The 144,179-nt window shown below is 35.4% G+C and overlaps 13 protein-coding genes and 1 pseudogene across 14 annotated transcripts; 8 read left to right on the top strand and 6 right to left on the bottom strand.

Moving 5' to 3' along the window:
• The first annotated feature begins 35,741 nt into the window (after positions 1-35,741).
• LOC143530129 (uncharacterized) lies at positions 35,742-36,617 on the top strand. Its single transcript, XM_077025754.1, has one exon. The coding sequence runs from the start codon at positions 35,742-35,744 to the stop codon at positions 36,615-36,617; it is 876 nt and encodes a 291-aa protein (XP_076881869.1).
• A 12,998-nt stretch (positions 36,618-49,615) lies between these two features.
• LOC143530088 (RING-H2 finger protein ATL3-like) lies at positions 49,616-50,597 on the top strand. The gene has a single exon (XM_077025711.1). The coding sequence runs from the start codon at positions 49,616-49,618 to the stop codon at positions 50,396-50,398; it is 783 nt and encodes a 260-aa protein (XP_076881826.1). The 3' UTR covers positions 50,399-50,597.
• A 772-nt stretch (positions 50,598-51,369) lies between these two features.
• On the bottom strand, positions 51,370-53,873 carry LOC143530087 (proteasome subunit alpha type-5-like). The gene is made up of 10 exons (XM_077025710.1): positions 53,805-53,873; positions 53,652-53,688; positions 53,473-53,554; positions 53,293-53,373; positions 52,403-52,516; positions 52,221-52,322; positions 52,043-52,101; positions 51,826-51,928; positions 51,679-51,744; positions 51,370-51,601 (listed from the first exon to the last, which is right to left on the bottom strand). The coding sequence occupies exons 2-10, from the start codon at positions 53,663-53,665 to the stop codon at positions 51,509-51,511; spliced, it is 714 nt and encodes a 237-aa protein (XP_076881825.1). The 5' UTR covers positions 53,666-53,688; positions 53,805-53,873; the 3' UTR covers positions 51,370-51,508.
• Positions 53,874-64,358: 10,485 nt separating this feature from the next.
• Positions 64,359-65,778, top strand: LOC143530085 (ethylene-responsive transcription factor RAP2-12-like). Its single transcript, XM_077025709.1, has 2 exons — positions 64,359-64,592; positions 65,186-65,778. Exons 1-2 carry the CDS (start codon positions 64,367-64,369, stop codon positions 65,581-65,583), a joined length of 624 nt encoding a protein of 207 aa, XP_076881824.1. The 5' UTR covers positions 64,359-64,366; the 3' UTR covers positions 65,584-65,778.
• Positions 65,779-65,982: 204 nt separating this feature from the next.
• On the top strand, positions 65,983-66,621 carry LOC143530128 (uncharacterized). The gene is made up of 3 exons (XM_077025752.1): positions 65,983-66,333; positions 66,400-66,489; positions 66,586-66,621. The coding sequence occupies exons 1-3, from the start codon at positions 65,983-65,985 to the stop codon at positions 66,619-66,621; spliced, it is 477 nt and encodes a 158-aa protein (XP_076881867.1).
• Positions 66,622-67,441: 820 nt separating this feature from the next.
• LOC143530084 (uncharacterized) lies at positions 67,442-72,783 on the top strand. 2 transcript variants are annotated; one of them, XM_077025708.1, is made up of 8 exons: positions 67,442-67,516; positions 70,339-70,419; positions 70,884-70,951; positions 71,457-71,518; positions 71,639-71,742; positions 71,821-71,870; positions 72,231-72,313; positions 72,387-72,783. In XM_077025708.1, exons 2-8 carry the CDS (start codon positions 70,362-70,364, stop codon positions 72,499-72,501), a joined length of 540 nt encoding a protein of 179 aa, XP_076881823.1. In that variant the 5' UTR covers positions 67,442-67,516; positions 70,339-70,361; the 3' UTR covers positions 72,502-72,783. The 2 variants fall into 2 exon arrangements, with proteins under 2 accessions (XP_076881823.1, XP_076881822.1); XM_077025707.1 differs by lacking the exon at positions 67,442-67,516 and having other exon boundaries at positions 70,271-70,419.
• Positions 72,784-80,244: 7,461 nt separating this feature from the next.
• LOC143530109 (3-oxoacyl-[acyl-carrier-protein] synthase II, chloroplastic-like) lies at positions 80,245-83,819 on the bottom strand. Its single transcript, XM_077025739.1, has 14 exons — positions 83,777-83,819; positions 82,974-83,275; positions 82,463-82,668; positions 82,190-82,393; positions 81,996-82,106; positions 81,815-81,910; positions 81,679-81,724; positions 81,511-81,590; positions 81,376-81,444; positions 81,214-81,298; positions 80,989-81,143; positions 80,819-80,899; positions 80,681-80,740; positions 80,245-80,587 (listed from the first exon to the last, which is right to left on the bottom strand). Exons 2-14 carry the CDS (start codon positions 83,263-83,265, stop codon positions 80,468-80,470), a joined length of 1,605 nt encoding a protein of 534 aa, XP_076881854.1. The 5' UTR covers positions 83,266-83,275; positions 83,777-83,819; the 3' UTR covers positions 80,245-80,467.
• A 10,595-nt stretch (positions 83,820-94,414) lies between these two features.
• LOC143530127 (zinc finger CCCH domain-containing protein 62-like) lies at positions 94,415-95,682 on the top strand. Its single transcript, XM_077025751.1, has 5 exons — positions 94,415-94,963; positions 95,039-95,100; positions 95,221-95,272; positions 95,394-95,505; positions 95,584-95,682. Exons 1-5 carry the CDS (start codon positions 94,842-94,844, stop codon positions 95,680-95,682), a joined length of 447 nt encoding a protein of 148 aa, XP_076881866.1. The 5' UTR covers positions 94,415-94,841.
• A 459-nt stretch (positions 95,683-96,141) lies between these two features.
• On the top strand, positions 96,142-97,131 carry LOC143530083 (protein FLUORESCENT IN BLUE LIGHT, chloroplastic-like). Its single transcript, XM_077025706.1, has 3 exons — positions 96,142-96,307; positions 96,388-96,708; positions 96,787-97,131. Exons 1-3 carry the CDS (start codon positions 96,142-96,144, stop codon positions 96,987-96,989), a joined length of 690 nt encoding a protein of 229 aa, XP_076881821.1. The 3' UTR covers positions 96,990-97,131.
• A 9,241-nt stretch (positions 97,132-106,372) lies between these two features.
• On the bottom strand, positions 106,373-107,401 carry LOC143530082 (protein TIFY 10A-like). Its single transcript, XM_077025705.1, has 2 exons — positions 107,202-107,401; positions 106,373-107,058 (listed from the first exon to the last, which is right to left on the bottom strand). The coding sequence occupies exons 1-2, from the start codon at positions 107,356-107,358 to the stop codon at positions 106,559-106,561; spliced, it is 657 nt and encodes a 218-aa protein (XP_076881820.1). The 5' UTR covers positions 107,359-107,401; the 3' UTR covers positions 106,373-106,558.
• A 3,113-nt stretch (positions 107,402-110,514) lies between these two features.
• On the bottom strand, positions 110,515-115,514 carry LOC143530081 (sm-like protein LSM1B). The gene is made up of 5 exons (XM_077025704.1): positions 115,454-115,514; positions 113,563-113,631; positions 113,357-113,472; positions 113,205-113,267; positions 110,515-110,638 (listed from the first exon to the last, which is right to left on the bottom strand). Exons 1-5 carry the CDS (start codon positions 115,512-115,514, stop codon positions 110,561-110,563), a joined length of 387 nt encoding a protein of 128 aa, XP_076881819.1. The 3' UTR covers positions 110,515-110,560.
• A 1,339-nt stretch (positions 115,515-116,853) lies between these two features.
• LOC143530080 (small ribosomal subunit protein uS14z/uS14y/uS14x) lies at positions 116,854-117,659 on the bottom strand. The gene is made up of 3 exons (XM_077025703.1): positions 117,568-117,659; positions 117,040-117,139; positions 116,854-116,954 (listed from the first exon to the last, which is right to left on the bottom strand). The coding sequence occupies exons 1-3, from the start codon at positions 117,627-117,629 to the stop codon at positions 116,946-116,948; spliced, it is 171 nt and encodes a 56-aa protein (XP_076881818.1). The 5' UTR covers positions 117,630-117,659; the 3' UTR covers positions 116,854-116,945.
• Positions 117,660-126,674: 9,015 nt separating this feature from the next.
• Positions 126,675-127,253, top strand: LOC143530079 (protein ELF4-LIKE 4 pseudogene; annotated as a pseudogene).
• An 8,079-nt stretch (positions 127,254-135,332) lies between these two features.
• On the bottom strand, positions 135,333-136,727 carry LOC143530078 (uncharacterized). Its single transcript, XM_077025701.1, has 4 exons — positions 136,059-136,727; positions 135,741-135,827; positions 135,573-135,640; positions 135,333-135,496 (listed from the first exon to the last, which is right to left on the bottom strand). Exons 1-4 carry the CDS (start codon positions 136,725-136,727, stop codon positions 135,376-135,378), a joined length of 945 nt encoding a protein of 314 aa, XP_076881816.1. The 3' UTR covers positions 135,333-135,375.
• Between the last annotated feature and the right edge of the window lie 7,452 nt (positions 136,728-144,179).

The following is a 144,179-nucleotide window of genomic DNA, read 5'->3' as shown; positions in this document are numbered from 1 at the left end:
TAACAATATTAATTAATTATTAATTCCATTTCTAGTTTTCTACATGATAACCAAACAATACAATGAAATGATAATGATCCATTCCATACATTTGTCTATTTCATTCTCTCTTCCATTCCATTTAAGATCTTGGCTCACATGTGGAACCCGATGGGTATTTTGTTAAAACCCAATAAAAACCCGATACCCGATGGGTAATTACCCGATAAATACCCGAAGAGTTTGGGATGGGTCTCTATAATCGGGTATGAGTCTAGGAATATCTAGACCCGACCCATTGCCATCTATAATTTGAGTACTCATTGTGTTGTAATTTTAAAAACTCATGTACAAGTGTACAACCACACATTTAATTAATGTGTTGTTGTTTTGTGGATTAAATTATATCTTTTTAAAAAAAACTAACGTGAAGAGAGAAAAAACAATTTCAAATGGTATGGAGGGTATTTTGGTAAAGTTAAAACTTCACCCTTTTTTATATATTAAAAAATTTTCAATCTTAATCATTATATTACAAAAACTTTGAAGCTACCGAGGAATCAAACTACTAAGTCATGCTATGAAGCTATGGGAAAGAGTGATCGAGGTTAGACTTAGACGAGAAACTCAGGTTACGGTGAACCAATTTGGATTCATGCCGGGTCGTTCTACCACAGAGGCAATACACCTTATAAGAAGATTGATGGAAAAGTATAGGGAGAAGAAGCGTGACCTGCATATGGTGTTTATTGACCTAGAAAAGGCCTACGACAGTGTGCCACGACAGGTGCTTTGGGAGTGCTTGGAGGGTAGAGGAGTACCCATGAAATACATAGAGATAATTATGGATATGTATACCAGGAGTACACCAAGTGTCCGTGCGCCAGTGGGTGATACTGATTTCTTCCCCGTAGAGGTAGGTCTTCACCATGGGTACGAGTTGTCAAAGTCTTGGACGAGTTGTCAAAGTCGATTCAGGGGACGCTCCCATGGTGCATGATGTTCGCAGACGATATTGTGTTACTTGCTGAGAGAAAACAAGATCTAAACATGAGACTCGAGGAGTGGCGTACAACCTTAGAGACAAAAGGTTTAAGGATCAGTCGATCTAAGACGGAGTACCTACACTGTGCTTTTGGAGGGGCAAATGACAATGAGGACGCACAGATTACCATTGAAGGGCAGGTGGTTCCGCAGGTAACGAGGTTCAAGTATCTAGGATCTTTTGTTCAGATCGATGGGGAACTAGACAGTGATGTGACCCATCGAGTTCAGGTAGACAAGTATCTAGGATCTTTTGTTCAGATCGATGGGGAACTAGACAGTGATGTGACCCATCGAGTTCAGGTAGGATGGGGTAGATGGAAAGCAGCCACAGGTATATTGTGTGACAAGAGTTTCCCAACTAAACTAAAAGGAAAATTTTATGGGGTTGCAGTTAGACCTGCAATGCTATATGGAACAGATTGTTGGGCCATCAAGAAGGCACAATTGCGGAAGTTGGAGGTAGCAGAAATGAGAATGCTACGTTGGATGTGTGGACACACAAGGTTAGATCGAATAAGAAACGTTGTGTTTCGGGAGAGATTAGGGGTAGCGAACATAGCAGACAAGATAAGAGAGTGGAGATTGAGATGGTTTGGACATGTGAAGAGAAGACAAACGACGAATCCTGTTAGATCAGTAGAAACATTACTATAGAGGGGAGAAGGGGTAGAGGACGACCTAAATTGACTTGGGATGAGAGGATTAAGCAGAATTTGATAGACCTAAACCTCTCCGAAGACATGGTTGAAGATAGGAATTCTTGGAGAAATAGAATTAAAGTTAAGGATTTCTAGGGAGAAAGGAATACCATAGGGCTTCTATTTACCTTATTTTAGGCACACACCATAATAATATTCTCTCTACATAAATAGTATTATTATTATTGTTATTACTATTAGTATCATTATTACTACTACTACTACTACTACTACTACTACTACTACTGTTGAACTCTGATTTCCTTTGTATTGCTTCATACATAGGTATTTTAGAGCTGAGGGTCTCTCTGGAAGCCACCTCTTTATCCATGTGGATAGAGGTACGGTGTGCCTACATCTCACCCTCCCCAGACCCTACTTATAGCTATGCTGTTGATGGGACTTCACTGGGTATGATTGATTGATTGATTGATATTACAAAAACTTTATTTTCATCTTAATTGTTTTAAAATATTAAATTTAGTATTATTTTAAATTATATAAATAAACATATTTTCTTTTATACAATATAAAATAAAACCTATTTTGTATTAAACATTATTATAATATTAACAAAAAAATTTTATATATAAAATACATTCATTTTTGCACTATATGTTGGAAAGAAGGATAACGAATAGCGTTAACATGATCGGAGACATGTAAAACCGATCCTGTCTTCTCAAGAGAACTTATTAGCTTAGTCTAAACTTGACCTGCAAGTCAAAGTCAACAAAAGCAGTTTCGAACCATTAATATTGAATTAGCATATTCGGGTTAAGCTTTATTTCTAATGGGCCAACAGGTAAAACAAATTTAAAATAAGTTGAGAAGAAACTAGACGTAACTCGTCCCATGTAAACGAACCAAATGTTCAGTGAAACGTTGGGTAACAAACATGAACAATTTTTTTATTCATTTAATTAAATGAATGAACATGAACTCGGCTCGTTTGCATCTCTAGATATAGCTACTGTTTTAGCGAATGTGTTAATGTGAATTTATGCATATCTACAAAAAAAGGATTTTTTAATTATTTATTTTTATACCAGATATATGAAGGGAGATTCTTACATAGACTGCTCCCAATGTATCACAAATTTACAATAAAAGGAAACTTATGTAAATGCTATCTACTATAAAGTTGCTTCTGTTTTCTGCAAATTAGTGACTGTTTTGTTACTTAGATTATATCTTAGTTTATTGCCAAGCATTACTTTTCAATCTTTCACGAGGATTTGAAATTTTGCAACTGTGGAGGAATATTGACGTTTAATGTCATTGTGTTGGAAGTGGACCGGTTTAAGTAACGCGACCGACCGAATTATGACCTGTGAGAGTTTCATCTTGAACAACGAACTAAAATTTATTTAAATTATTAAACCGATAAATAATATAGTTTATTTACTATAAATAAACTCGTTTAGGTTTTAAATGAGACTTAAAATGGGTTGGGCTTTGGACGTGATTATACCATATTATTGATAACAACAAGATAATATAAATAATCTTATAATAACAATAATATAGGCACCTACGTAATTTCTTGGATTAGTCTCCAAGAAAAGTGGTGTAAGCCACCGCCAAACAAAACCTGTATTCCTTTCGTTTACGGCCGATAGTAAATTAGAAACCACCGTCGCAGCAAGCCACTCGCCACCATCGTATGACGCCGCGCAACCCACGTCGTCCTCCGCTGCTGCCCGCTTACAGCTGCCTCTCGCGCCACCGTCACACTCAGTTTGTTCGGTTCGTCAACTAGCAACGTTCGTTGAACCTTGGTGTCTCAACTGGTTATTCATTAACCGAGGTATGTATTTATCTCATCGGTAGTTATTAACGTATTGCATATTTTTACTGTGCTCGTATGGTTTTGTAACCTGATCATGTCGGGTTTGTTAAAGTGTTGATTTTTCGTTTTTATTCCGCTGCGCACATATTAATTAATTTGATTAATAATTATGACATATTTATTGAACCAGGTTTTAATAAATAATTTTATTATTGACCGATCACCACTGAAACCAAAAACATTGTCCCTATGTTGTTATGGTTTCTGGATATGATTGTTTACATATATAACATGTTAATGGTTTTATGAAAGATTTGGATGGATTTGCAACATATGTGTGATTATATTAGTTAGCTTTACAATGATCATCTTATATATTTGACAAATTTATATACCATTATCCTGAAGTTATTTACATGTTAACATGATCATTTTTCTTGTAGCACTTGCCTTGCATGTTCATAACTTTTATATCATCAACGTGTAGGCATGTATGCACTTTGTCTGCACTTTATGAATATTTCTAAACAGAAAGTTTTAGAATATGGTTAAACCTTCCCTGTTGTAAACATTTTGTCAGCCTGCATAAGCTGTTAACACTCAACTAGAAAGCATTAGTTGCACATTGTAGTCTTGTTTATACTAGTTTCTGCTTTATTTCCAAAGCGTTAATTAGGCTGGTTATGGGAAGGATTGATGTGTACCTGGTGGGAGGGTACTAGAGTAGTGTGAAGCAAATATTTAGTGTGTGTGTGTGGCAAATGGTTGTTATCATTGTAGTAAGGGCCATGATCTTAGTAGAAAATGCCATATTTCCTCCTTTTTCAAATGGCTAAACATGCATTTGTCTTTAGAGGCTTGCCATTATAAAAAAAAACCTTTGGTTTGCACTGACAAATTAATCCCGAAGTTGATCATATCAGTGTAAGCAAATTTGATGAAGAAAATTATTATTATATACGACTGATTCATAGGGTTTCAAACCTTGTATCATTGTTGTTGATGATGATGCAACCTGATTAAACACTAATCGTCACTAATTAACAAAAGCTTGATCCGACAAATAGGTGTGTGGGTGGGTGGGTAGGTAGGTTTTTAAGATCATTCAAATGTTTCAAAAGCACTTTTATGATAAAATCAGCTTTGTAGACCACCGTTTAGATAAGCGAATCCGCAAGTTACCAGATGGACATATAAGAAGTTTGAACGGAAAGTCATTCACCCCGGTGAGCATCTCTATCGGTCTCATTCATAGGAACAATTCCAAACTTATGGAATTTCGTAATTATAAAAAAGAAATGATGGCTACTCTAGTCTATGATGATAGTTCATTTCATAATTGTTATTTGGAGGCTACACAATCTATTGCAGACATCAAGAATTTCTATCTTTGGCCTCGAGACTATACTGATACAGAAATAGTGGCCATGGTGGTTGATGATGCTCTCCTTATAATTGTGTTTTGTAAACCCCTGCTGCAATCACCAGATCTGAAATATAAGTATCTCAACATGTGCATTGCTAGGGACTTGTTATTAATAGAAAATCAAGTCCCGGTCTTTGTTGTGGAAAAACTTTTTCATTACTTTATAAAGGATCTAAGTGCCACTTTACCGAGATACATCTTGTCACTAATATCAAAGAGCTATATATTTGCGGATGCAAAGGGTGAAATTTGTGTGGATGTTGATAAAGCCTTTTCACGCGTAAAACATATTCATATTTTAGGTTTTTTGTGAAGACTCTACATTCCTCCGTAAACACTTTTTAAGGGCTTCCACCAACTCAAAGGTGCATTATGTCATAAGGCTCTACTTTAGATCGTTCTAGTTTGAACCACACACGAAATCATAATGGGCAATGAGAATCCTTGTGAAAACATGTACGGGACGGCGTGTGACCCTTAAGATGCCAATTTTAAATGTGGATTGTAACACAGTTATGTGTTAAACAACCTTATTGCATACGACCAATCTCATGATCATTCTTTTGTAACATCATGTGTACATTTAATGTGCGCATTGATGGCGATTGTTTAGGCTGCGGAAATGCTAGGAATTGGAGGATTTCTGGTTAATAATCTTAAACCAGACCAAGAAACATTGGATATATTCAAAGCAATATTGACAGACTTCTCCCAAGTGCCAACGTTTTATGAAAAACAAATGCACGAATTAGAGTAGTACTTCAAGACATCATGGATAACGTCGTCTGTTTAAAGCGTTATTTTAGTTCAATTGTGCTGTTTATTCTAGCAATTGTCTTGAATCTTTTGGGTGTTGTGCAGCTGGCTTATGCAGTGAAAGCTGACTTGAAGTAAAATGACTCACACCAAATTTCAGTTTTGCTTAATTCTTTCTGGATTATTTTGACAGGTTTGCTTAACGTTCTTCTTGATTAGTTTGACGGTTTTGCTTAACGTTCTTTCTGGATTAATTATAGTTTTGCTTAATGTTTTTGTGTGTAACTAAGCAAAACTGTAACTAATTACACATTGTAGCTAATTTCACACTATAACATTAGGCAAAACGGTCAAAATAATCCAAAAATAACGTTAAGCAAAACTGTCGGAATAATCAAGAAAGAACGTTAAGCAAAACTGTCAAAATAATCCAGAAATAACGTTAAGCAAAACTGAAATTTGGTGTGAATCATTTACTTAAAATCAGCTTTCACTGCGTAAGCCAACTGCTCAGCACCTAAAAGACTTGAGACAACTACTAGAATAAACCACACGATTGAACTAAAATAACGCTTCAAATAAACTACGCTATCCATGATGTCATGAAGTACTACTCTAATTCGTGCATTTGCTTTCCATAAAACCTTGGCACTTAGGAGAAGTCAACGCTACTTTGAATATATCCAATGCTTTTTTGGTCTAATTTAAGATTATTAACTAGAACTCCTGTCATTCCTAGCCTTTCAACATCCTCAACGGCCACCATCAATGCGCACATTAAATGTACATATGATGTTACAAAAGAATGATCATGAGACTATTCGTATGCAATAAGGTTGTTTAACACATATTCTGTGTTAAAATCCACATTTAGTATTGACATCTTAAGGGTCACACGCCAACCCGTACGTGTTTTTACAAGGATTCTCATTGCCCATTTTGAGTTCATGTGCGGTTCAAACTTTATCGATCTAAAGTATAGTCTTATGACATAAAGCACATTTGAGTTGGTGGAGGCCCTTAAAAAGTGTGTATGAAGAAATGCAGAGTATCCACAAAAACTCTAAAATATGAATATGTTTTACGTGTGAAAAAGCTTTATCAACTTCCACACAAATTTCACCTTTTGCATCTGCAAACATATAGCTCTGTGATATTTGTGGCAAGAGTTATCTCGGTAAAGTGGCACTTGGATAATTTATAATGCAATGAAAAAGTTTTTCAACAACAAAGATCGGGACTTGATTTTCTATTAATAACAAGTCCTTAACAATGCACAGTTTGAGATACTTGCATTTCACATCTGGTGATTGCAGCAGGAGTTTACAAAATGCAATTATAAAGAGGGCATCATCAACCATCATGACCACTATTTCTGTATCAATATAATCTCGAGACCAAAGATAGAAATTTTTGATATCTTCAATAAATTGTGTAGTCTCCAAATAACAATTATGAAATAAACTATCATCACAGACTAGAGTAGCCACTATTTTTTTATAATTATGAAATTCCATCAGTTTTGAAATGTCCTTATGAATGGGACCCATAGAGATGGTCGATAAGTGAATGACATTTTGTTCAAACTACTAAGTTTATCTAGTAACCTATGGATCCACTTATCAAAATGGTGGTCTACAAAGCTTATTTTATCTTCAAAGTGCTTGTGAAACATTTGAATGGTTTTCAAAAACTTGGATAAATTCTCCACAAAGAGGGTTGGGAGAGTTCGACTCCCATGGCAAGTGCCAAATAACAACAAAAAAATTAGATTATTTTTTAACAACTACAATGGTGGTTTCTGGTCACAATTAGAGTTTAAAAAGCCTTATATATGTTAATAGTGGTTTGTGTGGTACGATTTGGGTTGGTAATGGGTTAAAATCAGATCATAAATCGAAACTTTGGTTTTTGAATTTTTTAAACCGTTCTGGTTTGGTTTTTTGGGTTTTGCTATTTGATCTTGAATATTTGGGCTTGAAAAAAAAGTTTGCCCAAAATAACGAATATCTGTCTAAATCGTTTATGTAAGTAACAACTTATTTTGATTATTGTACATGTATGTGGGACAAATATTTAAGTTGAGTGTCAAAATATTTAAGTTACACATTTATACACTTCTTACTTAACAAAAACAATGAAAATATTTGGTTTTTATCACATGCAAAATTGAACCGAACCATAAGTTAGGTTTCTACAAAAGCATAAAACCTTTTGTTTCGGTTCAATAGTCACGGTTTGGTTTTTTGGGTACCGCAGTTTATCAAAGTTTCAAACCTTTCATCTAAATAAGGTTTATGCAGCCGTGATATTTACAACAGAAATGCGAAAGCGTTGAGTAAACTCTATTGCTAAAATCATTTAATTCGATGAACAAAAAAAGCTGATCAAATTGGACAAATAGATTACGTGAAAGATGGTGATGGCGGAGGCAAAAGATGGACGCTGATGGAAGAGGCAAAAGATCGACAGTAATGGAAGAGGCTGTAGAGGTTTTGAATTTGTAAGAGACAGATATGGGTATAAATAAGTATTGCTTGTAGGGTTTTGAATTACGTAAAGACGTTAAAATCTATTTTAGTAACTTTCTCTCAAAGAGTGGAAACGATTTAGCAACAAGTTTTAAATAACTTTAAATATATATACGTTATTTAATAAATCATTAATTTCAGATTACATAAGTCAATTCTTTAAATTTGATATCCCTCACATATGGCTTAATGGTAGAAGACTTGAGTTAGGTTGTGTTTGTTTTTGCTTCAAAGATCTGCAAGAGGCTCATGTATGCGTGCGCGCAAACATAAGCTTCTGAAGACAGTTTGTTTAAAGAAAAATAAAGATCTGAAAACTGTTTTTATGGTCTTAAAAAATAAACTAATATCCACTATATTCACACTTCTTCAAACTTCTTCACACTTCTTAACATCATATCAACACCCAATGTCCAACACCACCACCACCACCACCCATCGTCCTTCGCCGCTACCACCCACCACCATCGTCCCCCACCACCACCCACCGTCCGCTAGTACCACCACCATCACCCCCGTCGGCCACCACCACTATCCACTACCACCATCGTCCGCCACCACCACCATCCACCACCACCACCCACCACCATTGTCCGCCACCACCACCATCCATCATCATCCACCGTCTGCCGCCACCACCACCCGCCGACACCACCACCCACCACCACCATCCACCACCCACCACCATCCATCATCACCCACCACCACTGTCTGCCACCACCACCATCCATCATCATCCACCGTCTACCGCCACCACCACCCGCCACCACTGTCCACTACCACCACCCACTACCACCGTACGCCACCACCACCACCATCCACCACCACCACTGTCCGCCACCACCACCATCCATCATCATCCACCGTCTGCCGCCACCACCACCCGCCGACACCACCACCCACCACCACCGTCCGCCACCACCACCATCCATCATCATCCACCGTCTGCCGCCACCACCACCCGCCACCACCGTCCACTACCACCACCCACTACCACCGTACGCCACCACCACCATCCACCACCACCCACCGTCCGCCACCACCATCCACCACCACCCACCGTCTGCCGCCACCACCAAACACCGTCTGCCGCCGCCACCACCACCACCACCCACCGTCCGCTGCCATCACCACCATCCACCACCACCCACCACAACCGTCCATCACCACCACCCACTGTCCACCACCACCGTTCACTGCCTACTACAATCGTCTACCACCACCCACTTCCATAGTTCGTATACCACCACTCACTTCCATAGTTCGCACACCACCACCAATTATTTTAGCAGTTTACACACATTTAAGATTTCGTTCTACTGTTATATATATGATAGATAACTAATTTTCAGCTTATGCAGACGATATCCAGTTTATAAAACAAACAGTATTATATTTTCAGATTGCAGACCTTCAGACCACATCTTTAGTTGCAGACATGAAATCAGATGAAATCAGACTGCAGACATTTTTTGTCTTCAAAAACAAACAGCACCTTAATCTCACTTGTTTCACTTTTGGGTTGGATACTGACAATGAAAGATTTGAGCTAGGTTTTATGCAAAGATTTTCAGTTCGGACCCTAAGCCCACCAGAGTTTTCGTCCCACCGTGTTTACGCCATAGAGTTATGCTCTTGTGGTTGCACAACGACTGCCAAGTGACAGTCGGTGATGACCGTCGTTTGAGTCAATCAAAAACCTAATTATTCTAAATAGTTAGATCAAGTAAGGTATCGTATCACAAGGAGTATGTGGTCAATGTATTCGTGTAACAGATTTCTAATTATGAGGTAACTGAATTTTCGTGCTGATCACACAAGCAATTTTAGTAAATATAAAGAACTAAGCAACGAACAAATAAACGAGTTTCAAACAGTTAACAAAGCAAATCACACCCGGGAATTCATGTAAGCAACCAACAGCATCTCATGCAACCTAACAGATTAATTATTAACGATTGACTGAAAACGAATCAATCAGACAAAACCTTAGACATCAATAATTACTTTACACACGGCACTGGTTATCAAACAGTCATTGCCAGTGTGACTCAGTTAAGGGTAATTGTATGTTTTATCGTATTCAATCTAACCAAACAGTTATATGACTAATTATCTAGCAACTGGTAACGGATCGTTCAGACCAACGTAAACCTAAACCGACCAAACACACAGACATACTAAACATCAATAATCATATATCAATCATCAAGAATAATACACAAGTGTTCTTAATCACATGAGAAAAACTGTAAAGGGTTACAACTATACATCCCGGGTGCGATTCTAGGAGATTAGCCGAGCCTAGACATCATCAAATCTTCGATACGGAGGATATGGATCATGCGGAAGGTCTTGGCACAAGCTATGATGGTCAAATCGCGATGTCGGTTTTAGGGGCTGTTCTAAAACAGTCCCTAACCGTGATGTCGGTTTTACGTTAAAAAGTCGGTTTTCCGACCGTTGAAGTTACCGACAAGTAAACTAGATTTAGCCATTTCTAACCAAACATCCTATGCACTAAATATACATATTACAAACTATAATTTGTCCTATATTTCCAGATTTCACAACTCATTCAAATAGTACATTCAAGTCGGATTTTAAGTTCCTATTTTATAATTTATGTTTATCAATAATATGAACAATCAAGTTTATCATTTTTCATATGAACACTTATCAATACAAACCTTAATTTTCCAGATTTAAACTAATATAAATGAGTCATTTAAATCATCAAGTTCATACATTTCATAATTTCCTAAGTGTTTATTTGACAAAGTTTCTTATTATGGAAATGTTCAACTCTTGTTAGCCTTTTTCACACAATCTTTTCAAACATTATAAAGTAGCAAACTTGTTTATCTTATTCAACTAGTTTGATCTAGATTTCATGTATCTTATGATTCTATTCAAGTTTTAATCTCTTATTACTTACTTTTACAAAGTTTCCATTCCTAGTAAGCATCTAACAAGCAATTCATGTATTTAAGTTTTTGATCATAATTCAAGATTGTATGAATTTCTAACATGCATCCTATCCATAAACCATCCATTTTAAACATTTAAATCTAAGTTTCATAACACAAAGGGATCATTTATCAAAATTCTTACAAGTTAACAATTAAAGTTTCCTTATTTAGAAATCTAGCAAGTTCAAGTTTCATCTTTTCAATTTTACAACTTTGGCGGTTCAATCTAACATGCATCCTATTTCATTTCATCCTATTAATACCATTCTCATTAATTTATCCATTATATAAAAATCCAAAATTATCAAGCTTTAAATCTATCATTATCCATTTTATGATTTAAACTTTTCCAAGTAATCAAAATCTCATCCTAACACCTAACAATCATCCATGCAATTCATCAACCTCTTATTAATCTCAATTTCTAAACATCTTATTATTCATCATTTTTCCTAGATCTTAAAAATATTTCTAATCAATCTTGTAAATCAAAAATCATCTTTTAAGGTGAATGCATGTATGTATAAGTGGGTTTAATACTTCCACTCATACACACACACACACATACTCACGGCACACACATGCACACATATACATATACACGATTCACACACATATATATCCAAACCCATTATTAATAATCCTTCAATCTCATTTCCAACCCAAGACAATCTTTGTAATCATAATTCTCAATCCTTACTTACTTGGGTTTTGTTAAAATGAAGATGAAAGTGTTGTGAATGTGGTGATTTTCCCTCCTAAGCTCCTTCCTAGCTTACTTGATCTTCTATGTTTATTAATTCTCCATGGTTTGATGTGTGTGTGTGTGTGATTTATGAATTTTTGAAGATGATGGTGAAGTGGTGGTGGTGGGATACGATATATATGGAGAGAGAGAAGAGAGAGTAGTGTAATGATGTAAGTAGTAGGTTGTTGTGTGTGATATTTTGGTTAACACAACACATAGGTCTAGTTCATAGGTATGGTGATGTTGATGTATGCATGGAGGATGAGTGGATGTGAGGTGTCAAGAGAGGGGGGAGGGGGGAAATGGACGGTTAAGGGTGGGGAAGTGGGGTAAGGGTGGGTAAATAATAAGATATATTGTATAGTTTAGGTAATAAGGTTTAACGTAAAGCGTAATTTATCTACTCCAACGAAGTCCATTTTCGATAATTTTTATCAGACTTTGAGCGAAACTAGATTACAGTCAATGTCTGCCTAATAACTTAGTTTTCTGAAAAACTTGATGTCGGGCTCTTACGGTGTCCTCTATTGGCTTTCGGTTACCTATTTTCTAATTTTTTGCGATTCGACCTTCTAAAAATTAAATTTATATATTATCTCGACTACTTTAATATCTATTTTAATTTTTTCGAGATTATTTAACCCCTTTAATGAATTATTTATATTCTGACTTTTTACCCGGGGTCATTCCACGCCAGATTCGTTACGTGGCGATTTTTACACTTTTTGTTGACTTTGAAACATATAGATCACTAATAAAGAAGATTTTTCTCATAATGACGAAATTTTATTGTTAAACATGATTTATTAACAAAAATTTTTGGCGATTGTTACAAAGGGACTGTAACGAACTCTATGGAACATTGGATTTGAATCACAGGCAAACGATGTTAAGCACATATGTGTATTAATGTGTAACATATATGGAAAAATGATCGGTCAGGGTTTCCTTTCATATTTTATTTTATTTTTTTTCCTTCTGGTTTTAGAAGGAAAGGTCAAGGATATATCAGTCATAGCACGTGCCAAGTTGAAGACGATATTTGCCTAAAGGAAGGTAAAATATGGCATTATCTACACCATATTCGACTTTTTGTTTAGACTGGTTCAGGATATGGTGATTTAAAGTTCAATATGTCATTCAACGGGTTTTTCTTTCATATTTTATTTTGTTTTTTTTACTGATTTTAGATAGGAGAGTACAAGGATATATCAGTCATGACACGAGTCAAGTTGAAGATGATATTTGTCAAGATGAAGGTAAAATATGACATTCTCTACATCATAATCTATTTTTTGTTGGTTCATAATACTAATACTCTGATTTTATCATTTTAACAATAAATATTTAATTCAACGGGTTTTTCTTTCGTATCTTATTTTATTTTGTTTTCTTGTTTTGGATAGGAGAGGGTAAGGATATATCAGTCATGGCATATTGGCATGCGTCAAGTTGAAGAAGATATTAGCCAAGAAGAATGTAAAATATGACATTCTTTACACCATAATCTACTTTGTGTTAGACAGGTTCATGATATTACGAAAGTATATAAAATAAATAAGCTAATCTTCTAATCTAGAAAGAGAAGAATTGACAAAGAAAATATATATGTGTGTTGAAAGTAAAATGCTCAAAGAATGATGGGCCTGCTGTCCATAGGGGCGGGCATGTTAACCCTCAAAAGTTCGGTGTTGAATTGGCCCGTATGGAAGTTCGAACCTTTATCGTTACTTTTGGTAACTCTAGAAATTTGGTCGGTTTGGATCTTTCACTTCAATAATATGGTTAGTTTAGTTAATGGAACGTTTAGATTTAAACATAATTTGTTAGAGATGAAAGGTTTTTAATTATATTATCTAATAATAGAGGGGAAAGTTTACTCGGGTTATTGGGAAATAATTAAATAGAGTAGGATTTGGTATGGGTCGGGCTAGTGTTGGTTAATGGATATGGGTTATGGACTTGGGTCATGAATGAAAGAAGGATGAGACCATGGGCTTAAGCCCATGGTCCATAATTATAAAAGCCTTAATTACCCAATTATCATTCATTTCTCATACTACATACACCAGCCAAAACACACACTTAGCTCTCTCTAGCTGAAACCAAGAAGAAGAAGAAGAAGGAGAACCGATTTTCGACCCAAGGTAATGTTAGTGTGATATTGTAGAGGTCCAAAACCGTTAGATCTAGTTGCGAAACGATGAACCGACACCGTTAAACCGTTGAAGTCATGAGATCCGGGTGGAATCGGTATTAACCGAACCTAAGATGAGCTTAGGGGTCACCCTAGCTCAGATCTGGATCGAACAGGACGAAAAACGCTGAAAACGGTGCTGGAATACGTTTTTTCGGCCACCACACGGTTTTCCGGCGAAGGCGGCGCCGGAGTTGGCTGGTATGAGGATAAGGTAAATGTCAGAGAATGTTCTAACATTCTCTGACCTAAACCTAATTCGTTAGCGGAAGGGAGGCGAACTAGCCTTAGTTCGTTATGCCAGTTCGTTAAGGGAATATAACGAATTAGCCTTAATTCGTTATGTCAATTCGTTAAGTCAAGGATGACGAATGAACCCCTAGTTCGTTAAGGGTTCAGTTCGTTAAGGACCAGTTCGTTAACAAGATCCAATTCGTTATGGAGGATGACGAACTAGATTAACGAATCAGAATGTGATCTGGATAGCGAATTAGAGTCTGATCTGATAACGAATTACACTTAATTCGTTATGGAAAATATGATGGTGAATAAAATAATAATTTAAAATCCTAGTGGAAAATGTGTTAAGACATTATTAGAAATAAAATAATAACAAGATCCAGCTCGACCCCAGCCAGGGGCTCTGCCCCTTGGACTCTGCTAGGGGCTGCCGCCCCTAGACCCCGCTGCCAGGGTCGCTGCCCCCGGACCCCCATTCGTTGAGGGTTGTAAACAGACTAGAAACGTGATATGGATAGTAATAGTAATTGATATGTGTAATTGTTATACAGTTAGTCGCGCACAGCTAAAGAAGGAGTAACTGTTAACCGAGTTCAGGTGAGTTTCTAGCCCCATTCCTTGTTATGTTTTCGGGGATGTGTGCATACTCGATGTGAAGTGTGAATACACTTACCTTAAGTGGTAAGTGTATGATATAATGTTTGATGTGATATATTTATGTATGGATGTCTGTTGGTGCGTGAACGATCTTTGGATATTGCATGCGTAGACAGGGATGGTTAGTCGGTGTGCGAACAATCTTTGGATATTGCGCGTACCGTCATTCGGGGATGATCCCCAAGTGGTTATTAGTGTGTATATAAAGGTTGTGATGTAACTTGATTATTATATGAATGACGTGATGATATAAGGTGTGTTGTAGACAAGCAGAAGTAGGGTGTGATAGAAGTGGCAAGGGTCTAATAAGAGTGTTAGTGGTATGACGATAGTACGTGGTAGGGTAAGCCTATGCGTGACTTCGTTATTAAAGTGGCATAACGTTATTCGTTATTAAAGTGGCATAAGTGGCTAAGCTGTAGGAGTAATTAAGAGGCTAAGTTGTAGGGGTAACTAAGTGGTTAAGCAGTAGCAGGTTAGACAGTGGATTATGTGTCTTCGGATACGTATATATTGTATGTAGTGGTTGTATGACAAGTTGTTTGATTAACTAGAACTCACTCAGTGTAGCTGACTTTTAGTATGCACGCAGGTGAGCTGATTACAAAGTTAGCATGTGGATGGCACATGGCATTGATTGAACGGCTGACATCTGAAGATAAAAGAAAAGATGTTTCAAATATAATGATTTGTGTTATGGTATCAAAGAAAAGATTTTTGTAACGAATGATTGATGTTTTATATTCCGCGAAAAGTTTTAAGTAACTATGATTGTAAGAACTGTGTTTATGAGTAAATCCGACGTTAAAGTAGGGCTGCCGGGTTCAGGGCCTTACAATTTCATAATAAAGTCGATAGGGATGTTTGATCTTTGAAAGGTAGTAATTGATATGGTTGTTTTTTTAACTAAATAATTATAACTTGATAAATGTTTTTTTAATCTTAGCATATTTTGTTCAAAATGTTAATGCAGGGGTTGATAGGCTGTTTTAATACAGTTACAATCCAAAATAGGTTGAGTAACTATCCAAATACAGGTACATTTTGGCACCGGTTGGATTGACCTATAATGGTTTTTGTCCAACACTTAATAAAACTTTTTATGCACTTAGCGTAATTTATGTCCACATAAGCTAAAGGATATAATATCGATTTCACATAGATACATCGGTTTAGTTTGGACAACCGAGAAGTACAAAAGGTGAATTGAACTATGGGCTTCGAAGATAAAGCTTAGAGTTAAATTAAATGGTTGGTTTATGTATTCAGTGTTATGTGCCGATTTGAATTAATAATAAAGAGTTGAACTATATTATTTTATATCCGCGTGTTTTGATGTATTTTTGGTTTAATCCAATTTGTTATTCGGATAGAAATCATATCATTAATTTATATATTTTTTTACCTTTTTGTTAGGTCAATAAAATTGATAAGAAATGGCTGGAATCTTCTCAGCCTCCTCAATAATAGCTAAGTATGGAACTTGAGCAAATTCAAGCACTTCGAGCAAAGTTTTCACTCTCCCGAGCAAATTATATTATGCGAGTAAGGTTGGTATTCTATCGAGTACAGTTTTCACACAAGCAAACACTTGATTGTCTGAGCATAAACCAAGTTTACAAGCAAGCTTGGTGGGTCGAGCAAAGATAAAATAAATGAGGATCTCAAGTTTGCCTGTGAGAAGTAAATGGATTTATTCTAAGTATTTCTCCAAGCAAAGTTCAATCTCGAGCAAGTTATAGTACAAGAGTATACTTTGCTTGCTCCAATAACCATTAGTGAAGATTGAAGAGATCAAGAAGAACAAGTTAAACAGAAGACGGTTTCACGTTATAGTTTGTTTTGCAATTACCATTAACAAAAGTAAAAGCCGGTCTCCCACAAGATTGAGATATACTTAAGAGATCCGATTTTTACACATGGTCAACTGTATGTAGCTTGATTAAGAGTGAAGAGTAAATACGGTGTTAAAATGCTTATTTTAGACAACAAGGTATAACTACAAACAAAACAACAAATATGTTTTATAAGAAAACTTTTAATATTTTATGAACTTTATGTTTTTAAGTTTTCAGATATGTTTGTAAGCATCGTACTATAAAACTTACTTTTTCAAAAATTTATGTTTTTAATAGCTTTGTTTCCATAAAATTTACTTTTTCAAAAATTTATGTTTTTAATAGCCTTGTTTCCATATGAATATGAATTGCAATTATAAATTATAGTCATCTTAAAAAGCATATTCAAAAATATGTTTTCCTTTCAAATTTGGCGAATGCCCTTTTTGGAAAAATCGCTCAGAGCCCGGGAGAAGTTTTTGGATTGTCCCCCCGACAGAAGGCGGTTTTTGAATGCTTACAAGGTCCTCATGCCCAAGATTTTCTGACTGTTATCCCGATTGATGGCTTGGGCCAAAGCATGTCTGCGGTCGAGTATAGGGTCATTCTTAAGTACCATTTGATGGTCCCAATGTACCCAGAAGACGAAACATGTCCGATCTGCCGTAAGGCCTGCCTGGATAAATTCGGAGAGCATGCGGTTCATTGCAAGGAGATGCCTGGGTTCAAATACCGACATGATTGGGTGCGGGACGTTCTTTGGGACATCTTAAGGTGAGCTGGGATATCAGCTAAAAAGGAAGCCCCCGTAAACTTCCTTACAGACCCCACGGAAGGGAGATCCACTCTACGACCGGCAGATTTGCTCGTCTTCGGTTGGGCCGGGGGAAAACACACTTGTGTTGACCTCACAGGGGTATCTCCCTTAGCTGGTTTGAGGGATAATGGGTTTGTAGCTGGGCAAGCAATGAAAATGGCTGAAACGAAGAAGGTGGAGAAACATGCTAAAGCCTACGAAGAGAACCAACATGTTTTTGTCCCTCTGGCTTTTTATACATTTGGCTCCTTGGCACCGGAAACTATCCGTTTTCTAACCAGGGTCCAACATGTTGTGCATAGCAATGTGTCGACTCCAAAGGGGCAGGGGTATATCTTTAGCAGGTTAGGGTTTGCAATTCAGAAAGGGGTGACGGCGCAGCTTGTTGCCCGCCTACCTGCTATATTGATGTAATATCTATGTTTCTACATATTGGAACCCAATTTTTTCAAATTGAATATGTGTACTTTAAAATTTCTATATTTTCACCCGTGTCGTACACAGGTCGATAAGCTAGTATAATAATAAAAACTATAGACAAAAGAAGATTGAAACTTATGACTATCGATCAAATTGCCCTAAAGATACATAAAGATCAACCACAACCAATTCAAGTTATTTTATGAAGCAAATTAGATCGAATTAGTTCATGTGAAATAATAAGTCGCTTTAATTGAAGTGGAACGCATGTACATAAAGTACGGGTCTCCTTTTTATTTGCACGAAACCAAAATTTACAATACAAGTAAAGTCTTAGTGATCAAGTCACTCGAGAGAGGAATCAACTTTGTCAACGGAACGAGAGTAGACGAGAATATCGTCTGGGTGAGTTGCCTTATTATTATTGTTATTATCACCACCACCATTGCTGATGATGCTTTCTCGTATCACCTTCTCCATCATCACATGATCATGATCTTTCTTAATAATATTATTCTTCATCTTATCATCACTATTCTTCTTCTCCTGTTGCTCTCTTTTCTCTTTGTTAGCTTCCATTCTTCAAGACCAAATGCATATGCATAGATATATATATCCCATATATAACACTATATATATTTGATAGTTGATTAATGGATAATAATAAGGTACACTGTACAGGTTAGGTTATGCATGTGTGAACACGTGTCCACGTGGTAGCGTTGCATGCTGGCCATCTGGAGATCGAACCTTACTCATCATCATCACTTTATCGATCACCAGATGAGATAAAAACATGTACAGCCGCAACATTATTATTATTATTAGTATTTGTAAAATAATTAAGGATGTTGAGGATAACAGCAGCTTCGACAGTAGCTCTCCGCCACGTAAGATGGAGCCGATTTTTTGCAGGAAAGACTCCCAACCGCGCCGCCGTTGATGGTCTTAAGCAGCCACCTACCCATACTCTACAAGACGTACGTATGTCGGTTGATATATATATATATATAATATGATCATAATCTTATTATTAATTTATTAATTAGTCTTTCAAAATGATTTGATGTGGTTTAATTAATGTGGCATATATGCATGCAGAGGGAAAAGATTGAAGAAGATATTGAACAAAATAAACAAGAACAAGGAAAGATAAGAAAGGAGGTGGAAGACAAGGTCGACTCTGAGCTCAAGAAGTCCGATAAAAACGTCTCAGAATCACCTGAGTCTCTATCTAGCTCATGAACATGTTTATCTTCATTTCCAAGTTTCGATGTATATAAAAACAAAAATAACTAATTAAATAATTCAAGTTAGCCATTGCATCGCAGTCGACCCGGCCAGTTGCAATTGCTCGACCAAAGTTCCCATCGAATCCCGTCAAGGGTGTTGCCCTTGGACGCTATATGGGCTAACATGCTGACCTCCACCAGGGTGGTGCCCCCTTGAAACCCGATGGCAGGTCTAGGGCTTAATCCTTAACAGTAAATAATTTTTAGTATCAAAGTCATAAGCGGTTTTACACCTCCTAATTTGTATCAATAATTATCTTTTACCTCGTATCAATATTTATCTTCTAACTCGTATCAATATTTATTATGATTTTTTTTCCAACTAAATCCCAACATGATACACTAAAAATATCAAGAGGAGTTTGATTAACTTATGATTAAGTTAAGTGACGTGTTCAAGAGAAACGAGTGGAAATTAAACACGTTGGCAAGATCAGGTGAAGTTGGGCCAATGGATCAATCAATTAGTCCCCCAACCATCAAAGCCTAATGATCGATATGTAACTAACAAGATAATGATATTTGGATTCATTATTTATTATTTAGGGAAAACCTTGAGGGTGGTTAATGTGGGCGTTCGGCCAGGACACATTTCTTTCGGGGCACGGAAATTTTTTAATCTGGCGTCCGGGCATGCTTTTCGAGGCACGGAAAATTTTTAATGTAGCGTCTGTCCAGGGCACGTATTTTCCGGGGCCTGGAAATTTTAAAATTTCTGATACAATATAGGAGTATACGTTTATAATACATGAACACTTTATAGTTTTGTTTAGTATGTTATAAATTCGTTCTAATTACTATTTTGCTAAATGTTGTGTTTATTATTATTATTTTAATCGTTGCTTAAAAAGTAGTTTACATTATTTAGTTCATTAAGGAGTAAAGGGGCCAGGCTCAGTCGGGGTAGGTGAATTTTCAGGGCCGTTCCTGATTATATTAAATCAGAGACAAGACAAAGCAATTTTTTAGCAACATGCATGTATTATCAGCTAGTGCATGACACCAGATAGAATACCGTTGTAAAAAGGTTCGAACTTGAGTAAGAAACGGTTTGTGTAGGAGCTTGTCATAAGAGACATGCCAACCAGACAAACGTTGTTCAGAAAACACGTAATGAGCTTCTAATGGATGTGTGATGTGTTACCAAAACAATTAATATATAAGCAACTTTCTAGTCAAAGTCCCTTTCCTATTAATTCTAAAGTTATTAATTGGTATAATTTCTTGGAATGTACTCCCATGAACATGATATCCAACATTTAACCACCCTCATCGAATTTATTATCTTAACAAATACGTATTTTCATCTATAACCCTCAAAAATTACAACTTTAAGATCATAAATTACCACATGTTGGATCCCAAATATAATGGGATGATTACGTATTCATAATATATATATACTGTACGCTAATGCTTTAACGTATGAGAGGTACGTAAGACGCTTAAAGGCAAAAACCTAAACGCTCAGAAAACGTTTAATCAAAAACCTAAAACGCTCAGCCAAAAACCTAAAACGCTCAAAAACGGTCTTCGTGAAAAAAGTAAAAAATTGATCGATTAACGATTCAAAACTGTTTTTTTCGGTTACCCAATGATTAATTGGATATGTATTGACGATTCCGAGATGTTGGGATGTGATTTCATGGATCGATTCGTGAAAAACGGGATTCGCGTACGTTAATGTGCGTTAAGAATTAATATATTGGATCTTTTCTATATATATATATATATATATATATATATATATATATATATATATATATATATATATAGGGAAGGGTTATTTTGAGAACCATGGTGAGTTTTAAGAACTTTAAGAACTCAATTTTGAACCACACATGATGACCGTCGTTTGAGTGAATCAAAAACCTAATTATTCTAAATAGTTAGAGTAAGTAGGGTATTGTATCACAAGGAGTATGTGGTCAATGCTATTCGTGTAACAGATTCAATATTATGAAGTACTGGTTTTAGTGCTGATCACACAAGCAATAGTTTAAATTAAGAGAACTAAGCAACAAACGAACAAGCGAGTTGTAAACAGTTAACAAAGCAAATCACACCTGGGAATTCAAGTAAGCAACCAAACAGTATCTCATGTAACCTAACAAATTGATTATCAACGATTAACTGAAAACTGATCAACCAGACAAAACCTTAGACATCAACAATTACTATACACACGGCACTGGTTATCAAACAGTCCTTGCCAGTGTGACTCAGTTATGGGTAATTGTACGTTTTATTGTATTCAATCTAACCAAACAGTTATATGACTAATTATCTAGCAACTGGTAACAGATCATTCAGACCAACGTAAACCTAAACCGACCGAACACACAGAAATACTAAATATCAATAATCATATATCAATCAACAATAATCAAAACATAAGTATTCTTAACCACAAGAGAAAAACTGTAAAGAGTTACAAACTATACATCCCGGGTGCGATTCTAGGCGATTAGCCGAGCCTAGACATAATCGAATCTTCAATATGGATGATATGGATCATATGTATGATCTTCACACGAGCTAGGATGGTGGAAATCGCCTATATGAACTGCTGGAATCGCCTCTTCGTCGTCAAAAACGAAGTTAGAGTTTCATGTTGATGAAAAACAAGTTATAAACTCAAAATCCCGTCTGCAGTCCCGTCGCGGTACGCGACGGGGTCTTCTATGGCCCATCGCGTACCGCGATTGACCAAAGTCAATAATTAATTTATCACCCATAGCGGTACGTGATGGAGACTTCATCAAACCCATCGCGTACCGCGATGGGACTCTGGAACAGCAAACTTCATTCTTTTCCTCGTTTTGCGTGCTGGACATCCCGGGTCTTCATTCCGTGTCACAACAGGTCCATATTGAGTACTTTAACGCCTGTGACCTGAAATCCAATAACACACGTATGAAGCATCGATAGTTCTAAAATAAACACTTAAAACTAAATAATAAACAAACTAAAGCATATACAAAATAACCAACCATTAACACATTTAATTAACTGATATGAAATATATGACTGAGATTAAATTCAATTAAAAAATGAAGCAGGAGAGAGAATAAGTATTTTTGATAATTACACAAGTTTAAACGTTAGTAACACATGTGTAAAAAGTCGATTCGGTGTGTAAAAAAATACCGTAATTTTTTGTACATCACTTACACTTACGTATTACACATGTGTAAAAAAAATTCGAAAAAATTTTTTTTGTTATGTTGAGTTCTTTCGAGTTTTTAAAACTCAAAGTGGTTCTCAAAAGAAATCAATTCTATATATATATATATATATATATATATATATATATATATATATATATATATATGGGTAGGGTTAACGTAAAAAACAATAGTTTTGTGAGAAGCATAAGAATAAATGTAGACCCTTGGATCTAGGATCTAGTGGTTGAGATTGGTAGTTTTCTAAAAGTTGTATAGTTTCTTATTTGCATGGTATAGTGTCTTATTTAGGTGGTGTACTTTATTTTAAAGGTATTCTCACACTTCTCACAAAACAATTGTTTTTTATTTGAACCCTTATATATATATATAAAAGATCCAATACAATAATCCCTAATCATACATTACGTACGCGAGTTCCTACACTGTTGATTCAAAATCACGCGATGGCAATATCGTAAATTTCATCAACTATGATCCACTGCTCCCATCGATTCCGTCCGCCTTCACTATCACCGTTCATCTATTCGTCACCGTCCAACGATTGTATTCACCGTCGCGACCATCGATGTTACCGTCGTGAACACCATCTTTCTCCGTCACGAGTTGTTCACAGGTTGGTTTATCAAATTGATCAATTGAAATTGAAATTGATGAACTAATTGATCAATTAAACTTTGAAATTGATCCAATTAATCATCAATTTGAAGTTTCAGTTATCAATTTTGAGTTTGAGTTATGGGTTTTAACATTGAACGTATTAACATTAACCTAAAACGTATAAACGTTTTGTACTGAACTTTTTGAATTTAATTGATTTTTGTTCTGAACGTTTAAACAGAACGTATAATACGTTTAAACAGAACGTATAAAGTTGTTGTATAGAACTTCTAAACCTTTTGTTAGAACTTCTAAAGTTTTGGTACAGAACATCTAAACTTGAACGTTTAAAGGTGTTCGTTTTGGTCAGAACGTTTAAAGGTGTAGTTTTGATCAGAACGTATTAGTTAAACGTTTAAACCTTTTGTTCATTTTTTGTCAGAACGTTTAAACTTTTTCTTCATTTTGATCTAAACTTTTTACTTTAGAAGTTCTAGACAAAAAATTTAGAAGTTATGTACAAAAAGTTTAGAAGTTCTGTACAAAAAGTCCAGAACGTTTAAAGTTTTTGTGCAGAACGTTTAAACATGAACCCTAATCATAGCTCAATTAAGTGTATTATTATGCAATTTCATAATCGATTGATGATTCTAAAGCCTCCTACACATTAATTCTATTGATTAAATCATCAATTTTTGATCAATTTGAAGATTTTTAATGTTCAGTGACGTTCTTTTCAATTTGGGTTTTTGACTTTTGAGATTTCATACTGTAAGTTGTGATTAGAGTTTAGAAATTGGATGAGATAGATTAAGAAGTTATGAATTTGGATCGGAATCGATTTTAAATCGATGAATTTGATCGCGAACTACTGTTTGGGTTATTTACCAAATTGCCACCGCGTGAAATTGAAATCGATGACCAGCAGTGTCGCGTACGTAATGTACGATAAGTCATTATTGTACAATAACTCACCCCTATATATATATATATATATATATTGTATTTAACCATAAAAGAAACTATTTTGTTTTTTAAAATTCAAATTCATAATATTTAAAACTAAGAGCACCCACAACAAAGGTGTCATGGGCGTTGTCGAGCTGAGGTGGCACATGAAGGACAAGGAGTTGGCAGAAGTAATGCCACGTTGTGGAGCAGAGTTCGGCGGGAGTGGTTTGTCACGTTGTGGAGCAGGGTTCGGCAAGAGTGGTTTGTCGCTGTAGACGAGAAGGCTAACGGGGAAGCGAGGGCCACACACTCTTCATGTCTCTCTCATACATATATACACATATCATATATAACATATTATATATACATTGTTTTGATATTTGTAATGAGGTTTGTGGAGGTTTGGTGTTGTAGAAGAAACTCAGAAAATGAGAGTTTATCTGAAAATCTTTGAATCTGATGTGACGGTTTATGGAGGTTCAGCATTGTTGGTGCTCTAACTCTAATCTAATAATAGTCTAATTAATTTGCTTACGTTGGAAGAAAAGAAGTATAACAAAATAAAGGGTGATCGATGACTTATGGCCTACCTACACTATAGCAAGCTCGTTTGGATATATAACATGTATCACACCTTTATTAAATGCTTCATTTCTTTCTAAATAGATATATAACTAACTTATTTAATTTTTAATTTGAAGGTTTCCAAAATAACAGTCAACAGGGACATATAAATTAGGCACACGCATCCATTCGGTAACACACCACACATATAGATCAATCGACTTTGCTTACTTCTTATTTCATAAACAAAATCTAATTAGCTAGCTAACACACCAAGATGTTGATGATGATGATCATGATAGCAGGCTTCGTGGACTCCATAACGACACCAATCAAGTCATGGCTAGACCGTTGGGTGGTCGTCAGTGACGACCACCACAAGATGACGGTGAGGGAGTTCGTTGTTGATAGCGTTGGAGTGGACTGTATCGTGTGCTTGTCGGATGTGGCTTTGGGAGATAAGTTTGCGACGCTTGAAAGATGTGGACATGGGTTTCATGTGGAGTGTGTAGAAGCATGGTTAATAGACCACCCCAACTGTCCACTATGTAGAACCCGTATTTATTGTGCAGATGAAAACATGAACAAGCAGACTGTTTACTTGAAGATCATGAGCTTTCGTGTTGTGGAGACCGCGGTCACTTGGCTAACCGGTTCTTTTAGCCAGGGTCTTCAGTCTACTCTTTCTGAGAGTTGTAGTTACTTGTAAGATGTAACTCATGAGTCATGAAAGATCATACACATATATACTCTGAAATTCTAAGAGGTAGGTTTTTTTTTCTTTCTTTTTTTTGTTTCTATGATACTCATATAAAAGAAACTTTGGTTTCTGTATGTAGTTATTTAGACATGTTGCAACTACTGATTATTTTACATATTAAACTACTAGAGTTCATCTTTTGATTTTTTACATATTAGACTGCTAGAGTTCATCTTTTGAAAACAAGGAAATAATAAGATTTGATGAAACAGATTTCAAGGGTTAGGTGGGTCCAAAAAAAAACCTACTTGAAACCGAAGAAACAAACCGAAATAGAAACAAGTGTTTCGGTTTAGATTTTTAGTAAATACAGAAATATCGCTTTCGGTTTGGTTTTGTGTTCGTTGAAAAACCGAACTAAATAGAAATAAACTGATTTGTTGAATTACTTTTCCGTTGAATCATTTATGTTGTATAAACTTGGATACGGAGTATTTGTTTGTTTTTAATGTTAATTGGTAATGTTTCGTTGATCTGGATGAAATCAAATAATTTTAAACATAATTATATTTTAATTATTAGCTCATAATATAGACCAAAATATACAATATTCTATTAACTATTAATTAATTTTTTTTTAAAATATTAGACCCAATTTCAAAGAGTCATGTGTCAAATTTTTGTGGCCAAGAAATTAGTAGCTCTATTGGCAGTTAGCAAAACCGAAAAAACTAGATTCAAAATTAAATTAAACTCAAAATGAAAAAAACCAAAACCGAATGGTTTTATTCGGTTTTAGAAAATAAAAAACCGAAACTTTGATTTTCAGTTTGGTTTTAGCAAAAACTGTATCGAACCACATAACGCGTGAGCAAACAACTCTAAAATCTTCCTTTTTTTGTTTAATTTACTACATCATACGTTATTATCAGCCAACATACACGTAATCATGTTGAAAGTATAAAGATTAATGGAATTATTAAATTTAAATGTACATATAATAGCTGATAGGAAAGGTTGTGACACCTGTAATCACCCTATTGATCCGCACCTCCTATGATACGGTCTCAATCTCATCTGTATGAAAATAAATTGCCACCAATTGGTTTTTTTGCAGGCACGGGAATGAAAGCAGCGGCTCATTAATATTTCAACGAACATAAACGTACGCCAACATGGGTTTTGTCAAATTAACGTGGCTTCCTGTTATCCAAAAAAATGTTTTCATCTATACATGATCTATAACTTATAAAATACATAATACGATCGTTTCAAACGTATTGTCGACTTTTAAACCATCTTTCCTTATAATTAAGTTTTCCATACATGATTATGATATGATATTGCTAGACTATAACAATTTTTAATAAAAAAAACATGTTACGTGATCAGGAGTTGTATATGTTCATCGTCACATCGTTTGGGCACCTGTCTAATATAATATAAACGAAATTTTGAAAACTTTTATAAGGCGTAATAACGTAAATAACCACACCAAAAACATGTATTTTTTTTTTTAATTTGAAAGGGCTTTTATAGACTTTTAGGAATATTTTCCTAAAATAATATAAAATAAAATAAACGTCGAAATATATTTTTTTTTAAATGACAAAAATTACCTTATCACAAGTTATTGTTAAATGCATTTTTACATAGGCTGGTGGATATGTAACATGGTATAAACTAGGATTTTTGTTGAATTTCTTTTTAAAAAAGAATCAAGATTTTTTATAATTTTTTTACAAAAATATTCCTTAAAGTGTATAAGCTCCTTCAAATTTTTTTTAAAATTTTAACAACCAAAAAAATAACTAGGCTTGGTTCTCAAAAAAAAAAAACTGACCGTAAACAATTACATGATTATAGAATAAATATTTACATGTATGTAATATTATACCTAATAAATATGTAATTATGTATTGCTACTTGTCACTATTTTGTAAACCCTACATATATTTTATCACTTCTCTTATTTTTCCTTTAACCGATTCATAATATATAAAGTAAGAACTTCAAATTGAAAATATAAAAGAATTCTTTATTTTAATATTTCATTTGGTAATACATTTAATAAAAATGTTCCTAACCTAGTAACTACACATTCACAACACAAAAGCATATGTAAAAAGGATTTGGTTGTCCACGATCACTGGAGTATGTGATCGTGGATCCCTCGAAAACTGCATATTTTTGTTTTGTTGTTTTGTCTATAGATTGAATCCTTGTCCAACCTATTTCCTCACCCCTTTTACTCTAAAAAATTTGTATGTACACATAAGGTAAAGCCCTCTAGGTTTCTTCATAATCAATCTTCTAAATAAAGAAAAGATATCAAGATCAAGATAACTAGCAAAACATAAAAACATAAGAGTTATGATACTACTATCATTTTATTCATTCTTCTATTGAAGTTTTATGGTGATCACTACCCTTGTCTTAGTGAGATGTTTGTGAGGGGCTCACCATATTCACATTCGTTGGTGATTTGTGAGAGAGATAATAACTAACGCTTGAGATTAGTGAAACGTAGAATGTGATCACTAACTTGGATTAATCAAACATTTATACAAGGTGACTGAAGAAAACTAGAGGGTGAATAGTTTTCTTTCAAAAACCCTTTCTTTTAATCTAGTGAGTTGATGTTTATAACTTGTGTATGGAAGAAGAATAGATGTGTGCTAATAATTATACAAAAACAAGTATGTAAAGAGTTTAGGAAAATAGATATGCAACCGATTAAATAGTTTCAATTGAATATTACCTAACCCACTCTATGTTTCTCCCTGATCCTCCAATTGATAGTTTGCTTTGCTAAAAACGTCTCCCTGCCGTGGTACATATCGTTGGTACACCAATCGTTTCATTCAAAGGTAGTGATCACCGTGTACAAACGTTTAATAATTCCACGGAAGTGACCACTTTCTTTAATACACCATATCAAGATAGTTAGATCTCTCGACACAACTTCACACTATGTCAAGATAGTGTTACCTCCCCCACACCATGTCAAGACAGTGTTACGCCTCAACTCGATTCACTGGAGACACCCTACAATACTATAAGCTCTCCCAAATATGTACCTTGTCTTTTTCTTGGCTATGGCTCTAACTATTGGGATATCTTTGCTATAATCCCCACACTTTTCACACATACACATCCACATCCACACATGTCATATATTGAGACACTTCCCTCTTCCCCTAGTGCTTATGTTTCACCGACTACCACTACCATACTCTTTCACTAGTCTAATCCTCTTACTTCTCATAGAACACCACCGTCTACACTCTTCTAATGGTCATTTGGAGGCAAAGTTAGCCTTTATGACAATTTATTTCAATAATTAATATAACTGAATTCCAAGGAGTTCAACCTCTTAAAACCATACATCTTACAACCAATTCATTTTTTTAAGAGCAGAAGTATATATTTGTAAATTTAATGTGATTAAAATCTACGATAGTTAGACCACTTGACCATATGTTGACACAGATATGATCTTAGAAAGCTTTGCATTTGTGGAGCATATTTCATGTAAGTATACAATAATACATCACATGATTGTAACATGTATATATTAAATTATTGATGTTATGTATGTCAATTTGTGGTTGCTCGGTAGATTACCTATCATTATTTGATTATTATTTTTGTGAAATCAAATCAAATATTTTATTTTATTACTCTCATCAAACACATCTAATTAAATTATTAACATCATAACTAATCTCTTTGTTCTTTTGCTGTTTTTTCCTTAATTAATTTATATTATTATGATGCTTAAGTTTTTGGTATCATTAATATTTCTTCTTTCTTTATTAGAGTCTTAAGCTAGTCCCTACACATTTAATTATCATATCCACCCCCCCCCCTCCCTTTTTCTGTGGCCGTTTTATTTATTTATTTTTTGGATGGCTGTAGTTATTATATTACTGTACTAGGAGATTAGCCCGTGTTACATACGGGTGGATGTCACACCCCAAAACACGGTCTAGGAGTGCAACCCAATAGTTGGTACCACATTTGTCAATAAATCAGAGTTAAGTTAAATTAGCGGAAGTCTTTATAAAATATAAGGATCAAAGTTGTAAAATATTTACAATACAAAAGACTGGATATAAAAGTTTCCCGTTTAAGTTCAAAAGATTACTTGTTTTAGTTACAAACCACCACTTTAACATATTAAGTTTATAAAACAAATCCGAGCCATCGGATGTATAAGTAGGACTTCGACATTCCAAGCGCTAATCATGTTCACCTGCAAAATGTAAATAAAATACGTCAGCAACGAATGCTGGTGAACACGCTGACGCTAAAATATTTTCTTTTACTTTATTACCCCTCGAGACTACGCCTGCCTCGGCCCATCGTGGCTTAGGAATAACAAAGTCAAATCACATTTATAAATTCAAGTCTCTACTCTAGGTCACCTCAGCAAACACCGCAGCGTTCAACTTAGTTAAGTACCCGTAAATATACACAATGATCGTACTTCACGCGGGAAAGCGTCCTACGATCAGGGTGGTGCGATATGCCCATCGCGTATTACCACCTATGTAAGGATCCAGACATACGTATACCACAGCCTGAGGGCTAGGTTTATACTTTCATTTATAATGGTTTTGGGAACACGTAGTTCCTTGTAAACAATTTTCATATAACATGTTTGACTCGTTTGAAAACAAGTTTATAAAAGTTTGGGGGCGTATTCACCTTATCGCTTTGGGATCGGCTTCAGCACCGTCCGAGGGTCTTTCCCTTTTTATCTCGCACCTATAGTACGAGTATAAACAGTTGTTAGTCGGATATACAATCCGGCTTAATACCTTTAGTCTTATTTTATATCTCTACCTCGATGAACCTTTAGTTCATATATTTCTTTTACTTGAAAACCTTTAGTTTAAAAGTAAATTATAAACCTTTAATTTATATAAAAACCCGACGTTTCTTCTTCTCTAAGAAACGTATTCTCTTTCGTTTATTATTTAAGAATATTTATTATTACTTAAATAATAACTTCATAACAAAGAATATACATATATACTTACACACATATATACATATTTGCAATTCATTCATTTGTTCTTTTCTTTGTTATGTTTATTTCTCTTTTATCGAGGTATCGAGTATAACCTTGACTTAATGTTTAAGCCTTTAATATAATATTATATTATATTCATTTGTCATTTCGCCTAACCTTGTTGGCGTTTTAGAAACCCTAGGAACTTGAGCAGCACTTCAACGCCGCTTTACTTTCTCGATCAACTTTGCACACCAATGATAACACCAATCTTCGAAAATTAATGACACGCTTTTCGAGAACAAACACCTTCCTTGGTCGTATGTGGGTGGAGGGTGGCTCAAACTTCGAGGAAACGTTGGTACACAAACGAGGAATCGGGGCACGCTTATCGAGACGGATCGTTAATATGATTGTGGGAATGTACAGAGATGTTAGAGAGAGAATGGATAACAGATTATGGTGTGCCTTGAATGAGATCCCGGTCTTGCTATTTGATGTGCTTGAAGTAGTCAAATAATTATTAACTAAAATTATACTAATCTAGACATTAAGTAATACTCTAGACCCTTAAACTTAACTTAAACTACTAACCGACAAGTGAACCGGTCGACTCTAGTACAGCTAAGTAAGTCCGGATATCGAACCCACGAGACTCTTTAAATTACGAAACTAGCAAATTAGACTCAACTAAAATACACGACTATTTATTAATAATATTTGAGTGGGATTTTAAAACTAATTAATTAAAACTCTAATAATAATTAACTAATGATTACTTTAATTAAACTATTAATAAACTAATTAATATAATAATAAAATAAACCCTATTTATTATAATAATAATAATAATAAAACATAATCATTACTTATTAATTAATTAATAAACTTAAACCCTAATTAGTTTTAACTAATAAACAATTTAGAAAACTTGGATTAATTCAGATGATTAAAATAACTACCTAGGCTGAAATCCCCAAAGTTACGGTTATTAATTTAAATGGAAAAACGCAAGTTATGGAACCGGGATCATAAGATAGACCCTTGACAGAAAACCCGAACAGGACCCTTGAACTTCAAGAAGACGCCTGTGGATTTCTAACAAGTTTTAAGATTCACCAGTTTTATATTAAACTTCCTTACGTTTATTTAATTGCTTATGTCTAAGTATCTTTAATGATGAAAATCTACCTTACAGCGCAGAATTCAAAAGATAGCAAAGCAAACCCAATTAATTTAATAGACTAAGCTGACAATTAAATCTAAACGAACTCCTTACGAAGAACTAAATCTAGCAATCCCGACAAGCAAAGATCTATTAATAGCCTATCACTTTACAGCTTTTTAGACTAGCAGCTTACTTTTATTTGTTTAATTGATTTTATTGTTTCTATGATCTTAATCGATATCAATCATAAACTAGTCAAGAACACACAGTAAATGACCTAACAAAACCCTATCCTATGAAACAATCAAAAAGGGCAATGTGAAACAATAAATTCAAGTAAGCAAAACCAAGCAATCATAAGCATCAACTAAATAAAACTCAGCCGTTTACTTAGAACATAATATCCATAACGAAACGAAAATCCAAATAAAATCAAACCGAACTAAGGTTCATCACGACCTAGGCAGTCTATGGAATTTAGCCTAGCATATTAAAATCTAAATCAAACAAAACAAATAATAACGAAAACATGGTGAAAGTATAAGAAACGGGGAATCGAAGATGATAAAACCCGTAAACTCGAACGTGAACGTGTAGCTCTTCACCGGATGTTCTCTCGCCTTCAAAATCACCAACAAACACGTAAAATAGCTCCAAGAACTCTCCAAAATCGGCTGGTGGCTTTCAGGTTATGTCAGGTTTAAGTTAAAGGTGTTTAAATAGCGAAAACAAGGTCCGACAACAAGCAAAAACGAATTAAAAACCCATCAGCAGCCCCTAGGCGTCGCGCTAAGGGCATTTGGCCTTCCCCCTTCGCGCGGCGCGGCGTGCTTCTCCATGGGGCCCGGTCTGACCGGTTCTTTGTTCTGGTTCTTCCTGACGCGTTCCGGATCTCCGTTTCGACTCGTTTTAGCTTGTTTTTTGCCCTTTTTAATCACGATCAAATCCCTGAACCTACGAAACATAGAAATGTTAGTAGTATACAAATCTCGACTAGAAACGAACAAAAACTATGTAAATATTAATTAAAATGAACAAGGGAAACATATATATTTAGCATTATATCACTATTTATAGGCAAAATTTGGGATCCCATTGCGGTACACGATGGGCTCCTTGGCACCCGTCGCGTAGCGCGACGTAGCCTTGCGCAGTCACTGCGTAGGTCTGCCACGTGTGGACACGTGGCAAGTTTGTGCCAGAGTGTCAGGCCACATCATCGTGGTACGCGATGACGTAGGCTCAACAGCGATCTCGTATCGCTGTTGACTCTTCTAGAACCTTTTTGACCAAACCCGTCGCGTTACGCGATAGGTTCGTCTTTTGTCCCGTCGAGTATCGCGGTAAGACAAGAAAGCAGAATTTTCACTTTAAACCCTAAGGTTTGGAATTTGGCAAATTAAATCCCCATAGTTCTGAAAGTTTACATTTTTGAACTCGAAATTTTCACGATGTTAAAGTGGAAATTATTTCAACGTTATATATATGTAGATATCATAACAATTATTTACCATGTTGTCTGCAAAATCACAAGATGTAGGATAAATATGTATAAATTGTGCAATGAGAAACTGTATGAATATATAAATCATTGAATTGCTACAATAATAGTCATACTAAATAAGGGAATACAAAATCAGTTATAAATAATTAATTGTGGTCAAAATCGGTTTTTAAATCATTTGAAATAAATAGTTGGTTATAATTATAGAAAACATTAATTAGTGAATTATGTGACAATTCTATAGATGAAAACCGGATGACTTGGAAGCCTATGTGTAGTTGAATGTCATTTGGATATCTTGTATTGCTTTGATATTAGAGTAAGATTAGCAAACAAGACTACTACAACATTAATAATAATAATAATAATAATAATAATATTCTTATAAAGTTTTCCTTTAACGTAATGCATAGTTGCACACTCCTAAACCTACAACTAAATTACACCGTCTTAAAATGAGCTTTAAACCTCACCACTCATAAGAGACATCATTTTAGGGCTAGCTAAAGAGACATGTCAAAAAGCTAGGGCTTTAGAACTTCTTTTATGTAAGTTCTAACTTTAAAAATGTGTAAATAAGTTTTTTTTTTTCCGAATGTTGGGTACTTAGTTTCCCTTTGGGTTACAAACAAAAAGACAATGCTAGTAGCCTAGTATAGTGGTAAGAATCTACTTTTGCTTTGGGGAGACTTTTGAATCTCACAGTTTCTAACTTTATTTTATATGTTTTTTACAAGTCATGAAAATAAATTTCAAAAGCATGAATCAATTTTTGTTTCTTGTTTGAAAACAAGGACCTCGTAATTTTTCTTTTTCTATTTAGGCCTCTCAAATGGTTGCATCAGCTCTGCATCATTTCAACACTTTGATACTGTTATTAGAGAGGTAGGGTACTAAAAAGACCCGAATACCCTTAAGTACCACCCGCGGATCATTGAGGAACCTCTCATGTATCACCCGCGGGACATTCGGATCACCCGCATATCATGGGAGAGGAAGAACATCCTCGTGCCACACGCGGAAGCATCCTGGCGCCCTCAGAAGTCGTCAGCGGGACAAGACATCTGTCCGCCAATATGACCGGAGGGCAATGGCAACTAGACAGCTGTCAATAACTAACTACACTATAGAAGAACGTCCATGATTGTTACTTGAGGAGTACGTGACTTACCCACCAATGAAAGAAGGACACCTGGACAGTTTGTTATAATCGTGCACATGGCCAGGGTGCAATTCGTCCTATCGGTGGGTGACGCGTGTCCAGGTTGTTATACCCATGCACATTGGACGTATAGCTCAACCTATCATAAGAGGACACACGTCCAGGCAGTTATCAAGATCTTCTAGAAGAGGAAACCTGGCCCAATCACCTTCCTACCTCCTTCGGCTATAAATACCTTGTCAACCTGCATGAGGTATTCATCCACACTCACTCACTCGTATTCTGACTACACTTAGTCTACTTTACTTCAGTACTTTCTTCACTACGAACGTTACTGATTCTCACGCCGGAGGGTGGTTACAGGAAGACCCTCCCACCTTTTCCTTCCTGAAACGAGACTCACGGTGTCTGTTTTGCAGGTTCCGGTCAATGGACTTTGGGAAGTTGTGCTCATACTGTGTTAGTAGTTATCGTATTATACCCTGTGGACTCATTGGATCCAGGACCCATAACAGGGGATCGGATCCGTGTTTCTTCATTGGCGTCATCCGTTTTGGTGTTAGAATTGCACAATTTTTTCTTCGTTGGTTTTTCGGTTCCTTTAAAGTATGAGTAAACTTCCTGAAGGGCCGACGGGAACTCCTGTACAAACACCATGTTTCGATAATACTGAAGCACCAGAAGGTTTTGCTTCCAGTATTTTTGCACGTGGCTTGGCTTCGGGTTCACGTGCCACCGGTGTAACGCCGGAAGTTCGTACCCTTGAGCGTGTTGTTGCACCAGCCGGACCAACTCCCACCGATTTGGGACGTGTTACGGCTCCGGAGGGTTCCAACTTGGCAGGTCAAGGACGAATTACGAGAGAGACCCGCCGTACCAAGTCAGTTCTGGATCTAGAAGATGATTCCGGAGATTCTGAACTAGCGAGATCTCATCGTCAGGAGTCCAGATCTCAAGGACTGTTGTCTCCGGACAAGTGGCTCCGCGTGCAACAGGAAAGTTTGGTAGCTGAATATGAACGCAGGGTACGTAACGAACGTTATCATGCCCGTACTTTGACTTACGAATAATTTCCTCAGAGATCTCTTTCTCCTCCTCCAACGGTGAGAGGAAGTCAAATTCGTTATAGCCAACAAACTGATCAAGAATTTACTGAGCCACGAAGGCTACGTCCTCGTCCTCGCATAGACATGCGGATGCCTTCTTATTTGGACGAATATGACAGTTATAACTCAACTTATCACCTGGAAGACAGCTTCTATACGGGCAATAGCAGGATGAGTTCAAGAGCAAGAAGTAGTCGTCCGCGTGATGTCGTCCGCCATACCGAGTACCACAGCGATGCTGAGGAAGATTTCACCAAGCCATACCGTCCGGCAGCCTTTGCCGAGAAGTCAAAATTTATAGCTAGCATTGCGACAGCACCCTTTCCTGTCAATTCTAAAATACCTACAACGGTGGTAGATACAATGGCATGACTGATCCAAGTGATCATTTGCAAAACTTCGTGGCGGTAGGTGGTGTGAGCGGATGGACGCTCCCCTATTGGTGTCATATGTTCGCATTAACACTAACAGGGGCAGCGAGAGAATGGTTCGAAAAACTCCCTGATGGTCAAATTTCTAGTTGGGATGATCTGGTGAAGAAATTTTCACAACAGTTCAGCCAACAGAAGAAACACACGCGTGACCAATCAGAAATTCTGGATGTTGTCCGCCGAGATAATGAATCCATTGAAGATTTTATTACCAGGTTTAATGACGAAATTCTGAACATCGGTGGAATAAGTAAGTACATGCTTCGCGGTGCCTTCCGCAATGTCAAGTGTGACGAATTGATTCGTACACTCACTGGCCGTGATGGAATGCCAAAAGAGTGGGATGATCTTATGACCGCAGAAAATTTATTTTCTAATACTGAAAAAACATTAGGGAACAACAGTTCGAAACAAAAATTCAAAATTGAGTTTCAAACTCCACGACCCAATAAACAAGCAAAGGGGCCAATTTGGTCAAGACTTCAGCCGAATACAAAGGCATCAAAACCATTTGATGCAAGATCCCTCATTGGCAATAAGAACAAAACAGGACCCTCGAGTCGAGGTCCTCCCAGGTGGACTCCTCTTTCAAAAACTCCTGCGGAAATCCTCACCACTGAAAACGTGAATTTCCGGAAGCCCCAACCACTCACGAGGAGGTCATTCCTCGATAACAAAAAACATTGTTCGTTCCATAATGACATTGGCCATAATACGAACGAATGTAATGCTTTAAAAAGCGAAATTGAAGCGGATGTGAAGCTCCTATGCGAGACAACTAGGGCCCATCTAAAAAACAAGTCAAGGACTTGAACGTCCATATGATCCAAGGCGGACGAAAGACGGGAGTAAAGAGAGGAGAATGTGATGAGGAAGAATGGAAAAATGAACCAGTGATTTTTCCGCGAGTCAATGGTGGTCTCAGTAACAAAAACCCCTTAATTATCACTGCTGTTTTTGGTCACTCTCGCTCCCAGTATGTTTTCTTTGACACTGGAAGTACATCGGACATCGTGTACGAACAGTGCTTTGAGCAATTGGATGATGAAGATAAAGAAAGGTTGAAACCTATTCATGCTCCAGTATCAGGATTCGGATGAGAAATAATGCATCCGTGAGGGGTGATTTCCTTCCCGGTTACTTTGAGCGATGGAGTTCGATCAAGGACTGAGGAGGTTGAATTTTTAGTTCTGTCGGCAACATCGAAACATGATATCATCCTTGGGTGAGAAGCCATTGGTGACTTCAATGCTCATCCGTCAACTTCTCACGGCGCGGTGGGAGTTCCAACACCCACCGGCGTGGCAATAATTCATGTCAATCGACATTGCTTTGCAACTGAGAGTTCAAAATCCAACAAGATTCCAAAACAGGCTCAACGAACTGAGCCTGAAAAGTGGGTTTTGAACAAAAAGTTTCCTGATCAAACCGTAACAATTGGACCCGCTATCTCTGAGATAGTAAGAACTTTTCTGAAGCAGCTATTGTCAAAATATATTGATGTCTTCGCATGGCAGCCCGCGGACATGTCTGGTGTCCCGCGGAGCATTGCGGAACACAAACTGAGGGTAAATCCTATGTTTACACCGATCATTCAAAAACAGCGTGAGATGGGTCCGGAACAAACAAAAGCAATGAATGAGCAAGTTCAGGACCTCTTACAGGCTGGAATTATCCGGCCAATTCAATATCAAACCTAGGTCGCCAATCCGGCTATAGTTCCCAAAAGCAATGGGACGCGGCGGATGTGCATAGATTTCAAGGATCTCAACAAGGCGTGTCCCAAGGATTGTTATCATTTGCCCGAAATAGATCTCAAAGTTGATGTTGTGGCACCGTTCAAGTTCAAATGTTTTCTCGATGCTTACAAAGGCTATCATCAGATCCGCATGGTTGCGGGGGATGAAGACAAAACAACATTTTGCACCGATCAAGGCACTTTTTGCTACAAAATGATGCCTTTCGGATTGAAGAATGCGGGTGCCACATACCAACGGTTGATGGACATAGCGTTTAAAGTACAAATTGGTCGAAATATGGAAGTGTATATGGACGATATTGTGATCAAAAGTGTTGAGAAAGACCAGATGTTGAGAGATATCGAAGAGACGCTCGAAACCTTGAGAAGCATCAACATGAAGCTGAATCCAGCTAAATGTTCGTTCGGGATGGAGGAAGGAAAATTCCTCGGAGTAATTGTCACGGGTGTGGGCTTCAAAGCTAATCCGGATAAAGTCCAAGCTGTAGCCCGCATGCCTTCTCCTTCCTCCCTCAAGAAAGTTCATACACTCAACGGTCGGTTGGTTGCTTTAAATCGTTTCTTGGCGAATCATGCAGCCAAGTCTTATCCTTTTGTAACAACACTGAGAAACTGCCTTAAGAAAGCACAATTCAGATGGACCGCGGAAGCGGAACAAGCTTTCTTAGAGGTCAAAAAATGTCTGATGGAACTACCTACGTTGACAGCACCTTATGCGGGAGAACCTTTAACGATGTACTTGTCAGCATCAGACATTGCTATCGGGGTTGTCCTTCTGACTGATAGAAAAAATGTTCAAACACTGATCTATTATGTCAATAGAACACTGTCAGACCCGGAGACGAGATATTCCATGTTGGAAAAACGTGTCCTAGCGTTGGTCTATGTAGCACGACGCCTCTGCAGGTACTTTCAAGGGCATCCCATCAACGTTTTAACCGGATACAAGCTTAAAAACGTCCTCAGCAAGCCAGAATTTTCTGGACGATTGGCCAAATGGGCCATCGAACTAGGTGAACACGCAATAGAATATAAACCTAGACCAGCAATCAAAGGGCAGGTGTTGGCGGATTTCGTCACTGAATTCCCGCAACACAAAGAGAAAGAATGTTGGATCGAGCAACAACCCCAAGAACCTCCGGAACAAGGACATATTTGGTCTTTGTTCACGTACGGGGATTCAAGCAGTGAGGGATGTGGCGCAGGCCTCAGGCTAGTCAATCCCGAGGGCCATGAGTTCACATATGCCATAAAGTTAGACTTCAAGAGTACTAACAACGAGACAGAATATGAAGCTTTCTTGGCAGGCTTACGGATAGCCAAAAAGCTTGGGGTTAAAAATTTGGAAGCTCGCATGGATTCCATGTTAATTGCGGGGCAGATCAACAGCACATATGAGGCAAAGAATGACAGCATGGCTTCATATGTATCACAGGCGAAAGATTTGATGCTTCAGTTCTCCTCATGCAAGGTCATTCACATAAAGAAAAGCGAGAACAAGTCAGCAGATGCTCTTAGTAAATTGGCTTCAACAAACTTTGAACATTTTGCCAAAGACATCCGCATCAAAATATTGGATCGCCCATCTGTTCGGCAACACCAAGTGCTAGTGATCCAAACGGGAGTGGAATCCTGGATGACACCCATTATAGCATACTTGTCATCCGGAGCTCTCCCAAAAGGAAAGGCAGCGGCCCGGAAGATAAAACACAAAGCCTTGAACTATCAGCTACACGATGGTTTTCTATACCGACGTTCCTTCCTCGGACCACTACTTCGTTGTGTGGACGCCAAGGACGCGAATTATCTAATTAGAGAAGTTCATGAAGGCATATGTGGTCTTCACGCTGGCCCGCGCATGGTCGTGGCAAAGATAATGAACGCCAGATATTATGGCCAAGAATGCATGTGGATGCTGTGCACGAAATCAGAAAGTGTGATTCATGCCAGCGTCATGCTCCTAACATGCTACGACCAAAGAACGAGTTAGTTCCAGTCACTTCGGCTTGTCCGTTCCCGAAATGGGCAATTGATATAATGGGACCATTCCCCGAAGCCCCTGGACGTGTCAAATTCTTGATAGTAGCCATCGACTACTTCACAAAGTGGGTGGAAGCTAAACCGGTCGCTTCCATAACAGCAGCAGGTGTTAAGAAATTCCTGTGGGAATTCATAATATGCCGGTTTGGTCTTCCTCTGGAACTCGTTTGTGATAACGAAACTCATTTTGCGGACATTGGGCTACAAGAATGGTTAAAAGAGTTACACATTTCTCAAAATTTCACCTCTGTAGCTCATCCGCAAGCAAATGGTCAGGTTGAGAGAACCAACCGGCCGATTAAGGAAGGAATCAAAGCAAGACTAGGGACTAAACGGACGGGTTGGTCGACGAATTGCCCCACGTACTATGGGCCTTCCGCACCTAAAAGAATTAAAGCAATTTGGAAACCCCCTTTAGTCTAACTTATGGCACAGAGGCCATGATTCCATCTGAGATTAGAATCCCATCCGCCCGAGTTTTACTGACTGAGGACAATGATCATAAACTCCGGATGAACCTTAACCTCCTCGAAGAGAGGAGAAAACTAGCATTGATCCGCGAGCACAAACGACAGTTGCAAAAGTATTATAACTCGCGGGTCCACAGATGTGAGTTTGATGCAGGAGACTATGTCTTCCGCAATAATGAAGCCTCCGGGCAAGAACCTCCGGGCAAGTTGGCCCCAACTTGGGAATGACCCTATAAAATTCAGAAAGTTTTATCTAAAGGAGCCTACAAGTTAGAAAAGTTGGATGGGACTGAGGTCCCTAGAACTTGGAATGGGGCCCAACTAAAGAAATGCTACATATAGTTTGTTTTCCTTTTGTCCTGCGTGCCTAATTAGATTTTCACAATCTATGTAATTTCATTTCTTGTAATTCGGCTTAGGCATCATTTATAGAAATTTTCATTTCAGTCGTTTAAGACTTGTAATCCTTTATTGGCCTACAAAGAAGATCCTCCAAACACTTATATTATAAAAATAAACAAAGTGTACCGGATATAAAAATTCGTCTTCTTTATTTATACAAAAGGGATTACAAAAAGATATGGAAAGTTTAATTACAAAGAAAAAGAAAATTCTATCTATGGTGCGACATCATTATGCCCCGCACCTTCGCCTTCCGCAGCATCTTCTTCATCTTCTTCATCAAGTTCAAGAAGAGATTTTGGCTGCTGAATGCTGTCCTCCCTATCCGCAAGCTCGGATATCTGCTCCGTCAAAGAAAATTTCAAAGAATCAAAATCCTTTGACTTTTGTTTAAGGATGGCAGTAGTATCCTGGCCAGCCAAAATATATTCCTCAGGAATCCTGGAAGTTGAACCAAACTGGTAACCCTCCTCGAAACCCAGTTTGCGGCCAGCTTGCTTGGACGCCTTCAGGAGAATAGCAACACAGTTCCTAAGCTCATCACTTGCCCGAACATCGGCGATGACCTGTTGGAACAATCATGTATAAGTAACTCTAAAACACTTAGATTATTTATAATAAAAACAAGGTACATACCTTGGGGATAGCTTCCGCCAATAGCCATTTTTGGTCCGCCTTGGCCTGGACGAGATCCATCTTGTGGTCGGCACACTCTAAGGCCTGTTCTCGGTTCTTGGCATTAAGGTCAGCCAAACGCTTGTCCTTGGCCGCCGATTCAGCTCGCAGAGCCTCCACCAATTTGGCTTGCTCATCCATCAATTTGGCTTGCTCATCCAACTGTTTCTGGAGAGCAATCCTGGCATCCTCGGCAGCAGATCGAGCAAACTTCTCCTCCTTCAGAGCCTGGAGGGCCTCTCGGGCCTCGTTTATAGCTTTCAGACCTTCCTCCTTGGCTTCAGTTGCAGAGGCCTCCAGCTCATCCCATTGCTCATTCATCGCCAACCAGTCCCTGGTTATTTCCTGGTTAGTGGAAATAGTATTCGCCAAATAATAAGAATTGGAGTTCAATAATTCTTGGCGAATACTACGGCGACGTCTCTCCCTCTCACCAGGAGGAAGACTCTCCCGCAAGTATTCAAAACATAGGTCCACGTCTCGGAATGTTGAATCCCGACGTAAGGACCAGCGTCGTTGGTGTGGGGTAGGATCTTCCTCCTGAGGAGCTGGAGAAGTCTGAGGAGCGTGAGGAAACATACTCACGCTTCCTTGGTCCCTGAAGTGATGAACATTATAAGAAGGTGACATACTGACATGCTCAGTATTGTCGACCTCCTTATTCTTCAGAGGAGAATCATCTGCCACCTCAATCGGATCCTTAGCACTATTATGTGGTGGTGGCGGAAGAGGAGTAGAACTTTTCAGACCGGAAACACCTTCAGAAAGGTTATCCAGGTTCACTGAAAAACATTAACAATGGGTTAGAAACATTCAAATTCACAGCAGCTAACAAGTAAAAAGATTTTTCCTACCTAAAGAAGGATTGTTTGCGTCAAGCTGGTCCAAACGTGCTTCCAAAGTAGAAGGTTTTGCCTTCTTAGATTTCTTCTTAGGGGCGGCTTTGGCAGGATGCACCTTGCGCTTGCCAGCCACCTTCGAAACATCCGCATCAGTAACCGAACGTTCACCTTCAGTAGTGACACCGTCGGGTTGGGATGGTCTTTCCCTGCAGCAGTATCAACATCGTCTCGACCCGTTGCCTGGCTAGTAGTGGCTCTATGGCAGGTAAGACCTGCAGTTTAGTCCACAACTTTGTTAGCATCAGTTGAAAAACTTCCTTCACAGAGTGACGACTCTTCGCTGGAGGAAAAGAGTACAACCACTCCGCTGAAAGTAATAGCAGTCACAGGTCGAGGTTTTAGAATGCCCTCACCTTTCTGGATGAAATCTTTAACGAATGCCTCACCTTTGGCGTACATCGCCTCGGAAACTACGGGTTCCAGGCAAAACACGGTGGGAAATACAAAATAGGAACGGGTGCACTCAAGAAAAGGCACATCTCGTTCATCGATGGGGCGGCGTACCATCATCCCTTCCTCATGATCTAACAAAGTGCTGAAGGCGGAACCCTCACCTGCACAAATAGTGATAACAGTCAGAAATCTGAGGAATATTAAAACAAGAGAAGGAATACTCCCAAAACTTACTCTTGTCAGTCTGCTCGTAGTAGGGTTCCAATGAGGGAAAGGGCCATAGACGGCTCATCTTCGCACTCACCATTGCCCCTTGATTGGGCGCATGGGAGTTGGAGTAGTAGTCAAGGCTGTAAACCAGGCAAGTCCCTCATGGGCAAAAGCCGGAACCACCGGCATGGCCTCCTCCGCCTTCCAAAGGGTCACCGGGAACGGGATAACCTCCTTCCGGATCCAGAAAAATTTAGGCTTCCAGCCATGAAGGTTGTAGATCCATTCCGTGCCTATAACGTTCTTCCCGGTGGAAGCAAAACTGTACCATCCATCTCGGAAGGTCATCTTGTAGAATACGGCAAACATGCCGACAGATGGTTCGAAATTTCGAACTTGGCAACAAAATTCGAAGTGTCAAATTCGTAACATCCCAAAAGGATGGATCTGGGAGTTATGAATCCCGTAGGTTGTCAAAACCGACTGGACGAAGTTCGTCACTGGAATTCGGAAATTTCCAGTCGTGAAATGATCAAAATATAAAGCTATCTTCTTCGGTGGTGGACTGGTGGCAACAGAATCTTCTGCCGGACGTTCTGGCTCCCATTCCGGTGCCAGACCGTACACATTAACGACGCCGTTAAAGTCTTTATCCTTAAGATTTACGAAAACGTCATGAATAGTGGGAGTACCTTTCTTTTCTCCAGCCATTTGATAAAGAAGAAGGAAATCTCAAGAAAGCTCTTATGCTTCGAATATTTGAAAGAAGAAAAGTTTTGAGAGTAATAAAAGTGGAATGAAATCACAACTGCTATATTTATACTCATCGCAATTAATGCGATTGATGGTGTGCCAGAGGAGAGAGAAACCGCGGACCACCATATGATTGACACGTCAGGCGGGAGACTCAAGAAACTGTAGACAGACTGTCAACGACGTCATACACGTCTTATCAGTTGTCTCCAAAAATTTCTCTCTCCGCAACATCATACAAGTCATCCGATTTTCAAAATTCAAAAATATCTTCTAAAAGGTATTTTCTTTAAAACAGTTGGATATTTACAAAAAGCTCTTTCTCATTAATTGTCCAAAAAATGATTACAAAAGTGGAAAGGAAAATTGCAAGTTACATAACATTTAAACCTATTCTAAAGGGTTTGAGGTTGTTTTGTCTTCCGGATCCCTCAATGACGTGTCTTCCGAAGAGTCATCCTCATACTCCTCGCCTAAATAGATCTTTAATTGTTGCACACCGTCATGAGCGGAAGCAAATTCAGGAAGCATGTCTTGAATCGGGAAGCGTAGATCATCATGTTCCTTGACCCGTATCATCCGCTCCTGCTTGACGTCAAGGCCATGAAGAGGATGATCTTTGAATGAACGATTACTTTGTGCATAATTCATCCCTTCATGAAAACCTATTACACATCCAAGTGAAGAAGAGGCAGCCATTACATTGGCAAAGCTGTCAGTAAGCTCCTTACTTCCCTTAATATGGCGGATGATCTGTCAAGGCAAAAATATAAGTTTTCACTATCGAAAATCAGAAGTAAGCAACAAGCATCGAAGTGGAAAAAACTTACAGCATCAACCCCTCGAGTGAGGAACCACTGACGGTCCTGCTCTTCGCATTCAGCTCGCGCCTGAAGCACTTGAGACCCCGCAACCGTTTCCTCATGAGTCTGCAGGAGGGAGTCATAAGCAGCTTGAATTTCAAGAACACTTTTGTCTTTAAGATCAGTTTGCTCCCTCTGCAACTTCAACTCCGCCTCAAGCTCCTGGATTCGAGTGCCTTGAATGGTCATTTGATTTTCCAGGGCCGAGTTTGTTTCCTACGCTCGGGCCAAATCTTCATTCTCTTTTTGAGCCTTTGCCAGAGCGGCCTCAAGAAGGGAATTTTGCTTTTCACAAGCTTCCTTCCATCGAAGAGCAGCTGCAGCATTACGGTCCTGCTCACTCTTGAGGGCATTCTCCTTGTCGGCTTGTTTCCATTTAGCAGTATGGGCCGCAACACGGTGCTCCTCAGCTTCTTTCCTTGCAGCTTCAAGGGCTCGGGAGGATTCACCTAGCTTCCCTCCCATAGTACGCCACTCATGTAAGACCTCTTGACTACCAGCTAAAGCATTAGCCAGATGATAGGCTACATCGGTATGAAGGTCATGGCGGGAAAGATCACGCTGGTGCACCATTTCGGCCGGTGGCACGCAGTGCTTCATAAAGCTCATACAGACCCCGGGGTCAGTAAACCGGGATCCATTAGTAATGTCCCATGGAGGGACAAACAAATCATGCATATCACCCAAATTCGCGTCCCCATAATAGCGGGAACCTGAAGGTTCTTGGAGAACGGGAAAGACGATGATTGTTGAGGAGGAGGTTGAAGAGGAGACCTATCGGTCCTGAAACCCTCCTCATTAACAGCAGGGTTGTCCTGCTGATCTCCAGTAACACTCCCAGTCTTAAAAAGATAGTCGAAACGATTATCAGTCTCAGACTGGTTGTTGGGCTCTTCCGCCGAAATATCAACTGGAGGGGAGGTCGGCTGATCTTCCACATTAATATTTCCCGGAGGGGTAGAAGGCTTGTCTTCCGCCTCTCTCTCTGGAAGAGGAGATGGTTGCTTCTCAGTTTGAGGAGTTGAAGTAGGCAACCTCTCAGACACATCTTCCGGAAAGATCAGCGGATCTGCATAAAAAGTTACACTTAGCAAAGCATTTAAAAGGATAAATACATACCTTCCATCGTATCAATATGATCAGAAAGACTGTACCGTGGCTTCTTGGGACGATGAGCTTTTCGTTTCTTCTTTGAAGGTCCCGCCTCAGCATCCGCAGTCTTGGTATCCGCTTGGCTTGCTTGAAAAGCCATGAAAGCTCTTTTCTTCTCCATTTTGCCAATAAATGGGAGACAGAAGAAGACTCAGGGGCATCGTCATCAGACTCACCCTCCTCTTGAGAAGTGGAAAAATCAGAGGCATCGCCATCATCATCACTCGATAATAAAATGGCAATCGTCCCATCGAAAGCACAAGCATTAAGCGGATGAGGGTTTAGAACATACGCACCTGTTTCAAAGGTCGCGTCCGAGACAATGGGTTCAGCCCGCACCTTCTTGGGAAAAAGGAATCGGGATTTGGTTTTCTCAAGGATGGGCAGGTCCCCCGCATCTCTAATGCTCTTGCGGACGCAACCCCTATCCTCGAGCAGAGCGTTAATCATAGAACTCTGACCTGAAAAGATAGAAGATAAGTCGTAAAAAAGTCCAAGGTAAAGGAAAGGCAATAAAGGTAACTTACGTTCGTTTAGATCAACAAAGATGGGCTCCATAAATTCCGATGGCCACAAGCGGCTCATACCTGCCCACACCAGGGCTTCCTCAGGTAGAGCCCGCATCAGAGTTGGTTCCACCATTAGAGTACGGAACCAATCGCGCTCTTCATGGGCAGCCGTGATAACATCCGGAGGAGCACTGTTAACTAGGCGACGGACCATGGTAACAGGTACCACATCCTTGGAGATCCAAAAAACTTATTACGCCAGTCGGCAGACCCCTTTTCAACTTCATAACCAAGACTTCTATCGGAGAAGCCTTGGCATGTAAACCAACCGTTACAATTGACAAAACGGTAAAAGACCGGAAATCGGTCAACATGTGGCACCAGGTCACGTGCTATACATACAAACTCGTAGTGACGAATTCGCATGAAAGCACGCGGGTGCAACTGGGAGAGATGAATCCCATAGGCAGTTAGCACATTCATGAAAAATTTCGTTATAAGAAAACGGAAATTCCCATAAACGAAATAATCCGAATAAACGGCCATTTTACCAGGCGGTGGTAAACTGGCTATGGAACCAGGAGAAGGAAACTCCGGCTCCCACTCTGGTGGAATGCCATACGTTTCTAGCAATTTCTCGTCCATGAAATTTCTATCTCGTCAATTTCAGTTTGAACATTCGACATTGTCAAAGGATTTGATAAGAAGATATGAGAAAGTTTAGTGATTTATCAGAGAAAAAGCAAAGGAGATAATCAACAAATAAAGGCAATAAACCTTTAATCAGAAAATTTCTCTCCATATTTATACCCATCGCAATTAATGCGATGGCATATAAACACTGGAGAGAGAAAGTCATCACCTAATCATCAACCGCCACGTCACGAGGGAAATTCGAAAAAGAAGAAAAAGTTGCACAGACGGGTACAGTGACAACCGTCAAAAACGTTCCATCACCGGTTCACGCGCCTGCGAGTGGCCAACTTGTTTTTTTTTCATGATTATCTATATCAACAGAAGATATTTTCTACCTAACTTCAAAATTCAAAAATCCCCAAAATACATTAAGTCCAGAATTTCACCCGCATAAAAACTTCACACGGAAGAAACACTGGACTAGGGGACTTATAGAGGTAGGGTACTAAAAAGACCCGAATACCCTTAAGTACCACCCGCGGGTCATTGAGGAACCTCTCATGTATCACCCGCGGGACATTCGGATCACCCGCATATCATGGGAGAGGAAGAACATCCTCGTGCCACACGCGGAAGCATCCTGGCGCCCTCAGAAGTCGTCAGCGGGACAAGACATCTGTCCGCCAATATGACCGGAGGGCAATGGCAACTAGACAGCTGTCAATAACTAACTACACTATAGAAGAACGTCCACGATTGTTACTTGAGGAGTACGTGACTTGCCCACCAATGAAAGAAGGACACATGGCCAGTTTGTTATAACCGTGCACATGGCCAGGGTGCAATTCGTCCTATCGGTGGGTGACGCGTGTCCAGGTTGTTATACCCATGCACATTGGACGTATAGCTCAACCTATCATAAGAGGACACGCGTCAAGGCAGTTATCAAGATCTTCTAGAAGAGGACTGCTGGCCCAATCACCTTCCTGCCTCCTTCGGCTATAAATACCTTGTCAACCTGCATGAGGTATTCATCCACACTCACTCACTCGTATTCTGACTACACTTAGTCTACTTTACTTCAGTACTTTCTTCACTACGAACGTTACTGATTCTCACGCCGGAGGGTGGTTACAGTAAGACCCCCCACCTTGTCCTTCCTGTAACGAGACTCGCGGTGTCTGTTTTGCAGGTTCTGGTCATTGGACTTTGGGAAGTTGTGCTCATACTGTGTTAGTAGTTATCGTATCATACCCTATGGACTCATTAGATCCAGGACCCATAACAGGGGATCGGATCTGTGTTTCTTCAGTTATACTACATATCTTTGGATAAAGTAAGATAATATAAGCAGTTACTTATATAGTCATAAATAAAAATGTAAAATTTGTGTGATTAATTAATTTTGATTTATGTGTTTGGAATAAAAGAAAATGATGATAGGTTGAAAAATGAAGTTAGAGAAAGAGTATTTAAAAGAAAAGTTATATATCTATATTAACTTGAAAAGTTAACGAGTTACTACAATTGAAATATGATTTGGTCCGTAACAAGAAATAATGAGAAAGGAGCACGGTTGGTCCGTAACAAGCGCTACAAATGTGATTTGGGGAATCCTGCTTTCTGCTTTTCATGTCTCCAATTAGCCTAACCTAACCTAATTACATAATATTTTAACAAAGCTAATTTTAACAAAGCTAAGGTATATTATATTCCCTAAGTACATATAAATATAGATTTTTTGAATTTAACAAAAACGTTTACGATTGAATGTGGAATAAACAAAAGGACTAAAAGGATTATTTTGGATAAACTACATGTTTTATAACCGTAGTTTACTAAACGACTTCTAACTTAGCGGTATCAAGTTGTGTGAAATAATATTGATGTAGATTTAGTAGTAAAACCAGAGTGTGTTCGTTTAAAAAACACTAAAACTGTAATTTAGGGGGTGTTTGGGATTGCTTATTTTTACCAACTTATAACTTATAAACTTTTTGAGAAGTAATAAGGTGTTTGGGATTGCTTATATTGTGAGAAGAAAAGTTTAATAAGTTAAACTTTTGTAACTTATTAACTTAATGAAAAGTTATAAGTAGGTAAAATAAGGAATCCCAAACATCCCCTTACTCTATCATTTTTTACCTTAAATGGTCTTACAATAACACAATAAAAAGAATGAAGTTAGCAAAGAGTAAAAAGAAATCATTACGAATACATATCTTCATCTCATGCCTTTTTTTTAACAACCAATAAATAAAACTCGGTTCCTGAGGTAACCCAACGATGAACGGTTACTTCATACGTCTGCGATCGCAAACGACGTTGGGTAGTCCAAGCCCGTACGTTTCCAAAGACCCACTACGATAAAACTATGTGGAAATCGAATTCAAACTTGAAACTTTGTATTCTCTAGTTAATTTTCTTCATCTCATGTTAAAAGCATGATACATTAAATTGAAAATAATAATAATATATGATGATACTAAATATATGAACAATCACCACGCCTAAAGTTATTTAGCCATAATGATTGGGTACTCTAGGTTATATAATTGAATTAAGCACTTGCACCTCGATTGTAAGAAAATGTTATCCTTTTGAAATTCAAACTTGTATTATTGAAATTACTAGGATTTTGACAAACTAAATACACATTTCAAAGATTTACTAGAGACTTGTTACAAACAAATACACGGGTTTTCATTTCTATGACAAACACTCGAATAAAAACAGTTGATGGTGCAACACCGGTCAAGGTCAAGGTCAAAGTCAAAAGACAAACAGTGATTAAGGTTTTGTCTTCGGTCACCTACAACCAACGTTTGATTTGGTTTGTTTTAGGTCTTGAGCTTACTTAACTTCACGTCACTTTCTCACTTGAACACTCCACTTCTTCTTCCTTAAATTCTGCCACCATTCTGGAACACCCTCAGGTCCCATCTTATCTTCTCCTCCAATTCAATTCAATTCAATTATCTTCATTCAATCTTCTTTCTCTAATTTTTCATAAAACCCATCAAATAATAATAATAATAATATCCAAGATGAGTGATTCTGATTCCAATTCTATAGAGCGTGCCGGAAAAATATTAATAGTCTCACTCCTAGTACTCTCTGTGGTTGTAATATTTGTATCCTTTGTCCACCACTACGCTAACTGGTTCTGGAACCGCCGTGAACAAAACCCGGATGCCCCAAATACCCGCCGGAGACGGCACAGAGAACAGCAACAACAGGGTGGTGTCACCGTCCTCCGCCGTGGTCTAAACCCTTCATTTATGAAAACCATTCCGATTATACCCTTCGACCCGAAAGACTTTAAAGACGGATTGGAATGTGCGGTTTGCTTATCCGAGCTAAACGAAGGCGAAAGCACGCGTGTTTTGCCGAAATGTGATCATGGGTTTCATGTGGAATGTATTGACATGTGGTTTTATTCACATTCGACTTGTCCGATTTGTAGGAATCCGGTTTCGGTTGAGGCTCAAGTTTCGGTTGAGAACTTGTTGGGAACTCAAGAAGAGTTGATTGAATCACAGGATTTTCCGACTAATATTTTGTTTTGGGGTGATGAGACTGAAGTTAGCACTTTAACTTCTCAATTAGAGGAAGCCTCAGCCTCGTCGTCATCGGCTCAGATGATTGCAGCCAGGCCGGATTTGGTAATAGATATACCGAGACAGATTGATTGTGATGAGGATCAGAAATCGCCTGTTTTGTCACGGATGGGATCGTTAAGACGGATTTTAAGCGGTAGTAGACGGTTTATGAACCCCTTTAGCCCTGCCAATGTTAATGTTGAACAAGGAACCAGGGGGCATGTTTGATCTTTATGTTTGGATACCTTTTAGATTAACATTCTTATGTTGTTGTATAAGGGAAAAGTGTAATTAGTTTTAGCATCTCTGTTAGAGCATGTGATGAACATGTCACTAGCTCTTGCAGAAGAGTATCATGATGTAAATTCTTTTGCAAATTGAATCATACTCAAATATATGTTTTAGAAGCTTGATCACGGCACTTGACTAGTATCGCATAGGTGGCTAGTTTGAGACTTTGAGTGGCTTGCAGTTAATTAGCTTGTTACGTTACGTGTGGCATCTTTGAAGTTGGGTATACGTCTCCAAACTAGTCTTTCGTTATCATTATCTCAACAACACAACAAATTTTATCCCATTGATGTCACTGGACCATTTTGTTTCTTAGGTTAGATAATGGTCCTGAAGTTTGCTATGTTTCTTGTTGACTTTGTTCTTCCACCTCACCACCGGAACATCGATATTGACAACTCAGCAAATGTTTGGTGGGCAAGTACAATATAATGACCAAAGCTTCCATGACAACTGATTAATGAGAAACAAGCAGTGTACATTTGATGGATATGAACCGGAAGGGGAAGTATTGATGAGCCAATTAATGTAGATCATCATGGCATGCCATGTGGACTTAAATGAAGGTGGTTTATGGTGGCCTGGCCTTTGCTTACCTCATTGTACAAAAGTATATTAATAGTATTCCACTGCACAAATACATCAACCAACCAGATACGCTTGCGTATGATGAATCAAACTCTCACTAGTACTACTAGATCAAACTTTCTACGTCTAACCAACTCTCTTCATAAAGATCAGAGTTGCATCAGATGACAAACGTATTACAACAAAACATTAAACAGATGGGCGTGGACTTGATGATAAGAACCCCAACCCCAATGATCGATTTTTAGGATCACTGATCATTGTCGAAAAGAAACTTGGTTTTCTAGTTAAAACAAGTTTCTAGGTCATCACCACTTGATTCCATGATTTTCTCAAACATAAACATAATTAAAGAAAAAGATAACTGTCTTCAAATACCATACCTGAAGGGAACAGAATAAAAATCTCAACAATTTCAAGTACAAAATACATGTTTATTAAACCAAATCAGACTCCACTTCATAAACGACTGATAACAGCTTCAACCTCAGCCGGGGTGTACAAGTGATAAGTAGGAGCCACCTTCGCAATATCCACATTATTAGGAGTTACCTGAACCCAAAACCAAATCACAGTCATCAACACTGAATTTCAAGCTAACAGTTTATCATCTGCTTTTTAAAGTGTACCTTTTCTTCCATCACTTGCTTCAAGATGGAGAGAGCAATTGTTTCAGCTTCTTTTAGACTCAAGTCCTAACCATACATTGCAAGCAAAATCAGCAATCAAACTCAAGATGATACAAGAAAACGAACACAGATTAAATCAGCCCAGACCTTGTTGAATTGCTCCTGAAGAGAGCTGTCAGCACCTTCAGACCCTGACCCTATAGCTTTTGCATTGCATTGCCAAAACGTGCCTGATGGATCCGTATAGTATCTGCAGATAAACAACTCCTAAGATCTTGTCCTGATTTTCTTTTACTTTTTGTTATTACAAACTGCACAGATAACTAACTTGCAGAAATAACCCAGAAAGAGTATTGACACTTACAGACTGGGACCATTTTCATCGTGGCCAGCAATAAGAAGAGACACTCCAAATGGCCGAGACTGCAAAATAGTAGAATTTTAAAGATATTAGTTGAGGATTGCCATGCAGTTGCACCATAAACTGTTGGAAAAAAATGAGAAAAGATATGAAAAAAGTGTTGATAAGTTGAAATGCAAACCATGGATTCTTCCTCTCCTTCACCAAATCGCAGTGCCAGATCACACAGAGCTTGGGTAGTTGATTCAACTGTCATCGGCTCCCCATAAGAAAACCTATGATTCTAAAACAAATAATAATAAACAATGTTAATGCATAACTTATTCCTAGTAATACATGGTTAGTGATTGATGCTAAAGTCACCTGGGTCTCAACACGTGCGTGCTCAACGAGTGTGCGGGCATCTGCAATTAATCCACTCATGGCACAGCCAATGTGTTCATCAATTTCCATAATTTTCTCAACACTGCTAGGTTCCTGCATATGAGAGAAGTTGAGTACAAGTGTTGCTTTAATAGCAGTAAACGGAATTGTTCAACTCTTCCAGCGTTCCAATACATAAAAAGAATACAGTCAAAACCACCAAATCATTTGTTAAAACTTATTTCTGCAACGTCGTAACACTCACAAATCCTCAAACCAAACGGTTGAATCAAAATAAAAGATTATACGACTTTTTATTTTGCAGTTTCTGAAACGCCAGAAACATAAAAAAGAACCAATATTTTTGTACTGCTTTAACCACAATTCAATCCTAGTTATAACTTGGCACGTCATTAATCTAGTGTTACTCTCTTACCTCCAGATTCTAAACTAGAAATACTAACCATAAGTTATCAACAACACACAGGCCCAGCATAATATAGTGGCTATGATTATTATAAAATTCAAATATAGGAAATCCATATTCGCTTAAAAAATCACATTTCCTTTCAGACTATAAATGAGACTAATAGTTCAGAACAACACGCAAATAAAAATCACGTTATCAGCGCAAACTGCAAAGAAAAGCAGCTCTGCAGTTGAACCAAATTACCAAATAACCACATAGCACAAATATACGATACGATAAACAAGGACGTAGCACTTGAAATTTCATCACATACGAGCATTATAAACAATTTGATCTTGTAAAAGACTGTCGATGAAGCACAAACATCCAACATCCAAATCATACTACATGATTGTGCCATAATGAATTGACGTTCAGTCTAATATGTTCAATCATACATAAAGTGAAATGGGTGACATACCAAGAGTGGCGAGGTGATACGCTTTTCAACGGCAAGAACAACCCCTTCCTTAGTCTTCAACCCAATAGCTGTGGAACCCAACTGTCATCATAATCATAATCATAATTAACAACATTTCATGGTGTTGAAACAATTCAAGATTAAAACTACACAAAAGTGTAAAATGTTGATTAAGCACACCTTAATGGCCTCAATGGCATATTCAACCTGAAACAACCTTCCTTCTGGAGAGAAGGTGTTGACACCCCTATCATACTCAGTCCTACACACAACAAACAAACAAACAAACAAATATTAATTAGCCTACTGATTTTAGGGCAACAAAACAATAAATTGCCAACCGGATCAAAAGCATTTACCTGGTTAGAAACATTTTCGATTCAGTTCAATAGATCTCTGCAGTTGCATACATGAAACAGATAGATTTGAAGGCTTAAATTGAAGGACTTGGTGAGCTATAGCAAAGACGTAATCAAATTTAAAAGCAAACAATGAACGAATCAAAGGCGTACCTGTGGCAATTGATGATACTTTAGCGATTTCCTCCTGGTTTGTTTTGTTAAGTCTATTTATTCGAGTATTCTTGTGAAGCAAGCCATCAGTGGGTTAGTTCTTATTTTGCCGGGTCGTGTCCTAGGGTTTTAACCGGGTCAAATATAATATTCGGACGGACTGGGTACCCTTTAAAGCCCAAATACTAAGGAGAGTTAGGGCCGTCCAAACCGTTCGTCACTCGAACTCGCTCACCGTTCGCTCGGAAATTGCTCGAAAAATGTTCGCTCGATTGAAAACGAGCCGCTCTGCTCGGTTCGATTTGTAAACGAGCCAAGAAACGAGCAAAGGCCTGCTCGGTTCGGTTCGGTTCGGCTAGAATATTTTTAATTTATTTTGTATATAATTATATATGAAATATATATATATATATATAGACAAAACACATAAATATAAGCTTACAATTATTTTTACCCATTTAAATTTTTCATATTCCGTCAACTTTATTGTTTTATTTGTTCGATTCAAGTTTTTAGAATACTAGAAGTTTGTTTACATTATCATTATATCTCACTTTAAACTTATTTTTAATAAAAATTTACAATATATGACATGTCGTCTAAAAACTACTAATTTATTTATAAAATATATTATTTACAACCTTCAAATATGTTTATTATTGAAATTTTAAAGTGAAAAAGAAATAAATAATGCTCGAAATCGCTCGATGTTCGATCGAAAAATGCTCGATTCGATTTTGGCTCGTTTCGGTTTTCGCTCGGTTCGAATTTCAGCCGTTCGGTTCGGTTCTGTTGGAAACGAGCCAAGCAACGAGCAAGCCTTCGCTCGATTCGGCTCGGCTCGTCTCGTGAACAACCCTAAGGAGAGGTGTACAAAACAGAATTTATTTTATTTTTTCAAACCAAGCCTGTTTCTAAACGAATTGGTTTAGGTTTTGTATGGTCAAAAATAGTTTGATTCAAACCGGTTCGGTTTAGAAACCGCTTTTAGCGTAGAACAAGTCATACTGATCCAAACTGGTTCGGTTTTAACTGGTTTTAAAAAAGAAAAAAAATGGTTTTAAAACCGGTTTTATTGAGAAAGGGGCGACCGATATACGAACCTGCATTTTGTTTCAGTTTGGGAACCGATTTGACTGAAACCAGCTTTAGATATGAACCAGTCCGGTTTTCAGTTAACAAGTTTTTGTACACCTCTGCTTTTAAGTTATAACTCAATGTATCTTAGTTATAATCACCGGACAAAAATACATCTAAAATCACTCTTCAATAATGTATTATGAGTTTGTGGCATTTCTTGATCGTGTATGTTAGCCTTAGCGCGAGCTGACAAAATATGGCCAGGCTTTACTTAAAGAAAAATCAATAGCATATTTAAATGACAGTTCATCGAACCCTTTAAAGATACATGAATTTAACTAGCTTTTACAACACCTCCAACAAGCTTTTCAAGATATACGAGGGCGTGTATGATTATGTTGTGGGGAAATATGATGTGCCAAACATTTGAAGATTGTGTTGTTTGGTTTGTGTTTGAACGTTGGATTACTGGCTTGTTTGAACTTCATTGTGGACAACTTCAGCAAACTTTTACGTGTACATGCTTAGATGTGTTAACACACCGAACACATCACTAGTCTGAGAGTTGTTACTTTTCTTGTGATGATTTCATGGCAGAACAAACTAGTGACCTTGATCATAAGCGTGACAGATTGGTTGGTAGACAACCGGAGGCGCCACATAGGGCCTTGAAACATGACTTTGTGACAAAGGAAACTACCGAGACAAAAAGAACCATAGAGAAAAGCTTAAAAACTATAAGAGTGTGGTAATAATCAAGAACTCCCGGTGTATATATCATCCTTAATTAAGAAGAAGTTTGGTAAGTGAATACTTTAACCTAAAACCTAGGTTGTGGAGTAAATGTTTATTTTGGATATGGATAGTTCATTTATGTGAATGGTAAACTTATGTTTGCTAATTTAGTATGAGACTGAAGCAGGGGCGTCTCCGAGAATTTAAATACCTCGGGCGAATCAAAATAAAAAGCCCCGTAGGCCTTAACGGAAAATTTTTATTCGCTAATGTACATGGATAAAACTTTTATCGACCGATTTATTATAAGCGGAACTCATTCTGAGCATTTAATTATCTAATTGACCATTGCAAATAACCTTATTTTCAACACCAAAAAAACATATATACGTAATATGTATAAAAAAATTTGTGCCCCGAAACTTATGTGCCCCGACCGATGGTACGACTCGCACGCCCTCCGAGCCTCCCCTGGACTGAAGAACTAAATAATATAAAAGACACTGGTTTAGATAACTTTTTTCATTTAAATCCAAGGCATTGGTTGTTTAAAGTTTAAACTGTTAATATGTTATAATGCATTACTTATATTATCAAATCAACATTAATAAGGTTGATTCAAAATACAACACAAGGACCAGGGGCGAACTTAGAGTTTAAGAATCGTAGTCACGGGTATACAGTGTTTTTCTCACGTTTATATAGTGATGTATACACGAGTTTTTCAAGTGACATCATTGTTTTTTTAGACGGTGGATACCTTTTTAAGGGAAAATCCACAATATGCTTATTTTTGTTAGGGAAGTCAAAGAAATGTCTATAACCAAATAAAATCCCAATACGTCCATAATAATAAGGTAGGTTTCATATGTATTCTTTGCCAACCTACCCTTTTTTAAACCAATAAATAATAACCACATGTTTATGTATACGCTAGGTTCTGTATTTATATGTTAAAAAACATGAGAAGCCTACTCTATTGCAATCTTGTCATTTTAGTACTTTTTGTTAACCCCGTTAATTTTTTCTCGTTAAGTCAGGGGTAAACTTGTAATTTCAATTATTTTATCTAAACTTAAAAAGAGTTAAGTGCTACTTTAGTACCTGTGGTTTAGCCAACTACGCAACTTTAGTATATAAACTTTTTTTTGTGCAACTAGCTACCCCAGCTTCAAAAAACTTGTCATTATAGTACTTTTTGCTAACCCCGTTAATTTTTTCTCATTAAGTCAGAGGTAAACTTGTAATTTCAATTATTTTATCATAAACTCAAAAAAATATGTGGTGACAGGGACTCGAACTCGAGCATATGGTTTTTACAAAGTTTTAACGAGGGATGCAATAGCCTGTAGGACAAGTGACTGACTTGTTCATAAGCTGGTTCTGAATACTTTTATAGTCAAGTTTGAAAGACCCTCAAATCCTCATAAACCATAGAAATGTCAAAATTGGTCATAACGGATCATGCAACTAGTTACACCACCACAATTGGGCCCAATTCCGCCCTCCGATTTCGTCAATCAGAGCTGTTAATCCCCTGCTTAATCAGGTCAATGCACTGCACATACTGTATAGCAGATTTTGGGTTGGAATTCAAAATGAAAATCAACCAGTTGGCCAGAGCTGAGATGGTCGGAATCCCGCCGGTATTGAGATCAGGACAGAAGCCGAAAAACGAAAGAGAAAGGGGGTGGGGGCTGTTTAGTTTAAGATTTGACACCATCGGTCCCTAGAGTTTTCAAATGTTTAAAAAACTAAACAAAACCTTTACAAAAGGGGGAATTTAATTAAATGAAAAGTTAAGTGTCATTTTAGTACATGTGGTTTGGCTAAAAAGTTGTGTAATTGGCCAAACCACATGTACTAAAATGGCACTTAACTCTTAAATGAATTAATAAAATAACTGAAGTTACAAGTTTACCCTTGACTTAACGAGAAAAATTTAACCGGGTTAACCAAAAATACTAAAATGGCAAGTTTTTTGAAACTGAGGTAGCCAGTTGCACAAAATAAAGTTTAGGTACTAAAGTTGCGTAGTTGGCTAAACCACAGGTACTAAAATGGCACCTAACTCTATATTTAATTAGTATACATGCGGCCTCACTTTATTATACCTACCCGTATGTATTCTAATTTACAAATACCAAATACTTTTTGTTATTTAAAAAAAAGCAACAAAAAAAGTTGGATTTGTACCCCAACATTTTTTTAGTGAAAAGTTTTATAAAAAAGACTAGTGAAAAAGTAGTAAAAACCTCAAGACAAACAACCAACAAAGCCAAAAGGAAGAAAGTAAAAACACCAGAGGAACTATTAAAAAACCAAAATTTTCACAAGATCAACATAGAGCTTTAAACCCTTCTTCTTCTATAGTATTCCAAACAAGATCTTCCATGCTCTTGAGATTCATCCCCAAGTCACGAGTCAACCTAACCGTCGCATCAACCTCCTCCAAGTCACGAGCCAACCTAACCGTACCCTCACTTGTTCTCACGTACCTACTTTTATGTATTTCATTAAATAACATTTTTATATAAAAAAATATTAAACAATAACCGGCGCATAATTAAAAAGAAAGAAATAATATGATGGATAATAACAAGAGTAACAAATATATTTTACAGAAACAAATAGTCACAAGAAACAAGTTAATTTAGAATCAAAAACTATATTTTGTGAATACATACGGGTATCCGACTTTTTTCTTTTGTTTTAAAAGAAAGTATTTGGTATATGTAAGTTAGAATACATACGAGTATGTGCAAAAAAGTGAGGCCATATGCATACTGATAAAATATAATAAGTTAGGTTTTGACGGGGATAAGATCATTACAATAGAGTCGTTTCCTCGTGTTTATTAACATGAAAAAACAAAACCTAGCATATACATACACACGTGAACATGATGGCTTGACTTCCCCAATAAAAATGGACATAGAGAAGATTTTTCCTTTTTTTTAAACCAAAGCCAACTCCATACACATAGCATAAAAATAAAAGAAAAACAACTGTACAAACTTAATAAAAGTCCTTTACATCTAAAAGCCCACAGCCCCACAGCATACAAAAACCATTTACATGTTAAAGCCCGCTTTCGTTAGTTTATTAAAACAGCCCATAAAATGATAAAATTGTAAAGTACGGATAAGGGGCAAACAGCACAGAAGGGGCATCATAATCAATCCAGTAGGCTTGTAAACGAACCGAACGAACATGAACATGACATTGTTCATGCTTGTCCGTTATGAAAATAATATGTTCACGAACGGTTCACAAATAATTACCGAACCGGTTCACAAATAATGTATTGAAATCGAACCGGGTACTTTTAGTACAAATTCGTTACTAACCTTTTGAGGTTTCACGATTGGTATAGTACCAGTATTTTACTGATGTACATTTACCGAACCGGAAATGTAACTAGCATTTTTGATACCGGTATCGATATTCATTTTTTGTATCGGGATTTTCAGGAATCTCACTTTATTAGCAAGTTGTATTAACTATATCAGAATTAAAATTCATCTAATTCAATTTTATGTATTTTAACCATGGTTATGATTAGAGGTGCATAAATCGGGTTTTTTCTAATACCCGGGTTCGGGTATGAACCGGTTTCGGGTATGATTGGGTATTGGAAAATCGGGTATTGAGATAAATCGGGTAGGGTATTGAGGAGAAAAACTCAACCCTATGTACCCGGGTAGAGTATGATCGGGTTCGGGTATTGGAACTACGTACGACCGGGTATTAATACCCGGTTTTGAATTTGTAATTTTTTTATACATTTTTTTATTTGTTTAAAATTTAAATCTGTTTTGTAATAAATTAAACTATATTACAAAAACCATAAATCCACTTAATTATAAATTATTTACTTAGTAATATGCATTTTATAAAAACTTAAACATAAAAGTTGTGAAGTAAACATAAAAATATACTATAAAAACTCATGTATTTTTTTGGGTATTAGAAAATTGGTATCGGGTATCGGGTATAACCGGGTATCGGGTATAGGATATGACCGGGTCCGGGTATTTACGGGTATAAATCGGGTACGGTTCCGGGTACAGGTATTGACCTCAAAATGCATACCCTATCCATACCCTACGGGTAGGGTCAGTTCCGGTTTCGGGTATAGAATACCCGGGTATAAAAAAAACCGGTTCCGGGTATTTTTTTCGGGTCCGGTTCCGAGTACGGGTTTTTTGTGCACCTCTAGTTATGATAATAGATTATGCAGTTTTTATGAAACTCGTATGTTCCAATTTATGAGCTTATATGCATAAGTATATTTTTTACTGCTTTATGCAATTATATATATATATATATATATATATATATATATGGGATGGTTCAAGAGAGATGATATTACTGCAAGAAATGCGAGAAATGAATATGGTCCACTAGTTTTGTTTTAAGTTTTAAATGCTTAAAGATAAATAAAGAAAGTATTAATCATTCTCTTTCTTCAATTAATATAACTAATAAATAATAATACTTAAATAATTATTAATATAACTAATTAAATTATTATAATTGAAAAATATTAAGAACTCATTTATTTTTATAACTTATTTTTGTGTCTTGAATTTTTATCCTACACAAGTATAATTTATTCATACATTAAAAAAAATTTTCTATCCAAAACTAATTTCTTCCAACTCAATATATTAATATCCATAAAAACATACTTACATTATAATGAATAATACCAAAATACTATTTTACATGTGTTTCCATTAAAAATCAACAAAAAACGTGCAACCTACACAAAAACGTATAATCTACACTTGTTCTAAGAATAAGACAACATATAACCTACACACGAAAAACATATAACCTACACACAAAATTTATCATCAATGAAATACACACGCACACAAAAACATATAGGGTATGTTTGGCAAAACTAGCTGGTAGCTGTTAGCTGTAAGCTGGAAGCTGAAGGCTGGAAGCTGAAAGCTAGAAGCTGGTAGCTGTTAGTTGTAGCTTTTAAATATTTAGGTGTTTGGCAGAGTAGCAGAAGCTTTTAATAAAACTAGCTGGGTGCCCGCATGGTGCGGCGGAATGGGCGCACAACCTAACATCAACCGCATAATCAGTGTCGGTACATAATTCACCTGATGACAGTGCATACATAACCTAAATGTAGACGTCTAATTCATGGAAAAGCAGTAAGCTTTTAAATGATGTCGAAAATCAAGAAACAAAGCTGAAATATACAGTAATTTTTAAATAGATAATTTTTTAAACCAACATATTTTGATATGAATCCCTTTCTGAACATGCACTGTTTTAATCTGAAATATGTTCTGACCTGACCCCTTTCGACTCAAAAGCGTACCGACACGAATCAAACTAATTTAACCATTTTTGTATCGACTCGTTCTCACCCTAATTTGATCTCACACATGACTCGAGTTCATCTGACTCGACTCCTAATTTGGTCTTACACGTGACTCGAGCTCATCTGACTCGACTTTTTACCGATCCTAACCGATAATCACGTAGTATGTTAATTTTTAAAGTTAAAGAAGTATAGCAATATCATATTCAAATTAAAGAGAATAAAATGTTCGTTGTTTTTATGATGTAATTTGTTTAAAAAATTATTAACGTTTGAAAAAGTTATGTCTCCTAAAAAAGTCATGGGGGTAGTTAGTTTTGAATAAGGGTTAAATGTGTAACTATTATATAAATTAACAAAAATTGATATAAGTTCAAGTACCAAACTTGTAAATTAAAATGTAAAAGCTTGTAGAGCTTTTTCTCAAACGCTACCTATAGTAGCGTTTCAATTTAGAGCTTTTTCTCATCCTCTAAAAGCTTTAAGCTCCTCTTACCAAACAATATTTTTTATTAGATAAGAGCTTTTTCTAAAAGCTTGTAGCTTAAAGCCCCTAAAAATCTCCTAAAAGCCCTTTGCCAAACACACCCATAACCTACACACGAAAATTTTATCTTACACAAATACAATTTATTCATATATTAATTTCTTTTTATTCAAAACCAATTTCTTCAAACTCAACATATCAATATCCATCAACACGTAGTTACATTGTGATGAATAATACAAAAAACTATCTTACACATGTTTGCATTAAATGTCAATGAAAAATATACAACCTACACAAAAACATATAACTTTCTAAGAATAAAAAAACATATAATCTACATACGAAAAACATATAACCTATGCATGTGTAGGATACGTGCATCTTTGTGTAGTTTATATAATTGTTGATGTCGAATTCCATATGTAAGTTGTATGTTTTTTGTATGTTGTACGTTTTTATCGCTCAAAACAAGTGTAGGTTATATAACTTTGTGTAGGTTGTATATTTATTGTTTACATTTAATGGACACATTTGTATGATATTTTTTATTATTATTATGACAATGATTTTTATAGGCATACCAATTGAAAATAAAATATATCATATGTTTTGATATTTAGTGTTAAAAAAACATGCTAATAAATTGAGTGGAAATTATTTTTTTAAATATAAAGAATAGTATTATATGAATAAATTGTATTTTTGTTGAATAAAATGAAGAATGTGTAAATAAAAAATAAAACTAAAGTAGTGTTTTTATCTTTTTAATTATTATAGCTAAATTAGTTAGATATATTAATTAGAGAGAGATTTATTATGGTTATATTAGTTGTGTTAATTGGTGAGAGAGAGTGCATTTATAGTTGTATTTACATCTTTTTTTATTTATTTTTAAATATTTAAAACCTAAAATAAAATTAGTGGCTTATATTCATTTATCTCATTTCTTGCAATAATTTAATTTTTTTCTTGAACTTAAACCTATATATATATATATATATACATACACTTTTTAGTGTTCAATGGTTATGTTAATGCAACATTTTTTGAATAACTTTATAACAAGCAAGAGGCGAAGGTTGAAATGAACAAAGATTAAAGATGATTGTTATAAAGTTTAGTTTATTTAGTTTCAATGTACAAGTAAAGTCTTCTCTTAAAAGATTTTATAACATAGTAATTATTATAAGAATTATTTACATATTTTGTTATTATATTATTTTAATAGTCAACCGGTGTAGTATACGGGTACCTAACCTAGTCATATATATATACATAACACACTAACTAATATGATAATATTAAACCAAAAAACACACCACGACGACAAGTTCATGCCCCCTCCCATCGGCCCTCTTACCCCCCCCCCCCCCCGGGTGGGGGGTCTCGCCCATTATCGCCCCATTTTGTTGCCCACAGCTCGGTACGCTTAGCATAAAGGGGGGATGACACTCATAGGTATCATCCATACACCGTCCAATCCTGCACTCAATGCCGGTTCTTGGGCTGTGCAAATCGTGCCAATGCACGAAGCCAACAGCTCAAAGAGGCCTAAAGGATGTTCTTCTCCTTACATGCACATACCCATATTTACTTTTTATATTCTCTAATTTATTGTTATCTACAAATCTACACATTCCCCAAATGTTTTACAAGTAAACATCTACATCTTACCTCCCCTTACTTTTCTATATTTATTTAATTACACCCTCATTAAGTTATCTATAATTCACAAGACATTAAGACAATATATATTAGACAATATATATTATATAAGACAAAAGTTATTTTGTGTATTTAAACATTGGACATGATTTACTTTATTGTTGACTTAGAACCGTCGATTAAGCCTTTCATATTACATAAATTACCATATAATAAATTAATATTAATATAGCATAAGACATGTATATATATATTGAATGGTAACATTCTAAAAAGTTATCAAACCCGATACAAGTGGATCCATACCCAAGCAAATACATCGAATACATTGAAAACCACATGACTACTTTTTTTTTGTTTATTTGGTAACAATGTAATCGCATTGTGTTTTTTTGATATCTAATTGATGAGTTTATATAATATGAAAAGGGCCCAAATTTTGTCTCGCACGAGGCCTAACTTTTTTTTATTGTTCTCGGGGACGGGCCTGCCTGCACTGCAACCTCATTTCTACCCACAAACCATAAAATCACTTGCAACACTCACCCACAAATACATTAAAACTTTTAGTTTGTCTTAGTTCTCCATGTACAATAAATGTAAAAAAAAAAAGAATGAATCGATTTTATGCGGAAACCTTTGTTATGGAATGAAACCATGCACCCTACCCACATGGGATGGTGACAGTGTTACCATGTGATTTGAAAGCCATACACCCTATTCATATTAATGACCCGTCAACCGGATGTTAAAACTGTTTTGTACCTTATCAAATTCATATTCATATCAATAATATTTTTGTATTGTTAATCATACTTTAAATAAATAAGTAATGCCCTCAACCTAATCACATGGGTTGTTAATGCTTGAAAGTACGCGTTGACCCTAATATTAGGTATCTACTGTGTGGATGTGATGTGAATATAATACACAGGATAAAGGAGTGGGTGGCTTGAATTGACCCTCAACAATATTGGAGTTGAGGTGTTGAAAAATCTAACATTTTGTATCTTCTCCCTTACCACGTGTCTTTTAAAGCATTCGGATATCAGATAAATCCCGCCTCATGTTACAGAATCAGATACAAATTACGGTATTATTTTATTGACCAATGACCAACATACATATTGTAAAAGTGACGTGTACAGCAAGGGCTGCTTTCTGTTTCATTGAAGCTATAAAAGTAACACTCACATTTCCATTTGAACATCTTTCAAAACACAGTGTTATCAATTTGCCGATATGTGTGGAGGCTCGATCCTCTCCGAAATCATAGCCCCGCCGGCTAATCACTCACGCCGTATCACAGCGGCTGATCTTCTGTGGAACACCATCACCACCGACAATTACTACTACTTATCAAAACCACACGCCGACGATGACTTCGAAGCTGACTTTCAAGGATTCAAAGATCAAGTTGACCTTCACCAACCTTTCGCTTTCTCCGCCTCACCTCCTCCTGCACCTCGTAATTAATTTCTCATTTCCATATTTTCAATTTATTATTTTACTTTTAGGTGATTCGTTGACAAGTCGATCAAGTTGCTTTAGTTTCATAATTCTAGTATGGGGTTGGGTAAAGGTTTTGGACAGTGGGATCTAGAGAATTATTATTATTGTAACGAGTTTTTTATTCGGTTTTCCAATAATATGCTTGTTGATCATAGGGGTGCAAACAAGCCGAGGCTCGTTTAACTTATATGGAGCTCGAGCTCGGCTCGTTTCTAGCTATATTTTCAAAGCTTGAGCTCGGCCTGTTTACAATTTATTAACTAATTTTTTTGTATATATATTTTTTTTTTCAATTATAAATTTATGTATAAAATAATATATTATTATTTAGTTATTTTTTCATAGCATTATATATATATTATTTAATAATTATTAAATATATATTAAAAAGTTATATAGATCGCATGCTCGTTTAGGCTTGCGAACCGGCTCGAGCTTGTTTATTAAACGACCTTACTTTTAGGAGCTTGGCTTTTTCACGAGTCGATCTCGAGTAGCTAGGCTTCTTTGTACCCCTGGTTGATCACGTGCCTTGTTTTTTGCGTGTAGGGTCAAGATCTGATGCTTCCAAGAAAAAGAAGAACCAATACAGAGGGATCCGTCAACGCCCGTGGGGCAAGTGGGCTGCTGAAATACGCGATCCAAGAAAAGGTGTCCGTGTCTGGCTCGGAACTTTTAACACGCCCGAGGAAGCTGCCAGGGCCTATGATGCTGAAGCCATGAGAATCCGTGGTCCCAAGGCCAAGCTCAACTTTCCCATTAATGATATAAACCAATCATCCGAAAGTGCTACTTGTATGGAAGATGCTAATCCTGCTAAAAAAGCAAAAACAGAGTTTGTAAATTTGGTGACAGATTATGAGAAAAATGACAATGATGTGTTATTCGAGATGCCTTGGGATACTGCTTCGATCGATGCTTTCCTCAATGGAGATGATGCTGCTTAGGATGGTGGTAATGTGTTGGATCTCTGGAACTTTGTTGATCTTCCTGTGATGATGAATGGAGTATTTTAATTAAATATTTTTATGTTTGTTTGTAAATAAGGCTTTACATTGTCAGTAATGAGGATCTTTGAATTGTGTAATAGTTTTTTGTTTCATAACTGTGTTGAACCTCCAAGTAAGGAATATGAGAATATATATCTACAGAAGCAAGAAAAGCCTTTTAAAATTCCCTTCATTTTTGCATTGATTGACAAAAGATTAATGTATCAAGATGACGTGTTTTCGGTTTTCTTGCAAGAAATGTTGTTTGTCATCTTGATCATTTTGATTTCTGGTTCGCTTTCTTTGATCGTAATCTTCATATTAAAGCCTCGTAGACCGATTTTTTCATTTCAAGCAATGAATATTGCTTCATACAAGTTTGATGTTTCGGATTCCTCAAATGTGTTTCTCTCGTTAGTTGCTTCTGTTACTATAGTTTCACGCAATCCGAACAGAGTTGGAATAAGGTATGATTTCTCAAGGCTCAAGATACTTGACAACGGATTAGTTGTAGGAATGATCAGAATCCCAGAGTTTTATCAGCCTCCTAGAAGCCATAATGTAAGCATCCAAGTTGATATTTTGCTTCAACGTGTCGACTTAAGTACAGTCATGTCCGGAGCCAAAACTAGCGATTTTCCCATCAAAGTATTGGGCAATATTGAACTTCGGCTATGGGTGCTGCAGATCAAGTTGCCAAAGATCAAGGTTGGTTTCCGTTTCTTAAAATCTTGGATTCTTGTTTATATGATTTGCGTCTATGTATTCTTTTAGGTAGGTTTGGATTGTGATGTAGCAGTTGATTCGAGATATTTAATATCTACCGATGAAATCTTAAGCTTGAAAGCAGTCAAGAATCGTATTGTATGAAAAACTTGCTTAATCTTTTGTCACATTTGAATATTTATATAATTTTGACACATGTATCATTCATGATTTTCATATATTCAAATTTTGCAGGCACACTCACAAGCTTTCTCCCAGATTGTTCTATAGGCTTTTACTTGTAAACATAGGCTAGCAGTAGGAACAAAAGCAATCTTCTAGCTATCACCATGGTCTCAGCAAATTGTTAAAAGATCTTTATATAAAATTTGTTGCAAAATATTTTTCATTGTCTATTTCTTATGAAATTTGGCTGATCAACAGATCAGAAATTGTGTTATTATTTACAGGTTAAACTATTTAACCTTATCGTTATCGAGTATCGACTCATGACAAGCAACCATCAAGTACTATTATCAGCATGTAATCTCTTATAATACAAGTTATCAGAGTATTAGCATCTATTAGTCTTTAATTTATGTAACGGTGCATCTATAGTCAAGTTCGGTTTGTTATGACGAAAAAGAATATAAGTTGAACCGCTAACCACAATTTCAGAAAACAACAAATCGGCTAGGTTAACAAAACGTGTCACATGACCAAAACATTTCATTTGACGGTTTCAGCTATTTATAAAATTATTAATCATATTAAAATTTTAAAACAATAAAAATATATACAAATGTTATTAATTTAGATAAACACATATATAAAACGAATGCTACTTTTGGTGGATTATGACAATAAAGGATTTTAGTTAGAACTTATGAGATTGCCAGTTTGAATCCCGAGCTCACCCGGGTTTCGTCCCACCGTGAGTGGTGACACAACTACTGTTAAGTGGAACCTGGTGGTATCAAGGCAAACTCTGAAGCCGCTTGATTAAGACAACATAGTTTGGCTAGAGTAGCGCAACAAAACCGTATAAATATAAGCCCATTTAAACGGTAACCCTAACTTAACTATCTACTACTCCTGTCTTTTCGTGGAACGGCGGTTTGGGCCGTCGTACTTTTATTATTCACCGGTGGACATCTTTGTTACGGTCTCCCGGACGATTAAAAAGGTACTGTTTCTCGAATTCTTGTTTTATCTTTTCGAAATCACATTGCTTGGTTTCTATTCTTGTAATATCAAAACCTAATCAATTCATCAAACATGCTTGCTTTCCTTTCATTGATAGATCTACGTATAATTAAGTGATGATGCAATATGTTTTTCAGTCAGTTTAAGGGTTTTTAATTTCTCAACAAGGAATCCCAATTTTGTTTTGTACTGCTGGCTGCCCACCAAGCGTTTGATAAAATGCCACATCTAATAAACTTAAGATAGAAGCTAATTTCTTAGGGCGCGTTCGTTTCACGGAATGAAATGGAATTGGAATTGGAATTTGCATAGGAATTGGAATTTAAAGGAATTGGATTGGAATTTAAACATTCCCATAGGAACAATGGCGGATCCAGGAATTTTTTCCAGTGGGTTCACTGTTCGGGTTGGTTTGACGGTTCGGGTCGTTTTGACGGTTCGGTTCGTTTCCACGGTTCGGATCGGTTAAGGTTTATCCCTACTATTGGTTCTCAGGGATCAGCCTACGGGTTAGGATCGGAACCTAATAACTTATTTAACAATAACATAATAACTACCCAATTCTAATGGGTTAAGTTTAACGGGTTCTAACGAATTAGCAAATATTTTGTTCTAACTACATATTATCGATTAATAAGAATTGTTACTTTGTTAGTACTGTTTAACAAAAAAATTATTACAAATAATTGTATTATATATGTTACATTTTGTATACCTGCACATTAATTCATTACATAATTGTAATAAGCTTGCTCCATGTATACTTGATATGTAGAGAGGGTAATAAAAAAATGCGCTGAAAGCAAGAATCGAACCCGGGGTCTTAGATTAGAAAACATGCATGTTTACCACTAGACCAGAGTTCCACTTTGTGTATGTGTTCACTCATAAAATATATATGGGTTCACTCTCATGTTTTATATAGGCGATCTATATATAATTCGAAACTCAGTGGGTTCCCGTGAACCCGGTCTCGCCTACGTAGATCCGCCCCTGCATAGGAATGGAATTTGTTAGAATTGGAATCCCAATTCCATCTAACGTGTTTGGTTGGCCAATGAGTCGGAGGCAATCACTTTGACCCACTCTACCGACGACCCACAACGTTTTTGGACGATCCGGCCCGCTGGTGATCCGAACCGCTTCCACCCGACCCGACCCGGCCCGCTTTCGTTTCTTTTTTGTTTCGTTATTTTTTACTGTTTCATTTCGGTTTTTTTGCTTCAGTTGGTTAGTTTATTGGGTTTTGTTCCGGCTCGGTTTCGATTTTTTTGTTTGTTTAGGTTGGTTTTTCATTTTCTGTTTTCTTCGAGTTCGTTTTTTTCTTTTTTTTGTTCAGTTTTTTGAGATTTCGGCCCGTTTCGGTTTTTTTGGTTCGTTTAAGTCGTTTCTGTTTTCTTCGAGTTCGTTTTTTTTCTTTTCTTTTGTTCAGTTTTTTGAGATTTCGGCCCGTTTTGGTTTTTTTGGTTCGTTTAAGTCGTTTTTTTCTATTTCTGTTTGGTTCAAGTTCTTTTTTTTTTTGCTTATTTTGTTCAGTTTTTTCGTTTTGTGTTTGGTTCAAGTTCGTTTTTTTGCTTATCTTGTTTAGTTTTTTGGGTTTCGGCTCGTTTCGATTTTTTTGGTTCGTTTATGTTGTTTTTTTCGGTTTCTGTTTGGTTCAAGTTCGTTTTTTTTTTGCTTGTTTTGTTCAGTTTTTTGGGTTTCGGCCCGTTTCGTGTTTTTGGTTCGTTTTTTTCGGTTTCGGTTTGGTTCAAGTTCGTTTTTTTGCTTATGTTCATTTTTTCGGGTTTCGGCCCGTTTCGGTTTTTTTGATTTGTTTATGTTGTTTTTTCGGTTTCTGTTTGGTTCAAGTTCGTTTTTTTTTGCTTATTCTGTTCATTTTCTTGGGTTTCGGCCCATTTTGGTTTTTTTGGTTCGTTTATGATGTTTTTTTTCGGTTTATGTTTGGTTCAAGTTCGTTTTTTTGCTTATTTTATTCAGTTTTTTTGGTTTCGGCCTGTTTCGGTTTTTTGGTTCGTTTAGGTCGGTTTTTTTTGTTTCGTTTCCGTTCGGGTTTAATTTTTTGTTTCGTTTTGTTCGTTTCCCTTTTTTGTTTCATTTTAGTCGGTTTACTCGGTCCGGTTTAACTTTTATTTTGGTTAGTTTTTTTTGTTCGGTTTATGTTTTTTTTCTGTTTCGTTTTGGTTAGTTCGGTTTCGTTTGATTTCGGTTTCTATTCTTTGTTTCGTTTTGGTCCATGAAATGGCCGGGGCGTCGGCGGACCAAGTCGGGTTGAGCCGAACTGACCCTGGCGTCAAACCAAGCACAAACTGACGCGGGGCGCCGAACCGAATGCGAGCGACCCAGGGCGTTGACCCAAACGCGACCTGGCCCGGAGCATTGAGCTGAAAGCGCTAAGAATCGGAGCGTCGACCTGAATGTGAGCACACCCGAAATTTCGACCCGAACGCGACCATGTTAGTCGCCCAATTGAAGATTCCATCAAATTTACTTGAATTCCTTCACATGATGGAAGTATTTAGAATCCCTTTGTTTAAAGGAATTTGAAGGAATTGAATTCCAATTCCAATTCCTTGTCAACCGAACACACCAAAATGGAATTAAGATTCCAATTCCAACGAAACGAACACGCCATGTCATGGGATTTTAATTCCAATTCCTTTGAATTCCCACGAATTCTATTAAACGAACGCGCCCTTAGTGTCTTTGAACTGGGATAGTGAAATTGAGCTGGAAATCTTGAATTTTGTGTGGTTTGGAGTATCAATTCTTGTTTTGTAATGATATATGTTCATTTTTCAGATAGTGCAGCTTCTGCTGTTATTATGTTTATTTCAAAATTTTCGCGACTTGGAGCTCAGGCGTTTAAGGGTTTATCAAAAGGTTTGTTCTTTACTCTTTTTGAATGCTGTTTGAGTTATATTACATGGTTTAAAGATTGACCTTGCCTTATTATGTTTTCTTGGAATAAATTATAGTCACATCTTTAAAATATATTGTGTTCTCCTTTAAGTTGGTTTTGCATACTAGTTTTTTACATATATAATCCCTCCTCCTTTTAAAATGTGTTCTTTGTGTCAAGTTGAAAAATCCCTGTTTGGGCTCGGCTGGATCATATGTATACCAGTGCATATGTGATGTGATCTGATATGCTATTACACATTTAGTGTTGTTTGATAAACTTGAGCTTTACATCTTTCTCTTACCTGTTTGAAAAAACTAATAAGCTGTGTGAGCTTTGCTAGATTTTTTTTTATTATTTATTTAAGTGTTCAATGAACAAAGAGATATCACTTCATTGATGATGATTTCATTATTTCTGATTCCTTTTCTTTGTCAAATTGCAGCCCCACTATCAATTGGACCAAAAAGGTCATTTTTCCCTATAGTTCAGAATCATTATATGGAGCCCGTGGTTAGTTTATGATAACTTTATTCATGAAGCTTAGGTGCATTTATTGTTTCAGATGCAGTAAATTAATTCATGTTTGGAAATAATACAACAAACTTAGTTTTGTTCAACATGTAACTTATGCAAGTTGTAGGAGACTGCATATTTGTGGGGATAGAGGGTTAAATGCATTTGGTAATTATATCTTTGACTACCAATCTAGATATGAAATCAAATACATCATTAACCTATCATAACTTACTTTAGTATAGTCTTTTTATAGAATGAAATGGGCTGCTAATTCACTAGCATAGTCTTTTATAGAATGAAATGGTCAATATGCTGCTAATTCGCTAGCAATTGTGATTAATGGTTCAGTTCGGTTTGGTCTTTCAGCTGAAATGTGATGACTGATTTATAAAATTGTTGCCAATAAAATGATAACCTGATCATGTCTTTGGTTTACTTGCTGTTTGCTCTTTACTGGTGGCAAATTTAAAAATCCGTCTTTACTGCCTATCTTTTTCAGAGCTGTAAGTTATTCTCCACTACAGCCACTGGAAATTCACCAGAAAATGAAGAAACCCAAAAGTGAGTTTATGTTCTGATCATGTTTTACTTTTTTCTGTTGCACTTAGTAAGTACAGTTTGGGACACATGAGAGTCATATTAGAGAGTACATGCTAACTTATTTATGAGCTCGGTCTGCAGGATCTCCGTGACCTTCTTTGACAAGGATGGAGAGCAGGAAATTAAGGTTCCTATTGGAATGTCAATGTTAGAAGCTGCCCACGAGAATTACATAGAGCTTGAAGGTTGCTTCATTTTGCTTAATTTATCAACTTCTATTTGATTCACAGTTTTGTAGCTTAGCAGTTGAAATTTGTTTACAGGAGCCTGCGAAGGGTCACTTGCTTGTTCCACTTGTCATGTGATTGTCATGGTATGCTATTACACTCTTTGGCTAACACCATAAAGACGAAAAAACATGCTTCATGATTTGCATTAAAAAGTCCCTCAACCTAATTCTACATATTAAAGTTCCTGAACTTGTTAAAATTATACAAACTGTGATATTAATGATTATACTTGTATAGTCAGCATGTACTTGCGCCTTTTGTTGATGTGAAGTGGTCACGCATGCAGTGACTGGCAACCAACATTTACCATCTAACATATTTAGGGACTTTAATATGCAGTTGAGAAAGTATATTTTTTACTGGCATCAACTGTTCTTTAAGACTGCGGTTAATTTTGCTTTTTATGGAGCAATGATTACACATGTATGATTGATTTTGTTTAGGATGTGGAACAATATAATAAGCTGGAAGACCCTACAGACGAAGAGAACGATATGCTAGATCTTGCTTTTGGACTGACTGAAACGTAAGCTTCTACATGGTTTTTACAATAATATCAAATATGCATACTGATTAAGCTGTGTTTTAATGCTGTGCAGATCTCGCCTTGGCTGTCAAGTAATTGCAAAACCTGAATTTGATGGGCTTCGTCTTGCCCTTCCCGCTGCTACTAGAAATTTTGCTGTTGATGGATACAAACCAAAACCACACTAACCATATTTATTTTGGATCAAAACTAGAGAACCATTTTTGTACCATGTATTTCCATTTGCATTTGAGCGGATGCTTCTCGGCTTCATAACAAATTGCCCATCTATCAAATTGTGAAAATAATTAGTGGCTTCGGGTTTAGAAATTACGAGTGTTGTAGTTTACTGACTTCATGTATGATACACATGCATATCATGTGTGAGGTTTGTGGAAGTATATTGTAGCCATTACTTTGTTACATGGTGGTTATTGCTATCAAATATAATTTGTGGCTTGTTATGGTCATATTAGTTCAAAATTTTGTTGGATACAAATTGATGGATGGTTTATAACTTTTTACAGCTTCCTTATCTTTAACTCGTAAATATAAGACCATATGCAATAGGATGTTTGCGGAGCGATGAATGGTTGGTGTGACAGGACGCCTTATCCATGGGTTTTTTTTATGTTGAGGCGTTCATGGGGACGGGCACCAACGTATGTGTATTTATAGACGTGCACAAATCGGGTTCAACTGGAAAACCCGAACCGGTTCGGAACCGGTTTTTTCACACCGGGTTGTAAAATGGCACCGGTTTCAATCAAGAACCGGTTCGGTTCCCGACCCGAACCGATGCCCAGATATGCTAACTTTTAGGAACCGGGTAGGGTATGAACCGGAACCGGTTGTTACGTAAAAACCGGTTCCACCGGTTTTTTTTTAAATTTAAATATTATAGCCGTTAGGAACCGGTTCCAACGGCTATATAGCCGTTTTTGACCGTTGGAACCGGTTTTTAACTATAAATAGGTTATTTTTTTACTCTAAATGGCAAGGTTTGTTTGTGTAATTGTTAAACCACTTCCAAAACTATAAAACACACTCCAAACCACAATTAACCTTAAACCGACAACAAATGGCAACTAATGATGACGTTGTTATGGTGATCGAAACAACAAGATGCCCCGATGTTTGGGTTCATTATGATTTGTGTCTCATGACCGACTCACATGAGTTGGCACGTTACAAATATTGCTCGAAGTTTCTTAAAGGAGTCCAACTCGACATTACAAAAACATACGAATAAGTATTGTCGAGAGAAAAGAAGTTTGGATGCTAAAAAAACGGAAGTGGGAGAGTCGTCCGGCTCTACAACCCAAAAATAAGTATTCCCGGATTAAAACGACGGACTTTGTTTTTTATGTTTTAGTTGTTATGTTTAGTATCGTTTATGTTTTAATAATGTTTGTAATAGTTATTTTTTAAATAAATAAAATGTTTGTCGTTATTAAAAAAGTAACAAAAATTAATCATGAGTAACAAAAGTAATTATAATAAAACAAATCAAAACTAAATATTAGTTGAACAAGTTACAAATAATTTTACCAAAACAAATAATTACAACTCTTCTTCGTCTTCATTCTCGTCTTCACCCTCGTCTTCGTTATCGGAAGAAACCCCGTCATGAATATGACGCTCTATTAGTATTTCGTCTTCAAAGTTCGCCTTGTGTTGTACACGATCCATAGCATCCAAATGGTCCTTTAGGCAAATGCAAACCTCTAGAGACTCGGGAGTTAGTTTTGTTCTTCGCATAGATAACACCCTCCCACTAAGAGAAAAAACCGATTCGGAAGCAACCGTTGAGGCTTGTACGGCAAGCAAATCACGAGCCATGGCGGATAGAATGGGAAATTCGTTTTGTTTACCTTTCCACCAAGCCAACAAATCAATATTGCGAATTTCGTCGACCGTTGCGCCCTCAACATAGTTTGCTCCACTATATCGACCAAGTTCGCTACTTGGTGTGTTTCCTCTTTGCCTCTTAGATGCCGATTCACGAATCCCATTCATCAAGTTTATAAGTGGGTCATTGCACGGCCTACTAGTTGTTGTTTTTTTCACAAAAGACGATCTCGTGCTTGGACCATACATTTGAAAATAATGGTCATAAAGGTCTTGAAGGTTTTTGTTGAACTTGTCCTTCGCTTCCGTCGACAACTTCGGGTCAATCTCGTGCATACCTAAGTTGTCGAATATTTCCTCAATCGTTGTTTCAACCCCATTAACATTCCAATAGGGGTTTAATGCGGCGGCACAAGTAAAGACCGGCGGTATGTTTTCAAAATATTTTATGAACTTTTCTTTCATCACCGCAACAATATTTTCGAAGAGTTTGTTCTTCTCCGCAAAGCTTTTAAAAACACAAGACATATAGTACAATTCTTGCAAAACCCAACAACTAGTAGGGTAATAGACTCCCGATAATTTTGTTGTTGACTTTTTGAACACGTCAAGATACTCCAACAAATAACCGACTTGGACCCAAACACTTTCCGGAAACATATCGGCCTCGCGTTCTTCAACAAGATTGTTATGAAAAGCTTGTAAAGTTTGGCGTTGGGCAAAAGCACACTTTAACATATGACAAGTTGAGTTCCAACGGGTTGGAACGTCCCAATTCGGCCCCAAATACTTTCTTTCAACCGACTTGCAATAGTTCTTATATTCAAGATGTCTTCTTTTACCACTTTTGAAGACATCTTGTAACATAAGTCTAAAGTATTTTAAATCATCACAAATGTTTTCATTGTCAAGACCTATTTGAACAACCAAGTTGATGATATGTGCAACACATCGGACATGAAAAAAATCCCCGAAACAAGGTGGTGAATATTTAATGATAAATTTTTCAGCCGCCTTAGTATTGTTTGAAGCGTTGTCAAACAAAATCGAAAATATTTTATTTCTCAAGTTGTAAGTCGTTATAACTTCATCAAGTAATTCAAACAATTTTTCGGCGGTATGTGGGAACGGGAAGTTTTCAAAAGCGATGGTGCGTTTCATCAATTGCCATGTCACCGGATCAACCCAATGAGCGGTGACACATATGTATGATTTGGGCAACCCGTGTGGTGCCGACCAAACATCGGTAGTTAAACTAACCATGGCTTCTAAAGAATGAAAAGACTCGATTAACTCTTTTTTAGCACACTCCCACAACCTGATACAATGACGTTTTAAGGTAGTACGACTTACATGTGTGTATCTCGGTTGTAGAGTTTCGCGAATCAACGACGTCAACTCCGGGTCATCAAAGTGGTTAAACGGCAAACCTCGTTGAATAACGAACTTTGCCATTCTATCTTGAACTTGAGTCGTGTTGTAACGAAATAGTGTACCATCTTTACCCAAGTCAATTTGATCGGTCGCGCCAATCCCTTTCAACGCCTTGCAATATGGCTTCTCGATGTGCTTTCTCAAAGTAGAGTTGGAATCGTGCTTTAATATTGAACCACATAGTTTGCAACGAGCCTTTTGATAACCTTCGTCATCCACAATCAAATCCCAATTCTTCCATATGTCTTGGTTGCGGTTATGGTTGACTACAATAACAACCCCTGGGTCCTCCGTAACAGGAACGGGGGCAACAAAAACACTCTTCTTAGCCTTCTTGTTAGTTTTTTTGATGGGTGCCATAATAATATTTAGTTGGATGGTCGGGTAACGGAACGGGTTTGCTAAAGGAGTAGTATTTTAGTTTGTTTTTGAGTTTGGTGGTGAAATTAGTGGTGGAAAACAAGTTATATATAGGTTTGGGCATCAAAAACCGGTTCCAACGGCTATATTACCGTTGGAACCGGTTCCAACGGATCTATTGTCTCTCAAAAACCGGTTCCAACGGCTATATTACCGTTGGAACCGGTTCCAACGGCTAATTGGTGTCTAAAAAACCGGTTCCAACGGCTATATTACCGTTGGAACCGGTTCCAACGGCTAGTTTGACTTTTGTTTGACTCTTCAAAAAAAACCCGCCGGAACCGGTTTTTCCGGGTACGAACCGAACCGGTTACACTTAAGAACCGGGTAGGAACCGGGTTGGAACTGATACTAACATACAAATATGAGAACCGGGTACGATTTTCGGGTACAAAAATACCCAAACCGGGTATTGTATCAACCGGGTTGGAACTGGAACCGGTTCCGGTTCGGTTCCACCAGTTAGGTTCCGGAACTGGTTTTTTTGTGCACGTCTATGTATTTAGGTCCTAATTTTATTGGTTTTGGAAGTAATAAATAGATAAGTATTATAAAATTTGTGTTAAAAATAGATTTATTATCAAATAAGGAAAAACTTTGTTTACTAACAAGTTTGTTGGGTTATAAATAAGCAATATATAAATATTAAGGGTATGTTTGGCAAAACTAGCTGGTAGTTGTTAGCTGTAAGCTGGAAGCTGAAGGTTGGAAGCTGAAAGCTAGAAGCTGGTAGCTGGTAGCTGTTAGTTGTAGCTTTTAAATATTTAGGTGTTTGGCAGAGTAGCAGAAGCTTTTAATAAAACTAGCTGGGTGCCCGCGTGGTGCGGCGGAATGGGCGCACAACCTAACATCAACCGCATAATCAGTGTCGGTACATAATTCACCTGATGACAGTGCATACATAACCTAAATGTAGACGTGTAATTCATGGAAAAGCAGTAAGCTTTTAAATGATGTCGAAAATCAAGAAACAAAGCTGAAATATACAGTAATTTTTAAATAGATAATTTTTTAAACCAACATATTTTGATATGAATCCCTTTCTGAACATGCACTGTTTTAATCTGAAATATGTTCTGACCTGACCCCTTTCGACTCAAAAGCGTACCGACACGAATCAAACTAATTTAACCATTTTTGTATCGACTCGTTCTCACCCTAATTTGGTCTCACACATGACTCGAGTTCATCTGACTCGACTCCTAATTTGTTCTTACACAAGACTCGAGCTCATCTGACTCGACTCCTAATTTGGTCTTACACATGACTCGAGCTCATCTGACTCGACTCCTAATTTGGTCTTACACATGACTCGAGCTCATCTGACTCGACTTTTTACCGATCCTAACCGATAATCACGTAGTATGTTAATTTTTTAAAGTTAAAGAAGTATAGCAATATCATATTCAAATTAAAGATAATAAAATGTTCGTTGTTTTTATGATGTAATTTGTTTAAAAAATTATTAACGTGTGAAAAAGTTATGGCTCCTAAAAAAGTCATGGGGGTAGTTAGTTTTGAATAAGGGTTGAATGTGTAACTATTATATAAATTAACAAAAATTGATATAAGTTCTAGTACCAAACTTGTAAATTCAAATTTAAAAGCATGTAGCTAGCTTTTTCTCAAACGCTATAGGTAGCGTTTCAATTTAGAGTTTTTTCTCATCCTCTAAAAGCTTTAAGCTCTTCTTACCAAACAATATTTTTTATTAGATAGGAGTTTTTTCTAAAAGCTTGTAGCTTAAAGCCCCTAAAAAGCTCCTAAAAACCCTTTACCAAACACACCCTAAATGTTTTTTAGCTTTATAACTTTTATAACACAGGGAAAATTGTATAAGTTTCAAAAATATATTCCACCTTGATTATAAAATATTGAAGTATGCTTTATTAGATGGGTCAAGTTATTCTACAAAGGGTAACAAAAATGAAAAGTGTGAGAAGTCATAGTTAATTGACATGTGTCAAGTGGGGACCAAAAGAAAAAGGGTATAGAGGTAATTGTCCACATTTTCTCTCTCCACATGCAAGGCACATGTTAATACCCCTATCATTTTAGAACGTCTATAACTTTTTCATATGATATTTTTTTTTAAAAAAAAAATTCACCATAATAACAAGCGTTTTTTTATCTTTAATATGAGTGTGATTTTTGTTATACAAATTTTAAAACAAAAATTACATCATTGTGTCTTTTCGCACACCATTGTGTCTTTTTTCGTCATTGTGTCTTTTCGCACACCATTGTGTCTTTTCGCTTATCATTGTGTATTTTTTCGTCATTGTGTCCTTTCGCACACCATTGTGTCTTTTTGCTTATCATTGTGTCTTTTTCCGTCATTGTGTCTTTTCGCACACCATTGTGTCTTTTTTCGTCATTGTGTATTTTCGCTTATCATTGTGTATTTTTTCGTCATTGTGTCTTTTCGTTTATCATTGTGTTTTTTTCGTCATTGTGTTTTCGCACGCCATTGTGTCTTTTTTCGTCATTGTGTTTTTTCGCACACCATTGTGTCTTTTCGCACACCATTGTGTCTTTTCGCTTATCATTGTGTCTTTTTTCGTTACTGTGTCTTTTCGCTTATCATTGGGTCTTTTTTCGTTATTGTGTCTTTCCGCACACCATTGTGTCTTTTCGCTTATCATTGTGTCTTTTTTCATCATTGTGTCTTTTCGCACACCGTTGTGTTTTTTTTTCGCCATTGTGTCTTTTCGCACACCATTGTGTCTTTTTTCGCCATTAATACATGTTACACAATAACTTGAAACGTAAAACACAATGGTGAATACATATAAAACAATGACCTAAAACGTAAGACACAATGACGAATACGTATACACAAAAGCCTAAAACGTAACACACAATGGTGAATATATATAACACAATGACTTGAAATATAAAACACAATGGAAACAACATATTACACAATGACACAATTAACAACAAAAAAACACAATTAAAAAACCCATTAATTTTTTTTTTAATTTTTATATAACAATATGATACTCATTAAAGATAAAAAAAACGCTTATTATTATGGTGAATTTTTTTTTAAAAAAAATAATGTCTTATGAAAAAATTATAGACATTTTAAAATGATGGGGGAATTGACATGTGCCTTGTATATGGAGAGAGAAAGTCAACAAAGGTGGGTTATTACATTAATGCCCTTTTCATCAATTTTTATTTATTAAATTAATCTCAGTCATTCAAATCTAAAATCAATGGACTGGATTCCTTCTCACTTTTCTCATTTTTGTTGTCCTTTGTATTTTAACTTTACCCTATATATTTGCCTTTTGTATTAGGTGATATTTAAATATAATTTGTTGTAGTTATTTATTTATTTAATTATCTGATATAAAAAACTAAATTGTTATAAATAAAGTGGTTATGAAAAATTAAAGTTGGTGATGATGTGAGAAAGATAAGTTTGTGGAATGCGTTGACCGAGAAAGTTTGTGAGGTGTTACTCGTATGCCCATTGATTAAATTTGCTAGTGAGCATCTATGTGTGTGGCGTGTTGTTAAAAGGTAAGAAGTAAATTTATATTACTAGCATAGGGTAATCAATGGCTGAAATAGAATGGAGTTTTGCATAACACGCCAAACCATTTTCTTAGAATACTCCAATCATCAGCCGCAATGCAATTCGCATGTAATCATAATCTTAAATATATAGCACACGTTTTTAGAATTAGAAAGCAAGTCTATCTTGACATGTTAGTTGGCCTTTGTTGACCCAAACAATGAAAATGATGGCTTAAGGGGTTGCTAACTTTGTCTTTAACGCCTTGTATCATATTTGATCAGTGCCATACATTTAATGTTCATATGGTTGCTTGACATGTTCCGTCCACTTTTGACATGCATGATATTCACGTTTAAGGATCTCTGCGAAACATAAATGGTTGATTTCTAGGTTTTGAATATTTGCTTTAAATATAATGAATAAGATACTTTGCACAAGTGGATTTAAAACCTTAAATAATCAGTTTATAAATCTTAAATCATGAAGTATATTGCTAGCATCATAAATATGGCATTATCCGGTTTGTTGGTCTAAATCTACTCTTTACAATGCTTCATTATTGAATAATTTTATAACTTTTGCAAGGCCAAGCCACTTAACATCAAAATATGGTGATTTATTATCTACTTACAATCTTGATCTTCTTATGTAACATCACTACACAAAAATATGTTTTTCTTATATATATATATATATAATAACCAGAACATGCATACATACATCCATTTCAGTATTAGGACACAATGCATAGTTGAATAGATATCAGTTCAAATCCAGAAAAAGATTATTGCGATTTTTTCAACATTTGAGCTGAAAATCAAGACTAGTGACAGGTCTTATAGTGACTATGTATTCATCAACAGTTTTATATCTACACAAGAAAGGATGCTGCGGTAAAACACCATTGAAGCTAGCTACTAATCCTTGTAAGGAGCGAATAAGATGGATGAATTGTGTCCTCCGAATCCAAAAGAGTTGGACATTGCCGCCTTTATATTCAACTTTTCCTTCTTCGCACCCACCAGCATGTTTTTATCCTAAACAAACAATAATTTTATTTTATTTCATTAATCCATGCAAGTAAGCATTCAAAATATACATCATCAAAAATATACGTGCAATTTACATACCACACCGACATCAGGATTTTCAAGATTGATGTTTGGATGGAGCCATCCTGTTTCTATAGCCTATGTAACAGTGTATATCATTATTGAATCCTTAATTACATATAACGATATATTTAACTTATGCTGAGTTTCATTTACCTTAACAGTAGCTACTGCTTCAACAGCACCAGCAGCCCCGAGCAAGTGACCAACCATCGATTTCGTGGAGTTTATCTTCAACTACAACAAGATTTGACAAAACCAGATATTAAAAATTTAAAACTGTTTATTATGTATTGTCGTATTGACACAGTAAGAGGCAAATTTACCTCAGAATTGTCACCAAAACAGCGAATGATAGCTTCATATTCATTTAGATCACCAGACGGTGTTGATGTAGCATGGGCATTTATGTAATTTACATCTTCTCTAGCAACTCCAGATTGAGCCAAAGCCTTTTCTATGCACAACGCTATTCCCGTCCCTAATTACAGTAACCAAAACAAATTAATTATATTCAAAATTTTCTGCAGCTAAAGAGGCTCTGAACTTACCATCAGGATGAGGCTCGGTCATGTGATATGCATCACATGTGAAACTTCCTCCCATGAATTCTGCATAAATCTTTGCACCTCTTGCCTGCCAGCCACGTTTTCATTTCATTAATTTATCAAAGATCGACAGTAAATAGATAAATACGTGTAGAGTTTACTTGCCTTAGCATGCTCTAACTCTTCTAGAAGGAGTACACCAGCACCTTCTCCCATTACAAATCCATCACGGTTCTGATCGACCATTAAAAAAAATCAAAATATGTTTATTTGAAAGAAGTATGTGTATTAAAATCATACCACATCCCACGGGCGTGATGCTTTCGTTGGATCATCGTTCCTCTGTGAAAGACTATTGCAAGCAACAAATCCACCAAGTCCTACAAAATATATACTCATTTCACGATGGATAATTCATGAAAAGCATGTTGTATATATCTGTTTTACAGTTTGCCCTTTATTTAATACCTATAGGAATGATGACTGAATCAGAACCACCAGAAAGCATCATATCCTGCAAGTTTTAAACACATTTAGTTAGTCGAAAAAACAAGAGTTTGCAGGTGGATTTTAAAGAATGATACAAATGAGCAATGATGCTTACAGTTTCACCTCTGATAATATGATTAGCTGCATTCAGTATACAATAGTTACTTGTAGCACAAGCTGTAGAAATCGAATAATTTGGTCCCATCCAACCCTACATATCACAAAAAGAAAACCATTAACCACTATAGCACAAGTCCACAAATTCCATAAAATAATTTGCAACAAACTAGTTATACCAAGTCCATTGCAAGTATAGCAGAGCCCATATTTGTCGTTGCAAACGGGACACAAAACGGATTCATCTTCTTGTATGAAACCCTCAACGCTTCGATTGCATCTTGAAATATCTGTTTAAATAATCAGCTTAAAATAACGTTTTTTTCAAAATTATTCATAATATTGCATTAGAATTTAGAAAGCTAAAACTTACCTTCATGCCACCAAGCGCAGACCCAATGATGACCCCACATTTAGTTATGTCTAGTTCTTTCATGACATCCGCTGTAACACCACCATCTTCCAACGCCTTCTTGCCAGCAGTTAACAAGTAAAGCATAAACTTATCCACACGTTTCGAAAGCTTCGGTGCTATCCATCCATCAGCTGAGAACGACTTAATCTCCCCTGCAATTTTCTGAAACCAACCACAGTTAGACCATTTTAATCACACAATATAAAATTTCACGAAACGATCAGTACTTACAGTAGGAAACTGTTGGCAGTCGAAAGACTCGATTTCACTTATGCCACTAACACCTTCCAGCAAATTATCATAAAACACATCTACAACATCACCAACCGGAGACACCACACCGAGGCCCGTCACTACCACCCGCCGTTTCTTGGTCACCGGTTTCTTCTTCGTTGTCGGTTCTTTCGCAGGCTGCACAGCAATTGCCATAGCTTTACCTAAAAACAAAACAAAAAAATGTAACAAAACAGGGGAAATTAACGTGTTAACTGTGAGAATCAAGTAGTGTAATTATGTAATTACACTACACTATAATTACACTATGTTGTATATATAATTATACTACTTGATTCTCACGTATGTTAAAATAATTTGTATATGATCCAAACCCAATAATAAATTAGCAAACAAACACGGGCATATTAAAAATTACAACTTTTTACTAACCAGTGACTGTAACAACATTAAAAACTAAATCTTTTATAACCCCAAATTGAAATAACCAAGAATCAAAAACAATTACCTTTTTGTGCAGCTCGATTAACCCGTTTCGGAATCCGATTATCATAACCAAAAATAGAGAAAGAAGAAGACAAGGGTTTGGATTTATAATACTCCTCACAGGGCTCCAATGAATTCATCAGGTTCGTAATAATACCCGACCCGTATAGTGACGTCATCGCCGACAACTTCCTTCTGGCGGACCGACTGAATCTCTTCGACGAATACGGCAGCGCCGCCGCCGCCGGCTTATCGCCGGAAAACGACATGCAGGCGGCCACTAGCCATGTACAGAGCGGAGATGCAACCACCATTGAAGAAGAACTGTAATTTAATTAAAAAACCCAAATTAAGATCGGTTGAAAGGATTAAATCTTTGGTATGAATGAAAAGATGTAATTGGGCATGATTATCTTAGAAACGTGAATGATTGAAATGGGTGGTTGTTATTAATACTTTGTTATATAATAAAGCTTGATATTATTAATGTAATCTTTCTGATAGGGACTTGGTCGACACGATACACACACCTGAAATCTGGAAAATAAATTCCAGATTTATATTTACTAATAATAATAATAATGCATTTAATGAATTCGATAATAATAATAATAATAAAGTTTTGACACGTACAGTTATTATTATGAGTCGGTTGAAAGGAATCAGACGAGTAACATAAAATGGAAGTGATGATGATGATGATGATGATGATGATGATGATGATGATGATGATGATGATGATGACGACGATGATGATGATGATGATGATATTGAAATAATATTAATAATGATAATAATTGAGTGGTTAAAGAGGAAGAAGCAAACCAGATATTCTGAGCATCAACTATCCAGTGTACAGCTTCTGCATTTAATAAATTTGGGTTTTTGGACTATATATCTAGTCTTAAACGAACACATTTTGTCCTTTTTACAATTTTACATGCTTTTTTCTTCTTTTTTTAATTTAATTTAATGGTAATTAAAGTTTAAGATAAGTGACGTTTAATATATCGTACAAAGCATCTATTTTCCAGCTTGCTACACTTCAACCCCGCCGTGGTATCTTATTTTTAATAATAATTATAATAGAAAAAGTTATCGTATATACGAGCTAATTGTGCGAATCAAATATTATAATTTAATTTACAAATTAAATTACCGAGCTACTTGTATATATAATTACTAGTTTGAGGCCCGTGTATTATATGGGTAATTATTGAAAATTTTAAACTTTAGCCATTAAGTAAAATACAATCAACGAATTGATCATATATTGTTAATACAATTACAATTAAATTAATATTACAGATATTACATAACTAAGATTACATAATTATGTTACAAATAGGTAAAAACTTCATTTCACACTGCATTTGTGATTGTATTAGCAGGTATATATTGTCTATCAAAAATCAAAATTTTTAGCCTATGTCTGCGTGTAACTCTTAATAAAGTAACATATAGATATGCTTATAACTCTTGATATAGCTATATATAATTGTATGTGTGACAAAAAAGGTTCTCTAAGTACATACCAACTCTAGATAAATGATAATATATATCCATGATACTAATAAAAAAATATTCGTACACATAAAATATCATAGATTTTAATCAATTAATATAATGTCATTTGAGAACATCTCCTCATGTTTATCCATAAAAACATTATTATCCCAAAAACCATATATCTGAACTTTGATGATATAATTATCCTTAGAATCTTTACAATTTGAAATTGATTAATCATGATAAATTTGTTGTCATTAATATTCTGTGTATAACAAATTTTTAATTGACTTTATATTTTACAATTAAAAATTGTATAATCAAACAACATAAAAACCGAAAATTTAAATATAACAAAATGATTTATTTATTTCATATGAATGTAATTACCAGGAAAATGAAAAATACGTAATAACATTAAAACCATGTTCAAATAATAGTGATTATTCTGAGTTAAAAGCATATTAGAAGATTTAAAGTTGTATAAAATGAATGTAGCGATTCTTATTTATAATCGTTGAAAGTATGACTGCCACTTTTACCCCTAACTGAAACCCAACCCAAGAAAACTCGTACCTGAACCCAAACTAACCTGACCCGAGAAACTCGAACCCAAGAAAATACTAACCCGAACCTGAACTGAAGTAATTCAGGTTGGTTCTTGGGTTCGAATTCTAGGTTTTGGGTCAACCTGAAAACTTTTAATTTTAAAATCATATGTAATTTTAGGTATTAAAGGCTAAGCCTTAGCCGCTTGCGTTATCAGAATTTAGTCCAAGTCGATTGTTCTCATTCCACATATTATAAATCGAATATTTATTGTTTATTATTTTGACTATAAACCATAATAAACACCTTAATTATGTCACATCCCGAAAACCTTAACTTAACACAGCGGAAGTCTTAACTTTAATTCATTCGGGTTATGACAGATGCCGATAGTCAACAATAATAACCATTTAATAATAAAAGCATCATCTTTTATTATAAGAAATATTTTACAAAATCAGAGTTTACTACACGTGCTAATGCACGGTTTACAACACATCACTTTTGTTCAAACACCCCACGCTCTCGTTTCCGTGCCACCTCGAAACCTTCACTTTCCTGCAAAGCATATTTAAATAATATTTGGGTCAACACGAATGTTGGTGAGTTATTCCTGAGAAGAAAAACTTATTATATAAATATAAACAATTTATATATAAACAACACATGAATATAATGGTGTACGGCCATTATACTCCCAATAAAACCGATCATAACACGGTATAACACAATAACGAAACCCGCATTTTACCTTTAAGCACAAAAAGCGTTAGTTGTAAACTAGCTAAGAATACAACGCGTGTATGACTACCAATTTGATAACTCGAAACGTACCATACTCGAAATATTCCCACTTTTAACCCAACGTGAATGGAAGTGGGGGGCGTCACCCCGATAGATCTACCAACATTTCTGTGCCCTCAATTCGGTTAACAGTTATTTAACCAAATTGATTCATCCCACAATAACGACAATTTATAGTATAATGCGTTTTCAAAACATATATATATATATAAATATGAATATAGATATACAATATGCTTTTCGGAGGAAGAAGTCACCTTTGATTTCAGTGTTCGAATAAATGCTCGTTCCTATATTAGTACACGTTCGTTAATTTTAGGTTTGACTAAAATATATATATTCTTATTCTAAAAATCCACACAAGCATATAACACATAAAGTTTACTACTTATAATCTTATAATTCTATACTTAAAAATATAAACAAGTAATAATCAACTAATAATTGTTTTGTTTAATAATTTAATTTAATTATTAAAATTCATAAAAATTATTACCTTTAGTTGCTGGAGTGTTTTGGAAAAATTCAAGTTATTATTTTATTTAAAATTTTGACTCTATTATAATCGGTTTTGCCGGTTTCGTTGATTTTGAGCTTAAAAACGAACCGGTTGTCATTTTTATGAAACTTTTAGTTTTAAATTATCTAGAACACTTTTTATATAGTTTTTAGTCAAGTTTTATTGGTTTTTCAATAAAAATGTTTTGGTTCTTATTTTGTTGCCAATTTCTTAAAAATGTCAATTTTTAACGTTTTCGTGTCGGTTTTCGTGACACGAACCGTGTTGATTTAAGTTTTGCTATTCTTGACTTTTCTTATACTTTAACTTATGTTAAATATAAGAATATTATGACTTTGGGAGCTGTTTTAATTCAGTTCCAAAAACTCATGTCGGTTCACCTTAAAAGTCGAACTTTCCGACCGTTAAAGTCACCGACAAGCTATTTAAGTCACAATGTCAAAACCAAACCATTTGGTACAGCAAATATACATATAATAACAAGTAATATATCATCACATCCATGTTTGATCATCTAGCACCAAGTATGCACACAAAACAAAATTTTAACTACACATGCTCAAGCTTTACATGTTATTTCTACAATCTCTACAAGGTGTTTATGTACCAAAATTTCCAGATCTTATTAACCCATATTAACATCTTATTTCACCCCATTGTTATCCTTTAACAAACACATTCTTGATTTCTTTAACAACAAAGTTTCTATTACTAGTAAGTAGCAATTTTTAATAACCTTATTATCATACTAACAATCTTTACAACAGAGTTTACTAAAGTAATCCTAACCACAAGTCTTTAATCATCCACACAAGATTATGTTCACTTATCAAATCATTTTGCAAAACATCTTGTACAATTTACAAAGTTTCCTTTATTAGTAAGTTTAACACAAACTCTTGTTTATCTAAGTTATCATGTTTCATGCATCCTAGTACTTCTAGTAGATTTTATTCCTTTCCATATGTCCCATTCAATCACTTAGTTTGTCATTTTCAATCCATATAAGACAAGTATGAGCTTTATGATCAAAATCAAATTTTTGTATTACTTGCATGTGTAAGTAACTTTCCAACAAAGTCAAATCCCTACACTTTTGTCAACCCTTTTTCCAAGATCCTTTCAAAACCATTATTATTATTACTTACAACTTTTTCAAGTAATCAAGTATGTGGGTTTTCAAAATTATCATTCTTTCTTTAACTATTTTACCATTTAACAAGCTTACACCTTCAATCCAATACCAAAATCAAAACTCACGGCCTAACATGGGTATTTTTACTCATTATCCATCTTTGATCTTTTGGCCATTTACACATTTACTTCCAATATTAAAACAATACCTAAACCCATTTGTTAAACAAACTTAAGTAACATCAATATGGACAATCTATACAAGCTAAAATGCAACCATAACAAGTCCTATAATCAACAAAACCCATCTTATACATTCCTATGTAAACTCACGGTTCACACATATGCATATATATATCCATATTATACCTACATGTACACTACCAAGCATTCTAAAATCAAGCTTTAAACATCAAATAGCAACTAATATACACAAATCTTGAAGTGGGTTACCTTGGGTTTCGGATTTGGTGTCTAAGGAGGTGATAATGTGACTTTGTGTTGGCTATAATCCTTCCTTTGTCTTCCTACTTCTTGTTATTAGCTTAACCTTTGTAAGGCCCCGAACCCGGTGGCCCTAATTTAGCGTCGGATTTACTCATAAACACAGTTCTTCAAATCAGAGTTTATTAAAACTTTTCGCGGAATATAAAACATCAATCATTTGTTACAAAACATTAAATCTTTTCTTTGATACCATAACACAAAACTTTATATTTAAAACATCTTTACTTCTTTCTTCAGATGCCAGCCGTTCAATCCATGCCATGTGTCATCCTCATGCTAACTCTATAATCAGCTCACTTGCGTGCATACTAAAAGTCAGCTACGCTGAGTGAGTTCTAGTTAATCGAACGCCATACAATACATACACATACATACATATCTGTAGATACATATCCATACTTCACTAGTTACCCTTCTGTTCTACATACATACTTGCTACCATACATACATACATATCTACAATCACTAACCTCAGTCTACCGAGAGTACGTTCATAGTTCACCGTCTATACCTGTACTCAAGGTCGTGAACACGTACAAGGTTCGCAGTCCTTACCTATGTTCACCATTTATGGTACGTACAAGGATCGCGGTCCTTCCCTATACCATAGTACATCCACAACACGTACAAGGTTCGCAGTCCTTCCCTATGTTGCAACCTAATTCATAGCACGTACGTCCTCCCCTATGCTACAAAATCAGCACGTATAAGGTTCACAGTCCTTTCCTATGCTGAAATACATCCACAACACGTACAAGGTTCGCAGTCCTTCCTTATGTTGCAACCTAATTCATAGCACGTACGAGGTTCGCAGTCCTCCCCTATGCTACAAAATCAGCACGTATAAGGTTCACAGTCCTTTCCTATGCTGAAATACATCCACAACACGTACAAGATTCGCAGTCCTTCCCTATGTTGCAACCTAATTCATAGCACGTACGAGGTTCGCAGTCCTCCCCTATGCTACAAAATCAGCACGTATAAGGTTCACAGTCCTTTCCTATGCTGACACCTATCTACATTACGTATAAGGTTCGCAGTCCTTATCTACGTTTACATATATCATCTACTTCACGTATAAGGCTCGCAGTCCTTAACTACGCCATCACCAGCCGAGTCTATGTCCGACAGAAGCTAGAGGGATTTGCCATCCTAACTTACTATGTCGAACGTAGAACTCACATGCCATTCGTGTACCTAAATACACATACTTACATTATAACATAAGAACACTCTAGGCATTCTTTACCTCATTCATTTAACAACCATACCCCTTGTCGTTACGTGCAATATCCGAAGATCGTTCACGCCCCGACAAGTATTCATTTGAAATATTCATACATCTACGATATATAATATTCGTACCTTTATTTTTAACCTGATAGTACGCGCAATATCCGAAGATCGTTCGCGTACCGACAAACAATCATTCATATCTATCACACATACCACATATGACATACACTTATCACTTAGGATAAATGTATTAACAACACATCGAGTATGCACACAGCCCCGAAAACATAACAAGGAATGGGGCTAGAAACTCACCTGAACACGGTTACGTTCACCGTTAATCGTAATCCCTTTCTTCAGCTGTGCACGGCTGACTGTATAACAAGTACACGTATCAAACAACTATCACTACTCATATCATCTTTCCAGTCTTAACTACTACCCACAACGAACGGGGGTCCGGGGGCAGCGCCCCTGGCGGCGGGGTCTAGGGGCGGCAGCCCCTAGCAGGGTCCAAGGGGCAGAGCCCCTGGCTGGGGTCGAGCTGCCAGGTCAGCTTGGAAAAATTTTATTTCCATTAACTGTCTTAACACATTTTTCATTAGATTTTTAATTTATTTTCTAAACGAACTTGACTTTAGGCGAAGTTAACCCTCGGGCGAACTTAGCTCTAGGCGAAGTTAACCTTAGGCGAACTTAGCTTTAGGCGAAGTTACCAGCTAGGCGAACTTAGCTTTACAGCGAAGTTGCCATCAGGCGAACTTGGCTTCAGGCAAAATTGTCATCAGGCGAACTTGGCCTCAGGCGAAGTTACCAGTTAGGCGAACTTAACTTTACAGCGAAGTTGCCATCAGGCGAACTTAGCTTGCAGGCGAAGTTCATCAGGCGAACTTAGCTTGCAGGCGAAGTTCATCGCTTTGAAGGCGAAGTTGTCCAGATCAGCCGCTGTTCGGTTTCTGTCCAGCATTTTGAGCGATTTTAACACCCTTGCTATGGTTCAATATCACCCACTACGCTTCCCGACCATTTTCGGTCGCTTATACACTAAAAAGCTTGGATCTTTAAACTTCAAAGATCAAGAATCATACCTTTTTGAGCTTGTTTGGATCTCGTTTAACTTGTTAACACACTAATCGCTCTCTCTCTCTCTCGGATCTGCCCGTTCCTCTCCTCGGCCCGGCGGCGGTGTAGATGGTGTGTGTGTTTTTGGAGTGTGTGTGTAGAAAGTAAGGAAATGAAGATATTTTTGGGTTTAGGGGATATTTATATCCCTGAAATCCCATGGACCTAAGGCCCATTCTCATTTAACCCGTCTCCATTAATCCAACACTAGCCCGACTCATACCAACTCCTACTCTATTATTTGTTTCCTGACAACCCGAGTAAACTTTCCCTCTACTAGTAAGTAATATAATTAATATCACTTTGAAATTTCGGGATGTTACAACCTTCCACCAAAGATCTCCTAATCAAGTGTTGTGTGTATAAAAATTTGAAAATGTGAGATGGTAAGTTGGTGGTGGGGTGGCCGGTTATATGAAGGGAGAAAGAGAGGTATAGGGTTGTGAGTTGGATGGTATAGGGTGTGCATGTGTCCAAGTGTGTAGCTTCCAAGTAATCTATCAATCATTGCATACCTATATGTAAGCTTTTCATTGGTGGGTTTGGGAGGTGGGTTGGGTTGTGTGTAAGTGGCGGCCGAGAGAGATGGGAGAGGGAGAGGGAGAGGTGGTTTTGAATAATGACATGTGATAATACCTAGGTGTAAGTTTAACGTATCTCGTAATTTATCTAGCCAAACGACTTCCGTTTCTAATAATTTTTATCAGACTTTGAGCGAAATTAGATTACAGTCAATGTCTGCCTAAAAACAAAATTTTCTGATAGACTTAATGTCGGGCTCTTACGGTGTCCTCTACTGGCTTTCGGTTACTTATTTTCTAATTTTTGCGATTCGAACATTTTAAAATTAAGTTTATACACTATCTCTAATATCCTAACATAAAATTTTATTTTTCGAGGTCATCTTGACACGTTTATGAATTTATCCGTTTTGAGATATTACCCGGTGTCAATATGTACAGTGTCAGCTACACGACAAAATTGAACTTTTTCGGGTTCCATATTTTAAAATTCAACTAAAGTCAAAAACTTTGACTAAAAATATTATTCCTATGTATTTATTTTACTAATTAATACACGATTACGGTTAAGATAATTACCAGATTAGTCTAATTTTTGGCAGTTGTCACAAATTAACACTTCAGAATTCACTAATCGTCTCTTGTTAATCCATATAAAGAATACTTATTATGTGTAGTAATGAATTTAGTTGGAATAAATATATAATTTTAATGTTATATATTAAAATAACTTAAAATAAAATATAAGGACCATATATGAAAATTGGTTGGGCTATGGTACTGATAAGTGACAAAAATTGTAGACTCTTATTAGAATAGATAGATGTTAGTTGATTCGCACAGTAAAACATTAATTTAATTTGTATTAAATATAATCAATAATAGTAACAGTGATAATAGGTACACCTATAAGACTGTGTGTAGTGGGGCGAGAGGAAGGGGCGACTTGGGGCGAGAAGAAAGGGAACACCCCCCCCCCCCCCCGCGATATGGGGCGAAAAGGGGCGGGGGCGGGGTGTTATTGTCGCCGGCGTGGTTTAAAAGTAATATTATTTTATTATTATGACCGTTTACAAACGGTCAATTTTTTTTATTAAAACAATATACATATATATATATATATAAACATACACCTTTTTCTCCATTTCATACACAATTCATACCCAAATTCTTCAAAAAAATCTAGCAAAACGAATTATCAAACAACCTGAACCAACCGAAACCCGTGAAAATTCACCGCTATCATGACAGAAATCATTAAAAAACACGAAAAGTTTGTCGAGGAACTCAACGGTACCATGAGAGAAACCAACAAACAACACGAAAAGATTGCTGCTATGATGGAATTGCGGGAAATGAGTAAAGAATACGAATCCCTCAAAGTTGCCGGGTCACACGAAGAGGCCGCATTGTTGCAACGATGACGAGTCGAAAAATGCGCGAATATTATGGATATTAGTATTTTTTTTTAGTTATGTTTTTTTTAGTTATGTATTTTTTTATATTTCTTTTTAATTTTAATGCATTTTTATTTAATAATTTAAATAATTTGGTTTTTATTTATTTAGTTTAATTATAAAATGAAAATAATAAAAAAAGATATTGTGGGCCCAGTTTGTAGCCCTTACATCATTACACCTCAAAAACAAATTTTCACCCCTTACTGACTGGATGCACGTGTCGCAGTTCATCCCAATTTGCAATCCCTCCACTACGCATAGCCTAAAAGTATGCATGTCTTTTTAATATTTAATGTGTAATTATTTTCACATGTAATAAAATTAAACTTTTAGCATGCCACTCAAAACAAGCAAATTATATTTCTTCTTTTTTTTTTTCCATTTGAATGACAAGAGTTCGAATTTTATTAATTTTAATAGTAAAATGAAAATTAAATCTGTGGCAGAGGCGTTTTAACCTCAAAACCAACATGACTTATCTTGCTTATTGATAATTAGCCGTGTATTCATATTTATCGAATAAAATCAAACATGTCTTACACGGAATAGTTCTAATAATGTTTAAATCAATTTAAGAAGCGTGTTTTACTTGGCATAAGCGATTAATTTTAGAACACACAGAATGATATCCGGGAAAATGTGAACCCCCCCACCATTTTGGGGAAAATGGAGGACCGGGACCACCCAGTGTCCTACGATACATGCTCTCATTCAAAGATAGTATACGTCTATATGATAGCAAGCATACATTTCTTTTGTATTTTTTTTTTTTATTTTTTTAATTATTTTTTGGACGGTGAAGGGTATTAGATTCATAGTGAACAAAATGTCAATTAGAGGTAAGTTAAAGGTTGTAATAGTTAATAACTTTAAAAAAAATATAAATAAAATATTAAACTATATTTTTTTTTTGTTGAAACCGGAGAAAGTGATTTTAAAATTGAAACATGGAGCAAGGAATGGTTTTTTAATTAAAGTATTAAAAAAGTGTTGGATGCATATTTCTTCTTCATTCCTTTTTGTCACATACCAAAAAGAAATATTAAAATTGGATTTAAGAGGGATAGCAAAGGCCTTTATATGAGAAGAACCAAGAAAACCAACAAACTTTTAGTTGGTGTTTGAGAAAAGGGATTTTTAGAACTTGTTTATTTATCCACAAGATTTATGATACCTTGTCGGTAGTTCTAAAGCTGACTTTCTGGTCCACTAGTGTAAGAGTGATTGTTAATGTTTGAGATCTTAAGTCTTAGTTTCAAAACTTGATTTAAATTGAGTTTCTTCATAGTGGTAGGTTTTCAGTATTCGCTTTGATGGTGTTTCTGATTGAGTTAAACATGGAGTGTCAAAATCAGTATGGACGGTTGACATCCCGTTTCAGAAAAACTCACTTGGGTATCAGACGGAAGTTGTTCTAAACGCTCTTACCAAAAAAAAAACTTTCGTCCGTATTAGGGATGGCAAAAAAGCCCTATTCCGACGGGTATACCCAAAACAAATGAGACGGGTATACCCGACACCCGATGGGTATGGGCCGAGTATTGGATTAGGATTTAAAAAAATATCCGCCGGTACGGGCCGTGTATGGGATTAGATGATACTCGGCCTGATCACCCGAAAACACATACCCATTTACCTGAACCATATACCCGAAAAACTCTTTGTATTTCGTAGGTTGTGAATCATAAATATAAAAATTATAATTATATTATACATTTATTGTCACACTTATATATATGGATTGTATTATATTTAAATTTGTAATATTTGTTGTATAAATAAAAGCTATAAAAAATTATAATGATTAAAATGTGTATTTGAAAGTTCCAACAGGGATACTCGATACCCGACGGGTAATGAGCCGGGTACGGTTTTACAAAATACCTGATCCGAACCCGACCCGTTGCCATCCTTGGTCCATATACAAAATCCGGGCCCAAAATCCAAGATCCAATGGATCCTTTTGTACCCGTTGGGTTGAACCGTCTATTCGAAATTCAAATTCTCCATATAAATTTCTAACGTTCCTCTTTGCTCAAAACCCTTACATACATTTTATCAAAAGCTTTTGATCCAAAAACAGCTTGTAATTTGTAATCATACAATGGCTCAACAACAATATTATACTCAACTAGTTGAATCAGAAACAGACACAGACACAGATGACTCTCAACAAGACCCAAGCTTCGACATTTTCGAAGACACCCGTTCGAAACTTTCGAATCTCTCAATCAAGAAAAAACCCAGATCTCGGTGACCCTTCAATCCATCTTCTTATTTGGCTATATCCTTAGTTTTCTATTTTGTAATTTTTTTTTTTCATTTTTAGTGTTTCGGTGGAACTCGATGAGGAGGCTGATTGTGATGAGACTGCTGCCCCTGAGTTTGATGCAACTGATGAGAAAAGCTTTCAGATTGTTCACAAGATGATTGAAGGTTCGTTAATAGGAGAGTTTAAACAAACATGTAGATAAGGTGTTTGATGAAATGTCTAATGAATTTGTTGATCGGTTTTCGCCTTTTTTTTAATGTTAGGTTGTCAAGTGGAGAAATTGAAAGTGGAACAGTGTAAGTTGTATCTTAGAAAACACGGGTTGAGATCAACGGGCAAGAAAGACGTCCTGATTCAACGCATCAAAGAGCACATTAGGTATACTCTTAACCGTCTTAACACATATTTAATTGTTTTTATTCTTTGATTAATTGGAAATTTTGATGATACCAGTATTGTGAGTGGTGAAGGAGAAATTAAATACCCTGCTTCCAGTTTTGTTATGAATTGTAAAGGTGTGTATTGCATTATTATATATTAGTCTTGTAAAGTTGTGGATGCAAAATATTAATTTTAGATTATGATTTGTATTTTGCATTTCATAATTTGTTTCTAAGTGAAGTCACTTGTTGCAGGTGATGCTTGCACAGGAGATGTAGTTATGTTTGAGCAGAATGTTTATGAAATGTAAGGATCCTTTCAAGTTTAAACAATATAGTTGAATAAAATTTGTTTTGTCAGGATTTACAAATTGAAAGTGCTAAATAAACGGCCAAACAGATTGAATATTGGTGTTAGTGATATTCAGGTTTAGCATTGCATCAAGGAGTGCTACTGGTCCTCCTTGTGGTCAAAGGATTGTAGCCGGTAGGATTGTGAAAGAAAGCTATGGTGCTGCCAAACAGCAGCATACATTTACAGTTAGACAGATTATCATTTAAGTTTATAAGTTTCTTAATCCTATTGAAAAATAAGTCATAAATGATTGTTGGTTTTAGATTGAGGTGTTATGGAGCACAGGGACGAAACCACTCCCTCCGCTTCATCCTCTCCTCATCAAAGGCAGGAATCTTCAAACTCCCTTAGGCTATCTGTAGTGAATGAGTGAGTCATCAGGTATGATGGTGAATGAGTGAGTCATCATCACATGTGTTATGTTGAATCTTCAAACTCCCTTAGGCTATCTGTAGTGGGGCGACAAAGGGGCGATTTTTTTGGTGAACACCGCTCCCCGGGCTACAAAGGGGCGATTTTTTTTTGGGGGGGGGGGGGGGGGCGAGGAATATTTGTCTTCCTTCATCCGCTTTCTTTTATTATTATTATTATATTCAAATGTGTGTGCGATATAGATATATATATATATATATATATAGGGGCTACAACACCACTACAGCCCTAAAACAAAACCCATCCTTTGTTGACCAAGCGCCACATGGCACAAAACGCCCCATTTTGTAGCCCCTCCACTACACATAGCCTTGCTTGCATAATAATACCTTTGTTGTATATATTTTGTGAGCTTTTACTGATTTCTATCTGTTTATATGTTGCAGACAATGGGGATTGTTAGATCCTTACCAATGGGACCCATTATTGCTAATGCTTTGTTATTAACTACACCTTTAGAAGCGTTAGCCGAAACCTGTGAGGCGGACCAATCTATCCTTAATATGAACATGCCTCTGTTGCTACTTGTTGCCCTCATCGGGGCCACGGTTGGAGGTCAGATTTACTTTGCAAAATCATCTCACAGACTGACAGACATGTAGTAGATTTGCTACCTTAATCTTTCGAAATTGCAGGACTGGTTGCTCGTCAAAGAAAAGGAGAACTGCAACGACTGAATGAGCAGCTGAGACAGATTAATGCAGCTTTGAAGAGGCAAGCAAAGATTGAGTCATACGCACCTGCTTTAAGCTATGCTCCTACTGCTGCTAGAGTACCAGATAATGAAGTCATTGTTGATCCAAAGAAACAAGAGTTGATATCTCGTCTTAAAAATGGTAAAAACTTTCTTAGAAATCAGAATCCTGAAAACGCATATTTCGAGTTCAAAGCCGCACTAGAGCTTGCCCAGAGCATGAAAGATCCCATCGAGGAAAAAAAGGCTGCAAGAGGATTAGGTTTGTTTTTATCTTTTATTTTTGTTTCTTCTTTAATGTTCCTAAGTTGGATGAATCATATATTATAACATCATACAGGAGCATCGTTGCAGAGGCAGGGCAAGTATAAAGAAGCCATTAAATACCATTCATTGGTGCTACAAATCTCGGAAAGAGAAGGAGAAGACTCGGGAAACACAGAGGCATTTGGTGCAATAGCTGATTGCTACACGGAGCTTGGTGATCTTGAGAAAGCAGCCAGTTTCTATGATCAGTACATTGCTAGATTACAAGCAGATTGATTGCTTTCTTTACCACATCAAAAATCGAGTTTTTTTGTAGCCGAGACATGTAATGGTTTGAGAATGGCAACTTGTGATGGTGTTAATTAGTCATTCTAGACTTAAGACTATATCTGTTTGAACAAAGAAAATGGGTTAATAAAAAGCCTTCTTTTTGTGTAGACTGGTAGAATCTGTCAATTTGGTCATGTTTTGTTTATTCTTAGCGACGATAGCATACCAAAAATATAACTTTTTTACATTTTATTCATAGCGAAAATAGAATACCAAAATATGAAATCTTTGTTACCTAAGAGACTTAGAGCATGTGTAGTGATTTGGCGTTCATTACTTAAATGCTTCCTCTCGTAAAGGTTTTTAACTTTTAGCATCAACTAAAAAGATCATATAATTTTATAAATTTTATTACTTAAATGCTTCCTCTTATAAAGGTTTTTACTATTTTAACTTTTAGCATCAACAACTAAAATGCCTATATAATTATCTTATAAATTATATATATAGTATAACTAAGAACTTTGGTGTACCAAAAGGATTTTTGGATATTAATTTTGTTTTGTTTTTTTATAAATTATTTTTTATGCTTATTAAATTGTGATGCTTTTGTATGTTGGTTGTTGCAAGTATTCTTAATGTTCTGGAATAAAAATTAAAAAAGACCATGCAAATAGAGGTGCACAAAAAACCCATACCCGGGATCAGACCCGAAAAAAATACCCGGAACCGGTTTTTTTATACCCGGGTATTCTATACCCGAAACCGGAACCGACCCTACCCGTAGGGTATGGATAGGGTATGCATTTTGAGGTCAATACCTGTACCCGGAACCTTACCAGATTTATACTCGTAAATACCCGGACCCGGCCGTCATACCCTATACCCGATACCCGGTTATACCCGATACCCCATACCAATTTTCTAATACCCGAAATAATACATGAGTTTTTATAGAATATTTTTATGTTTACTTCACAATATTTATGTTTAAGTTTTTGTAAAATGCATATTACTAAGAAAATTATTTCTAATTAAGTGGATTTATGGTTTTTGTAATATAGTTTAATTATTTTTATAAATTACAAAGCAAATTTAAATTTTAAACAAATAAAAAAATGTATAAAAAAATTACAAATTCATAACCGAGTATTAATACCCGGTCGTACCCGGTTCCAATACCCGAACCCGATCATACCCTACCCGAGTACATAGGGTTGAGTTTTTTTCCTCAATACCCTACCCGAACCCTACCCGATTTTTCTCAATACCCGATTTTCCAATACCCGATCATACCCGAAACCAATTTCATACCCGAACCCGGGTATTAGAAAAAACCCGATTTGTGCACCTCTACATGCAAATTCAAGGCCCTTCCAAAGAAAAAAATTTGTTGGGTTCAAGGCCCATCCAAAGCAAAAAATTTGTTGGGTTCAAGGCCCATCCAAAGCAAAAAAAAAAAATTGGTATTTATTTATTTTTTGTTGTGAAAACTTCTTGATTTGAAAACGTTTTTTTGGTTTCTTTTTTGTTTTTTATTTATTTGATATGTGTTTTTTATGTTTAAATATATTTACATAATTAAGAGTTTTTGCTGCCACAAGTACGTCATTGGGTCACTAGGCTACACGTTATTGATGCAAGACATTTTTTTTGTTTTAGTTTCGGCATGTAACGAACGTAAAGAAAACCGATCGAATGCCAATTTTGTTTTTGTTTTGCATTTTTTTTTGCCTTTTTTAGTTCAGGTACCTTAACAAATGTGTTGGAATCTGACCAAATTCACGTAGACTCACCGTTTTTGTTTGAGTTTCAGTATCGTAACAAACGTAACGGAAACAAACCGAAAGATGATTTTTTTTTCAGTCTGATACTGATAGATTGATATATGTGAAGATTGGATAATAAGGATAATATGGAAGAACGATTATATTATTATAAACGTAAAGAACGATTTCAAGATATTCTCGGGCCTAGCCCTCTCTCACCGCATACACGGGAGCCATGGCAATGTCATCTTAAACCTAAAACATACTCCCCTCTCCCTATTGGCTATTGATACCTATTTATAGAAATACAATTACACTTAACCCCCTCCCAAAATAGACAAATGACAATTAGGACTTAAACTAGAATATGATTCCTATCATTACTTCCCCCTTCAAAACAGTCTTGTCCTCAAGACTGGAATCGGCTAACTAATTTCAAATTCAATATGGAGATCGTCTTGGTTGCGTCTTCAGGTGGTCGACCTTGCCCATGCACTATCCAAAAATGATATGAACCAACAACACCCGCAGCAACCTGACTTGCAGTCTTGCACCAACCATGAAACAGTTTCCATAACAAATTTGATTTAAGGTTTGTATACGGATCAGGTGGTTTAGGATCCTCATCCAAAACAAACAGCTTCAAATCAAAAGAAGGAGGTCGGGTATAGGCGAGCCAACCAAAGTCCCAACCCGGTTTCCACTCAAAGGTTGAATGTATGTCAGATCTTATGACAAACTGAAAATCTTTCTTGCTTTTTCAGATACCCATCGCGACTTGACTCAAATTTTCGGGACGAAAATTCTTTCAACATCAATTTTCGGGACGAAAATTCTTTCAATATGGGAATGATGTGACACTCGTCAATTTCAGGTTAACTCCGTTAATCCAAACTCCGTCAATTCAAACTTCAGATCACTAGAACTATAACGCACATCTCATTACATTTAAACTAGGGTTTTAAATGACGCTTGACAATCACTACATATGTAGTCTTTCGGAATTGCACCGAAACGCACACGAGTCGACTCAAACCATTGGTGAACAAACGACAAATATCAAAACAATAAATACGTGATAATTATGTGTTAACATATATGTTACTTGATATGTTATGTGTAATGCTAACACAAGAAGCAAGAACTAATTGATTACACTATAAAAGTAATAACTAAAAGTAGATGGGCCATTGTGTAACATAATTATTATTAAATAATAACAAAACCCTAATCCCCTATCCCCTCCCCTAAACCGATCGCCCCCCCCCCCCCCCCTCCCTCTCTTCTTGGCTGCCGTAAACATACACACACATACAACCTTGTTTCAAGTTTTGTTGAAGAATTAAGGTGCTAGGAAGGTAATTAACAACTACTCTATGTATTCTAGGTGTTTAATTTTAATATTGAATGGGTTAATCAAAACCCTAATTCTCGAAAATTGATGATTAAGATGAGTTAGGGTTTGATTATATGCTTGATGATGAATTGCTAATGAAATTGATAACTAGTTGTGTTATTGTTGCTTGTTAATCACTTGTTCTTTGATTTTAAACTTTCAAGTAAAACCGTAACTATATGTGTAATGTGAAATTGATATGCATGGTTGGTTAATCTTGTGTCTAGAGTGTTATATGCATGGATTATGATTCATAGATTGTTGTTATGTTGAGTTTTGATGTAAACTGGTACTGGACAGATTGTTAAATTTATGTTTAGACGACTGTAACTGAAATTATTAACACTACAGTGTACTAGTTGAGTCTAGTTTCTAAAAAGTCCAAGTTTGTAATTTTTGGACGTGTAAAAGTTAACTTTTATTATTTTACAAAACTGTAGTGCAAGTCTGAATTGTGAGGTCTGCTGTTAGGCTGTTTTGAAATTATCATATCTCATAAACTACAAGACCAAATGGTTTAGTTCCACTTCTGGAAGTTAACATATTGAGTTAAGAATCTAACCCAATTGGTCTTGCATTAATTGAATTTACAATTTAACGGGAATAACAAATATCATTCTGTTGCGCATGATTTTGACTGCTGTGAGTTTACTGTAATGTTTTGATTATTGTGAGAAATCTATATGGAATAAAAATACAATAAAAATAGTTCTGGAAACCTAGCTCATGTGTGCTTCTGTGACGATTTTTGGTAAATTAATTAATGTGTTATGATCTGTTGAATTGAGTAATCTTTCCAAGTAGAATTCTGTCTTGATAAAACTAGCTGCTGAACTATGTGAAAATACATGAAACGTGTTTGTTGATCGATATTTGCTAGTTTTTGACTAAAATGCCCTTGTGGGGAATAATTACTAGTAATGTACAATGTTAGTACTCGATACTTATGTAGTTGTTTACACATGTAACGTGTCACCAATGTGTTTGTCGAGTCACACATAATTCACAAACGAAACACGAAATGTATCTCATGCATAGGTATTATGTGCCGAGTCTAGAGACTCAATAATAGTTCCAATACTTAGAGAATCTCATTTTTGTTTTAGAGCACTAGTGAGGATTTTCTTTGATGCGCATCTCTCGGATTTGTTTTTGAATTCTTCGCAAACAGTGAGTTTCACGTTTCCCTTTTACGCTTTTAAACGCTTTTTACTTGGGGGAGATAACATACTCCAAACACTTTAGATTTTGTTATCGGTTATATATCGCTTGTAAGGCTAAGTGGCAAACAAACCAACTAAAGTCCTTCATAACATCGAACCGTTTAGTATTTGTATAATAGCGAGTCACTGTTGAGTAGTACTACTGGGTTTGACAAACCCCACCCAACTCTAAACTCGACTGTAGGTCGAGTGGGTGTAATCTTGGCTAACACGTTACCATGGTCGTGGTTGACATGGTGGCAAGGCATATGATAAACAGTTAGCTTCGGTGTCGAACACTTAGTAAATACTTGTTTTATAGGCTAGCTACCTATTGATATATAATTGACTTAACACTATTTGGTAACGCAAACGCAAACGCAAAACGCAAAACGTAAACGCAAACGCAGACGCTTTATTTACATAAACTTGTGAACTCACCAACCCTGTGTTGACACTTTTAGTATGTTATTCTCAGGTAGCCGAGGCGGGAGCGCGGTATAGGATCATGCATTCGTTGAACACCATCATTTTAAAAACTTGTTTTGAACTTTTATTTATTTGGTTTTAAGTCGTCCTGTGTGACGCAACACTTGGTTATGATTTACGCTTCCGCACTTATTTAAACTTAAGGTTTTGTGATTTGAAAACTCTGAACATCATGTTTGATTATAATTAATGATTCCGATCCTGTTAGTTCACACCCTCTGACGGTAAAACTCCGTTAGTGGATTTTGAGGGTGTGACAGATCTGGGTAGATTACCCACGCCAAACGAATTGGCTTCAGAATGGGTGATTATTGCCTCCAACTGAACGAGTAGAGATGGATAATTAGGAGTAGAGCCTGAGAAACGATCCACCACATAGCCAATTTCCAGATCTAGAGACGGATCTGGTAGTGTAATATATTTTGAATCAGATCTGGATGTTAATGTCGAGACTTCATGTTTCGATTTAGCTGAATCCAAAATCGATGGTGTAGGAGTAATAGATTTTGAATCAGGTCCAGAGAAAACCTCGCCGGAAAATCCAGATCCCGACGAACCATCGACGTTCTGTTTTTCTCTCTCATCAGATCTGGACATGAGTGCCTCCAATTGAGCTATTACAGATGGAAGACCACCAGAAAAATCCCCCTCGGAGTCTGATTTGAGGCTAGAATCCGTGCCGAAAACAGAGTTGGAACGAGAATAGGGAAAGAACTCACCGAAATTGCCTCCCGAACCAGGTGTGACGCTAGAGATGGGCAAAAAAACCGGTTGGTGAACCGGTTCAACGATTTAAACCGAAAACCGGTTTTTGTAAAAACCGGTTTGACCGGTTTAGTAACCGCCGGTTCGTATATCGGTTACAAGTTCTAGAGAAAAAACCGGATACTGAACCGGTTATGGAAAAAACCGGTTAATTTTAAAACCGGTTATTATGAAAAAAACCGGTTATTAATCGGTTATTTTAAAAAAAAAAAACGGTTAATTAAAAAAACCGGTTATTAACCGGTTCTAACCGGTTTCTAAACCTGTCCTAACCGGTTAGACCGGTCCGAGTTTTGCACCAAAAAAACCGGTTAATAAACCGGTCCGGTTATTTAAAAACCGGTTTTTTTCCAGGCCAAGAAAAACCGGTCCGGTTATTAACCGAACCGGTTTTTTTAAAAAAACCGATTTGTGCACCTCTATGTGACGCCGGATGAATATTCCAGATCGGAGATCCCAGAGCTAAACAAACCATCGAGCTTCTCATGTGATTTCATCCAGGCTAAAAAGGCCAATCAAAATTCCCTTGAATCCTCCCGATCTGCAATTAAAGTGGAGAGAAAAGCCTTGATCTCAGTTACATCCGAGACGAGCTTGCTGATTTAGGGTTTCCATGATTGACTGAATAAAATGGCTGGTCAAAGGCAGGTCGGACCAATGATAGAGTTTGATATATGTGAAGATTGGATAATAGGGATGAGATGGAAGAACGATTATATTATTATAAACGTAAAGAACGATTACAAGATATTCCCGGGCCTAGCCCTCTCTCACCGCATACACGGGAGCCATGACAATGCTATCTTAAACCTAAAACATACTCCCCTCTCCCTATTGGCTATTGATACCTATTTATGGAAATACAATTACACTTAACACCCTCCCAGAATAGACAAATGACAATTAGGAGTTAAACTAGAATATGATTCCTATCAGATACCGTAAAGAACATAATGGAAGTTGGTCGAATTTGCGTAGATTCAACGCCTCAACACAAGGGATCGACAATAGTCAGGTTTTACTAACGCTCAAGTTTTACCAACCGATGTCACCCCATTGGTCCACCTCAATTTTTATATTTTTTTGATTTATTTTTTGTTTTAGTTCCGGTATAATAGCGCACATAACCGAAGTTGGTCGAATCCGCGTCAGCTTACCACCTTAACACTTAGAACCGACAAGGCTTCGATTTTACAACCGCTCGGTTTTACCGACCTCCCGGCGCAACGCGACGGGTAAAACTCTTAGTTTTATACTATTTACTAATTTAAATTTTGTCATTTGAAGTCTATCATTTAGTAAGACTGAAGTCAAAATAAAAACGCTAATGGGTGGTTTTTAAAAATGAGGGATGTTGCGCATGCATACACGCGTGTGAGAGAGGTTTTTAGCCTTTTTACTAGTTGATAGTGAAACGAGTTGGGTGATAAAGTAAAAAACATGTAATGTAAGGTGTAAAGAAAACATTTATATTTGCAATGTAAGTAGATGTGTATGTGATCAAAGTTGCTCTTGATCCACTTGGACTCATTAGAAGTGTGAATCACGTATAAAATAAGCTTGCTTAATAAATAAATTCAAGACCGAACTTCGTCAAGCTTAATTAAACTCGTGACTCACAAGTCTGAACGATCATGTTATTTATATTACCTTTTTAATATATAAATATATGTGTGTGTATAAATTATAATAAATATAACAACTTATGTTATATCATCATCATTATCGTACTCAGTAAATCCCACAAATAACAAAGTTATGGTAGGGTCCGAGGATTGTAAGATGTAGACAGTCTTACCTCTAACCCCGTAAGAATAGTAAGGTTGCTTCCGGTGAGACCCCGGCTCAATAGAAGTTTTGCATCAAGCCTTGGACATAAAACACATCACACACAACCATCGGGACACCGTCCGATTGGTGCATGTACCCTTGTCTTTTGGCTATCAGCGCCACCACATGATGTCTGATTAACATTCTGCCACTTTTAACGTTACTTTCACGAAATTAGTAAAATAACGTCAAAATTAGTGCAATTTCATTTTGTCCACCCGAGGGCCCACACATATATACATTAATTATATGCGCGCACCGCAAACAATGTCAAACAACTTATTTTATATACATTATGTTATATATAATTATAAATGCATGTATAAAGCTAATTAAATATTAATGAACGAGTCTAGCTTGAGCCGAGCTCGAACGTGAAAAACTACTCACAAACCGAGCTTGAGTACTCATAAGTTAAATGAGCTGGACGCGGCTCATTGACACCCCCCAAATGTAAGTTGGTGGTAAGGTGTTTAGAGGTAACAGTTGACATCAATAGTGCTTATTGTTGACACTTCAATCAAACTAAGAATGCATCATGCATGTGCCTTCTTAGAGCATCCGTTAACAAATAAACATATACATACTGTGACATCAGTTCATGTTTTGAGTTTTGACCCAAGATGCTTACTTAGCCCATGTTCTATTTATATGTATCTATGTGTAGGCAAAGCTCAAGGATAGTGATGATCGCCTGATCGGGTCGAAAATTTGGATTGAAATGTTAAAACTCTCCAAGTTAACGTGAAATTTATAAATCTACAAAGTCTTTTTGTAAATCGATGTTAAATTCTTCTTTTTTATGAATACTAATATGCTATATTGCTATGTATAGTTTTTCAAATGGTAATAACTTCACGTGTGTTTTACTAAAATAAAGTTAAACTTATGCTTGGAAGTTGGAACCTAATTCCACAAGAATATATTCAATAAGGTATAAGATTTAAGGTGTTACACGTCTTTCACTTATCTTTTCGTGTGACGTTTTATGCTCTTGATTGGTGGTGTCTTCCACTTTGTCCGATGTTATTTGGGTTGATGATTCTTTCATCTAGTCTTCTATTTTGTCTGATGTCATTTGTGTTGGTGATTCTTTCATGTACGAACGAAACGTGTCTGGTAGTAATAAATGATCTTTTGTTTATTGTCTCTTAGTTCACCCGCTCATGTGGATTCAAACTATTGACCAACTAAGGATGGTTCGGTTGTTTGGAAATTGTCTGGTCATTCTAGATTGTTTGGGAATTGTTTTGTCTCGGAGACTGATCTTTTAGCATTTAGGTGAAAAAGATTCCATAAATTAATATGTGAGAACCGGCCAACTTCCCGTAATTATGAGAGATAGAAAGAGGCAAGGAACGATAATTATATATACAGATAATGTAATTGAGTGTTTGTTTTGCCATAGAACGTTTATCTCAATATTTAGATCGATATGCATGATAATATTAGGCACTTACAATAACATATTATATCATCCGTTCATTATTAGTTATCATATGTTTGTATTTAGACCAGGTGTAGTGGATGTTAGCCTTACTCCAACTCAACCACACGGGGCGTTAAATTCCATTTCGTAAAGATGAGGAGGCGCCAAGGGCACCAGCGCCACTCTGATGGCAGACATGTAAAGTCGAAGGAGGTGGGGCCACTTGCAAATCAACCAATCATATATTTTTTATTTTTTTTTTATTTTATATTCCGTTAAAACCAATAGAATTGTTAAAGAATGAATTAATTAAATCCTCATTGCCTATGTGATGGTGTACATGAATTCAATTAATTTACTCAATTTAAACCGGTTGTTCTTAAATTTGAGACACGTAATAAAGTATATGGAATAGAACATATTATCCGGTAGTATAACAAATAATTGAAGTTGCAACGAATTATCACTTCTCTATTCAAACTATCTAAAATTAAGTACAAAACTACAAATACATATCAATCGTTAATATCATACAAAACAAAGATATTTGTTTAATAAAATTCTTAAATCATGCATCCGGACAACAAGTTACAAACAAATATCTTACCTTAAATTTACATCAAAGTCCTTCAATAAATGAATATGTTACATTTGTCAAATTCTGTTTAGTAAGTGCTAGTTATGTGCCTTATGGCTTACTTATTCAAGTCAAAACTATGCTCGTTTCCGGATGTCGAACCACCCGGAGACTGGGCATTTGTTTGATAAGGCGATGCTCGCCTGTCTTTCCTTTTAGCCAAAAACTTATGCAAAGACGCTCTTCTCGCAATTGGCAAATCAGAATCCTTCGCTTCACCAGAAACAACCTTGGATGTAGAGGCCAATTCAACATTCTTCTCGAATTTTTCTTTAGGTTTTGCCATTAACATAAGATCTCTCACTCTATCAGCCGGAACATCATCTACCACTATTACTTTTCCTCCGTAGAAGATGGTCATAGGTGCAGTTTTCGGTTTAGCGGAACTAGTACTTGCTCTGTTCGTGAGTTCACGCGACGAATCTAGGATAACATATTCCGTAGGAGGAGCAGGAGGAGGAGAATTTTTTAATTTTAATTTCTCCAAAGTCTTTTCCCCAGTATCATGACCTATGCTCCTTAATAGGTCAATAGTGGTCGTTTCTGCCGCAGAAGCCTCTGTTAAAAAATATATTATTAGAGTTTGAGTATTTATATTGTTACCATAAATAAAAAAAAGTATTAACTTATGTTTCTATATATTTATCTCTGTTGTACTTCTATATATAGTAATCAATTGACAGATCTAATACGAAAAATACCTGTAGCGTCAAATTTCGTATTGATCCCAAAATTAAGATCTCCAATATCGCCATTTTCTTTGAGAAATAGGCTCAACCGGTTGCAAGTCTGCACAAACTTGGACTTCTCTGCGGGATTGGTGCCGGTGGAGAGAAAACGTCTAGGCTGCGCCGACATGGCTAATGGAAATTTGGGCGTGGTATAATCGTGATGGATAAGGTGTGAGTATGAACGGAAGGTTGGCATCGCATTTTAAAGGAGTAACCTGATGATGGTAGGGTCACCCCTCCATTAAATTAGAGGACCATTTCTCGTGATTTATTAAGGACGTGTTTATTGTTTTCAAGATAAAAGTGTGCAAGTTGACTCCCTCTCATAGTCAGGTTGGGCACACAAACTGTTCCATTTTTAAATGATTAATATGTCACACTTGTAACTCTATGCATATTTTATATTCACCACGAAGTTTAAAAGATTTAAAGTTGTATAATAAATACTGTCACACTTCTAGCTCATGTCGGGGCGTGTAAAACGATTAGACACGAGATACAAAAATGGTGGAGATGAAGAAGAATACAAGTTTGTAACTTTTGTTGTAAGTTGTTTGGGCCGTCATACTTAGTTGGTTCCAAACTTCCAATTATTGGGCCACGTGTGTTTGGTTTGTTTGTAATACAGACGTCGTTCAATTTGATATGCGTCATTTCAAGCTCTGGTCACAACCGGCCTGAGGTTGTTGGCATCATTGTTTGTGCACTTTGATTTTGTCACATTTCTCACAAGGTAGCTCACAACTTGATATGTTTTCGTGTTCGGATTGGATTTTCAACAACTAAGATTGAGTGAGGAATATGCTTTGTAATAAATTTGTATGATATAGTCGATATATCCAGGATTTTTCATTAGTGAGGTTATAAATCGGCCGAGTCAATCATATACGCTTCAATATGAAGTCGTAAGTTAAAAGTGGGTAGATTTAAGACGTGCCACTCATTAAAATGACTTGACATTAAGATATACCTAGGCAATTGTAGCGGATAGCATTACCGTAAAGATTTATCCAAGTTTGACCACTTGACACTTCTAAGCTAGAAACATCAATGAGAGTTTTAAACGGAAATCAAGAAAATCTGGTTCGAAGACAAATGGTGAATGCAACTCAATGTAAGTTATTCGAGATTGACTTGTTAAAACTTGAATTGAATAGAGCTTAAACGAGCCCTAGCACAAGTCTAACAATAATTGCATGTGTTTTAATAGACGATCTCAAGTCCGAGCTTCAATTATCGACTCCGAGCTGGCTCACAACTATAATAATTTTTTTCGTATATTACTATATTGTCATCTAGAAAAATTATATTAGTGGGCCTAATTTGACTAGAGTGTCATTTCACCTTTAAAATAACTAGCAATGTTGAACACTAGATTGAACACTAGCTTTGGGGTTCAATTTGGCACAATTCATTAGCGATTTGCGGAAAAACTCATGGGATAATCAAAACATCCAGTATGGATATATCAGCAGGAGACCGGGTGTGTGATTAATTATTAAAATTTTCAACGGTTCCAAACGTGTATAGTATTACGTGATATTAGAGAATGATATTATGATACCCATCATAAAGTGCTAACAAAGTTTAAGAGTTTTAGCAAAACGTACGAGAATGTTGGGAAAAAAAGAACTCCAATTTAAAGAAAGTGAGAATGACCGAGAGGATTTAAATGTATTAGCGTTGAACACCGAGCGAGCATCTTCATTGGGAGGAACTTAAAGGGGTCAAAAGGTCAGATGCGAAGATTCTCAGGCAGATGGTTTATTGTTTGTTTACATTATATGCCTCAAAACAACAAAATGACGCATTGAAGTTTATATTTGGCAAATTATTCTTTTTATTAAACAAGTAGATATATTTCTTTAATTTAATCGTACATGTGTGGATGGAAGTATATAGTTGTGTTCCACTTATATATAAAACCCAAATTGCACCTTATAAATATGTGACGATAATAAAGGTGTACTTTTACAAAAACTGTCATAGCTTTATAAAACAGCCCACTATATAGAATAATCACATTACACATACTTGTCTGTTTGAAAGTGAAACTAATAACTTACTTTTTAATTTTTTAACGGTCACGAGTATATACACATGGGCATAAGTGTCAAAATGACACAACTATTATACATGTGATCATGTACTTTTAACAAGTTGAGAAATTTTTTTCCCCTCAAATGTTTATTTATTCAAAAGCCAAATTCTTACATTTATCATTTTATCCATTTTACTTCATGTTATAGACGTTTCATAATGCATTAGAGCGTTATTGTTAAATGTCTTAATCAACCTATGCTATCACAATTTACTAAAACCTTGACACTTTAGACTAGTTAATCGAATTTGATCTCGTGACTGGTATAAGCTAACACAACTAAACAGTCCAAATTTGATCTCATATGTGATCCTAGTTAATTAGTTTGTTACATATCCAATCCCTCACGTGGTTTTATTTCATGACTCTCAAGACAAATCAGATGACCCGGCTAGTTTTCAATCATCTTTCACACCTTTTTGTTCGTTTTTTAACCAGCCTCTCAAATTTCGAACCCTCACCATACTATTACTATTGCTGCTGCTACTGCTACTTTACAAACGCTAGGACACCCTTTTAGGGGCTTTTTGTTTGTTTATATTATGAGGCTCAATGCAAATGGGGCTTTTTTGTTTGTTTATATTATGCTGCTACTACTACTGCTACTTTACAAACGCTAGGACACCCTTTTAGGGGCTAAAGTGAAATTGCACTAATTTTGACGTTATTTTACTAATCTCGTGAAAATAACGTTAAAAGTGGCGGAAGGTTAATCAGGCATCATGTGGTAGCGTTGATAGCCGAAAAACAAGGGTACATGCACCAATCGGCCGGTGTCCTAATGGTTGAGTGTTATTTGCCTTATGTCCAAGGCTTGATGCAAAACTACCATCGAGCTGGGGGTCTCACCGGAAGCAGCCTCTCTATTCCTACGGGGTAGAGGTAAGGCTGTCTACATCTTACCCTCCTCACACCCTACCATAGCTTTGCTATTGGTGGGATATACTGAGTACGATGATGATGATATTACAATACAACCAATTTATAATTAATTATTTTACTAAAGAGTCATGTTTCACATGTTTAAATGAGAGGCATTGTACATTTATCTAAAAAATACAGATAATGAAACTAATTTTGGTTGCACTTAAAAGAAAAGATCATCTGGATACTTGAAAAACACAAAGTTATTATTCAACAATCATAACACAAACAAAAACTTAAAATGTGATCTATCCATCATCACCAGCACCCGCTATAATATTTGCGGGAGTAAAAAAAACAAGATTTAATCCATATCTAGGAATTCCATCCTTTTTCTCATCGTACCCTTGAGGTCCATACCATCCCTCTCCACTTTTTGAGCCTGTCATAACATATTACCATGTTATATAAGAAAGAGTAAAGTGCCATTTTCGTCCCTAAGGTTTAGCCGTTTATGCGAGTTTCGTCCAAAATGTTTGTTTTTTGCATCTGGAACCTTGAGGTTTCATGATTATTGCCAATTCCGTCCAAATTGTAAAATCCGTCAGTTTTTAACATTAACATAAGGGTATTTTAGTCTTTTCATTTTATATATTACATTATTCATTTCTCAACCCCATTATTATTATTATTATTAATGATAATGATTACCTGCCATTTACAAAATTAATATATTATTATTATATTGTTAACTAAAACCAAAACAAGTTGGATCTTATTAATTCCAAATTCCAGTAATAGATCTACAACGAAATTCCATCGCAGGGCCGTCTAACATCACCACTAACGTCCACCGATGTCTAACCCGCCACCGCTACCAACGCTTAACACCACCGTCGCCCATCTCTTCCCCACAACACCATCATTTCTAATCCATCACTGTCACATCAAGACCGTGCCTTCATCTATGTAGTTGCCAGCGCCGGTTGCGACCGCCTTCTTCATCATCGTCTACGGTTCGTCGTCTATGTCGAAGACAAACCCAAGATCTGATAAAGGGGTTTAATTGATTTGAATGCTCAGCTTCGGATTAGGTGAAACGGTTCTAGATCTCGCCGGTGGATATGTCGATTAGAACATTCTCTGACTTCACATTCTCCGAGGCAATTTCGAGTTCTCTCGAAATCTTAGATTCCGATGTCGATCTCGGTGACCCTGGTTCGTTTCGACGGGTTCGTTTGAGTTTTTTTAATCGGATGACGACAACGGGGGTGGCTGGAGTTTCAGCGATGGTGGCCAGATGTTTGAGTGATGGTGCAAACAAGAAATGGTTGAAGATTGAGTAGGGTTGCCTTTTTTATGATTCAATATTAAAGGGGTTAAATGATTTAAACTATAGACATTAAAAGACTGTTTTACCCCTTGTGTAACGTTAAAAAAGTAACAGAGTTAGTGAAATGGACGAAATTGGCAATAATCATGAAACCTTAGGGTTTCAAATGCAAAAAATAAACATTTTGGACCATACTCGCATAAATGATCAAACCTTATGGACTAAAATGGCACTTTGCTCTATAAGAAATATTAATATATTATCATATTGTTTACAAATAAAAAGAAAATGCATTACAAGTCAACACCACCCTACCCAATACCTAACTCTTTCTTTCCCACCTAACACTACACACCACAATATATATATATATATATATATATCATTTTATTATTATTATTATTTATTTACTTCCCATATTATACACGTGCTAGTAGAACATGCTACAACCTATGGGGTGTTCACGGTCCGGTTTTCACGGTTTTTACGTCAAACCGTAACCAAACCGTTTGTAACGGTTTTTTATTTTCGTAAACCAAAACCAAACCGTTGAACTCTTAAACCGAACCAAACCGAACCGTGAATAGCGGTTTGGTTCCGGTTTGGTTTCACGGTTTGGGCTTATTGAGGTTTTATACAAAATGCCCAAAATAATTTGTGATATGTAATTATATAGCTCTTCATAATTTACAAAAAATAACAAATACCGTTACAACAATTGAATTATGGGTTCTTATTCGAAAATTTGAAAGGCCAATTAAAGTCTTTTGAGTTTTAAATTGGGCTTAACCCACATTTTTTTATTTACCGTTGGTCTTTATTTTTAATAATGTTTGTCATAAGCATTAACAATTTTCATTTAATTATGTCTATTAGTATATTTGTGTACACATACATATATAATAATATAATATATTCAGACTATTTATAATTAAATCATACGGTCCGGTTCGGTTTTATACGGTTGGTTTTGGGTATAAACCACAAACCAAACCGTTCGTTACGGTTGGAAAATATTGAAACCAACCGAACGAAAGATAGGAAAGAAAACCAACCGTGAAACCAAACCGATGACCGGTTTGGACGGTTTCGCGGTTTCGAACCGAACCATGAACACCCCTACTACAAACATATTTGCTGTCATAGGAGCAATAGCTATGTCTTGTTTTGTTTTGTATTGTAGGGTAATAATCCATAAAAAAATGTTTTTATGTTAACAATTTCATGTGTTTTATATAACTGGGGTTGTTAAAAGTAAACTTCACTCAACTACCCCTTTATATGTATGTCAAAAATATTACTAGAAGGAGATCATAAAACAAATATCAAAAAAAGTGATAAAACATGTGGAGCCACCTTAAATCATTAAAGGCAAGGCTACCCATAAAACAACCACCCAAGCACTAATCTGGTTTTGTTAACAACGCTAGCCAGCTCGGAGCAATAACAGATCAGATGGCGAAAAACGTGTTATTGAAAAGACAACAACTTTAACCAATAACAAGTTGACACCCCATAAAACATATATTTTTGTCTTTTCAAACATTTTAAGGGCACTTTTAATTTTTCATCATCCGACTCGTTTTCGGCAACATTAGATGGAGAAGACATGTTTTTTAGTTATCATATTGCCTACACTTATACAAAAATAAGAAGATATGGTTTTAGAAGTTACCCTTTTTATCTCGGCTTCAGAAACCCGAGTCATATGAGGGGGAAGTTCTTCTTTCTCCAGTTCCTTGCATTATGTAAACATATCATAAAAAAAAAGTTATTTTTGTCAACGCGATGTCTTTTAAACAAAAGATCAAACAAAACAAGTCTTACCAGCTCGCCAATCAAAACAACATTCTCTCCACGAATCACATATAAACCTAATGGGATGTCGCAATAAAGATCACCAACAATTACTCGTTCACATGCACCTTCAAGGACAGCATTGGCTGTATTTGACCACAAAACCAATTTCTCAGTACTGTTACTACCAAAACTATGATATAATTATGTTTCTTAATTAATGAGAACACCAGTACCAAACTGATCAAAAGACCGAAGTATCCCCAATAGCTTCCTTCCATCTCTTAGAAGTACAAGAAGCTTTTCTGCACGAAAAAATAATAATTTTATCATCAAATTCAATGAGAATCTATACTTCAAAAGTTTACAGGGACTTTTTTGCACAATAGAGATATTTTATAACTTTTAAACATCTGATAACATTAGAGACACAACTAGCGGGTCTTTTGCATAAAGTCTTTTCCTTTAAGCATTTAACAAGGGGTGCCAATAAAAATAATTGCTTTATTTGGAGGCTTCTTTTGGACAGGATATAGATGAAAACCACGTCAGTTGTGAGAGGTGTCTATTTTGAAAATCTAAAGCGTGTTATGTGTGCTGCGGGGCAGGAGGATGGGCTGCATCTGACGGTCCACTGTGATGCTGCAAGAATAGTTTGGTTGATTTTACTTTCATGGCTAAAGATCCCGACGCTTGGAAATATCGTTTCTGTTCAAGACATTCTCGAAATTCCAGCAAAGATACAAACAAACAAGGAGAAGGGTGATTTGATACAAGCAATCTTGGTGACAACATTATGAATAATATGGAAAACGAGAAACAACGTGTTATTCAATTAAAGCCTTTTCGGTTATCAAAAGCGACTGGTGTAAAAAAAGCTACTTCGGTTCATTGGGAGAAGCATAGGAGCAAAAGATACAGTTTGGATAGGGAGAACTGGTGCAAGTGTGCAACTTTAACTTCGTAAATTTCCCGTTGTAATTCATTTTTTTTTTGTTTTCCTTCTGGTTGCTTCGTATTTTGTTTGGTTTCTTCTTTTTCTGTATGTTTGGACTTTGGACTAATTGTTTGTTTGTAGCCTCCTAGTTTCTTGCTAGGTGGGCTGGTTGGTTTTTTTTATAAAAAATGTTTTTTTCAAAGAATAGTTTATAAATAACAAAAAGAAATTACAACAGTATAACTAGGGATGAGCAAATTCGGTACCGGTACCGGTACCGGTACTGAATCGGTACCAAAGTTTTGAGTTTCGGAATCGGTACCGGTATTTCCCGAATTTTTTTATCTTCAATACCTTGGTACCGTCCCGGTACCGGTACCAAAAAATTGCAATTTTCGGGACCGGGACCGGTCGGTAACGTTCTCATCCCTAATTATTATAACTGATTAGATTAATAACTTTACGTACAGAGCTAGTATCTCCTTATCTAAACATAGTGGTTTGGTATAAGTTAAGTACTTAAACATGCTTCCACCAGCATAGCAATTTATGTTCTTTCTTAATCATTTGATTTGAAACAGCATTTGTTAGCTATCCAGTGGATCAGGTCAACTCGTGCTAAATCATACGATATTAAAGTCAAGGGCTAGATTCGTGGAAATCAAAGTCATGAGTTGAGCTCTTATTAAGTCGAAGTCAATGGCGAGTTTAGTGGATAAATTAGCGGAGAGCAGTAATTTGTCTTTGTTTTCAATATTTTTACCATAAATATTTAAGGCTCGAGTGGTTCATGTTGGATTATTAGTGTTTTCTTTGTAATCAAAGACCATCCCCTCTCGAATCGGGCCGACTATCTTTCCTAATCTAGTATCTATCCGAATCGTAAAAAGCACTCGGCGGAGATAGCCAATTGAACAAAGGCCTAATACTAGATCAGTTAAACACAAATCAATAAAATCAATAATTAAGAGATTCAATTTAGTAAAAATTAACTTGTAATTGGTGTTTTCACAATAAACAATAAAGCAGGTTACTTGTTAAACTTTTATAAGAAACAAGTATGTTGTTGAGATAGTTAACAGCAAAACTATTATGCAATGACATTAGAGGTATAAAGTTCATACAATTAAGCTATAGATAGTAAAACAGTAAAATTAAAAACCATGAAGATATAATAAAGAGAAACTTACTGTCAAGATAGCTTGCAAGAGAGGTAGAGAGATAGATATCTTCCGGGCCTGCCCACGACATTATTATAATTCAAACTGTGTTTGTTTTCGGTTTATCAATCAAAATCAAAATAATAAATCACCGAATATTGACATCAGCCTCTCAATTCCCTTATTATTTCTAATGCTAAATTAAAACCCTAGCTAGGGCTGCTAAATCGATTTCGGCTACAGATATCACCGAATAATCTTGAAATCAAAATATTATTATTATTATTGAAGGACCTGACGAAAGAAAAGAAAGAGTGAATTGTACTTGCGGATCTATCTATAATATAAACCCTAAAATTACTATCCCCGAAATTGGGGATGTTTGGAAGATATGACACGATTGGAGGGTGATGTTAAAATAATATCATAAGCATTGTTCATTTTAATTTCTAGATTAAAGTTTTAGCCAAATTATTTTACTTTTACTAATTTAACATGATTCATACTTAAATCTTGTGTTTTCTAAAATTGGTCAATGTAAAAATTAATATGTGTACTTGGCACTTAATTACATTATTAGTCTTTAAATTAGAATCATATAAAAAAACTTTGTTAGACCAGGCATCGTTTTCTTTTTTATCAAGATCAGGTTTAATTTAAAAGAGAAAAACAAGTTTGAAATATTTAATAATTTGAACAAGAGCTTACAAGGTCTTCGTCACTCGTATAATGTTTTTGTGTCTTATGTTATATGATATGACAAACTTACATGTAAAATTGAAAATTCTAAATAAATGATGTTACTTTTAGACATTACTAGTTTAAACTTCTATATAAACCGGCTTTGACTTAGGGTCAAGTTTTATTGTAAGATTTAGGATTTTAAGAATTTTGGCTATCAAAAATACGTGTAAGCCTTTTAAAAGATAAACGCATCCCATTTATCAAGCTAATCTTGAGTTATCCAGCTGATTTCAAGTCATGTTGGACTCGATATCTGAATTAGAAGAGACTTAGTAAAGCTTCATAAGTCTTTTGGTTCAACTAACAGAACCAACTATTGTAAATAGCAACTTACAATATCCAAATGAGAGTTAATATTTACATTACTACATATATGGTGCGTCATACTATTACCAGGGCAACTGTTTTACCAGCACTGTTAAATGCAATGGCTCAACTTCATTTTTAAACCATCTTTAAACATTAATTCTCTACACTCACTACTCAACTAAAATATATTTCAAGTTCGGAGCAGCTTGCAACATATAAAAAAAACGTTTAAATTGATCAAACGAAAGCAACACACCAGGTATATAATGACAAAAAAGCATAGATTGCAAGTTGAAATCAGCAGACTGCAAAAACAAGCAACCAAATAGTAGCCTTTTCAATCCGACATACATAAATCATAACCACAATCTTAGATCCAAAAATAAAAAACAGACAGTTAACAAAACTTTAAAACAATATTGTGATCCAATACTGCTAACTCCATCTGATCCTACTTCATTGGTGCAAATCAACGGTACTGTTAATAAACAAAGAAAAAAATATTTTAAAATCAAACCAACGATAATCAGCAGCGCACGATTTAAAAAAACATCAAAACAAACCTTGATGAAGCCAATCTCCTTTGCATTGCTGTGAAAGCATTGTCTGCAGCACATAAGCCCATACTTCCTGATCAACCCATGTGAGTTACCGCATACTCGGCTAGTACAACAAAACCAGGCATACCAACAAATCGTTAACATTATAGATAATTAAAACCCAATAGCACAAAATACCTCACAATTATCATTAGAACACCTAAAGATAGTAACATTTTAGTTCCTTCAACGACAAACATTCATTTAACAACTAACTGTTAACCGCAAATCAAAACAATGTTTCACCATCCAATGTGCTTAATTCTATTAGCTCACATTCATAAATATGCATTTCATGTAATAAAGTTTGATACTTTAACCTAGTCATGAATTTGTTTAATCAAAAATCAAGATTTGCAACATTAACAACACCATATAAATTAAAGCCTAACATAAAATGTACAGAGATTGTGTTAACAGCTGCTGTCATCGAACACCATACATTACAAGCATATGAATAAACAGTATCGGCTAAGGATGAAATAAGCTAACCAAGTACGGGAACCAGGGCCATAGGTTTTGGGGTGCGAGTTCCAGATGTTAGAGTGACCCATTTTTCTTCTTCGTGTGTATGCAGGCGATGAATGAAGTCTGTAACTCGATGAATTCAAAACCCTAGATTTGCACCTTTTATCTTCTATCCAGATTCAGGCCCACTAAATGTTGGATATTCAAATGCTGCATAGGCCCATAAAGGATTCCAACAAATATTCATATGTTAGGCCCGATCCGGAAACCACAAGGCTGCTACTTTTTCTTTTTTTGGACAATTCACTTCAAAGTTCACACACGCTTTTTTATATTGGTTTTTAATACTCCCAACTTTCACTCATTGATAGATAACACTTTCAACTAACGATTTGTCTTCCACCACTCCCAACTTGCAACTACTTTTCTTCTGTCACTTCTGAACTTAACGGACCCTAACTCCGTTAATTATTTTTGGTGATGTGGCGTGTTTTTACTGATGTGGCATTTCAAACATGACATAACATTTTTTAATGAAAATAAATAACTAAATAAACAAAATAGACCCCACCAATAAACCATCATCTTCATCTTCTTAATTTTTCACTCACAAAACCATAACCTCCATCACCACCATCACCACCCAATATTCATCCCCTTCATATCCTTCTTCGAATTAGAGGTTACCATTACACAAAAAAGGTAAAATTAGAGGTTATTACTATCGTGTATCATGATAGAGGTTTCAAACTCTAACAAATTAGGCTGTTGAAGGAAGATTTTGGGAGAGTTGGAACAAAGAAAATGGACCCTAACTACGGAGAGCTGAATCTGGCGTATCGTCGTGGCTTACCGGAATTCTAACAACTAATTGATGATATCATCAACCTCGTTAACTCACATTCACCTTATTGATTAAACCCCCAAAATTGAAGCGAGTTTGGCGTGAAAGTGGTTGTGGTTTGAGGAAATCGACGAGTCACCATGGGAATCGTGGTCATAGGCGGTGCAGAGCAAGTGGTTTTCAAAGCTTATCTCATTGACGGCCCGTGGAAATTGAGGTCGTCGTCGTGGAAATCGAGGTCACAGCCGTGGAAACTGACGAGTAACCATGGAAGTCCTAGTTGCAGCATGGAAACTGATTGTTCGTGGTGATAGAGGTGGGTGATGGTGGTGGTGGTAATGGAGGTGGTTGGTTGGGTGGTGTTGGTATTAGATGTTAGGGTATTATGAAGAAGATGATGAAATGGAGACATGTACCCACAACTTTAAAAAAAATGCACATCGCATGCCATATCAGTAAAAACATGCCATGTCAACAAAAAAAACTAACGGAGTTAGAGCCCGTTAAGTTCGAGAGTGACAGAAGAAAATAAGTTACAAGTTGGGAGTGGTGAGTAACAAATCGTTAGTTGAGAGTGTTATCTACCAAAGAATAAATGTTTAGAGTATTAAAAACCAATATCCCTTTTTTTTGAAATGATGTAACGACTTTTTTTAATAGATGTTCTATGTCCATTTATTTGTTTTTTTTATAGACAAAATGGCAAAACAAGTCCTTTATGTTGTTATGGTTTTTCAATAGTCGTCATTTGGAAAACTTAATGACTGAAATCATATTATGTGTTTCCAATGTTGCACGTTACGTCCTTTTCCACTAACCCAGTTAGATTTTTCCGTTAACTCTGGTCACATGACCTGCACGTGAGGGTATATATGTAATTTCATTATCCAGCCATTTTGTCTTTTAAAGATAAACCCCCCTCCCCCCTTTCTCTCTCTCTAAACCAACCTGCAACATCCTCTCTTTCTTTACAGCACTGCCGCCACCATCTCCGACCACTCAACCACCACATCCATATCGTCATATCCGCCACCACCTATGACACCGGCATCCACATCTCCGTCTTCGCCAACAAATTCCCCGTCGTCTACGCCGCGACATCTCTACACCACTGCCGCTGCCCCGTCGTTTATGTGAAATTAACTTCCTCGACACCCCGTTTGGCGTGAAATTGAAGATCGGGGCTCCAGTTTTCATCTATGCATCTATGCTGTCGGTAAATATAAAGCCTCTGTCATTGTTTCAAGGTGTTTTGGGGCTAAATTTTGTGCGATTCCGACCATTTCTAGGGTTCCGATGAGGTGACATAGAAGGGTATAATATATTGATGGTGGTGGTTTTATGGCTGTTAGTGTATAGTTGATTGGTGGTGGTGGTGGTTTCTAGTGCTGTGATGGTGACGATGCCGGCCATAGACGAACCGACAAAGTCGTGTTGCCGGAGATGTTGTGGAGATGGAGATGGTGACTGTTGCCGGCCGGCCGTAGACGAACCTACAAACTGCATATAATAAACTGTATTTATTCTAATATCTGTACATACATATTTATGTATACATGTTATACATATATTATTTTAGTATTAATTTAGTCATTTTATAAATATAATTTGTTTATTTTATTTTTATAATTTTATTCTTAACCTTATGCCTAAATAGGATGATGATGATGATGATGATGATGATGATGATGATAGGTTGTGGCTGGTGTTTGGTTGTGGTGTTGATGGTGGGTTATGAATATTTGGGGAAGAAGATGATTAAAAAGAAAAAACCTTTTGTTTATTTAAAGCCCAAAATTTTAAGTTAATTACACTAATAAACCCTGAGGGGGTAAAAGGACTAAATTGCCCTCACATGCGATGCACATGACTGGATTTAACAGGAAAAACTAACCATCGTTAGTGAAAAGGACGAACCGTGCAACGTTTTTTAAACATAAAGGATGTTTTCTGTCATTAAGTTTGAAAAAGACGTCAATTGAAAAACCGTGCAAACATAAGAACGTCTTTTGCCATTCTGTCTTTTTTATATTAGATTGAATAAGAAACTCACGTTTAATTATGAAATTAACCTTCAGATTCTAAAAAGATAATAATATGAAATTGTTAACATATATCAATTTGATAGACAACATAAAAAATATTTAAAAAGCCTAGCTAACAAACGATTTCAACCTCTTAAATGTTCTTGTATACTTATAGTTATAGTTGTGTGCTTCTTCATTAATGTTCATCTTGTTCACGGGCTAATCATTTGAGAGCCAATTTTTTTAAAATTTGGGGTCATTAGTAGTGATAAACTCAGTTGAAATCACTATCGGCCAATTACATTTAGTTGGAATTATTAGATACCAATAAATCATTTGTTTATTACAAGTTTATGTAATTATTTTTGTATTATGTTAAAATATTTAATAAAATTTTCTTAAGGGTCAGTATATAATTTTCTTGGGTCTATTTCAAAATCTTTTAGATATTGAAATCGGGCCACTCAAGATTATATCATATTTATACTAAAACAAAAGAAAATCATATGGGTGTGGTTGCACCTCATCCCCTCAAGCTAGGTCCACCATTGTAGCCAAAATACCTACAACGTGGTTCGGTTTTCCGACTAGTTATGAGTAGAAATAGTAAATTAAGCTGTACAATACAATTTGAAAACCGACTAGAGTTTCTTAAAAAAACTATTTGAAAACATAGTAAAGATTTGAAAGCATCAAATTCATTGTACCTTTTTCTTTCGTTATTTATTCCTTTCGTTCAACTTTCTCTTCAAATTAAAAAAATTAATGAGGTGTTTGGGATTCCTTATCAAAATAACTTAATAATTTATTAACTTTTATAAGTTAAAAAGATGTTTTGACAATGTAACCTTTTCAACGTTTTAAAGATGAAAAAAAAGGAGTTGTTGATGAGTTATGAGAGAGTAAATTATCAAAAGAACTTATAAAGGTAAAAAGGTGGTGCAAAAAAGGTATCCATCCTAAGATCAACTGATTAAAACTTAAATAAAGATAAAAAAATTAACTAAAATTCAAATTATAAAAAATTAAAAGTTATATAGAATCCACACGAAAGATGTTGATACATACACCCCTGCCCTCAACGTGCAACGGTTGATTAGGTATGATTTTGTAGCACCAGCCCCCCAAAAGGTGAGTGAATCATTAGATCCACACCAATATTATTATTATTATTATTATTATTATTAAAACAAATAAGATTGTCTCCACATGCCTCTTCTCTATTGATCGATTACCTTTGTTTCCAAATATATCTTACATTTCTCTCATTTTCTTAACAATTAAATAAATCAAAAAGAAATTAAATTACTAATAATTAATGTAAGAATTTAACTTTAAGTTTCAAAACCAGCTTTCCAATATTCAATTGTTTCAACTTCAATACCCGGTTTCCTTGATATTCAATTCCTTTTAACATAATCACCCAAATCCCTCTTTCAATCGGCCATTATTTTACATCGATCCAATGATGATTTCATTAGATACTGCAAATATAATCGACACCGGAGTTTGGCTAAATAAGCGTGATCGACGATAAGATCGGTAGTTAGGACTTAGGAGAGTAAATAAAGTTGGTTTTAATGTTTACAGGTCTTATAATTTAATCATTTTGATTATATTTTAAATAATACATATTGAAGATACCAAACATGACAATTTATTAATTAAGCATCTATTTGTGTTAAATAGTTATTATATGTTATATGAACATTAAGATTAACAAATACTATAATACCAACATTAAAGTTGTTATTTTAAATTTCAATTATTTGTATCTACGTATAACAAATAGAACTAAGTTTGAATAGTTTTTAAAAATTTAGACACTCACTTGGATTTATATATTTGGAAACAACCAAATATTACTTATTAAATTAGAACTTTTATTATATAGACAGTAACCAGACTAAATTTTGGTTTGACATTTCTTATTTTATGTGTAAAATTCAAAATAGACAGTTATTTTTAAAACTTGTCTTGTGTTATGCCTTTAATCTCGCAACCTTTCCCTTTTTTTACAAATGATGTTAATACAATTACTATTGTTTGATATTGCAATTAAAAATTAAATACATTCTATTTTTGTTTATGTGTTCTAAAATACTCATCTATCCCATGTCTCACTATCGATTAATTGTATATATTTGGGTCTAAGACTCACATCTTCCACATCGTATCAAGGTATGTTTTCAGTATCGTTTCATTAATATATAAAATTTTGAAAAAAGAAAGGGAATGTAACGAACTCTACTGAACGTTGGATTTGAATCACAGGCAAACGATGTTAAGCACATATGTGTATTCATGCGTAACATATATGGCAAAATGATCAGTCAGGTTTTCCTTTCATATTTTATTTTGTTTTTTTTTCCTTCTGATTTTAGAGGGGGGGTCAAGGATATATCAGTCATAGCATGTGCCAAGTTGAAGACGATATTTGCCTAAAGGAAGGTAAAATATGGTATTATCTACACCATATTCGACTTTTTGTTTAGACTGGTTCAGGATACAGTGATTTTAAAGTTCAATATGTCATTCAACGGGTTTTTCTTTCATATTTTATTTTGTTTTTTTACTGGTTTTAGATAGGAGAGGACAATGATATATCAGTCACGACACGAGTCAAGTTGAAGATGATATTTGCCAAGAGGAAGGTAAAATATGACATTCTCTATATCATAATCTATTTTTTGTTGGTTCATAATACTAATACTCTGATTTTATCATTTTAACAATAATTATTTAATTCAATGGGTTTTTCTTTCGTATCTTATTTATTTTGTTTCCGGTTTTGGATATGAGAGGACAAGGATATATCAGTCATGACATATTGGCATGCGTCAAGTTGAAGAAGATATTATCCAAGAAGAATGTAAAATATGACATTCTCTACACCATAATCTACTTTGTGTTAGACGGGTTCATGATATTACGAATTTAAATATTTAAGATATTCAAAGTATATAAAATAAATAAGCTAATCTTCTAATCTAGAAAGAGAAGAAATGGTAAAGAAAATATATATGTGTGCCGAAAGTACAATGGTCAAAGAATGATGGGCCCGTTGTCCACAGGGGCGGGCATGTTGACCCTCAAAAGTTCGATGTTGAATTGGCCCGTATGGAAGTTCGAACCTTTATCGTTACTTTTGGTAACTCTATAAATTTGGTCGGTTTGGATCTTTCACTTCAATAATATGGTTGGTTTAGCTAATGGAACGTTTAGATTTAAAACATAATTTGTTAGAGATGAAAGGTTTTTATCTGTTTCATAATAAAGTCGACAGGGATGTTTGATCTTTGAGAGGTAGTAATTGATATGGTTGTTTTTTTAACTAAATAATTATAACATGATTAATGTTTTTTTTAATCTTTGCATATTTTGTTCACAATATTAATGCAGGGGCTGATAGGTTATTTTAATACAGTTACGATCCAAAATAGGTTGAGTAACTATCCAAATAGAGGTACATTTTGGCACTGGTTGGATTGACCTATAATGGTTTTTGTCCAACACTTAATAAAACTTTTTATGCACTTAGCGTAATTTATGTCCACACAAGTTAAAGGATATAATATCTATTTCACATAGATACATTTGGACAACCGAGAAGTACAAAAGGTGAATTGAATTATGGGCCTCGAAGATAAAACTTAGAGTTAAAATTAAATGGTTGGTTTATGTATTCAGTGTTATGTGCCTATTTGAATTAATAATAAAGAGTTGAAGTATATTATTTTATATCCGCGTGTTTTGATGTAATTTTGGTTTAATCCAATTTGTTATTCGGATAGAAATCATATCACTAATTTATATACTTTTTTTACCTTTTTGTTGGGTCAATAAAATTGATAAGAAAAGGCTGAAATCTTCTCAACCTCCTCAATAATAGTTAAGTATGGAACTTGAGCAAATTCAGGCACTTCGAGCAAAGTTTTCACTATCCCGAGCAAATTATATTATGCGAGTAAGGTTATCTTCTTGAAGTTTTCTAAGTGTCAAGCTTCGAGCAAACTAAACTTCGTCAAGCAAGGTTGGTATTCTATCGAGTACAGTTTTCATACAAGCAAACACTTGATTGTCTGAGCATAAACCAAGTTTACAAGCAAGCTTGGTTGGTCGAGCAAAGATAAAATAAATGAGAATCTCAAGTTTGCCTATGAGAAGTAAGTGGATTTATTCTAAGTATTTCTCCAAGCAAAGTTCAATCTCGAGCAAGTTATAGTACCAGAGTATACTTTGCTTGCTCCAATAACCCTTAGTGAAGATTGAAGAGATCAAGAAGAACAAGTTAAACAGAAGACAGTTTCACGTTATAGTTTGTTTTGCAATTACCATTAACAATAGTAAAAGCCAGTCTCACAAGATTGGGATATACTTGAGAGACCCGGTTTTTACACATGGTCAACTGTATGTAGCTTGATCAAGAATGAAAAGTAAATACGGTGTTAAAATGCTTATTTTAGACAACAAGGTATAACTACAAACAAAACAACAAAAATGTTTTATAAGAAAACTTTTAATATTTTATGAACTTTATGTTTTTAAGTTTTCAGTTATGTTTGTAAGCATCGTACTATAAAACTTACTTTTTCGTAAATTTATGTTTTTAATAGCTTTGTTTCTATATGAATATGAATTGCAATTATAAATTATATTGTCATCTTAAAAAGCATATTCAAAAATAATTTTTCCTTTCAAATTATATATATGTGTACTTCAAAATTTCTATATTTCACCCGTATCATACACGGGTCAATAACCTAGTTATTATTATTATTATTATTATGGGTTGGTTTGTGTAAAACTCAAGAAAATAATAAATTAAATAAAGGATCAGATCCGGTCCAGTTCACATACATTGTGAAAACTAAAGTCATGATGATTAATATTCATTCGTCCAGAAAAGAACAAACAAACCACAATCAGAAACAACCGCAACAGCAGCAGCAGCAGCAGGTGAAGTAAACGAGGAGAGAGAGAGAGAGAGAGAGAGAATCAATTAAACACAATCGTACTGTCATACAATCGTATCTCTCTTTCTTTCTTTCCTGATAATGATTTCAGGGTCTTCCTGATTCTCATACTCATATCTCTTCTTTCTTTCCAGGTAATTCATTCATCGATTTACCTTCTATCTATAATTATAATCTTTCGTTTTCGGTGTTCGATTAAATGTTATTTTTCTTGCAATTTGGTAGACATTGATGGGTTTAATTAGGTTTTCTTTGGTTCAATTGGGTTCGTCACGAATTTACTATTAAATCAAGAACCTTTTTTACTCTTTATAGTTATTGATAGATAAAGATAGGATCTTTATGTGTCATTCGATTTCTTTATTCTTGTATCTTTCTTTTGTGTTCCCGCGGAATGTTTATCCTTCTTTTTTTATGAAACATTGAACTCTAAATACCATAATTATGATCTTCAGTTCTGATTACCAATTTGTTTGCGAAAACAACCGACACATGTTTATGTTTATCTTTATGTTTATACCATCTGCTTTTGTACTTTTGGTTTCCTTGTGTTGTGGTCGTGCATAGTAGCGTTATGACCTTGAGATCTAGTTTTCTTAAGACTTTGTTTTACTATTCAAAAAGTGATAGGGGCAACATGTTGCCGGTTTGACTTTTATTTCAATGTAAAAGTAACATTTTAAGAAGATTTAATCATAGTTATCAAATGCGCTAGGCACACTCAAGGCGTATAGGCCTAGGCCTAGGCCTAGACTCAAGACGAAGAAAACAAGGGCCTAAGGAGGAAAAAGCGCACTTAAATAATATATATGTGTGTGTGTGTATAGATATTAGGTATATTGAAATATAGTACTATTCTTCAAATAAAATAAACGAAAACAATTATATAACATTTAATATCATCTAATTAGTACCTAAAGTTCTAAAATAGTCGAGATTCAAATGTAATTCCAAAACTTGAATAACAAAATGTTTCAATAATTCAATATAATGCCTTTGGCCTTTCCTATTTCTAAGTTTCAATAGGACTCCTTGCTTTTCTTTTGCTTGGTTTTTATCTTCTCTTGTTCTTGGCTCAGACAATGTTGAAGCGCATTTATCGAGCCTCACCTGAAAAATGGGCCTAGCCGCAAGAAGCGAGAGCTTTTAATAACTATGGATCTAATAATATGTTTATTATTATTATTATTTAAAAACATTATCAACAAAAGGCAATCGAATCATAAATAGATTCATTGTTGATTTTAGTGTGTTTCCCAACTCGGTTTTGATTCTTGTTGTTTGATGTTACAAAATTACAGGTCTAATCTTTGGTAGTTTTGATTGACACAAGGGAGCGAAAAATGGAAGGAGATATATTTTCAGGAACTGGGAATGGGTCACAATTAGGAGTAGATGGGAAAGTGCTACAGACATTTCAGAAAAGCTTTGTACAAGTTCAAAACCTATTAGACCAAAACCGGCTGCTGATTAATGAAATCAACCAGAATCAAGAATCGAAATTACCCGTTAACCTAACACGAAACGTCGGTCTGATTAGAGAGCTCAACAACAATGTTAAAAGGGTGGTTGATCTTTACGGTGATCTTTCAAACTCGTTTAGCAAATCGATGGATGCTTCATCTGAAGCCGAGTCAGTTGGTGTGACTAGATCTGATGGCAAAAAGCGAGTGAGGTCCTCTGGCTAAATGCAAATAATTCATCCATGATATTTTCGTCTTCCTTTTCATAATTGGAAATTCGTGCTATCACACGTCATACCCGTGCTGTACTTTTTGTTAAAAACGTCTCTGGTAGCTATTTCATGTAATTTTGTTTCTGTAATAACATTTGTATCTTTCTACATACTAGCATTTATCATCATGATTCATAGTGTTTAAGCATGTTAGATGGAACAAAGTATAATATGCTAGCTTGAATGACCAAGTGAAAAGCTTTATGTTTGGCTTTTAACTTTTTAAGAATCTGTTTTTCTAATTGGTGTTTTGGGCTCTGAATTTGGCCATACATATGTTGATAAAAGTAGCTTAAAATCAGCAAAAAGTAAAGCCATCTGAGCTGTAGTTCTGATGATTCTGTTTGGATGAGGTCTGTGTTGAAGATGCCCTGTTAAATCATTGGATACTTTTAAACCAACTGTTGAGCTTGTACCAAGTGGTCGGGTCATTAGTACAAACACAAGTTTCACAAGGGCACCTGATTTGTTATACAATAATTATTGGTAAAAGAAGTTAATTCACATTATCACTAATAACATAAAGCATATATATCTTATAGTCGTTTCTCCCTCTTTACAATTAAGAGGGTGTTTGGGATTTGCTTATAGTGACATTTTCAAAAAGTGTTTTTAAAAATTTTTTGGATTAGTTTTTGTGGTCGGAAAAACCAATTAGTTGTTTTTTAAAAATAACTTTTTAAAACATTGTTTTTTTTTAAATAATCTTTAAAGCATTCTTAGTCCGTTCCCTATAAATATGTTACTGGAGAAAATGTTATGTAAAGGTATAAAACATAATTCAAAAAGAGGGAAAATATAGTGATTTTTAATATTATAAAGCCAATATAAAAGACACTTTTATCAATGACAAACATTTTTTTTAATTTATTGGCTTTTTGAAAATGTTATTTTCAAACTCAACCACAAGAATAATTTATGCGTAACCTATACATTTAGGGGTTTTGAGTATATTAGTTTCTACCGGAAATGATTTTAAGTTATCGAAGGGTAAAATAGTCTAAACTTAATATAGTGATAACGACTAACTCAAATCATGAATAAATCAATCTCTTCTATAATACTAAAATTATATTTGATAAAGTAACTAACACAATGATTGACAAATAACTGAACTTCTATTCCCATCTAAGTTCCCTTAAAAAAAACGCCCAAATTACCACCAATCCACTTTCACGTGTTTGTCTCATCTGTGAGCATTACATTAGCTCTTTTTGTTGTTTTGTGGCGTATACCATTTTAAACAATGTGCTTATGATCCAATATCATTGTAAAACTCCTTGTTTTTTTTGCATGGTGTTACATATACTTCTCACTCTTGTTATAATGAATATATTTCAATACAGATCCCCTCTCCAATAATGTTTTCAGTATAATCAAGTTACATATATTAGTTGTATTATATTTGTTATTACACATATGAACACAACGGAAGCGATTGCTTAAACAACGACGCTATGACAGAAAAAATCACCGACACAACACATTAAATCACAAACATAGTAGAGAGTAGATTACAACTGGCAAAGCCTTTCCACAGATGACAAGCTCACGCCACCTTCACCATATAAACATGTCCTATCTCAGGTGCGTTTACTCCCATGTCATTGAAATGAATTTAGCGACATACACACCTAGAGACACCCACACCCACCTTTGATCTCCACATATACTGCATCTCACTTATCTAGACCACCGTAATTAACATAATTACCTCTTCTCTTAAAGAAAAACTTATCTCCAATGACAACAAACCTCTTCGATATGCCCATTTTAATCCACTGCATGAACCTAAAAATTATTTCTGATTCATTTTAATCTCTTTCCCTCGCTGGTAACCACCCAATGATGTTATAAAACTAAGGTAAATTTGATTTTATTAATAAAAATTGTTGCCACATAGCGAATCCGAGTCAGGTTAGTTTGTCTAGCACCCCTAAGTTTTCAAGAGCTTATATCCCACTTGTAACAAAAAGAGAATGCATTATAAGGTGAACCATAGGCGGAGCTTTGGACCACCCTGAACTCTGACGCTCAATTTAATGATATATTCAAGATAGTACTATACATCAACAATAAATATGAACACATGTATATATAAGTTATAATGTATCATCGATGAAGAAATGGGCTGGAGATGACAAGACTTAACAAGAAGATAGTTGTAGGAAATAATCGGGCTTAATGGGAAGCTAGAAAAATGACCAAACTTCATAGGAGGAAGCTGTGCTGATTAGATGAGACTCCATAAGAGGAAGCTGGATAACCAGCCATCGGTTGCTTGAACAACAAAGGTTGTTCTATGAGCAAGAATGAGAAGGTATAAGATACTAAAGTTATGTTTATCTTTATGGCGAATGGGGTGATAGGAAGTGAATGGTGTGATCATGTATTTATAGAGACCCTAATGGGTATTATGTATATGGGCCTGCCCGGCCCAACTGAACAATAATATGTTTAATTGCGGCATTGCGCCAGGGTGTGATTCCTTACTTAAAGAAGATGTGATTACAGTTGTGGGTTTAAAAATTCATGTTTCCTGACTGGGTTTGAAAAAATATGCCCCTTAACCCCTCAAGTCAACTAAATAATGTGCATCAAAAGAGAAACTTTGTGTCACAAAGCTGAGATAGGATCCAAATTTTATATATATTAGATATTTGTGCATCAAAATCAATAAGATGATGACTGGTCTGTTGGCTTTGTTGTTGTTGTTTGCTTATGACTCCTTGATTAGCCCAAGTTCGTTTCTTGGCAAAAACAAAATTTGTCTTCCACTTTTTTTAAATTGATTTTTTTTTCTTTTAATATGTTTTCTGATTTTCATTTTTATTTTTTATTAGCTTATTTGAATTATTATTTTGTTATTAAGTGTCATCTGATTTCTTTAAATTGAAAAAATTCATGTTCACCTACCACCGGAATGCTAGAATTTTTACCATCGCCCTGGTTTTACCGACTCACCACCATAACGCCCGAATACGAGTCAACTTGCAACTGTAACGATCGGGTTTTTCTAATGTCCAGGTTTACCGACCAAATAAACATTGTCTTAAATATGTTAACAAAAAAATTTATAATATGTTATACGAGTGTCGTAGAGATACTGTCTCAGCGCTTGGAACCGACCGACACCATCCAATTGACCCACCTCAATTTTTATTTTTAATTTTGTTTTCTTTTTATTTTAGTTCCAGTACCGTAACGAAAGTAACAAATACTGACTGAATTCGGACCAACCGACGCCACCCCATTGGCCCAATTCAATTTTATTTTTTTATTTTTTTTGTTTTCATTTTGTTTTTGTTCCAGTAGCATTACGAACGTAGCTACTACCGACTAAATTTGCGTTGACTCCCTGCTGCGACACCCGAGTTTTACCGATCGATTTTACCGCGCAACGCGCGGGTAAATCACTAGTTAAGATTAATTATCAACTGATCATTGAAGTGGATGTTAGACAAGTTAACCTGAAAGTCCACTGCCAATGACTTCCTTGTACCTGTTGACCCAGTCCTAAGTCAACCTTTGACCACTTCTCTCAGGTTCTAGCTCACATTTCTGTTGTGCTTTCCGGTAAAAAAAATTTTGGGGAACCTAATTGTTGGAATCTCTAGTTAAATGATGATCAAGTTTAGCAGAATAGACTACAACAGCATGCGTATTGATAAGTTATCAAAAGCTTCATGTATATATATTAATTGTTGTCTTTGTTCTTGATCTTATTGCAGCTATATGTTATATCTTGTTCTTGAGTTTTTTAACCAAGGAAAGAAAAGGAAAGGAGAGGGAAGGATAAGAAAGGGAAGGGAAGGGAAGGGAAATTTTTTTAATTAAGTGTGTTCTTGAGTTGAAAGGAAATTAGAAGAAAGGAAATGATAACCATGTTAAAAAATAGTTATACTTAGTAATCATCCCATTTTTAGAAGGATAACTTATTGGGAAAATATATTAATTTAATCCCTCCTAACTCCTCATACTCATTTCCTTTCCATCTTAAAAAAAACTCAAGAACAACCATTTTTTAAATATCCATAGTTTTCCTTTCCTTTCTCTCCTTTAAATAAACTCAAGAACAAGACATTAAAGCATTCTACGGTAGAATTTAGGAGTAGATTTACTCGTTAAGAGCTGTTGCCCAATCCCAATCCCAAACCGACCTTGAAATGGGGATGTACTACATGATTTGGGAAGACGCCGGTAAACGTCAAAAGGTAAACACCCCAAGCAGTGAACTTGGAAGGTATGGTGGTACCAACTTTGTGAAACACATGACTCCGGATGAATTTAGAAGTCTTGATTTGCTGGCTTGGTGGAGAGGTAAGGAGGATGAGTTTCCGATCCTCGCCGCCATGGCCAAAGATTTACTAACGGTCCAAGCTTCCACGGTAGCTTCGGAGTCTGCTTTTTCTGTTTCTGGCAGGGTTATATCGATTAGGAAGACTCGACTCACTGCACCAGCTATAGAGATGTCGATTTGCTACAAGGATTACTTGGACTCTTTAGATAGGGCACAACATCAACGCTCACTCGAGGGGGAAATGGAGTATGAAGCGGGCTTGTATGAAGACGAGGTCAATGAAGGACACACTCAACCAATGACCGATGAAGAAGCCGCGTACGACGATTACCTAAGAAATAGCTCGGGATCGGGTAGCGAAGAAAATTAGTTAAAGAAACAGCAAACATGGAGGCAAATCATGAGTAAGAAACAGCAAGTTGTTCATGTAATCGTGTCTAAGCATTCTTTTTCCTAATATGTGCTCTTATTTACTTGTTGATTTGGATTTTTCTAATTTAGTTAAAGAAACAGCAAACATGGAGGCAAATCATGAACAAACTGCGATTGGGAACAACAGGAGCATCTGCTAGTTCACGATTTAATGTTTGTATTTTTGAGTTAAATCATGAACAACAGTTCTTGGCAGAGATTTCTTCAGTGTTAATGATTTAATGTTTGTATTTTTGAGTTACGAATATGCGATAACGATTTAATGTTTGTATTTTTAATGTAAAAACTATAAATGAAAGTTATGTGTTTTTAATCTTTGGTTTGTTGAAAACACATTCACCAACACACACTCATACTCATCTTCCAAGCAAAGAACCCTAACAACGAAAGCAAAGAATGGCTTCGGTCAGTCCGTTTTGCCTTGTAGTTACCGTTTTGCCTTGTAGTTACCGGTTTGTTTATACTGTGAAAAAATAATGGTCTTCATTAAGTACAAAATATAAAAAACAAATATTCGTATTTGAAACCGCGAAATTTAAAAAAAAAAAAAAAAAACCGGTTAATAAAAAAACCGGTTTATTAACCGGTTCTAACCGGTTTCTAAACCGGTCCTAACCGGTCACCGCTTATTAACCGGTCCGGTTATTAACCGAACCGGTTTTTTTCCGGGCCAAAAAAAACCGGTCCGGTTAATAACCGAACCGGTTTTTTAAAAAAACCGGTTTGTGCACCTTTAATTCTACCTAAGGGGACTCTTCAAAGGAGGTCAGTTTGATCCGTACTCTTGCCATTATTATTAAAATCCATATAAGAACATGTTAGGTTGGGTTAGGCTAGGCTTGGCTAGGCTAGGCTAGGCTAGGCTAGGCTAGGCTAGGGAAAGCATGTTATGACATACAAGTTAAATGAAATAATAGCCTTATGTCGGTTTTGTAATTTTCTGGGTCTGGATCTCTTTTGCTTTGTATCGACGGTACTTGTAAAGTTCAATCGGATAATTTAAAGAGAAACAACAATGTAAATGTAATTTGTTATAAAAACAACATCCCAGAATCTAAAGAGAAACAACTGTTATGAAACCGGATCTAGCCCAAATCACATCCAAACAGCCCAATCCAATTCAATGGCCCAACAAGGTGAATGTGTCAAAAGAACGCTCTGATGATATAAGCGAGCAAGAGGCAAATATTAGAATAACGAATATGATGATTATGTGTGTTCTGCTTGTTCTTTCCATCTCTTTTTGTAATCTGTAATGTCTAATATCCCATCCCCTTCTCTTCTTTGATATCTCAATTGTAATTCTTCGTTTAATCAATACAATCATAGCTAATTACTTCTTACTTTGAGTATAATTAGTTGTGTTATTTTGAGTACACAACAACAACAATGTATCATTACTAACTTAGTTACCACTTACAGCCAGTTATCGTTGATAACATATTTATTACTATCGATGATCACCAATGATAATCAGCATGCAAGTATTCATCAATCTACATCTCAAACAACTTCTGGTGAGACCCTTACTTGGGTCCTTGCCAGTGTGCCCCTTAGAAGTTGGACCCTGTCTAGGATGCTGTCCTCGAATCCCCACCAAGGGGCACATCCCTTTAATATGCATGAAAAAACAATAATTATGATTGAGCTCGTATTTTACACCTTCTAACTCATATCATTGTCATTCTTATTTTCTTTTGCTCCTAAGTAAATCATGTTATACAAAATGACTTGATAACACTAATTTAACTTGATGCAAACCTTTTGTCACAGAAAACTTTCCATATATGTTAATTAGTGTTATAAACTTATAATCAAACACAAAAAGATTTAAGGTGCTAAGCATACAAATAACTAAAGCAATCATGTTAATACTTGATAGGTATTTGTATGTTTAGGAGGTTGATTTCATTTGTACGGATTAATTTAATTTACCCTATATCTCATACTAGTTTTTGTCCCCCGTATTACGGGGATGTTTTATATTGTTTGTTATAATATTTATTTATTTATAAAATTTATATTTTTTTTGTTGTATGAAAGTTAATAATATACTTATGGTTTAATGATAAATTGTTACAAATAAATGAGATGTTATAACCCGGTTTAAAAGCTATATGGTTTTGATGAGACCCAAGACCCGTTTATTTTTTTACTATAAAGTTGGTTTTTTTAATTATAAATAATATTTATGATAGCTAATAATATACTTATGGTTTGATCAGACGTTGTTTTATATTGTTTGTTCTAATATTTATTTTTTTAATTTATATTTTTTTATTATATGAATATTAATAATATACTTATGGTTTGATTATAAATTGTTTCACAAATAAATGAGATGTTATAACTCGGTTTAAAAGCTATATGGTTTTGATGAGATCCAAGACCCGTTTATTTTTTTTACTATAAAATTGGTTTTTTAATTTAAATAATATATATATATATTTTTTAAAATAAATAAGATATTAATTTTTAGTATATCCTATTTTATAGGATTTTTACATCTATAATTTGGTGAGAATAATTTTTTATTTAGTGAGATGTTATAACCCGTTTAAGGAACCTCTGGGTTTGGTAAGACACATACCCATAAATTCGGGTCAAATGCATGAGAAGCCTCCATTTAAAAACCAAGCAAATCTGGTGACTCCAAAAAAAGAGGGAGCGACCACATCGCGACACATAGGATTTTTATGTTTTCGTTTATATATATTATTATTATAGATAAGACAGTAATTTGTGTATAAAAAGGTTTATTTTAAATATGAAAAAAAACATGCTTAAAAGGAAATATATAGACGAAGAGGGTCTATCCTTTTGATTCATGAGGACGACAAAACAGGACCGGCGATTTCATGTGCCACCATGTGAGCCTTAAAGCTAAACCTCACGTCAACCTTATTAATGCAACACCGAAACAGAAAAGTATTTAGTTAACTGTCACCCTCTAAAATCTAAATATCATCTTCTCCCTCCAAGATTAGCATTATCTATCTCTAGTACCACATTCATAATTCATAGTTTCATAGATATGTTTAACTCACTCTACTTTACAAACCTTGTAAATCTACTCCTAAATTTACTCATTGTTCACCATTAAACTAACTTTCAACCACTTATTTGGAGAAACACCCTTTCACAAGTTTCATACACTCGGTATTGCTAGGCTACAAGCCCTTCGGCACTTCTACTTATTTCGTAGTTTCCATTTTATGTTATCTGTTTATCATACAAACATACAGAGTACTTTGCTGCAAATTTCAACTTTTACCAAACATTATTGTTGTACACATTTGACCTTACATATTAGAAATAGTTTTGCACATATCATAAAGATGTACACTGTAACATATAACATAATGTTATAGAGTTTAATCTTACAATGCTAATGAGGATGAGATTTCATTTCTGAACTCTTCTTAAAAGCTTGGAATATATAAAGAACTTTTTACATAAATTATAAACTGATAGATAAGTGTGTGTAAAAATTAAGAAAATGCTTACATAATTTAATATCAACAGAAACCAGCTGATAGAAACAACGTGGCTAGTTTGTTGAGTGAATTTGGAGCTTCAATATTTGCAGCATGTCCTACGTCCTTGAGTATCTCAAGCTTAGACCTCAAACCCAAGTGCCTGTATTACAGTTATCAATTCACTAAAGTTAAATAAAAAAAAAACTGATAAACTTTTATAAAATATGAAAGATTACCTATGTAACTGATGTGCTAGTTGAATTGGGAAAATCTTGTCCTTGTCTCCCCATATTATAAGTGTTTCCTTCACCATCAAATATTTAATAATATATATAATTATTCAAGTTAATTACTAAAATCAAAGTTTTAATTCAAAAATAATAGATACAAGCTGAACATGCCACCTGGGTAAGTACAGGAACATGAACATTTGGTTTTTCCATAAGCAAATACTCCACAAGTTCCCGTTTTTCCTTCTTGTAACCATCTGCCTGCAATTTCGATTCATTAATTCATCAATAGTACATACTATAATCATATAAATATACCGAGATGGCGAGATATAGTTGTCAGCAACTAGCTATAAAGTTCATATTTAAATAGTTAGTTGCGGACAACCATATTCAAGATAAAGTTTGATGAATTATTGAATTTGAATTCAATAATTCATCGATAATACATACAATGTGCTATATACAATGTACTATATATAATGTACTTACCGCGATGAATCCACGAAGAAAGAAATCTGGGAACAACTTCCCCACATCGAATTTGTGCATAGACATTCGACACAATGTTCGTAAATCCTCTAGTTTCTCCGGTACCAACACGTCCACCACGTTACACCCTATATTTTTCAACAGCTCCGATTTCTGATCCTCCATAAACACAATCCCACTGCTCATAATCACCGCCTTCTCCACCATCTTCTCCTCCATGGCCGCCATTTGGTACGCCACAAACCCTCCGTAGCTAATTCCATACACCGAGAATCTCTCCACTCCCAGTTTCTTAATTCCATCGCACACGCACCTCGCTTGGAACATAACCGTACGCTCACTCCTTGTCGAGTATGATTTCCCAAAAAACACAAGATCAGGTATGTAAACATTGAAGTCATTTGTCAACTGAGCTATCTGCAATAAGAATTGCCACTTGGAGTTACCACCGTTCCCGTGGACTAGAACGAGGTTCGGCTTGTTGCATCGACGGTGGTTAGGTGACCATATGTGCATTGATGTTTGGTGGTCATCAAGGTCCACGGTGCATAGAGAGAGGCTGCAGTAGGAGAAGTAAAATGTTAAGAGAGATTCCGCGGTGTTCATCGGAAGACGCTTGAGGGCAAGGAGGCAATGGTGAAGCCGGAAATATTGAATTGTAGAGAACATGACCAAAGTGATGTAAAGTGCAAGATTTTGGGAGGTTTTCAACTTGAAGGAATGTCTTTTAAGTTAGGAATGTCTTGGTCGGTATGTGTCAATTCTCTTGTGTTTTTCTCTTATTTAAGGCATTGGATCAAAAGTGATTCTATAAAATACACTTTTTTTCTTTCTTTTTGATGGTGACTTTCTTGTTTATAGGTTATCACATTTTTTAAATTAGAGAGCTTTATTAATCTACTCTGATCAGATTATGTTATTTAACTGGACCTACATTGGCTTCAAAGTTTAGCTTATAAGTTTTCCCGAGAAACTATATCGTCGGCTGCCACTTGACAGTTGTGGTGTCACCACAAGAGCAGGTTTCTTTGGCATAACATACGGTGGGACGAAAACCCGGGTGGGACGTTTGAGATTCGAACTGACAACTTTACACAAGACATAGCTCAAATGATTAATTGCCTTAATCCACTAAAAGTGACTCGAGTGGGAATCGAACTTGGATCTACACTGGAGAACCCAAGCCTCTTATAACTAGGCATAATAGTCGGTGATCTTAAAAAATAGACTAGTAGTGGGTTTATATGAAAATTATTATGTATTTATAAAAAAGTTATATTTTCTTATTAGTATATTATAATGTCTAAATGATTTTATATATATAACATATTATCTTGTAAACACATTGTAGTTTTTAACTTGATTATACAATCTAGGGTTGAGTTATTTTACAAAGACTAACAAAATTAAAAAGTGTGAGAAACAATAATTAATTGACATGTGTGTCAAGTGGGGATCAAAGAAAAAAATGTTAAAAGTAATAATATACATTCTTCTCTCTTCACATCCAAGTCACATGTTAATTCCTCAATTATTTTAAAACGTCTATAACTTTTTCATATGATATATTTTTTAATAAAAAAAAGTTCACCATAATAACAAGTGTTTTTTATCTTTAATATGAGTATGATTTTATTATATAAAAATGAAAAAATACGTCATTATGTCTTTTTGTTTACCACTATGTCTTTTTTCATCATTGTGTCTTTCTGTTTGTTGTGTTTTTTTTTCGCTATTGTGTCTTACAACTTATCATTGTGTTTTTTTAATACTAATAACATCGTTGTGTAATAATAATATATAATATAACGAAAAATACCAACAAATTATCTAATACAAAAAACGCAATGATAAAGACATATTACACGATAACCTGAAACGTAAAACACAATAATAACTACATATAACATAATGACCTGAAACGTAAGATGCAATGGTAAAATACATATAACACAATGATCTGAAACGTAAAACATAATGGAAACTCCATATCACACAATGACTTGAATGTAATACACAATGAACATAATATTATTATACTCAAATTAAGTGAATGTTGAACACAATGACTAAAACATAATAAAATGTAGAAAGTTTCTTAATGAGAAGGGATAAATGCACAATTAGAAGGAATAAATGAGTCATATATACACTATAACGACTAAAACATAATACTCCATCAGTCCTATTTTAAATGTCATGGGACCCAAAACACACAAATTAAGAAATGTTTGATTATTTTATTTTATGAGCTGTAAAATGACAATAATGTCCTTTAAGTTATTATGGTTAAAAACCATTTTTCTTCATTGGCTAAAAAATGACATTTAATAGTAAGGGCACAATTGAAAATTAAATTTATATGTACAGAAATGACATTTAAATTGGGACAATCAAAAATGAAAAAATGAACATTTAAAATGAGACGGAAGGAATACTATTGTACTTTGTGTAAATGAAAAGGGTGAGTAAAATAGAAAGTCAATATATATATATATATATCCTTCTATTTAAATTGGAACAACGAAAAATGTAAAAATGGACATTTATATTGGAACAGAGGGAGTATTATTGTACTTTATGTAAATGAAAAGGGTGAGTAAAATAGAAAGGCAATATATATATATCTTTCTTGTGCTTTGTATTTTAACCTTACCCATACAATCTATACATAAATGCGTTATAGTTTCTTATATTCTGTAAATAGTGTATCCAATGTCAAATATACAGTAGAAATTCTATAAAATAATACACTTGGGACAACAAAATTTTATTAATTAAAAAAGTTATTAATTAATCGATAAATTAATAATTAATAATTTATATATTAATTAATAATTTATTAATTTATAGTAGAATACTTAGTTTACAAACACCTTTCAAACTTCCACTTAATTATTGTATACAATGCATGTATATCAAATGAACGGCCCAATTTGAAAGAAACCTTCAATCTCCCACCTTGCTTCTTGTGTTCAATGTATCACTTTATGGACATTAAAAATATTTTATATATTGATTTCAACAAAAAACAAAAGACAATTGAGTTATTTTTCAAGAAACATTCATAAATCATTCATGTAATATGCTATATATAAGGAATTATTAATTTATATTTTATATAAGGTCTAAAGAAATTATCAAAAATGTATTATCTTATAATTTTAGCGAATTATTAATGGGTGCTGCTAACGTACCTCACCCTCATTCATTTTTACTAAACATACCCTCTCCCTTAGATTTTACATTAATACGATTTAGACCTTTTTGTTGTATTTTTGTCATTTTGTTATCTTTTATTATCATTATTATTTTTATAAAAGCATTTTTATTCTATTTTTATTTAACAACTTTTTTTTTCTATTTATCTTTTTTATGTATATTTAAAGCCTTTAATAAAAACATAGTTTTTCTTACTTAGAAAAACGTTTTTTTTTCTTATCTAATAAACATTGTTTTTCTTATTTTAAAAAAGTGTTTTTTTTTCTATATTTCTTTTAATCTTTTTGAAGAGTGTTCTTTTTTAATTAAGAGTTTACATTCTTTTATAAATTATCATATTAGTTTTTATAAATAAAAAGATTAAATTACATACAACTTGATAAACAAATTTGGCTCTTTTCTCAAGTAACATTAACTCATGTATCTAAACCTAACAAAAAAATCAAATTATTTTGAATACATTTTATAAAAAAAACTAACTAGAGACAACATACAAAATTTTTAATACATGTAAAAAAATAAACAAACTTTTAATAAGATTTTAATGAAATAAAATAATAAAATCAATAACAAAAACATAAAAAAGTTTGTAAAACAAAAATAAAAACTTAATAGTTTTTTATTTGATATTTTAAGAGAATTATAAAATAAAATAAAAGGGACTATAATGTCAATTACAAATGTTAAGGGGAAATGAAAGTTCGGGGGGGGGGGGTATGGTTAGCAAAGGAGGGGGTACGTTTAGTCTGACCCTTATTAATTTAGCACCTTATCCTCGAGTCGGGACCGACAAAAAATATTATCTTAAAGAATTTATTAAATAATCGAGTATTAATTTATCGAGTTTCTAGTGTATGTATTTTTCACCGAATATACTGAAGTTTATATTTATTCCACAAACAGAATACTCATTTAATAATGTATGTAGTCACATCACACTAGGGATGGCACCGCCTTATGTGACCGGCGACACAACACAAGGGCAATCAAGTTTTGGATATACTACTCTAAATTGTTTAATAAATATATAGTGTTCGAATTAGCCCGCCTAACCTATTTCATGATCATAACCAGACGTGCTCAGTTGGTCTAAAACTAAACATGTTACTTTCAACCAATTTAAAACTAGAATACAAATCTTGAAAATGAGTAATTATATTTCTAACTTTATAACAGTTTAGAAACTCATTTATCCCCCTTTTAATTTGACCACAAAATCGCTAGTCTTTTTAAAACCACCAACCCATCCCGGATGACATGATTCAAGGAGTGTAGGTTAAGGCAATTTTTTTTTTTTTTTACGAATAATTATAGATTATGTTTGGTTTTTTTATTAACTCAACACAAATAATTAGTTATGATTTTAACTCACATTTGAATTTAGCTACCACACTATTAATTGCTTAAGGTTAACAAATATCGCTTAATCAAAAAGAATTTGCTAAGAAAACAAGAAGATAAAATCAAAAGGGGTAGTTGTAATAAGAGAACACGGAGTCAAGTGCGTGAGAAGTTAGGGAAATGGTGGGAAAAAACGGGGCTGGCTGGAAATACCGCCCCTCGGTTTCTCTCGGTTTTTATTCACTAAATCTGGGGAATTTTCACAGGTTTTCTCCTAAAGTATTTATACCTTTTATATTTTTCATATTCTTGCTAAGAAATATTCACCGGTTTTTGCTGTGATTTTGGGGTGAGTCGGTCTCCTCTAGTTAAATTAAAAGGCTCACTCTAATTATTTATATATTTTATATTAAAAACATGATTATCACAATCACAATCACAATCACAATCAAACTAATTTTAGATTTTTATTTACATGTCATTTGGTTTGTAAACTTTCAATTGTGTCTATCCAAAAGAAAAAGTGTTAACTGTATCAACATAATCTCAACCAATGGTACGTTAAAAACGGGAGTAGTAGAATAACAATATGTAATTCATACTTATAGAGTTACAAGTAATTTAGTGGCATGTTAATGATTTTATTAAGAGACTATACTGAATCATTCAAAAATACATTATGTAATAGTCACCTATTAATAATTTATGAGTCTTTTGGATTAGTAAGTTTTAAAAACACGTTAAAAATTAATAATTTCTTGATTGACTGACCAAAATGAAAATTAAAATCCACTCGGTTCTGAAAGATATCCAAACAATAAAAAATTAATAATTTATAAGTAGGGAAATTTAATATAACAACTACTACAAATGATTTGGGCTGTTGGGCTAACAATATATAGCATCATCGGGTGTGTGAGGGTTATGTTTTATTTTCAATATCAAAATTACAAACTCTATATAAACGGCTTGATAAGCTTTACTCTATTTGAAATTCTATGTTGTGATAATATTGTTGATAAAACAATAACAGACCCTGAGAGAAGCTAGGAGAATGTTAGGGAGACTAATGTCGGTGTACAATATATATAAACCCTGAAATGATCCAATATCTATATAGGGGTGAGTTAACGTACAATAATCACTTAACGTACATTAGGTACGCGAAATACGTTCCACTAAAAAGTTCATGCAAAATTCACAAAACTTTAAATGTTCAGGGTTAAAAACACTAATACGTTCAACAAATTCACAACCTTTAAACGTTCAAAGGTTAAACCTTTAAACGTTCAGGTTTAAAATTTATCAAAATTGATCGATTGAAGCTTTAAATTGATGATTAATTGGATCGATTTCAAGGTTAATTGATCAATTAGGTTCAACAATTTTAATTTCAATTTCAATTTCAATTGCTCAATTTGACAACTGACCTGTGAGCAACAATTGATGGTTATGTTGGAAGAAGATGGTGGTCACGACGGTAGACGATGGTTGCGACGGTGGATGGTGGACAAAATTGTTGAACGGCGATGGTGAAGGTGGACGGAATCGACGGGAGAAGAGGTTGACGGAGGCCGGCTCGCGTAATGGTGATTTTAGGGTTATTGAAGATCGACGTTTCATAGCCTCGCGTACGTAATATACGATAATGGATTTCCGTATTCCATCATTTACCTACCTATATATATATATATATATATATATATATATATATATATATATATATATATAGGGGATGGATCTTGCGAGAATTGATATTGCAGTGAGAAGTGCGAGAAGTGAATGTATAACTCCATTAATCCCTAATTTCACTCCATTTCATATGATGTTACATACATATATGTAGGTTGGTTGTCTTTATGTCTTAATTACACATTTAAACCAATCTGCAAACATATAAATGTACCGAGCCACATTCAAAGTTATGTACCTACACACATACAAACATACATACATATATACAAACATACGTACCTACATACACATACATATGCACCTACACATAAGAAAGAGAGTGAAATTAGGGATTAATAGAGTTACACCTTCACTTCTCGCACAACTCACTGTAAAAAAACTTCTGAAATGATCTAATATATATATATCGAATATATATATATATATAAAGGGTTCAAATAAGAAAAGAAGTTTCCTAGGAATGGTAAGAACCAACAAAATTTTGACATTTGGCACAACAAATGATGGTGAAAGAACAATTATAGAAAACTATGTCGGTTATAATGATTAAAGAGTAATTCTAGAAAACTATGACGGGTTTTTGTAATTTTAAATCTTAACCATTGATTAACATGATCCAATGACTATGATTTATTCTTAGTCTTCCTAGGAAACTACCTATTTTTAGGATAACCATCCCCTATATATATATATATATATATATATATATATATATATATATACACACTAGTTTTTATCCCCCGTATTACGGGGGCTGGTTTACATTACTCGTTCTTAATATTTATATACTTTTTTGGGTTTAATTTTATTTATTGTAATAAAATGTATAATACACTTAGAGTTTGATGATAAAAAATTTTCACAAATAACTAAGATGTTATAACCCGGTTTAAAAGTTATCTGAGTTTGGTAAGACCCAAGACCCGCTTATTTTTTTTTACTATAAAATTGTTTATTATTTATAAATAATAAAATCATCTAATAATTTTAGTATATCCTATTTTATAGAATTTTCACATCAATAATTTGGAGAGAATAATTCTTAATTTAATTAGATGTTATATTCCGTTTAAGGAATATCTGGGTTTGGTAAGACCCATGCCCGTGAATTCGGGTCAAATGTATGAGAAGCCTCAATTTAAAAATCAAGCAAATCTTATTACTCCAAAAATGAGGGAGTGACCACATAACGACACGTAGGATTTTTATGTTTTCGTTTATATATATATTATATATATATATATAATATATATATATATAAACGAAAACAATAAAATCTTACGTGTCGCGATGTGGTCGCTTCCCTTTTTTTTGGAGTCACCAGATTTCCTTGATTTTTAAATGGAGGTTTCTCATGCATTTGACCAGAATTCATGGATATGGGTCTAATCAAACCCATATATTTCTTAAACGGGTTATAACATCTCATTAAATTAAAAACTAATCCCACTAAATATTTGTTATAAAAATCATATAAAGTAGGGATATACTAAAAATTAATATATTATTTATTTTAAAAAAGATATATATATTATTTATAAATTATAATTAAAAAACCAGTTTTATAGTGAAAAAAATAAACGGGTCTTGGGTCTCATCAAACTATATAGCTTTTAAACCGGGTTATAACATCTCATTTATTTGTGAAACAATTTATCATCAAACCATAAATATATTATTAACTTTCATACAATAAAAAAAATAAAAATTCAAAACATAAATAAATATTAGAACAAATATTATAAAACAACCCCTGTAAATAAACGAAACATTTAAAAGCTTTATGATTGTTTCTTACATTTACTCAAACCACCATATTGTTTTATTTGTAAATGAAGACTTCAAGTGCATTTGACCCGAATT

Source organism: Bidens hawaiensis, unplaced genomic scaffold (genome assembly GCF_021521415.1).
Source record: "Bidens hawaiensis isolate Kalapana, Puna unplaced genomic scaffold, B.hawaiensis_p1.1 tig00008841_1, whole genome shotgun sequence".
NCBI classification, from domain to species: Eukaryota; Viridiplantae; Streptophyta; class Magnoliopsida; order Asterales; family Asteraceae; genus Bidens; species Bidens hawaiensis.
The sequence above is the reverse complement of the archived record's forward strand: the minus strand, read 5'-3'. Positions and strand labels throughout refer to the sequence as shown.

Bases quoted from the DNA above. Each gene is read 5' to 3' on its own strand.
- LOC143530087 (XM_077025710.1), bottom strand. The intron at 53,374-53,472 runs GTGTGCTTAATC...TTATGATGACAG, and splicing joins ATGCCATTGAGGCCATTAAG to TTGGGTTCCACAGCTATTGG. The intron at 51,929-52,042 runs GTAAGTGTCAAT...GTTTATCTGCAG, and splicing joins GATGAAAATGGTCCCAGTCT to ATACTATACGGATCCATCAG.
- LOC143530081 (XM_077025704.1), bottom strand. From the start codon at position 115,514: ATGTCGTGGGCAGGCCCGGAAGATATCTATCTCTCTACCTCTCTTGCA. The intron at 113,632-115,453 runs GTAAGTTTCTCT...TTTTTCGTGCAG, and splicing joins TCTTGCAAGCTATCTTGACA to AAAAGCTTCTTGTACTTCTA. The intron at 110,639-113,204 runs GTAACTTCTAAA...ATGTTATGACAG, and splicing joins CTGAAGCCGAGATAAAAAGG to GCTCAAAAAGTGGAGAGGGA.
- LOC143530129 (XM_077025754.1), top strand. From the start codon at position 35,742: ATGACTGATCCAAGTGATCATTTGCAAAACTTCGTGGCGGTAGGTGGT.
- LOC143530088 (XM_077025711.1), top strand. From the start codon at position 49,616: ATGAGTGATTCTGATTCCAATTCTATAGAGCGTGCCGGAAAAATATTA.
- LOC143530109 (XM_077025739.1), bottom strand. From the start codon at position 83,265: ATGGTGGTTGCATCTCCGCTCTGTACATGGCTAGTGGCCGCCTGCATG. The intron at 82,669-82,973 runs GTAATTGTTTTT...TTTTGTTTTTAG, and splicing joins TAATCGAGCTGCACAAAAAG to GTAAAGCTATGGCAATTGCT. The intron at 80,741-80,818 runs GTAAATGAAACT...ACTGTTACATAG, and splicing joins AAGCAGTAGCTACTGTTAAG to GCTATAGAAACAGGATGGCT.
- LOC143530078 (XM_077025701.1), bottom strand. From the start codon at position 136,727: ATGTTCTCTACAATTCAATATTTCCGGCTTCACCATTGCCTCCTTGCC. The intron at 135,641-135,740 runs GTGGCATGTTCA...TTGATGGTGAAG, and splicing joins ATGTTCCTGTACTTACCCAG to GAAACACTTATAATATGGGG. The intron at 135,497-135,572 runs GTAATCTTTCAT...ACTGTAATACAG, and splicing joins CTAGCACATCAGTTACATAG to GCACTTGGGTTTGAGGTCTA.
- LOC143530128 (XM_077025752.1), top strand. From the start codon at position 65,983: ATGAATATTGCTTCATACAAGTTTGATGTTTCGGATTCCTCAAATGTG. The intron at 66,334-66,399 runs GTTGGTTTCCGT...GTATTCTTTTAG, and splicing joins TCAAGTTGCCAAAGATCAAG to GTAGGTTTGGATTGTGATGT. The intron at 66,490-66,585 runs GTATGAAAAACT...CAAATTTTGCAG, and splicing joins AAGCAGTCAAGAATCGTATT to GCACACTCACAAGCTTTCTC.
- LOC143530127 (XM_077025751.1), top strand. From the start codon at position 94,842: ATGTTAGGTTGTCAAGTGGAGAAATTGAAAGTGGAACAGTGTAAGTTG. The intron at 94,964-95,038 runs GTATACTCTTAA...TGATGATACCAG, and splicing joins CGCATCAAAGAGCACATTAG to TATTGTGAGTGGTGAAGGAG. The intron at 95,101-95,220 runs GTGTGTATTGCA...CACTTGTTGCAG, and splicing joins TTTTGTTATGAATTGTAAAG to GTGATGCTTGCACAGGAGAT.
- LOC143530080 (XM_077025703.1), bottom strand. From the start codon at position 117,629: ATGGGTCACTCTAACATCTGGAACTCGCACCCCAAAACCTATGGCCCT. The intron at 117,140-117,567 runs GTTAGCTTATTT...TTGTTGTACTAG, and splicing joins GGCCCTGGTTCCCGTACTTG to CCGAGTATGCGGTAACTCAC.
- LOC143530085 (XM_077025709.1), top strand. From the start codon at position 64,367: ATGTGTGGAGGCTCGATCCTCTCCGAAATCATAGCCCCGCCGGCTAAT. The intron at 64,593-65,185 runs GTAATTAATTTC...TTTTGCGTGTAG, and splicing joins CTCACCTCCTCCTGCACCTC to GGTCAAGATCTGATGCTTCC.
- LOC143530084 (XM_077025707.1), top strand. From the start codon at position 70,317: ATGATATATGTTCATTTTTCAGATAGTGCAGCTTCTGCTGTTATTATG. The intron at 70,952-71,456 runs GTTAGTTTATGA...TATCTTTTTCAG, and splicing joins ATCATTATATGGAGCCCGTG to AGCTGTAAGTTATTCTCCAC. The intron at 71,743-71,820 runs GTTGCTTCATTT...ATTTGTTTACAG, and splicing joins GAATTACATAGAGCTTGAAG to GAGCCTGCGAAGGGTCACTT.
- LOC143530083 (XM_077025706.1), top strand. From the start codon at position 96,142: ATGGGGATTGTTAGATCCTTACCAATGGGACCCATTATTGCTAATGCT. The intron at 96,308-96,387 runs GTCAGATTTACT...TCGAAATTGCAG, and splicing joins CATCGGGGCCACGGTTGGAG to GACTGGTTGCTCGTCAAAGA. The intron at 96,709-96,786 runs GTTTGTTTTTAT...AACATCATACAG, and splicing joins AAAGGCTGCAAGAGGATTAG to GAGCATCGTTGCAGAGGCAG.
- LOC143530082 (XM_077025705.1), bottom strand. From the start codon at position 107,358: ATGTCGGCGCAGCCTAGACGTTTTCTCTCCACCGGCACCAATCCCGCA. The intron at 107,059-107,201 runs GTATTTTTCGTA...ATTTTTTAACAG, and splicing joins TACGAAATTTGACGCTACAG to AGGCTTCTGCGGCAGAAACG.